The 144,179-nt window shown below is 43.2% G+C and overlaps 1 protein-coding gene across 3 annotated transcripts; it reads left to right on the top strand.

Annotated features, from left to right (window-relative positions):
* Positions 1-297: 297 nt before the first annotated feature.
* On the top strand, positions 298-62,735 carry USP46 (ubiquitin specific peptidase 46; the record flags this gene model as incomplete). 3 transcript variants are annotated; one of them, XM_082653369.1, is made up of 9 exons in its annotated part: positions 298-455; positions 26,424-26,504; positions 28,997-29,210; positions 30,625-30,854; positions 44,964-45,040; positions 52,592-52,675; positions 54,785-54,982; positions 58,172-58,250; positions 59,100-62,735. In XM_082653369.1, exons 1-9 carry the CDS (start codon positions 420-422, stop codon positions 59,199-59,201), a joined length of 1,101 nt encoding a protein of 366 aa, XP_082509495.1. In that variant the 5' UTR covers positions 298-419. The 3 variants fall into 3 exon arrangements, with proteins under 3 accessions (XP_082509495.1, XP_082509496.1, XP_082509494.1); XM_082653370.1 differs by lacking the exon at positions 54,785-54,982; XM_082653368.1 differs by lacking the exon at positions 59,100-62,735 and having other exon boundaries at positions 58,172-58,361.
* Between the last annotated feature and the right edge of the window lie 81,444 nt (positions 62,736-144,179).

Below are 144,179 nucleotides of genomic sequence, written 5' to 3' on the forward strand. Positions count from 1 at the left end.
GCCGGGGTGGCCGGGGGCGCGGGCGGGCGGAGGAGGGAGGAGGAGCCGCGGGGACCCGGGCCGGGGCCGGGTCGGGGTTGGGTCGAGGCCGGGCGCGCGGCGGGAGCGCTCGGGGCGCGGGCTGCACGCGGCGCTCGGACCGCCCCTCCTCCCGGCGCCGCCGGCCGCGGCCCAGGCTCCCTCGCTCCGCCACTCCCCGCCCCTCCGCTCTCCCTCCCGCCTCCCGCCTTCCCCGCCCTCCCCTCCTCCTCTCCTCCCTCCCGGCCTCCCTCTCCCAGCCAAACTGAAAGCCGGACCCCAGGCCGCCTCCCCGCCGCCGCCGCCGCCGCGCCCGGCCTCCCCGCGAGCGCTTCACCATGGCCGGTTCTGTTTTCACCTTATAAAGATGGCGGTGCGGGATCGCTGTAACCTTTAGACTAATGACTGTCCGAAACATCGCCTCCATCTGTAATATGGTGAGTGGCCGCCACCGCCGCCGCCTCGGGGGTCGCGCCCCAGGCGCGGCGAGGCGAAGAAAGGGAAACCCGAGTCGCACGCCCGCCCGGCGGCCGGTGGGGGTGGGGGCGGCGGGGGCGGCGCGGCGCCGCCAGAAGTTCCCGGCCAAGGGGCAGGGCGGGCCGGTCGCGGCCCCGAGCCCCCCGCCCCCTTCTCGGCCCCGGGACCGGGGACCCCGCTTGCCGGTCCCCGGGCCGAGCCGCTGCGCCTCCGCCCTCGGGTTGCGGTGGAAGCGTCTTGGGGGGGAGGCAGAACCCGGACGTCCCGGGGGACCGGGTTGGAGGAGAAGCTGGTGGGGGGGGGCACCCATCCTGTCCTTGCCACAGATAAGCCCTGCCGGACTCCCTGACCGCCCTCATCTCATTTTTTAGTTCACTCCTTAAACTGTATTTAAGATTCACTTTGCAGAGGCAGTAGGTGTATCTGGTGAAATCTGAAATGTGATAGAGCTGTAAAAAAGTGCAAAATTGTGGTTAGGGAAGTGAACTTCTACCTGGTTTAGGAAAGCATGGCATTTGCTTTGGATGCCTCAGTTTTCCCATCTGTGAAAGGGGGACAAGGTTATAAGGCAGTAACAATTAGAGGCCCTAAGGGTGGGGCCGGCTGGGGGCGTGGAATTGGTCTCCAGGATTATCCTGCCTGATCCACTGTAGACCTAAGCGCGGACTGGTGGGCGTGGACACCGCAAGGGGACCTTGCTGGGCTCCAGTTTGGACTGGGTCCATGACGTGGTGATCACTTTAACTTGGGTTTCTCCCATTGCTTTCCCTTCGTTTTCATTTTCTGCGGGAACAGCCTCCAGCCCTTGGGTCCCCAGGGTGCATCCTGCTGGTACCTCTACTTGTCAGAGCCTTGGAGAGCACAGCTCGCCCCCTGGAGTAAGGCATTGCCTTCCTGTGCACGATGAGAGAGTGTGTGCTTTGCCTTAGCTCTCCAGGGTTCCCCCGCCCCGCATCAAGTCTCCCCTCCCCCCAGCTGAGCGGAACACATGCTCTTTTAATGCCAGTTTGGGGGAACCTCCCTTGAAGCTAATAATACAGGCCACTAAAGGGAATCTGAGGAGGCTTGATTGAGAAGCCTGGGAGTAAGGTGATCTGGCTGCCCTTCCCCCATCACCCAGCTTTATAAATCTTCTGTCCCACATTCTGTTGCAAGATTAACACATGGGAAAGGAGCATTAGGGAGCCATGTGTTAGCTCAGGGGTGGAACCAAGACCCACTGGTGCTGGCTTCAGTTTTCAGCACCGTTGGACGCGGCTACCGCTGTGGTCGGCAGAGCAGTTGCTGGGCCTTCCCAGAGTGATAGCTGCAAAGGTACTGGTGCAGGACCAGATGTGGTGAGTGGCTCCTGGCACGTTTACATTTCCTCTCTTCCTTCCTTCTCCACACAGAGACAGGTCTTCTGCTCCTTCCTGTCGAGTGGCATTAATGTCGCTTGGTGCAGTGAAAAGATGATGCCTTTCCTCTCCATCTCTCTGTCTGCTAAGACCAGCTCCTGAGGGGAGCTCTGAAACCAGAGCATCTCCAATACTCTCTTTCGTGCCTGCTGGGGTGGCCTCGGGCTTACAGGGCAGTGAAGCTCTTGGTGGTGTTCCTGTCCTGCTTGTGTGTGGCGACACCTCTCTGTATTGAAGCAGGCTGGAAACTTGAGAGCTAGCACGTCCCAAGATGAAGTCAGTCCCCTGCTTTTTTTTTTTTTTTTTTTTGGCCCTCAGTGCAGTTGGGGCTTCTTGGTGGCACACCTGAGTAGAATGTCACAACCTGTTTCCAGTGAAACTTGGCCAGGGAGGCAAGCTGCAGGGAGGACATGAGAGGAGCGGGCTAGCACTGTGTCTGGAAAGTTGGCATCTCATATGGAGTCCCTAAAAAGGCCCCAAATTTAGGGTCATCACCCAGGTGAGGTGAGGAACCAATAATTCATAACTAGGGAGTCTTAAGTTTCTAGTTTCTATATGGACACTGTGCCTGGAGTAAGTGATATGAAGAGCTTGGGCTCTAAAGTCAGACTTCCTGGGTTCAGTGACCTGCTTCTAACATACTAGCTTTTCGTCCTTGAACAAGTTGCTCTCTGTACTACTTTCCTTATCTATAAGAAGGGGATGATAATGGTTCCTACCTCATGGAACTGTTGTATTAAATGAGTTACTGAGCCTAGTATGTAGCAAGTACTCATTGAGTGTTAGTTGTTATCAACATCATCTTTCTCGTTATTATGTCATCTTCAGTGGTTTAAAGGACAATGGGTTTGATGTCTTCTTGTACCTGATGGAAGCAGCCACTAAGATAACCCACATGTTCATTTATGCAAACCAAGCTGACTGCAGTATAGGGAGGCTGGGACGGGAATCCTTAACTCCGCCCCTTATAAAAGGCTGCTCAGGTCATCGTGGCCCCTCCTAGTCTTGCTTCCCACAGAGGAGGCTCCCTGATGAGGAGACTGCTGTCTTTTCACTTGATCAAACATACGTTTTTCATTGGACTTCTCTTTAGATTCTTCACTTGATGATGCATTGTTTCCAGGTAGGTTTTCTATGGGTCTCTCCTCACTGTTTCATTTCTCTCTGGGGCTCTTACTGATCCTTCCCACTCCCAACTCCATTTGGTCCCAGCTGGTCTGAGTCGTAGTTAGAACGAGTGGCAGGTTTTTTTTTTTTAAGCAGGTCATTTGGCTTATTTTAAACAGGCTGATGTGTGTCCAGAAAGAGTGTTAAAAGATATCATCCTTCTAGGTAAGACTTGTACAAACCGACCTAGCATTGAGAAGTGGATTTGTTTCATCCAGCGGACGAGAAAGGACCCAGCAGAGCAGGAAAAACCTTGTAGCAAATCCTTTGTGTGATTGAAAAATAAACACCTTCTCTTTTCCCCACACTTCTTGTGCCAGTTTTAGATACAGGGGTTGTGGAAAATATTCACATCCCCCCACTTGTCCCCTACCCCACTGAAGTTTTACATTCCATTGGCAGTTTAATGCGAGTTCCCATTTGTTTTAATTTCACTTCGTGTGAATTCCTGCCATAGTGATTCTTGATCAACTTGCTTAGGGCTTGTCAGCTTAGCCACACAGCGTGTCTGGTTCAGAGATAGTAAAGCTTGTTTGGCTGGTGTGTTGTAATTTTTAAAATGTACTAGCCGCTACCAAGCATAAGGAAATGTTCCTTGTTGATAATCTTGTGACTTTTGTCCAGACCAATGGATTTAACTTCCTACATATTTTTATGGCCCTACAAATGGAAGGTTTTTTGGGGGGTAGATTTTCTGTTTGAAGAGCCTGAGGAATTTTCTGAAGAGGAAGCATTTGTTAGGAGAAACCCAATGTGCCCTCTAGAAATGTGACTGGTACTGATGCAAATTGGCCTAAATCATCAAAACTTAATTTCACTTGTTAATAGCGCTGTAAGTTGTGCCATGGAAGAAATGCTGTGTGTCAAATAGATTACATTTTGTTCTTGAAAATGGCCATCTGTTGAGGACCTTTATGTTAGTGTTGGCACATATTATGTGTAGGTACTTAATTGAATGAGGTGAGTCCCTGTCCCCAAGGAGCTCAGTGGTTTCTTATCTTGTGGGTAAAACATTGGTAAAGATGAAACAATTTCAATGCAGTGTGGTATCCACAGGGTTAAAGGTTGAACAAAATCTCAGAAGCGAATCAGTGGACTGATGAACACAGCAGGATGTTTCTGTAATATAATTTGCATTTGACTCAAGTTTGACTATTTTTTTTATTTGGTATGAGGACATGGTTATGGTCAGCGTAACTTAGAACTGGAATCTGTGCCATTGAGTGTCTCTCCAGCTAAGCCTGAGTCTAATGGTGCCTCTGGACAAATTGTTGTATTTCTTGGGACCTTAGTTTTTTTCCTCAGCTTGTAAAACTGATATATATTTTTTTGGTTGTCAGAAACTTCTTAGCGAGTAGTAGTTTCTGGAGTCTTGACTTGAGTGGCTAACTACTTTGTTTAAAACTGTATTGAATTTACCAGATATTACCATTTCAGCATTCATTGAACAACCCCAGGATATTATTGGACACCACTGTGCGTGCCAGATTTGAATTCTTGTACATAGATGAAGTCACCTTGATATGAAGGGGAAGTAAAATTAGTAAACATTTGTAACAACGCTAGAGGATTTTTATAGAGATCACTTTATGTTGGTAAGTCAGTTACTTATTTGAGGCAAGTGTTTTGAGAATAGTTGAAAAAAATTTTTAAAGTTATTTAAAAATATGTAAATCTCAAAATTTGGAAGAGATAACTTGCTTCTTCCTCTATTACTGTTACTCCTTCCCGTTGTCAAAGATCATTGGAAATCGTAAGTTGAGTTTAGTATGTCAGCTCGGAGAGGTTAAGGTCACGTGTGAGCGTCTCCACTGATACTTGTCAGATTTAGAAATTGCAGCCTGAGGTGGCATGGGTTAATGTTTAAAGAAAAACTCTGTTCTTCTGGCCTCTCAGATCTAATATGGAGGAGTTTGTGTTGGGTTAGGACCTGACAATTAGGTCTACAGATTCTTCTTTGTTTTTCTTGGAATCGTAAGGGAAAACAAAGCTGAATGACAATATTTAGTTAGAATTAATGTGATACCATTTTCTGGATATCAACTATGTGTGTTCCAGTTCACCCAAACAATAAAACCTATTTATTTATTTTTCATTAATGTGGAATTTTGGTGTGTTTGGGTTGTAACTGAAAGTAATTTTCAGTTTTGATTCTCTTGAGCAATTAAGAGAAGATTGTCTAGTTCACATCTTCCCCCTCCCTCTCCCCCCTGCCCCAGTCTGTTTAGTTAGTTTGAATGAGTTGAGGTTTTATGATGGTATTTAATTCTGTGGTATCATCAGAAAGGTATCTCTTGGTGGTTTTATCTCTGGCCTACCCACGGAGCCAGCCCAAAGCAAATCGATTGGGAGAGATGTAAAAAAATGGTGTCTTTTAGTCTAGTTAACTTTTCTGGCCTAAGTATTTTAATGTAACTTCTTACAATAAACCTTCACTTGGGAGAAGATGTTTGGGAGAGATGATTGGGAGAGATGGGAGAGATGTAAAAAAATGGTGTCTTTTAGTCTAGTTAACTTTTCTGGCCTAAGTATTTTAATGTAACTTCTTACAATAAACCTTCACTTGTGGTGGAACCAAATGCTAGTCTAAGGGTTTGAAAGGCCTTGCTGATCTTTTACGAGAATAGGCCACCCCAAAATGAACCAGCAGAAACGTTTCTTGAGGCAAATAAATTCTGTGTCAGCAACCAACCCCGGCACTAAAGGCTTTTTGGAATATTTCTGTTCTGGGATTGTGGCTTCGAATTTTGGGGATGTCGTAAGTCCTCTACATGGAATTTTACCATGATTCTGAGAATGATTATTTGCCATGGGTAGTTTGAAGAGCGAGAGGGGAACCCTGTTGGTTCTCTGAGCTTTCCATTTGTAGGTTCAACCTTCCTCCTGCCCATCAAATTCTTTTTTAAAAAAAAAAAAGTATTTATTTGGCTGTGCCTGGTATTGGTTGCGGCACGCGGGATCGAGCTTCCTGATCAGGGATCGAAGCCGGGCCCCCTGCGTTGGGAGTGCGGAATCTCAGCCACCGGGCCACCAGGGAAGTCCCCGTCCAGTTCTGATTCCACTCTCAGAACCCCCAAATGCTCTCAAGTAGCTCAGACTTGGGACCCTTTTTCTAGGTGGTGATAAATTTCAGGCCTACAGAAAAATACGGAGACTGGTAAGAGTGAACACCCAGTATCTTCCCTCCTGTGAAGAAATAAAATATTACAAATACAAGTGAACCTTTCCCCATCTCATGCCCTTCCCACCAGACAATGACCACTCTTCTGAATTTGGTGTTTATCACGTTTTTATACCTTTACTAGATATGTAGGTCTTCCTAAAGCAGATTTGAGTTTTGCTTCCTCATGTTTGTAATGCTGAACAATTTGTTTGCTTTTGTTTAAATAATGATTTTGAGGTTTATCCATGCAAATACATGTAATTCTAGGTTATTTTAGCTGCTGTATAATATTCCATCACATGAATGTGCTACAGTATATTAATTCATTTTATTGTTGCATTAGAATTTTGTGTGTGTGTGCCATGACAGTTTTGAACCTGTCTCCCTGTGCATCTGTTTAGAGTTTCTCTGTGGTGCATACCTAGAAGGGAAATGGCTGGGTCAAAGGAAATGGGCATCTTTGACTCTAATATATTGCCTTATTTCTCTCCAATTTGCATTCCAGCCAGCAGGTTTGGGAGTTTCAGTTGCTCCACATGCTTGCAGACACTCAGTATTGTTAGACTTAATGTTTTGCCAGTCCGATGGGTGTGAAATGATATCTTTGTGGTTTAAAATTTGCAATTTCTTGTTTTCTAGTGAGGCTGAACATCTTTTCATGTGTTTATTTTGCTGGGTTTTTTTTTTTTTTTAAGAAGATGTTGGGGGTTGGAGTTTATTAATTAATTAATTTATTTTTGCTGTGTCGCATCTTCGTTTCTGTGCGAGGGCTTTCTCTAGTTGCGGCGAGCGGGGGCCACTCTTCATCGCGGTGCGCGGGCCTCTCACTGTCGCAGCCTCTCTTGTTGCGGAGCACAGGCTCTGGACGCGCAGGCTCAGTAGTTGTGGCTCACGGGCCTAGTTGGTCCACGGCATGTGGGATCTTCCTGGACCAGGGCTCGAACCCGTGTCCCCTGCATTGGCAGGCAGACTCTCAACCACTGCGCCACCAGGGAAGCCCTGCTGGGTTGTTTTTTTCTTTCTTTTATTATTAATTTTTTTTAACACCTTTATTGAAGTATAATTGCTTTACAATGGTGTGTTAGTTTCTGCTGTATAACAAAGTGAATCAGCTATATGTAGGCATATATCCCCATATCTCCTCCCTCTTGCGTCTCCCTCCCACCCTCCCTATCCCACCCCTCTAGGTGGTCACAAAGCACCCAGCTGATCTCCCTGTGCTGTGCGGCTGCTTCCCACTAGCTATCTGTTTTACATTTGGTAGTGTTATATATGTCCATGCCACTCTCTCCCTTCGTCCCTGCTGGGTTGTTTTTATTTTTTAATTTTATTAAAAAAAAAACTTTTTATTGAGGTATAGTTGATTTACAATGTTGTGTCAATTTCAGGTGTACAGCAAAATGATTCAGTTATACACACATATATATATATTGTTTTTTAGATTCTTTTCCATTATAGGTTGTTATAAGATATTGAGTAGAGTTCCCTGTGCTACACAGTAGGTCCTTCTTGGTGATCTATTTTATATACAGTAGTGTGTATATGTTAACCCCAAACTCCTAATTTATCCCCCCCCACCACCCTTTGTGCTGTTTTTTTTTTTTTTTCTCTTTTTTTTTTTTCAGCCGCACCACACGGCTTGTGGGATCTTAGTTCCCTGACCAGGGATTGAACCTGGGCTCCTGGCGGTGGGAACACCGAGTCCTAACCACTGGACCTCGAGAGAAGTCCCTGTGCTGGGTTGTTTTATTATTATTATTTTTTAAATTTTTATTTATTTATTTTTGGCTGTGTTGGGTCCTTGTTGCTACGCGCGGGCTTTCTCTAGTTGCTGAGAGCGGGGGCTACTTTTCATTGTGGTGCACGGGCTTCTCATTGCGGCGGCTTCCCTTGTTGCGGAGCACGGGCTCTAGGTGTGCTGGCTTCAGTAGCTGTGGTGCTCGGGCTCAGTAGTTGTGGCACACGGGCTTAGATGCTCCATAGCATGTGGGATCTTCCCCGCCCAGGGCTCAAACCCCTGCATTGGCAGGTGGATTCTTAACCACTGCGCCCCCAGGGAAGCCCTGGGTTGTTTTGAATCCAGGGGCTCGAATCCAGGGGCTCGAGAGCAGTTTTCTAGGGCTTGAAAGTCAGGATTGCGGTGTTGGTTTTGTCTGCACGTAGGGAAAAGGAAAATGAAGGGGAGCATCAGGGAGACCAAAGAAAAAGTCAAGCAAGATAAGGATGGAATGGAAGATAGAGGCTGAGGACATGATAACAAGGTGGGGAAAATGTAGCAAAAGGATTATAGACTAGAATGGAGAAGATAGTCTTGAGTGTTGAGAGGAAATGTGGGATCTTTTACTGTGCTAGCCAGGCCTCAGTTCAAGTTACATCGTTCATGCCCTGTTTAATCGAATTTGGCTTTGGTGAAAATCGTGTCTGGGGCCTCTTCCGGTGAGAACAGCAGCAGGGCTGGACCTGTGGAGCTTTGTTCACCCAGTTGCTTTTTGAAGTTCTGTTAGAAGGGCAACGTGAAGTTAGTGTTCTTCCTGAAATACATTTCTTTGTCCTTCAGGTTAGATACACTGTGCAGGAAACCAGTTTTTATCGGGATCTGCTTGAATGTACTTGTGGAATTATGATCTCAAGTATTTAGAAAACATTCCCTGTGCTTTATTTTAATTTTCAGAGTATGATGAATGTCACCTTATTGAACGCAGACACGTATGGTTTTAAAAATATGAGTAACATTAACTTAAAGAATATACTTGAGTGGTTCTTCGGTGTACGAAAGAATTGTGCCCACAGGTGCATTCTTTTATTAAAAATTCAGCCTCTGGGCTTCTGCCCTCAGAGATTTTGATTACGTAGGTCTAAGGCAGGAAACCTGGAATCTGCATTTTAATAAATATTCCCTCCTCTACTCACTCCCGCTTCCTTCTGTTGCAGGTGAGCTAAGGATCACAGTTTGAGAAATGTTGCTTTCCTTGGGTAATAACCTTGGCCTCCTAAAAAAAATATATAGCCTATAGAAATTATCTGCCATGTGAAAGGTTTTTTTAAAATCTATATAAAATTATTTAAGGTAGTAATTTAACTTCAAGAGCTATAGATCGTTGCCATTCTGTAGATGTATTTCCTGATATTAAATAGTAGAGTTTTATTGCTTTATGTTCCTATAACAGGGATTCCCAACCCTGGCTATATATCACATCCCCTGTGAAGCTTTTGAAAGTAATTTTAAAGAAGTTAAATCACAAAACATTAGCACCCAAAAAAGTATGGAAAAAAAGAATGTAATTTAATATATGTTATATACCCAAACGCCAACCCTTCAGATTTAACGGACTTATACATTAATCATATTTGGTTAAGATCATTTTTTAGATATGCTACCTTAAAAAAAACCACTAACCACCCCTATCTCTTTCCTATCCCCTCCTCCTAGAACTGACCATTTTCCTGAAGATGGTATGTGTTTACCATGCATGTCTTTATACTTCTGTTTTTGAATCCGTAAGCAGTATATCTGTGTGTGTACAACTGTATAGCCTTTGTGACTATCTTTTTTCACTCAACAATTATATTCGAGAATATGTTGGCACATATACATCTATTTATTTTCTCTTTATTCATTCTAAGGGCTCTTTAACAGTATTTTTTGACTTCACAATGGTTTACCTATTGATTCCCTTATTTAGGGACAGTTGGATAGTTTCCAGAATATTCTGTCTGGAAACAGTGCTGCAGTGAATGTTCTTGTTCCTGTCTTCTTTGCACACATGCCTCCATTTCTCCAGGATATAGTCCTGGAAGTGGAAATGCTGCTCTTAGGATATGCTCGCCCGCAGCTTCCCTAGGTATTGTCAAATTGTTCTCCACAGTGGTTGCATGAATTGGAGCTTGTCTGAGAAGCAGCATCTAGGGCTTCAGCCTCAGTTTCTGACTGTATGGAGGTGTAGGTAGGTCTGGAGTGGGTTTTAGGCACCTGCATTTTTTCCTTAAGTGCCACCCTTGATTCTGATCAGCACCCAAGGTTGAAAAAAACCAACCTTTTTTCAAAGGTGTTAGACTGGCAACCCCATGAGGGCAGGAGCTACGTTTATCTTATTCACTGGGGATTTCCCAGCATTCAGCACAGTGTGGTAGATTCACAGTAAATAATTACTGGATAAATGAATGAAGAGATGCAGCATGGGAGAATGGAAGGATTGCTTTGCAGTAAAGCAGTGCTCCTCAAATTGTCTTGTCTTTTTTATTTATTTTTTTTTTCCCCTGTCATGCCGTGCAGCATGCGGGATCTTAGTTCCCTGGCCAGGGATCAAACCCGTGCCCCCTGCAGTGGAAGCATGGAGTCATAACTATTGGACCGCCAGGGAAATCCCTCCTCAAATTGTCTTGTCTGCAGGAGTTACCTGGGGATCTCGTTAAAATGCAGATTCTGATTCAGTAGGTTAGGAGTGGGGCTGAGATTTTGCCTTTCTAGCATCCTCTCTCGTGACCAGATGCTCCTGGTTTGGGGAGCACACTTAAGACCCTAGGGAGAAAAGGAAAACAATTTCTTTTTTCCATACAGCTCTAAAGTGGAGCAGTTTGGGGTTTAAAATCCTGCTTGGTAAATCTCAGGGCCTGTTTCCCCATCTCTTTACAACACAAAATGGCATGATGAAATAGCCTCCTCACTGCTTTTTTTTTGAGAATCAAAGGATATCTTGCCTGCGGAAGCGTTTTGTGAGCTGTGATGCCCTCACGCATATTACTTTTTCATAATTCTCTTTTAGCGAATGAACATTTTCCTTCAGTTTGTTCAAAGCACAGAGCTGTTGGTATTGCAGGAGCCAATGGGATCCTTTCATCTTGACCTGCCATCTACATTTAGTGGGCATTTTGGGAAAAATAGGATTGGGGAAGGAGGTTGGGCAAGAGCAGAGGCAAAATTCATCAGATGGTGCGGTTCTGACTGCGGGTGCTGAGGAAGTGGGTGTCCCTTCTCACTGTTTCTTGAGTGTGAAGGGCTAGAATGAGGTCACATCTCTCCCAGTCAGCTCTCCAATTTCTTCCCCAGGTCAGACACTTAAAGTGAGAGGGGGCACGCTCAAACTAATTATTTGATACTCATTGATCTATAGGTGTAATCAGAGCTATTCAGGGCAAACTAGGCCTGTGGTCAACCCAAGGTTAAGCCACCACAGGACACTGTCATTTAGGTACAAGTTTTCAGGATGCTTTGGTAACTGGGGTCCTGCCTCATCCATCTGAGAGAGGCCGGCTGGTGTGGAGAGTGGAGGGCGGATGAAAATAAAATAAATACAAGTAAAGTGACGTTTAGAACTCGTGTGTATTGTGTGCTGGGGTATTCCCAAGCTTCTCTTCCTCTAGAGAAAAGCCATGGACTGCATCCACTTCGTTAGACCAGTGATTCTCAAGTGTCAGTTTGTTGTCCTCCACGCTTTTCATTATATCTCAGAACCACCTGAACTTATTTATTTAGTAGTTGTCCTTAAGTCTGCTCAGCTTCTTTTAATTTGGCCTCATTCTGTGCTATGACATCTGTGAGGTAATGGGTTTGATGAGCCGGTTATGTGCCTTTTAAATACATATCAAAAGCGTAGTTGCTAAAGTTAAAAATGTTCATATTCGTGCCACCTAAGATTATCTCCCCTCCCTTGGGCATTCATGGTCTGTAGTTCAGGAGACATCGGCTCAGATAAGAGGTTCTTTATGGTGGTTCGCCTAACTGGCTCTTGGAGGAGCCCTGTTAAACTGGTTTGCGGATGGCAGGCTGGTGAGCTTCCCCCCCGAGGCAGGTCAGCCTGTGGATGGGATCCGGTTGGTTGGATGTGAGAGCTGGCCATCATCCACCCTCTCAGAGACTCTGCTGCTCATCCATGGCACGTGGGTGATGAGAGAACTTCCCTCCCTGGGGCATTGTGGGGCGTAAGTGGAATCATTTGTGTCTAGCGCTTAGCCCGGTGCCTGGCCATTTTATTGCAGTTTTCTTCTAGAGCCCCCTCCTTCCCACTAGCAAAGGAGTCCAAAGGCTGTAGTGGAAAGAGCCCCGATCTCGGGATCCGAGGTCCCGGGTTCCAATCTCGATCCTGCCACTTTGTCACTTTTGTGGCTTTGGGCAGGTGAGTTTAGGTCTCTGGGTCTGTATGAGAGCCATTCCTCCTGGTGAGCAGTTCTGAGAAGGTGAGCCAGCATGTTGTAAGCTCACCGTGGCTTCCAATCTGAGACAAGCCCGGGGAGGGGAAGTGCGTGGAGCGGACAAAAGGAGGAAGAAGCTGTGATTTCCGACTGAGATGTTGGAAGGCTCAGGACTGAGGGTGTGTGGCAAAGCTTCTGTAATCATCAGTCAGGATACTGTGTTTTTCCTTTCCTGGTAATGAGGGCACATCATGTGGTAAACGATTTTCAGTCATCTGATAAGCATAAACATACCCTCTTGTGTTATCTGGTGTACACTTAGGTATTCCTAACAAAAACACGTGAGGCAACTAAGCTCAGTTTCTTCCTTTTTTAAAAGAATTTTTAAAGAAAGTTTTTGAAAAGGTGAATATGAGTTACATGGTAGAAATTTTAGATTGTACAAAAGGATGTATGTTGCAATTATACCCACCATCCAATTCTTGTCTCTGGCATCCAGCAGTATTTGCTGTTTCTTCTGCTTCTCTTCAGAGGTATCTTATGCATACCCAAGCAAGAATGTTTATATTTCTCTCCTAGTTTTTAAAAACACAAACAGTGCTTGTAGCATATACTGAACAGTCTTGATCTGCCCTTTGCTTTTTGTGTCTTGGGCTTGGGTCTGTGCTAGTAAGTACAGAGCATCCTCATTCTTTTTTTATGGCCGCAGAGTATTCAGTTGCCTGAACATATTGAATTCACATAACTAGCCCCCAACTGATGGGCTTGAAGGTAGTGTTCCAGTCTTCGGTTTTTTACAAACAAGGCTGCAGGGAACAACTTTGTCCCTACATCATTTTGCATACTTTGGGGTGTATCTTGTCAGCTGACTTCCTAGAAATGGATCTGCATTTGTAACTTCGATGCATTTGTAACTGCCAGATTGCCCTCCACTCTCAATATGTGTGACTCTCGTAGCCCACAGCCTTGCCAAAGTCGGGTGCTCTCCAAAAGCTTTTTTATCTTTGCCAGTGGGGGGAGAAAATGGTGTCTCGGTATATTTTTAGTTTGCATTTATCATATTAGAAGTGAGCTTGAGCAGCTCTTCACACATTTCAGAAAACAAGCTCAATTTCATTTAACTGTTTTGCTGTTGGCAATTATTTTCAAAGTCTGTAGGGAAGGACCAGTTTTATTTTTATTTTCAATCTGTCACAGACTAATACTTTTGTAAAATACAATAGAACATTAATTGCAAAATGGAATAGAAACCTCAAAGTTGCTTAAAACACCGGGTCCAGTTGTTTTATTACCAAACTCTACAGGTGCAAACTCACCCGGTCCATTCATTGTACATGTTTTCAGTTTCTGAACTTTGCTCCCGGGCAGAGCAATAATGCTTTGAGCAGTACCGCTGTGAAGACCTCCTGCTACCTCTCTTTTCTCCGCTTGCCATTCTGTCTGGGGAGGGGAGAAGAGAGCACAGAATTTTATATTTTGTTTCATAATCAATACATTACAGGGTGGTTTCAGTACATTAGACTAAAATATCTCTGTTAGTGCAGTACCGATGCAAGGGCAGGGATTCCACACTGTGAGGTGGGGATACTGCTGTCCTGGTTTTTCACTGATGAAGACCTTGAGCTCGAACTACAGAGGGGGATGAGGGAAGTACTTGAAATCACCCTGTTAGTTAAATTTGAGGACTTGGCCTCTTTGACCTGGGGCTTTGCCAGGATCCTGTGACACCAATGCTGCCTTTCAGGGAAACGATGAGAAGGGTACCTTTGGGTAAAGTAGGAGCTTAAGAGACCTCATCGTCGAGGAGGCAGCTTGGTGCCTGTGCAGAACACTGGGTTGGGAGTGAGGTTCTTGGTTCCAGGTCACTGAAGTCAGGGACTGGGGTAAATACTTCCTCCTCCACCTTCTGCTAGAAGACAGACCCAGCTCTTTGTTCTCCTTTTTTTTTTTTTTGTGGTACGCGGGCCTCTCACTGTTGTGGCCTCTCCCGTTGGGGAGCATAGGCTCCCGGACACGCAGGCTCAGCGGCCATGGCTCACGGGCCCAGCCGCACCATGGCATGTGGGATCTTCCCGGACCGGGGCACGAACCCGTGTCCCCTGCATCGACAGGCGGACTCTCAACCACTGTGCCACCAGGGAAGCCCCTCTCCTTTTGAGTTGAAATGTCATCTCTGCCTGAGGACTTTGTTATGCTGTGTCGAGCCACAAAGAGAGTTGTTTTACAAGCCAGAGGCTCTAGCTGCTGTTTACTGTCCTTCCTATGATGACTTCGGATCATTATGTATCCCAGGGTCATCTTTCTTCAGCTGCAGACATTTTTGCTTCTGCGTTACATCATTCAGTGAAGTCACGTTGAGGTTTTTTCCAGAGTTGTTTCTCTCTCCCCAGTATCGTATAAGGCATGGAAATGACGTGCTATCCTGGCGCAGAATGAAAATGCCCTTTAACTGCCTTCCTGTGGAAGCCTGGAGCGGGGCAGAGGAGCATTGTTGAGCCAGGAGTTGGAGTCGTGATGGTATTAAGATTGTGGGTTCACAGCTGACCTCTGCCTCATACTAACACTTGACCTTGGCCAGTTACTTAACCTCCATCAACTTCATTTCCCTCACTTATGAAATGGGGATAGTGAGTCTGAGTGTGTGACTTCTCTGGAGGGAGAGCATCAGTGTTGCTGGATGGGACCAGGTGATGTGTGTGCTCTCTGAGCAGGACGGGCGGCATCCACAGCCCCTCTGGGTATTGCCCGCCCGTGGTTAGGTGATGTGTGATGGCCAGCAGCCAAAGAGGACACTCTCAGAAGCTGCGGCCCTCTGCCCAGTCTCTACGTCTGCAGCTAAGGAATTACTAAAAGGATGAATGAGAAGACCATCTTCTCTGACTTGTGGTCAGGAGCTCAGGCTCTGGACCTGAATGGCCTGGGGTTGAGTCCTGGCGCTGCCTTTACTGGCTGAGTGAGCCCGAGCAGGTTCCCTCTGTTCTTGCATGAGTGGCATGGGGACAGTAAGTGGGACTGCCTCGGTTGGCGGACAGTGGAGTCGATGAATACAGAGACGTGAGGTTCTCTGAACAACGAGTGGCACATACTGCTTACCCTGTTTACCAAGTTTATTTAGTCAGCAAATTTAGTAAGTGCTTTTGTATGCCAGATGTTCTGCATGGTCCTAGGAGACCAGTCAGTCACAACCCTGTCCTCATAGAGTTTATGGTCTAGTGTAGGGGTTGACAAGCTTGTTGGTAAAGGGCTCAATGGTAAATATTTTAGGCTTTGTGGGCCATGATATCTCTGTCGCAGCTACACAACTCTGCTGTCGTACTGTGAAAGTAGCTACCATAAGTAAATGAGTGATCGCAGCTGTGTTCCAATAAAACTTTATTTACAAAAACAGTTGGTGGGCCACATTTGGCCCATGGACTGTCATTTGCCAACCTGTGGTCCAGTGGGAAGACAGGTGTTAAATAGTCACAAATAAGTAAGTTATTACAAATTGTGATTAGTTGTATGAAGAGACACACAGGATTCTGAGAGAGGGAAGGGTCAGGGAAGGTAGCTGTGGAGAAGTGACATTGAAGGCAAATGCTGAGTAGGAGATGGGGGGAAAGAGGGGACAGCTCTGAGGGGCCAGAGAACTGGCCACACTAGTTCTGAGCCAAGAGGCTCAGAATCGCAATCTGCATTTCTGTCTCTGTAGAGGCACAACAGATGCTTTGCCAGTTTCTTTGGATAAGAAAATAATGGCGGTTTTTTCCCTGATACATAATTCATACTACTTCTCCCAACTCACCCCTCCCAAATAATCCCAACACTGAGAGATGAGCTGTATTAATATATTAACACATTTTGTTCTGCATACTTCTGGTGGGTCCTTTCTCTTTCTGTTCTTTTCTTTTTTCTTCTATTGTCAGTATCCAAAAATTTAGAAGTTAGGGATGTGAGAGTGCACATTTTTCTAGTATTAGGTGTAAAATGGTTTACTTCTTAGAATTCATTTCTGCTTTTTGATCTTGTTTTCACTTACTCCTATTTTAAACAATATTATTTTCTTTTCCTATTTGGCTAGATAAAAATCCACAGCCCGAAACCATTTTGAAAAAAAAACCTATTTCCTCTTGACTACATCTCAAGTTTCTCCTGATTTTCAACCTCAATTTTATATTCTCTTAAACAGGTTGCAGTGTTCTGTGGTGATTTTACAGAGAAGGACACCTGTGCTCCTCATTCTAGAATATTTTGAATGGTGCCTCAGAGGCAGGGGTTTACCTGTATAACTCTGTGACCCCTTCTGTTTCCTCGGTTTTTCATTCCTGCAATTCTGGGACTCTGAGGGGACCCTGCCACCTTGAGAGTCAATATTGTGTAGTGCTTGGGAGCATACACTCTGGAGTCAGATGGTGTGAGTTCAAACCTAGTTCCAGTACTTATTAGCTGTGTGAACTTGGATAAAGTTACTTACCCTCTCTGTGCCTCAGTTTTCCTATCTTTACATCTTTTTTCTTTTTTTCTTTTTTTTGCGGTATGCGGGCCTCTCACTGTTGTGGCCTCTCCCGTTGCGGAGCACGGGCTCCGGACGCGCAGGCTCAGCGGCCATGGCTCACGGGCCCAGCCGCCCCGCGGCATGTGGGATCTTCCCGGACCGGGGCACGAACCCGTGTCCCCTGCATCGGCAGGCGGACTCTCAACCACTGTGCCACCAGGGAAGCCCTTTTTTTTTTTTTTAGTTTTCCTATCTTTAAAATGGAGACAATAAGGACATCCACCTCACAGCATTATTGTGAGGATTAAAATGAGTAAAATATACATCAAGTCCTCAGAGCAGTGACTGGACACAGTAAGTGTTATTTTTGTGATGTCTGTTATTATTACTCATTATGTGGAAGCCAGTGACTAATTCCTCCTTAACCATCCTTGAATTCTGGCAAGTGCTTCTGACTCATCCTGAAATCTTGAGCTGCATCACTTCATTTTTGCTTCACTTTCTCCTTAAGGCTCTAGGAATGACCTTTTGTCATCAGAAGTCTGGGAATACTAGAGCTTCTGAGAATTAGTCCTCTATGTACTTTTGTACTTTGAAAACGTACTTGATAAGTGAAATAGCCGTTTTTGAATATAGACTTAAAACTGTAGTTTTAGCAACAATATTCACCTCTCCTGTCGTATATTTTAATTCATGGTTTATAATCAGTGACTGTTTCTCTGTGTACTTAGAAATCCTTACATGTTATTTCGGGCCTTTCTCCACTTTGTACAGACTTGAAAGAGATCCTGCCTGCCTTAGGATGCAGAACTGGGGGAGGAGGTTTATGTTTCTGGGCCTTGGTTTTTTTCATCTGTGGAATGGAGCTGATCTCCAAGACCCCTTCCTGGTCTCTGTTTTTGGTTTAGGCTCCTGCATATTATACAGTGTTCTCATTGGTTTTCTTTTTTTTTAACACCTTCATTGGAGTATAATTGCTTTACAATGTTGTGTTAGTTTCTGCTGTATAACAAAGTGAATCAGCTATATGTAGGCATATATCCCCATATCTCCTCCCTCTTGTGTCTCCCTCCCACCCTCCCTATCCCACCCCTCTAGGTGGCCCAAAGCAGGGAGCTGATCTCCCTATGCGATGCAGCTGCTTCCCACTAGCTATCTATTTTACATTTGATAGTGTATATATGTCATTGCTACTCTCTCACTTCGTCCCAGCCTACCCTTCCCCCTCCCCGTGTCCTCCGGTCCATTCTCTACATCTGCGTCTTTATTCCTGTCCCACCCCTAGGTTCATCAGAACCATTTTTTTTTTTTTTTTAGATTCCATATATATGTGTTAGCATACGGTATTTGTTTTTCTCTTTCTGAACTCCTTCACTCTGTATGACAGACTCTAGGTCCATCCACCTCACTACAGATAACTCAATTTCGTTTCTTTTTATGGCTGAGTAATATTCCATTGTATGTATGTGCCACATCTTCTTTATCCATTCATCTGTCAGTGGACACTTAGGTTGCTTCCATGTCCTGGCTGTTGTAAATAGTGCTGCAATGAACATTGTGGTACATGACTCTTTTTGAATTATGGTTTTCTCAGGATATATGCCCAGTAGTGGGATGGCTGGGTCGTATGGTAGTTCTACTTTTAGTTTTTTAAGGAACCTCCATACTCTTCTCCAAAGTGGCTGTATCAATTTACATTCCCACCAACAGTGCAAGAGGGTTCCCTTTTCTTCACACCCTCTCCAGCATTTATTGTTGGTAGATTTTTTGATGATGGCCATCCTGACTGGTGTGAGGTGATACTCTCATTGCCATCATTCTGATTATATCCTCCTGGGCAAGAATCTGTCTTCTTCCCCCCTCCCCAGAAGGAAGGCATTCTAACATGTTTTCCTATAAACTGCATTTAAAATTGCTTTAAAAGAAATGCCTTTCTATACCCATCTTATACATTTATGACTCATCCTTCACAAGTTGTTGTTATTGTTGGTTTTGTGTTTTTGTAGCGCCCCTTGGCAGTCACACAGTTGCTTTCAGAAGTGCTGTGAAGAGTTAGCATTACAGTCTTCTTGTTGGAACTTGTCCCAGCCCAGATTCTATTTTTAATAAAGTGTGGTGCATTGTTTTCAAAGGTTACCAAATTTTTTACTGACGAGAATGAGAACTGTGTTTGTGATTTACTGCTCTAGATTAGTTTTTTGTTCAGCATCTGGTCAGTTATTCTCAGTGCCTCCCGTTTGCCTTATGTGTCACAGTGCTTGGTGCTCGCGGTAGGACTGCAGGCTCTTGGGTTTGCAGCACACCTTGCAGTTTACATAGTGCTGATAATGTTCCACGTCTTGTTTGATTCTCTCTGCCCCCTGAGCCACAGGCAGGCCGAATATCCCACCTCTCAGCCAGGAAACTAAGGCCAAGAGAGGGGAAAGCAAATTCACACCGGCGGGGAAAATGGCCTCGTAAAGCTCTGAGCTGTGTGCCGTGGGCCTTCGACAGCTGGTCTGCAGGGTATTAGTTTGCTGACTTTCTCTGACATTTTTTATGACAAAAATAATACACGCTGATGGTAAAAACTTTGCACAGTTGAGAAAACAAAAAGCCCCCGGTGGCCTGTCATCTGCCAGCCCCGCTTCCTGGACGCTGGTGACAAGTGTTACTAATTTCTCAAGTATTCGTTCTGGAATTTCCATTAGAATGTAGGTGTTGAAGGCAGGCCCGAGCCGCTCTGTCCCTTTGGGTCCCTCAGAAGTAGAGTCGCGCTGGACACAAAAGGGCTCAGCGTCTGCTGCTTGAAAGGAGGACATTTCCAGTAATTGTCCTGTACACACACTTACTCTCTCACACGTTCTTATTGATACTTATCGCTGTATCTTGGACAAATTTTCATAGCCATACCTATAGAGTAGCTTTACTTTTTTAAGTAGCTACATGGTATTCCATCCTGTTTATTACTGTAATTATTTGACCAGTTATTTCTAACGTTTTCCTCTTGCAAACCTTGCCGGGGGGGATCATCCGAGATGTTGCCTGCTGCTCGTTCCTTCAGTATCCTTTTTCCATCTCTAATTTTGGCTGGTAATAGAGCCCATTTGCCAGGCTCCCCTGGCAGCTAGGTGTGGCCGTGTGGCTGGGTGAGATTCTGGCCACTGGGATCATGAGCAAAAGTGATGTATGCGACTTCCAGGAACATTCTTGGAAGAGAAGACGCAGTCTCTCCCCGTCTTGTCTGCTTCCCCCTGGCGGAGGTTGTTTGATGATAGGGGCCGGAGTGACCATGTTGGTTCCCAAGATACATTCTTGAGGATGACAGAACAACAAGATAAAAGGAGCCCGAGTCCCCGGCCCTGCAGAGCTGCCGCGTCAGGCCTGTGCTGCTTCCTCTTGAAGTAAACTTCCGTCTTGTTTAAGCCAGGCCTGGATTATTTTGGTCCCTGCTATAGTCTCTGTATCTTTTCTACCTGTGTGAGTATAGATGTGGAACAAATTGCTTAAAGAAGAATTGCAGGATTGAAGGATGTGCTCATTTAAAATTTCGATTTATACTGTCTAGTTGATCTTTAAGCTCCCACCATCTCTCATGAAACGTTCCCCATCATGTGTGTGTCCTTTTATCATACAGAGATTTACATGGAACGTAGAGAACTCCAAAATCTGTTAAAGATGCACAAAAATTCACGTTACCAATGGAAAATGCTAGCATGTGAAGCAAGAGGTTGGTTCCAAATGTCAGTATCAGTGACGTTCTGTATCCATGGGAAGGAATTCCTAGGGTGTATATTTATAAAAGGGAAGGGAGAATGGGGAAATGGAAGAGGGCACCATGTAGGCCTCACTGAACAGTAGATCGGGAGAGCTCACACACCTGTGTCCAAATGATCATGGACGTGGAAGCAACTTGCACGGCCCTAACCATCCCCATCTATGCACGCATGCATCCATCTATCCAACCAACCATCCACTCATTCGTCCATCCATCCATCCACCCACCCACCCAGCAGGCCCGCGCCTAATCTGTGCTAGCCACTGGGAGTGCAGTATTAAGCAGGTCAGACATAAGTCATTGCTCCTGTGAGACATGTAGTTGAGGGGATAGGAAACATATTAATAATTACATAAATAAGAATTGGAGTAAACACTGTAAGGGAGACAGTATGCTATGAGTGGAGAGTGGAGGTTGTTGGGGGAGGGGTATGTTAGTTTCCTGTTGCTGCTGTAAAATAGGACCACAGACTTAGCAGCTTAAAATGACAGGAATTTATTCCCTTCGAGCTCTGGAGGTCAGAACTCCTAAAATCAAGGTGTCGCAGGGCTGCACAGCTTCTGGAGGCTCTAGGAGAGCCTTTTCCACTTTCTAGGGCCTGCCTGCAGTCCTTGGCTCTGGGCCCCTTCCATCGTCAAGGCCGGCAGTGTAGCATCTTCCGGTCTCTCTGTGAACTGTGCTTCTGTCGTCACATCTCCTCGCTGCCTCTGATACTCCTGCCTCTTTCTCATGAGGACCCTTGATGACACTGGGCCCATTGAGGTCATCCAGGATAACTGCACCCCCCCCACCTCAAGATTGTTAAATCAGTCATACCTGCAGAGTCCCTTTTGCCACATAAGTTAACATATTCACAGGTTCCAGGGATTAGGGTGGGGACATCTTTGAGGGGCCATTATTCTGTCCATTACAGAGACTACCTGAATCTAGGGGTGGCCGGTAAAGAACTCCCTGAGAAGGATGATAGGGTACAGCCAGGTGAAGAAGCAGGGGAAGAGCATTCAGGTGATGGATGGGAGGGAACTTGAGGTACTTGAGGACCAGAACAAAGGCCATCCTAGCAGGCCAAGTGTATGAGAGAATGGGTGGCAGGTGACATTGGAGACAGCAGTAGAAGTCACTGGAGCATTTTAAAGCAGATTTGTATTTAGAAAGAGCAGTTTTGCTGCCATGTTGATGGTGGGGTTAGAGGTGAGCAAGGTGGGTGTCGGAGGCCATTTAGGAGGCTGTTGTAATTCAGATGAGAGATGCTGGTGGCCTGGTCCCACTGGTGGCAGGAGGTTCAAGAGAAGCGAAGGGATTTGAGAGATTTAAGGAGAGTGAATCGGTCAGTAGTGTGCTGTGGTGGATGGCCGTCGAGTGTGGAGAAGGACGTTAGGCGTGGCCCTCAGGTTTCTAGCAGGAGCCAGGTGGAAGGTGGCATCGTCATGGACAAGTGGGGAAACACCAGGAAGAGACTGGATTTGAGGGGAAGGAGAAGTGAAAGCTCTAGTTTCGGGGTAGAGTGATTTTGAGGGCCTGTGAGACAAGCAAGTGGAACTGTGTCTTCACCCCGCCTGAATGGGCTCAGAAGTGAGCTTTCTGGGATGAAGGGGAAGCGTTGGAAATGGTTGGCACGTAGCTGCTGATTGAAGCCTGGTTGTTGCCTGGACCCTACAGAAAGAGGCATGGAGGGAGGGAAGAGGGCCTTAGACAGCACCTGGAGAAAGCCAGCAGCTAAGTGTGTCTTCCTGAGTTGACCATGTGTGGAGCTCATCAGGGGTAGAATCCAGAAGGGAATATTTTCAGGAGAGATGGGGAGGTGAGGAAATAGAGACAGGTCTTAGCGAGTATTATGGAAAACTTCAGACATATTGTATTAGTCTATTGCTGCTGTAACAAGTTACCGTGAACTTAGCAGCTTAGACAGCACAAGTATATTACCTTATAGCCTGGAGGTCACAAGTCTGAACTAGCCCCACCCGGGCTAAAATGAAGGCAGTGTGCGGCTGTGTTCTTCCTGGAGGCTCTAGCGGAAACTGTTTTATTTTTCTTGCCTTTTAAGCTTCTAGAGACTGCCTGGTTCCTTGGCTCCTGGCCCCTTCCTCTGCCTACAGAGTCAGCGAAGGCAAGTTGAGTCCTTCACACATCATAGCGGTCCGGTCTGTTGTTCTGATCTGTCTCCCGCTTCTAAAGATGCTTGTGATTACGTTGGGCCCAACTGGATAATCCAGGGCAGTCCCCCTATTTTAAGGTCAAATTAAGTCCTGATTGGCAAATTAAGCCCTTTTACAATCTAAATTTACCTTTGCCATGTAGGGTGACGTCATCACAAGTTCTGGGGATGAAGACCTGGCATCTTTGGGAGACCATTACTCTGCCTGTAAGCATATATGTAAAAGTATAAATGGAATAGTATAATAAGCCCTGCACACCCACCTCCCACTTCTCCCCACTGGATCATTTGAAATAAATCTTAGAAATCATCTGATTCATTTGTAAATGTGTCAGAATAGACAATTGTTTAAAGAAGTTTAGCTATGAAGGGGAGGTGAGAAAGGGGGTGGGGACTGGGAGAGGTGGGAAGAAGACGTGTATGTGTATTTTTAACATGAGAGACAAGGAGGCATGTTAAATTCTGCCGGGCAGGATCTAATAGTGCGGGAGCAATTGACCTGCACGAGAGCGAGGTCTCCATCATTGGGAGAGGTAGGCGCACAGGTTTGAAGGTTTGAGAGTGTGAAATTAAGAGAGTTCTTCTCTGCTGGTTTAATGTTTTTCTTTTTCTTCATTTTCCTGTTGAGTGGGAAGCCAGTGAGAGGGGCAGAGAGGTATATAGTTTTGAGGCGCTTGGGGAAATTTGGAAAAGGTCGCTGTGGAGTGGAGAATGAGTGCCTCAGAGAAAGGGTCTTGGAAGGTGGGGACGTGGGCCGCTTGAATTTGGTGAGTTCGAGCGAATGCAATCAGCCTGAGGTGCAACTTCTCCCCCCTAGCGCTGCACATCTGTCTGGGCGTATTGTTCAGAGAAGGTGAATAATTTGGTTCCCATTGGGTGGGTTTTTTGCCAGGTGGTGTGAGCAAAGCATAAGGTGAGGGGTGTTTATAAGAGCCACTGACATCATGATCCATGGACTCTAAGCTGAATGAGAAAGGAGAGGAGTGACGGGTCCTGGCGGGTGTACGAGTGGCTGTGATGGGATGAGCCGACAGACAGAGTCCAGCCTGGCTGGGTTTTGGGGTGGTGACCAGGTCCGGGGTGCGTCTTTGGGAGTGGGTAGCTGGAGTGGAGTGAAATAAAAGACAGCTAGAAAAGAGGGCATGAGTTGCTGAGAGAGCAGGGTATGGGAAGGCACCGCCACGTGGATCCTGAAGCCACCCAGCACGATGGCAGGAGACAGGGTGTAAAGGTAGGTCGTCGGGGCATGGAGGGGTCAGGCGAGACGAGGAGAAGGGAAGGGGTTCGTACGGTGCCGGGAGGCACGGGCTGCACAGGGTGGATGTTTTGACGAGATGGGTGACGGTGCAGGGGTCTGGAAGCGATGCTGGGGATCAGAGCGCGGTTGACCTCCCCTCCTGACCCTTCCAGACCGTGTGTGTGCGGGGGCTGTGAGAGGGGGTGAGCAGGCCTGACCGGAGGGAGGGCCAGGTTTCGCTGACGACACGGCTAGCTCACTTTCTTCTCCCCCGAGCTGTGCTGTGGGTGCTCCTGGCCTGCTACCTCCATGGTATTATCATATTATTATAAGAATTCTTATTATATTATTCCTCCCACCCAGGTATTCTTCCCCTGGGTCACCGTACTTAGCCTGAGTCACAGCCAGCCGCCCCCCACCAGCTCCCTCTCCAGTGGGAAAATATTAAGAGAGAAAAAAGCACTCCATCCAAGAATTCCCGAATAACAGAAGTCAGGGATCGAATCCTTAGATTTAATGAGATCTGTCTCCATGTGCTCTACTTTTATATCTGACATTCCTCCTGGGCTCTAAGCCATATATTCTAATGTTGTTTCAAAAATGGCTGTGGGTATATTTAATACACATTATTTACATCGATTGATGATTGAGATGTAGCTTTATTGAAAACTTTTAGTGAGTTTTGTCTATACCATAAAATCCTGCTTTCATATAAGTATTATTTAAAAAATTCAGCCTGTATGTGGAGTCACATTATTGTGAAGGCAATGAAACCCTGCCTCCCCCGCCCGCCCCCATGAAAAGATAGTGAAACTGTTGTGTGCAAAGATGACCGCTAAACTCAAGGTCTCCGATGACGGTAGAGGAGTTTAGATTGGTGGAGCAGTATCAGGGACCTAGAAAACAAGTGGAAACAAAGGATAGTATGATAAGGGGATGGAATGTACTATTTCTGCTGAGGTCGTGTTTGCTTAGAATTGAGTTATTCTGCATTTCATGTTTGCTTGTTGACACGTGACCGTGTTAACTGGTTCTCAGCCCACCTTTTGGCCATTTCTTTCTGGGATGGGAGATTCTAGTTATATGAGCCCAGAATAAGTAGCAGCAGCAGATTTAGTTTTTACAAAACGTAACAGTCTCTTTTTAAAATACCTGTCTCCCAAATCTCTGAGATTCTGTGAGCTGTGAGTCTTCCGTGATAGCCTGAGGACGTGAGAAGCTGTAGGATGATGTTAGAGCCACGGGTATACGTGGGGCCTGTGGTCCTACCCACCCCCTAACTACTCACCTGATTGGACTGAACTTTGGTCGCTCTTCCTAATCCCAGCAGACCCCTCCAGGCCTTGCGGGGGGTGGGGTGGGGCGCAGTGATAATCAGTGTGCTTTTGCCAATGACCCCTTGGCCCTTAGCGGGGCTCAGTAAATGGTTTTGTCATAGGATTGCTCTGCATAGCCTTTGGTTAAGACCGTGGGCTCCCGAGTCTGACTCCTGGGTTCAAGTCCTAGCTCTGCCACTTACTGCCTGTGGTCTTTGGGCAGGTTCTTAACCATAAGTTCCTGTCTGTTAAATGGGGATTATGATAGTAAGTACTTACCTAATGGGATGTTGTGAGAATAAATAGTGCAGTTCCTGGCATATATAGTGGGAGTACCCAGGAACTTATTGTCATCGTGTTGGAGTGTTGAACTTGAGTACACATGGCTCACCAATTTGATGCATTTGGGAACTGTTAGGTTTTAAATTGTATTTCTCCATTATTTACAATATTCCTTGGACATTTCACTTTCTCAGTAAGGCCCCCCCGACCACCCTATTTAAGCGGCAATGATCTACCCTCCACTCCTTCCCCCTCCGTGCCTCCCCTTCACCCCCTGCTCCCCGGAGTCCCCACCCTCATTTCCTGCCTTGTTTTTCTTCACTGCACTTGTCACCTTCTGATGTACTGTCCAGTGTACTTGCCTTTTCTTTCAGCCTGTCTTTGTCCCCTGTTCTGTTGTCAGAGCCTAGAATAGTACCTGGCACATAGTGGGTGTACGGTAGATAAATCTTTATCAGGATGATACTGTTGACTTTGAAAGTGGTGGTACGATTCTATACACCAGTAGTATAAAAGCTACTGCAGCTGCCTGAGCTCAGAATGTTTCATTCGGAAGTTCTGACTGATGATTTGCTGATTTGCCTGTCCCAAACCTCCTTTCCTAATAGAGGAGAATTGAAGCCGGATAGAACAGGTTTGAGGGGATGATGAAGTTGGATGAGGAGAGGAGTAGGCTGATGTCATTACCTCTTCGACGGTTTACTTCTGACACCTGTTCTTTCAGCGTGACCGTCACCAAACTCCAGGCCACCCGAGGAGATGCTGGTCTCGATAGTGGACTCTCTCAAGTATCATTTTGCTTTCTTGTCTATTCTACACACAACAGAACTTTTGTTATTTTTCTCTTTTAGGGCACCAATGCCTCTGCTCTGGAAAAAGACATTGGTCCAGAGCAGTTTCCAATCAATGAACACTACTTCGGATTGGTCAATGTAAGTATTTTAAAATGTACTATCTTAATCAAATGTTTTAGAGTTCTTGAAGCAACTCCATTCCCATTTTCGTTATTATCAAGCTTTAAATAATCGTTCGTACTGCTTGGTTACCATAAGTGGCAAATATTGGGGTGGGGGAAATTTAGTCCAGTTTTTGAAAGTGTGAGCTGCCCCAGAAGAAAGTGTTTAATTAGTGCATTATCGGGTCAGATTCTCATTTTTTCCCCTGTGCTTTAGAAGATTTCTGCTGCACCCATAACTTTCACAGTGATATTATTAGCCTTTGTAGCAGTATCTGCTTTTGTATGTTCTCCCTTCACCATCTGGGTGGGCTCCTTGGTAGCTTTGTTTCAGTATGCATCAGTTCAACCAGAGCATCGAAAGCGTTTCCAGCTCATCACCAGTAGCGATTCAACAGCACAACTTGGTATTTGAAGCATGGGTGGGGAGTCAGGGGAAAACTGGGGCCAGTTTACCTCAAAATCCCTTGGCCTCATTTTGCTTGTGCTCAGCAATGGTCCCCTTGTAGATGGCCATACTTGCCAGGGCCTGTGTCCTAGACAAGTTGATTATGACCAAGTAGTGAGGCAGTATTGCCCACCACCCCCGTGAGCTTTCTTCCCCACCTGATCCTTTCTCTCTGGGGTGGAGGATTTAAGTGACATCTGGTGTTAACTCATAAGCACCTGGTTTTCTGGAACAACTGCTCTGAGTGTGGTCTGTCAGTTCAGGTGTGATAGGTGGTAATTTCTGCTGGGACCATTCTCTGAGTGAATGCCACCTGTGGGATAATGGAGTGGACATTGGCTTTGCGGTAGTACAGACCTAAGTCTGAATTCTGCCTATGCCGTTCACTAGCTGTGCGATCTTGGGCAAGTCACTTGGCCTCTCTGTGTCTCCATTTCCCTCTCTGTAAAATGGAGACCATAATGCTTTCTACCTCTTGGCCTATAATGAAGGATCCATGAGAGCTCCTATTGAAGGTACTGACATGAGACTGAGGCACATTTGTGGACACTCGGTCAATGTTAGTTCCTTTTCTTTCCCAGACGTTGTCCACTGGCCCAGGGCCAAGTGTTACTAAAGGGTGTCTGGCTGAAGGTGAGGTACTGAGTAACAGAAAAGGATGGTAGGAGGAGGCTACAGTACTGGAATATAGGACATTGTGTTGATGAAATACTGACTCCTAATTTTAATGCAGTTTTTTTAGGCATAGTGCAAAGGCCTCTTGCTTAAGCTCTGTGAGGATAGTTATTCAAGTTGCTGGAATTCTACCTTGTGCAGGGAAAAGACAAGTGCAGACTATGGAGGAAAAAAGAACTAAGGCCATCTCCTAGTCTGTGGAAGCATTGTGAGACCTAAACTTATTAATAGTTTCATTTATGTTTGTTTCGAATGGTAATTCATGAAAGTTACAGCTTCTCTTTAAAAAGACGTTTGTCTCATTGCATAATTGTGTCAAAGTAGATTAAAATATATAAAAATAGGAAGTGTTCTATCTTAACATACGTAGAAATGTCACGTTAAGGATGGCGGTGCATCTGCCTTGCTCTTGGGCAGACAACACACAAGCCAACAACCAATCTTGAAATGCTCATGTTCTATTTTAATCTTACACAGCAGTTCGTAATCGGTTATTAATCTTCTGATTTCCTTAGTTTGTTTTCCTTTTCATTTTAACGTGCATGAAAAATTCTAAAGTGAATGTCTCAGCTATGTGTTCACCCGCAGAGTTGGTTATTATATAGTCAGTTGAAAACCAGGGAGATGATGACTTACTTTTTCCCTCGTTAATCATAATCTTGAGTATCCGTGGCTTTTGAGAGGTCATAGTATTACTCTGTGGGCCCTAATCAGATTGCAGGAGACCAGGAACTGGGTGGTACTGTTGTATTGAGACAATTGCTACTTTGGCGGAAATAAGATTGCTTTGGAGAAAGTGAGGAAATGTGGTCTGAAGCCAATGGCAGGCGTGCTGGAATCTTGAAAGGGAGAAACTAAAACAAGTCCCCATTCGGTGAAGACTGTTTTAGCTGAGCAAGTGGTTCCTAGTTCCTGGATTTCTTTCTGATTGAAATTTTTATTTTCCCTGTCATAGGATTTTTGATGTGTTGCCTTGTGACATCTTTTGTGTAGCCAGCTGCTTTTCTGCGTCTCCACATCATGTCGATTTTTTTCTTCTTCAGTGTCTCTCTCTTTTTTAAGCACCAGAAAGTTTCACTAGATTTTTTAAAATCAAGGCCGAGTGCTTCTTATCATCTTAGAGACTTTTAATGGGCTAGAGAGCTACCAGGCTTGCATATACTAGCATTCATTTCCCTGGTGATGTTCAGAGTGCCGTACTTGGCTTCTACCACCGTGAGCAGGGCTGTGATACGCGGAATCTGGGCTGGTTCACATGGAGGGTGGCCCTCTCCCTCTCCCCACCTGGTTCGGAGGTGGTGCAGCCCCGGACCCTGATTTGAACCATCCCTGTTGTCCTTTGGCAGTTCGGAAACACATGCTACTGTAACTCCGTGCTTCAGGCCTTGTACTTCTGCCGGCCCTTCCGGGAGAATGTGCTGGCATACAAGGCCCAGCAAAAAAAGAAGGAAAACTTGTTGACATGCCTGGCAGACCTTTTCCACAGCATCGCCACGCAGAAGAAGAAGGTTGGCGTGATCCCACCAAAGAAGTTCATTTCGAGGCTGAGAAAAGAAAATGGTGAGTAGCGTGGAGACGAATGGGTTTCAGGCTCTGAAATAAGGAGAATTGACAGTTCTGTATATCCTCAAAACGAAACCTTTTTTTTTTTTTTAAATGGGAAAATAGTATGGCCAACTACTCAACTATCATTTGAAAAGATATTTCTCCTTTTCCACCCAGTATATAAAACAAAACTGAATTAAAGATATACTTAAAAATTCAAATTTATCATTCCATTTTGGAATGACCTTTTCTTTTTGCTCCACATTGGAAGGAGTTTTTTCTGGGTAGGATCATTGTAAGAGGAGAAATTGCCCAAAGCAGGACACTGATTGGAATACATAGGTTGATGCAATAATTGAATAAAATAGTACTATCTTATAAACTTGTCATAAGTGATTAAACTAAATGCAGATTGTCTAATCAGAGGCTCTGCTGTTTTAAAAATAATACCTTTGATTTTTGTTTGCCTAAGTTGAAGGATATCAAGCTGATATTTTTCTGTGATAAAAAATGTCCTGCTGTCACCTGATTTTCTTCTTTTTTTTCTATATTCTTTTTTTTGTGTGTGTGAGAAGCGGTGGTAGAGATGAGGTTATTCCAGAAGTTCTGCATGGGTAATTTTTATGACTATAGAAATATTTGATACGACAACTTGTGTTTAGCCTAGATTTCAGCCTTACTGCAACAGACTTGCACAGTTAATCAGATGTTTGTTTTATAAAGTCTCATTTAATTTGATTGCCATCTTTTGAAGTTGTTGTAGTTTATACACACCAGAATAGAAATAATCTGAGAAGGAAGCAGAGCCCTCCCAAGTCTCCTTGTGCACATGATTAATAATGAAGTTTCACAGCTGCATTCATCTCTTGATTGTTTGTCCTTATGGCAGGGAACAGGCTGCTGGAATCATTTGTATTTGGTTTCAGAACACTATCAGATAGATACATTCTCATATATATCCCTCATCTCCCTTATGTGTTTCATTTAAGCTGCTTCCAGGTTGGTCCAGGGTTTAATATGATCTTTGGGAAGAGACCCTGTTGCTCTGCATAAATTACGAAGTGAATAATTGATCATTGGTGGTCACATCATATTAAATACTGATACTTTATCAGGGAGTTTATCAAGTAATTCCTGTTCTTTTTCTTCTTCTTTTTTTTTTTTGTAGAACAAATAAAAATGTTGGTAGCTTTTCATATATATGATGACTTCAGGAAGATATGGGAAATTTAGTTCTTGGTGGGTGGTAAAAAGTGGACGTGAACAAAAATTTTTTAAAAACTTATCCATTGAAGTTGCAAAATAGAGGTGAACGTGTTCCATACGTGGCCACTCTTTCAATATAAAAATGGAAGTGTGGTTTGTAAAATTAGCATTTTCTTTGCTTTTCAATAGCCAGAGATTGAAATGCCGACCCTCTCCTTTCCAGATCTCTTTGATAACTACATGCAGCAGGATGCTCACGAATTTTTAAATTATTTGCTAAACACTATTGCGGACATCCTGCAGGAAGAGAAGAAACAGGAGAAACAAAATGGAAAATTAAAAAATGGCAACATGAACGAACCTGCGGAGAATAATAAACCAGAACTCACCTGGGTCCATGAGATTTTTCAGGGAACGCTCACCAATGAAACTCGATGCTTGAACTGTGAAACTGTAAGCATCAGGAGGGCTTTCATGTAATTTGCTTGTGTGTAGTTGTACTAACTGTGTTGTGCGTGAGTGTAGTGTGGTATCGTAGCACCTAGCAGTTGTCTTCAGTATGTGCATACCGTTCTGTTTATGTGTATGAGCCTCAGATGCAAACTTTTGGAAGCATGTCTCCATCTAAGACGTCTCAGCTGGCTGAAGTAGAGTGATGAGGGAAAATCTCAAGAACTAGATTGCTGTGCCTCATGGACTAATTTTAGGGTCTACCAATTGGAAGTATTGAACTGGACCTCCACCGGTTATCTTGAAATGAACTTGGCCACAGGGAGGTCATGTGTGACTTAGAACAGACCACCTCCCCAACATAAAGGGAATCAGCTGTGTATGGTGAACTTGAAATCAGAAGACAGGCTTGACTTTTTTTTTTTTTTTTTTTTTGGCTGCTTTGGGTCTTCGTTGCTGTGCGCGGGCTTTCTCTAGTTGCGGCGAGCGGGGACTACCCTTCCTTGTGTTGCGTGGGCTTCTCTGTTGCGGAGCAGCACTAGGCGTGGGCTCAGTAGTTGCAACACACAGGCCCTAGAGCGCACGGGCTTCAGTAGTTGTGGCATGTGGGCTCAGTAGTTGCAGTGCACAGGCCCAGTAGTTGTGGCGCACGGGCTTAGTTGCTCCATGGCATGTGGCATCTTCCTGGACCAGGGCTCGAACCCGTGTCCCCTGCATCGGCAGGCGGATTCTTAACCACTGCGCCACCAGGGAAGCCCCCATGCTTGGCTTCTGATTTTCTAGCAGTTAGCTGGGTGTATGGGACAAGTCCCTGACAGCACTGTTGCCAGGGCTGGGTTAGCTTATGTGTCTGGGTGAGTCTGGCACATGGTAGGTAGGCACTTAGTGTTAGTTGAATTTGAAGACATTTTCCAGGGTGTGATTCAGGATGTTGCCTTGGCTTTCTGTATTTGATTTAACTCTCTGAGTGGCCTCTTAATGTGGTAGTTAAAAGCCCAGCTTTAACTAAAAAAAAAAAAAAAAAAGAAAAAGAAAAGCTTTTTAAAGGCTTTAGGGCCAGGCTGCTCAGTTTGTATGCTGGCTCTGCCAGTCAGCAGCTGTGGGACCTTGTGCAAATTATTCACCCTCTCTGACCTCACCTCATCTGTAAATTGGGGATGATGAGAGTGCCTGTCTCGTAGGGTTGCTAGGAGGATTAAATGAGTTAGCTTTTGGAAAGCACTTAGAACCATGCTTGGCACATACCAACTGTGCAGTAAAAGCCAACTATTACTATTTATGATGACTACTAATAACATAGAAAGTATGGGTTCATCTGAGGTCTCAGAGTTTCTTAATAACGTCATATGAAAAATTCTGTAGGATTGTGCATCTTTCTGGGGAGAGAGACAGTAGTTGCATCAGATTCTGCCAAGGGACTGGCACCCAGAAATGGTTAAGAAATGTGGATTTAAGTGGGAGGCTCTTTGTTTTTGGCAGTCTTCTATCCTTCTAAACAATTCTTGAAGCATTTGGAGCATTTGAAGCATTCTGGTTTGTTCCTTGTAGAAACAATTAGAAAACATAGCTAAGCAAAAAGAGACTAAAAGTTACCAGTAATCTCCCCACCCAGAGATGATAAATTTGTAACACTTTCTAAAAATTGTGATCACGTTAGCCCGGAGATAACCATTTTGAAATATATCCTGCCAAAACATTTTCTGCACATACTTATCTATCTAGAGATCTCTCCTCCTTCCCTTTCTCCTTCTGTTCCAGTAAAATTCAAATGCATACAGAAATAGAATAGTATAATACATCCCATATGTGTATGACTGAGGATCAATGATTGTTAACACGCTGGCCCATCTCAGTCATCTTTCCTTTCACGCCCCCTCCCACTTCACAGAACTGGTCTATTTTTAAGCAAGTCCCAGGTAACATCATTCCATTTGTAATTTCTTCATTACTTTGTTATATATCTCCAAAAGGTAAGAAATCTTTTTTAAAAAAACATTGGTACAATGCCATTATCACACCTAAAAAGAATTCCTTTAAATCATTGTTCACTCAGTGTTCGTTTCTCTGATTATGTCACTTTTTCTTTAAAGCAGCTGGTTAATTCAAATCAGTATCCAAACGTGGTCCACACATTGCATTTGGTCAGTATGTGTCTTAATCTATGAGTTACCACCCCTCCTTTTTTTCCCTCGTAGTTTAGTTGTTGAAGAAATCAGGTTGTTTGAAAGAATTTCCCACATTCTGGAAACATCCTGTGGTGTTTAACTTGTATTGTGAAATGGCAGTACGTTTCTACCATCCTATTCTTTGTTTCTATTCAACCCACCTATTTTATATTCTTTTTTTTTTTTTCCTCTTGCCTTTGTATCAATGAAACGTCTGTCTTCCTTCCTATTTTTTTTTTGTTGTTGTTGTTAGTTTTAAATTCTTTTAGAGGTTACTCTAGAGACTACAATACACATCCTTAACTTGGTTTGTTTTTTTTCCACTTTCCCAGCAATGCTAGAACCTTTGGAACCCTTCATCTTCTTTTCCTTCTTTTGCATTATAGTTTTGTGATGAACTCCTGAGTTTTAACATTTTATGTGTTTTAATCCATTGCAGTTTTTTTATTCTTTTTGATACTAAATTTATTTTTAGAGTAAATTCATGTCCTTTTTAAACATCAAAATTAGGGCTATATTGTACGTAGTATAATCTGCAGACTTGCAGTCTTTTTGCTTTCTTCCCTTCTTTTAATAAGGGAGTATCCCTTGGTACCATGCTCACCTTACCTCTTGTATCTATTCTGTCACCAGGTCCTGTCTTGTTGTGTCTCTTTAATCCTCTTCATCCCTCCTGCTCCCACCCTGGCTCAGGCCACCCATCACCACTTTCTCCTGTTAATGTCTCATGCCCGTTTACTTTTTTAGAGCAGCCAGAAGAACCTAGAAGGGTAGAGGAACCCATCAGCTCGTGACTGGCCGTCTCAACTAAGCTACAGCAGTAACTTCCTACTGGGTTTTCTTGCTTTTCTCTTGCCCTTTTCCATGTTACTCTCGTGCCCAAAGTAGAGTAGTGGCCTCCAGTTTCTTTATCTTCTTTGAGAGAGTATGTGTACGTTTTGATTTATCTGTTCTTTGAATGTTTGCTAGAACTCGAAACTTACCTGTGCATCCCTAAAATAAATAGCCGTTTGGATTTTTTTTGCTCTTTAGATGAATGGAATCATGCAGTGTGTATTCTTTAGTGTCCTGGGTTTTTTTTCGTTTTTTTTCTCACTATCCCATGTGAGATTTATTTGTGCTGTTGCATGAGGCTTAAGTTCATTCATTTTCGTTGTCATATAGTACTCCATTGCCTGAATATACCACAATTCATGAATCCATTTTACTGTTGGTGGGTATTTGGTTGTATCCAACTTGGGGCAACTATGAACAATGCTGCTCTGAACATTCTAATACATATACAATCTAGTGTACATAAATCTAGTTCCTCTAGGATATATACACAGGAGTAGATTTGTTAGGTCATAAGATGGGCTTACCATTAACCTCATTAGAAAATATCAAATTCCCCCAAGTGGTTGTACCATTTTATACCCCCAGTGCATGAGCATTCTTATTCTCCACGTTCTTGTCTATACCCACTATTCTCAGATGTCTCTTCACTTTGGTAGTATAGTGGCTGTTGTAGAGACAAGTATTCTTTTATTCAATAAATACTTTTTTTTTCTTCCCACATCTGCTAAGTAAAGGTATAGACACTGAGGATGCAGTGAGAGCCTGGCCTTTCTGAAACTTTGAGCATGGAAGACAGACATTAATAACAGAGTGGATAATTCATTTTGTGGTTACAATTGCAAAGTTCCATGAAGGAGTACAGAGTATTCTGTGAGCTTAGATACAGGAACCAGAACAATGGGGCATCACATCTCTACATTTAGGCGGGAAACCTGCCCCAGACTGTACAGCTGGTCTAATTCTTTTGGTTATCTTTGAAATTAACAGTTACTACATCCGTCTTGTGATTCTCTGTGTAGATTTTCAGAAAGACTCAGTCACATTTGTAGTTTCTTTTTTTGTCTGAGAACAGGTCAGTTGATCCCAACAAATGCAAAATTGCACCCGCAGATAATTGTATTGCAGAAGCTGTTACAGAGCCTGTTTTCTCGTGGAGGGTTACCACGGATCGGAAGCCTGTGCCCAAAGATTCCTCCAAAACTTTTGGATCACACCATAGAGTTTGTTTTAGCGGGATTCCAACCATTTATACTTCGTTTGTGGAAGAGAATGAGAGTGTGTGGGTGTGTCTTTGTGGAGGATGGTGCACTCTGAAAAACGTACATTTATTATCCCCTGAAATGATTACATTTGAGGCAGGAGTGCTTTCCACCTTCCCCGCTCTGGAGTTACTTGGATAATCACCTCCATTTTCTTAGATCCTTTAACTGGACGGGATCCTACGAGTCACCTAATCCTTCCTCTCCCAGTGCCCGAGTCCCTTCTGTGACGTCCTAGCCAGTTGGTCACCAGCATCTGCTGGATCCTGTCCAGAGATAGGGAACTCAATCTTCCCAGGCGATGCCTTCCATTTTTAGAAAGCTCTAATTGTTAGAAAGCCCTCTACTTTCTAAGAAAATGCATAGTCTGCGGGCTTTTTAGTTGTTACTGTAGAATGTTGAGAACTTAGTGTAAAAGAAGACCTAAGTTAAAAGTTTTCCTTCACAGGATGAGAAATATGGGGCCCCGTTTAAGTAACGTCCTCTGCCCAGGGCAAGCAGCCTTTACAGAGCGCTTCCGGCAGAATTGCCAAGACCATTAGTGAACACTCACAGTGGGATTGAACTGCACTAGATCTGGAGCAGCAAATTAGCCCCTGGGGGAGCCTCGCTGTAGGGGCGGCCTCAGCTGGTAGTTCCTCCAATTGTGCAAAACCCTTTGTGCCAGTCTTCATGCTTTCAGACGATAATGTTTTTCTTTTTCTGGGTCTCACCCTTTGTAAACGTTGCCTGTGATTGCAGTGCAGATGTCAACTGAGGGGTTTACGGAGACAAACGGTTTCATTCTGCAGTAGACTTGGATCGACAGTTTTAAGGGGGTCATTCAGTGCTGACTGTCCCAGATAACCGTAACCAAGGCACTCCAGAACGGAGGCCTGGGGATTTTCCAGTCTAGCCTCAGTGTTCCCTTGGTTGGAGCTTAATTTTGTTGTTGTTGTTAATTCCCGCCCCCCGCCCCCACTTTCTCTTTCAACTGAGTTTTTGCTTTGCAGATCTGTGGTTCTCAGTGCTTCTCAGTGGCTTTAAGACTGAGAAGCCAAAAGGTTGTCTAAAGAGCTGCTTTGTGAAGTACCAATTGTATGCCCCTTCTTGTTTTGTTTGCAGAGGTTAAAATTGACTCAGTAGAGCTTCTGAGCCCTTCACAGAAGAGGAGTGGGGATGGGCGCTGTGGTCAGGTGGAGTCACTCGCTGAGGGGTGGTTCTGAGTCCCCAGGACTCAGGTGGGCTGTGGTTGCCACTCTTCCTGAGCCCAACAATTTGGCACCGACTCTGAGCCAGCACGTTTTCAGTCCCTGGCTGAGCAGCGTGGAGCTGCCACCTGGTCACCTTTTCTGCTAAGCCCAGCAAAGGCGGCTGGGGATTTAGAAGCACATTTGAATAGGATTTTAATTACTCAGGAACTTAGCAAAGCTCATGATTTTTTTTTTTTTTTTAATTACTCAGGAACTGAGCAAAGCCCTGTATATTAATTTGTTCTATTAATTGGTTTGTAATGAATTAAAAACAAGAGCAAGTAGGGTCTCTTCCATCCTTTTAAAACTAGTTTTGGGGGAACTCCATGCCCAAAATCGGGGGAGAAGAAAGGAGAATAAGATGTAGCCTGTACCTGCCGAGAGTATCAGTCTTAGTGATACATATGTTTCCTTGGAGACAAGCTGTGTTTTCACTTAGACCAGAATGAGATCCTTGTGTGTGGGAATAAAATGGTTTTATTTTCTGGCAGCTTTCTGGGAAGAGATAAAAGGAAAAAAAAAAAAAATTGCTTGATCACTCTTTGCTTTTGACTATGTCAGTCTGAGACAGGGGGAGAGAGAAAAGTCCAAATGGAAGGGTTTAGTGCCATGTTTTGATGTCACCGGTGGGGCCATCCACCTGAGCAGTGCTTTCTCTTAATTCTGGAAGCAGTTTGCACTGGGAATTGAGAAAGTTACAGTAACTTTCTCCAGTTCTTTAATTAGATTTGTACCTTTCTTCCCTCTCCCTGAAACAAGTACAGGGAAAGATTTGCATCTAAAGGGAGACAGTGTTTCTTTGTTTTCATCCCCCTTCAAGTACAGGACCTTGAGTAGAACTATCTAAATTATGTATGACTTCAGTTGGCTATAATCGTTTTATTATCTCTCAGAGAAAGGCCATTTAGGTTTAAAAAAAGTTTTACTAATTAAAAAATATAATACCTGTGAATTATTTTTTAAAAAACAGGCACAGGAATGTATAAAAAGAAAATCATTCATAATTCTTCCACCCAGATGCCATTATTGGCGTTTAGATATCTTTTCATTTGTTTAGTCTTTTGTTCAGTTATATATTCATTTATTTAGTAAATATTTATTGTGTACCTATTAAATACTGGAAATTGTTTTATGTACTAGAGATATAGCAGTTAAAACAAACAGAAAAGATAGTCCCTGCTCTTTTATTTACTAATATACACATTTAAAGCTATACATTTTCCTTTTAGCACTGTTTTAGCTGCATCTCTCAAATTTTGATACATTTTCTTTGTCATTAGTTCAAATTATTTTCTAATTTCTCTTGTGACTTTTTTTCTTTGACCCATGTATTACTTAGAAGTGTGTTGTTTAATTTTCAAATATTTAGTGTTTTCCTAGGTATCTTAATGTTTTCCAATTTCATTCTGTTTTGGTTAGGGAATATATTCTGTATGATTTCAGTCTTTTACAGTTTATCGTGACATGTTCTGTATCCTAACACACGGTCTATTTTGGTAAATGTACTTGAAAGCAGGGTCTCTCAACCTTAGAACTATTAACCTTTCGGATCAGATCATTGTTTTTTGTGGGGTGCTGCCCTGTGCATGTTTAGCAACATCTCTGGCTTCTACCTACTAGATTCCAGTAACATCCCCCAAAATGTGACAACAAAAATGTCTCTAGACATTGCCAAATATCCCCTGAAAGGCAGTTTCCCTTGTTAAGAACCACCGAGTTGAAAATAATTTATATTTTGTAGTTGTTGGGTATAGTATTCTATAGTTATCAGTAGGTCATGATGGTTGGTAGAGTTATTCAGATTGTCTGTGTTTTTCTTGATTTTTTCCCCCATAGTTTTATATTATTTACTGAGAAAGTAGTGTTAAAATTTCTAACTATAATTGTGGGATTTGTCTTATTTCTTCCTCTAATTCTGTCAGTTTTTGCTTCATGATTTTTTTTTACTTTTTAAAAACAACTTTATTGAGGTGCAGTTTAATTACCATGAAATTCATCCATTCAGTGATTTTTTTTGGGGGGGGGTGATTTGCTAAGTTGTGTAACTATGACCAAAATCCAGGTTTTTTTGGGGGTGGGAGTCTTACAGCCATTTATTGCTTTTTTTTTTTTTTAACATCTTTATTGGAGTATAATTGCTTTACAATGTTGTGTTAGTTTCTGCTGTATAACAAAGTGAATCGGCTATATGTGTACATATATCCCCATATCCCCTCCCTCTTGCACCTCCCTCCCACCCTCCCTGCCCCACCCTTCTAGATGGTAACAAAGAACCAAGCTGATCTTCCTGTGCTATGCGGCTGCTTCCCACTAGCTATCTATCTTACATTTGGTAATGTATATACGTTAATGCTACTCTCTCACTTCGTCCCAGCTTACCCTTCCCCCTCCCTGTGTCCTCAAGTACATTCTCTATGTCTGTGTCTTTATTCCTGTCCTCCCCTAGGTTCATCAGAACCACTTTTTATTTTTAGATTCCATATATATGTGTTAGCATACGGTATTTGTTTCTCTTTCTGACTTCCTTCACTCTTTCTTCAGTCTGTATGACAGACTCTCGGTCCATCCACCTCACTATAAATAACTCAATTTCGTTTCATTTTATGGCTGAGTAATATTCCATTGTATATATGTGCCACATCTTCTTTATCCATTCATCTGTTGATGGACACTTAGGTTGCTTCCATGTCCTGGCTATTGTAAATAGAGCTGCAATGAACATTGTGGTACATGACTCCTTTTGAATTATGGTTTTCTCAGGGTATATGCCGAGTAGTGGGATTGCTGGGTCATATGCTAGTTCTATTTTTAGTTTTTTAAGGAACCTCCATACTGTTCTCCATAGTGGTTGTATCAGTTTACATTCCCACTAACAGTGCAAGAGGGTACCCTTTCCTTCACACCCTCTCCAGCATTTATTATTTGTAGATTTTTTGATGATGGCCATTCTGACTGGTGTGAGGTGATACCTCATTGTAGTTTTGATTTGCATTTCTGTAATGATTAGTGATGTTGAGCATCCTTTCATGTGTTTGTTGGCAATCTGTATATCTTCACTGGAGAAATGTCTAGGTCTTCTGCCCATTTTTCAGTTGGGTTGTTTGGTTTTTTTTCTATTGAGCTGCATGAGCTGCTTGTATATTTTGGAGATTAATCCTTTGTCAGTTTTTTTGTTTGCAAATATTTTCTCCCATTCTGAGGGTTGTCTTTTGGTCTTGTTTATGGTTTCCTTTGCTGTGCAAAAGCTTTGAAGTTTCATTAGGTCCCATTTGTTTATTTTTGTTTTTATTTCCATTTCTCTAGGAGGTGGGTCAGAAAGGATCTTGCTGTGATTTATGTCAGAGTGTTCTTCCTATGTTTTCCTCTAAGAGTTTTATAGTGTCTGACCTTACATTTAGGTTTTTAATCCATTTTGAGTTTATTTTTGTGTATGGTGTTAGGAAGTGTTCTAATTTCATTCTTTTACATGTAGCTGTCGAGTTTTCCCAGCACCACTTATTGAAGAGGCTGTCTTTTCTCCATTGTATAGTCTTGCCTCCTTTATCAAAGATAAGGTGACCATATATGCGTGGGTTTATCTCTGGCCTTTCTAGCCTGTTCCATTGATTTGTATTTCTGCTTTTGTGCCCATAATCCAGTTTTAAAACATTTCCATCACACCAATAAGATCCTTTGTATTGGGCAGTTAATCTCTGTTGCAAGCCTTAGGCCACCGCTAAGCTACTTTCTGTCTTTAGATATTTGCCTTTTTTGGACATTTCATATATATGGAATCATACAAGATCTGGTCTTTTGTGTCTGATTTCTTTCACTTACATAACATTTTTGAGATTCATTTGTGTTGTAGCATGTGGTTCATTCCATTTTGTTGGTGAATACTGCTCCAGCTTCATATATTTTTGAGGCTCTGTTATGAGGGACTTCCATATTTTTGATTATGTTTTTCTAGTAAATTGACCCAAGTATTAGGAAATACCATTTTTATTTCTCATAATTTTGTCTAAAATCTATTTTCTTATATTAAATAGCCCACTATATATGTATATTAACTCTTTACATAGTATATTTTTTTCCATCCATTTTTTTTCAGCTTATCTGTTTCTTTATATTTAAAGTGTAGCTCTTGTGGGCAGTATGTAGCTGGTCTTGCTTTTTAAAAAAATTCAACTCAATTTCTGACTTTTACTTGAAAAGTTTATTACATTAGTGTTTATTATAATTATTGATATGGTTGGGTTTGAGGCTCCCATTTTATTATTTGTTTTCTGTTTATTCCCCCGGAGCTTTTTGTTTCTCTCTTCCTCCTTCTCTGCTTTTTAAATGTTTTTCCCTTTTCCGATTATTTGTGTGTGTGTATATTACATTGAACAATTCCATTTTAATTTTCCTCTTAGTATATCTTCGTACGTTGTTTTTTAGCGGCTGCTCTGGAGAGTACAGTATATTCTTCACTCTTCACGGTCCCCATCCAATTAATAATGTTCCATTTCGCGTAAAACATAGTTAACTTATAACTGTGTAGGTGCATATTCCTTCCACCCCTGACCTACCTTGTCCTTTACGCTATAGTTGCTACATGTATTACATTTACGTGTGTTATAACCCCCACAGGACCGTGTCATAATTCCCATTTTTGATGCTCTTCACTTTTTCTTGAGGATCTGGATTTCCATCTGCTAGCTTTTCCCTTTGGTATAAAGAATTTCCTGTAACCTTTCTTGTAGTGCAAGTCTGTTAATAATGAATTCTGTTCACTTTTATCTTCATTCTTGAAGGATATATTTATGGGATGCAGGAATTCTGTTTTGATAGCTTTTTCTTTTAGCATAGTAAAGATGTTCTGTGTCTTCTGGCCTCTGTAATTTTTGATGAGAGGCCAGCTTCCAACAGAATCATTCTCTTGTAATGTGTCATTTAAAAAAAAAAAAGTTTATTTATTTATTTTTTAGCCATGCCACGCAGCTTGTGGGATCTCAGTTCCCCGACCAGGGATTGAGCCCAGGCCACGGCAGTGAAAGCCTGGAATTCCAAACACTAGGGCACCAGGGAGCTCGCTGTAATGTGTCATTTTTCTCTAGATGTTTTTAAGATTTGCTTTTTTACCTTTGGCTTTCAACAGTTTGACCTTGGCTGGCCTTCTTTGTATTTATCCTGCTTGGTGTTTGTTGAGTATCTTCAATTTATAAATGTATGTCTTTCACCAAATGTAGGGAATATTCAGCCATTATTTTTCAAATCATTTTTCTGCCCTATTCTCTCTCCTCCCTGTCTGGGACTCCAATTATGTGTATGATATCTAACAGGTTGATTGAGTATCTGTTAATTTTTATTTCAATCTTTCTTTTTTTTCCTTTATTCTTCTCCTTGGATAATTTCCGTTGTTCTGTCTTCAAGTCCCCTGGTGTCTCCTCTGTCATCTCCAGTTCTCTGTTAAGTCCATCCAGTGTATTAAGTTTTTAGTTCTGGAATTTCCATTTGAGTCTTTTTTTGTTTGTTTCTATTTCTCTGCCGAGATGTCTTATTTTTTGGTTCACTGTGAATATATTTCACTTTATTGAAGATATTTATAAAAGCTTATTTAAAATCATTGTTTGTTACTTCCAACATCTGGGTCATCCCAGGATTGGTCTCAGTTGCCTCCTTTTATTTTAAGAATATCTTCCATTTTCCTGGTTCTTCACATATTGTAAGTTTGGGTCATATCTGGGACATAGAGAATGTTCAGTTTGAGAGACTCTGGGTTCTGCTGTTTTTCTTCAGTTAGTTTTAGCAGGTAGTTATCTTGGTTGGACTCACTACAAACTGTTTCCTAGGCAGCAGTTTGACTCTTGGGTCATCCCTTTTGTAACCAGCCAGGTTGCTGTGAGTGTACTCTGTGCATGTGTGTGGCTCAGGGGTCAGCCAGAGATGTGGGTAGACAGAGTTGGGGATACTTTCTCAGATTCCTTCCCTTCTTCTCAGTGGACGTGGTTTCCCAGATTGGATTTTCTGGCTCCTAGACCAGAAAGACTGCATTTTCCCCCATGGATCCCACTAAAGGCTGTGAAACCATGAACTCATTTGTAGCTCTTTTCCTCCACGTGTGGACTCCCCATCTGCCTCCATTGCCTTCAGGTAGTTGCTGTTAGTTTATAGTTATTTGAGTTTATACTTTTCTGGAGGAGTGTTGGAAGGGCAGGATCTTAGTCATTACAGAACTTTTGAACTTTCACTTTAGTAAGGGGGAAATAGACAATAAATGAATAAAAATAAAATATACCTACAGACATACCTTGGAGATATTGTGGGTTTGGTTCCAGATCACTGCAATAAAGTGAATATCACAGTGAAGCGAGTCACACACATGTTTTGGTTTCCCAATACATATAAAAGTTATTTTTACACTATATTGTAGTCTATTAAGTGTGCAATAGTATTATGTCTAAAAAATGTACATACCTTAATTGAAAAATACTTAATGCTAAAAAATGATAACCATCATTGAAACCTTCAGTGAGTCATAGTAGTAACACCAAAGATCACTGATTACAGAGCACCGTAAAGCATAATAATAATGAAGAAGGTTTTAAATATTGTGAAAATTACCAAAATGTGACACAGAAACACGAAGTGAGCAAATGTTGCTGCCAGTACACTTGCTCGAAACGGGGTTGCCACAAAACTCCAAATTGAAAGAAACACGCTATGTGCCAAGTTCAGTAAAAGGAGGAGTGCCTGTCACGTTAGTTGTAGTTGTGTTGGTTATATTTGTTGCTTTGTTACAAACTTCCCTAAAACTCTGAGACTTAGATCCACTCTGATTCTTTTACTGTAGTTCATGCAGCCATGGGTCGGCGGGGGGGTCGCTGATCCAGCCGGCCTGGGCTGAGCCCGTACGTCTGCATTTCAGCTGTCTCACGGGTGTGTCTGAGGCCGGTGGGGGTGGTGCTCCTGTCTGGGCCTGACTGGGGCACCTCATAGTGAGAACAGCTCTCCTCTGTGGGTCGCTCATCTTTTTCTGGGAAGCAGTGGGCTAGCCTGGGTTACCCTTCTCATGGTGACGGTGGAAGTGCAGGAGAGCAGTCTCATGTTTCATTTAATGTTTCATTTAATATGATACTCACAGTGTAGTAACCCGTTCCCAACTTTTTGACCATTTTAGGCCATTTTAAATGTTTTTTCCATCCTTGATTTGTTGAATGCTTCCTTACTTCTTAAAGCACTTTACATGTATTATCTTATTTCATCCTTACAACAACTTATGAAATAGATACTCTTACTGCTCCCACTTTACAGATGAGGAAGCTGAGGTACAGAGAGGCTAAGTACCTTGCCTAGTGTCATCCGCTTTATAAGTGGCAGAGACAGGATATGGAGTTGGGCAGTCTGCCAATACCCATTCTTGGGTACACAAATGAAAGTATAAAGGATTGTGTCCACATCTCTGACTGTTGGAGTGTTGGGTCATAGGATAGTTGTCTCACTTACAGGAGTATGATTTTTGTTTTGCTGCCAATTGACTGGGCATCTCAAAGTTCCTGCTGGGCTAGTTTGTCCCTCCCACTCCAAGACAGCGAAATGCCAGGCAAGCTGGTGAGCTGCTGGAAGGCAGGCACCAGTCGGTGAGCTTTGATAAGTACAGACCCAGAATTGGTGTGGTGTCAGCTGTGCAGGCCAAGAAACAGCCAGGGCTGGGGATGGGTGTGGCTGAGAGCAGTCCAGTCTGCTGGGCCCGTGTGAGCCCAGGCTCCCGGCCAGCTCCAGGTCTGGCTGGTACCACAGACAGCATGGGCGTGTTCTACAAAGGACAACACTTCCTGGGCCAGAGGACAGCTCTGTGTGTGTGTGTGTGTGTGTGTGTGTGTGAGAGAGAGAGAGAGAGAGAGAGAGAGAGAGAGAGAGAGAGAGAGACCCTCCAGCCCATAGCACATTCAGCCCCCGGGCCCCCCACACACTTTGAATGACTAGGCACAGGAGGAAGGGAGTGATTTCTGGGGACTGGCAAGAAGTGCAGACAGCTGAATGGAGGGTGATCATCTGAGCATTAGGTTTTGTTTTTGTTTTTTTTGTGGTACACGGGCCTCTCACTGTTGCGGCCTCTCCCGTTGCGGAGCACAGGCTCCGGACGCGCAGGCTCAGCGGCCATGGCTCACGGGCCCAGCCGCTCCGTGGCACGTGGGATCCTCCCGGACCAGGGCACAAACCCGTGTCCCCTGCATCGGCAGGCGGACTCTCAACCACTGCGCCACCAGGGAAGCCCTGAGCAGTAGGCTTTTTAAGGCTCTTGTCCTTTTTCCATTTCCATTGTTATCATTCTGCCAGGCTGAGCTATATGGATACCTGTGTGATATTTCCTGCTTTGAAACAGTGGGGGCAATGAATGGACAGGAAGAGAAATCTGGTTGAGTTTTAATTATGAAAAGCCTGAATCAAAGCTGGACACAGATGAGGTTAAATGGAGGATTTAGGATTTTCTCTTGTTCTGGATTGTTTTCAAGGTAACTGGTAGCTAGAGAGTATACAAAGCCATACCTGACTGACTGCAGTTACGGTTTTTGGTTACCTGTAGGTGTTCAAAGTTTTATCTACTTGTCTGTTATGTATTTTGTGCCTAATGCTTTTTTTCTTTTTTTGCTCCAGGTTAGTAGCAAAGATGAAGATTTTCTTGACCTTTCTGTTGATGTGGAGCAGAATACATCTATTACCCACTGTCTAAGGTAACCTCATGAATTCTGACAGTGGTCTGAGCTTTTGATCAGGCTAGTGAGTACATGGGGGGAAAAATCTTGTGTTTCTTCAGGACATAATCTTCCTTTCTGTTAAACGAATATAATCCTATTATTTTCTATTTCTTCTTTCCTAAGAGAGATTTAAAAATAAGTGTATGTGGTCTGGAGAAGAGTCCTGCTGAGGAGAGAGAGGATCAAGTGGAAGTCATTAGTCATTACGTTTAAAAATAAGGTTTTGATCTTTAATACAGATGTGTGCTTTGGGCTGTCATCGGCCTCTCTCCCTCTCACACACAGAGACGCACACAATCACAGAGTCACACAATTAAGTTAAAAAGTGCTACAGATGCCTACCATTACTTTCTTTTCCTAAGCTCATCTATTCTGTTATTTAAAACATTGTGGGAATTCCCTGGCGGTCCAGTGGTTAGGATTTGGAGCTTTCACTGCTGCGGCCGGGGTTCAATGCCTCGTCGGGGAACTAAGAATCCCGCAAGCTGTGCAGCACGGCCAAAAAAAAAATTATGCACTTTTGAGCTGAGAACCAATGAGGGCATTACCTTTTCCTCCATCTTTCAGCATTGTATGGAGCTCACTTATGGAAAAAAACTTCCTCTTAATTAGGGTTGAGGAAAGGCAAGGAGCCCAGAGTATAAGAGCAACACATTAGTGTAGCTATTATGCATTGACTCATGTGTTGAAAATGTGCTCAAAGTTGATGTAGAGGCACAATTCCCTTCTCCTGTCCTCACTGTCTTCTCCTCCTTTCGACAAGTGGTCATGAGCGCTTATAATTAGCCCAGCTCTGTTCTGGACACTGGAGGTCAAGGGTGAGCAGCAGGTATGCATCTCATGGTGCTTACAGTCTAGTGGGAATCCATGGACAGGGATCAGTGCTTTGAAGGACATTAAACACGTCTAGAGAGTGCCTGGTATTGGGGGTACCAGTGTAGACCAGGTGGTCGGGTGGGCCTTCCCATTGCTTATGATACCTCAGCTCAGAGATGTTTTATTGTGTCACTACAAGGCACTATTGATTTTTATTTTTTTGTTTATTTTTTAAAATTTATTCAAGTATAGTTGATTTACAATGTTGTGTTAATTTCCGCTGTACAGCAAGGTGATTCAGTTATACATATATATATATATATATATATATATATACATTCTTTTCCATTATGGTTTATCACAGGATATTGAATATAGTTCCCTGTGCTATACAGTAAGACCTCGTTGTTTATCCAGTCTCTCTATAATAGTTTACATCTGCTAATCCCAAACCCGCAGTCCATCCCTCCCCCCCCCCCTTGGCAACCACAAGTCTGTTCTCTATGTCTGTGAGTCTGTTTCCTAGATCAGTTCATTTGTGTCACATTTTAGATTCCACATATAAGTGATACCACATGGTATTTGTCTTTCTCTTTCAAGCCACTGTTGATCTTTATCAGTGGGAATTGTGTAACAGAATTGTTCTATCAGGAGTTCAGGTTACTTAGAACTCTTTAGACTAGATTAAAGAGACTTGCTGTGGCCATTTGGCTGTTAGAAAGTCATTTTTCAGGGCAAAGGCACCAACTCCAACCTGGAAGAGCGTCCTGGTCCATCTGAGGGTCATGTATCGTGTGAGCTGGGGGCTGATTACTCTCCAGTTCCCAGGATTCTGAGCCTACCCTCACCCCTTAGAGTTACTGCAGCACCTCCTGTTGGTCTGACGTTTCATCCCTTGTCTCCAGATGCCTTGGGTCCAGGTGTCTAGGGTATATTTGTTACCTCTTTGTTTGCAAAGCGTTTTGTGGGCCTGGATGGCCTTTCTTTCTTCTGAATGGTTAAGGTTATGGCACGGGCTCCTAATATTCCTGTGAAAAGCAGCCGGTTTTGATTTCCTCCGGGTTTTGTGTTCACAGGGAGTCGAAAAAGGTAAGGTTGTGCCAGCGCCGGTCGTAGGTGAGGGGGAGGGAGAAAAGGTATTACTTGCCCATTTGTGCTTCTTTGAGAAGGGGAGTTAGTTTGGGAGGCTGACTGTTCCCCTCCCCTCTAAGAAATTCTGGGCTGTTCAGAAGGGCAGATGGCAGTGACTATAGCTTTGAGACCAACCAGGTAAAGGGCTAACTCTAGTTAGTTATAATTCCAAACTTTGGGGAACCTTGTTATAAATAAACGTAACCCAGAATTATGTTTCCCCCCGCCCTTTTCTTTTCCTTGGAGAAGTGTATATATTGGCGATGCATACCTGATGAAGGCAGGCCAGAGGCATGTGGAGGCGTTAAAGCAGGATGGGTGGGTATGGAATAGCCTCAGAGTACCTTCTAAACAACATCAGATTCTCATCAGACTGTCCAGGCTGATATTCCTGAAGGGCCTGCCCCACCCCATCTTACCTCATCCTTAAAATAGACCTTGACTGACTTACCTAGACCTGCCCTCATATATGCCTAAGGTCTCACCTCCCCAACATAAAGAGAGGCCCTGCCAGGTGTCGCCGTTCACCGCTGAGAGTTCTGTGATGGGGGTGGCAGCTTTCCAGCCTTTCCCAAAAGAACCAAGTGCAGGAGAAAGTTCCAGGGAATAAATGATGCCAGCTGATGCATTAGCCTTTTCTGTTTGAGACAACAGGGGAGGAACGATCGTGATCTTTTTTGGCCCCTCTCATGGTTTAATTTGCTTTGCATTCTTTAGGGTTTCTTTCTCAAACTAGAATTAGGAGTTTTCTTCTTTAACATCATGCCTGCCTATCTCTTCTGATGTGATACTTTATCATTTGTTTTGATTTTGAGAAAAGTTAAAAATCAAGCTAACATTGTAGGATTTAAATGTAAGATCTCTGCCACCTCCTTCCTGAAGGGCTTTAGATGATCAATTACAGTGTGTTTTCAGTGAACTTTTGTCCCAGAGAAATGATGATATAAATGGTGGTTAATTCAGGATACAGGTCTAGAGGAAGCACTAAAGCCATATTGTAGCTGAGCTATGATTCTAATATTTCACATCTCAGCACCGTGTCTTAGGCAGAGCGAGCCATCTGTATCATAGGAGGATACTGAGAAAGTTTTTTTTTTCCTTTTAAAAAGTTCAGGGATGGCCTCAGGCAAAAACTTAAAATACGTGAATTTTATCTTAATTATCCCCCCCATGTCCTTTTTGGTATTTTTTGTCTTTTGCTTCAGGGACTTAGTCCCTCCCTGTGGTTCCTGCACAGAAACGTACCGTTCTCCTCAAAGGGCTCCATGTTCTGAAACCACTCTGCTCTTCCTGTCATGAAAAATTCCCATTCCCCCAGGGCCAGGGAGGTCAGCCTTTTAGTTCTCCCAAAGCTCTATTTTTTAAATTACTCTATTTTTAAAGAAATGTCTTTTCTGTTCATTTTGGAAACTTCCTCTGTGTGCTAAGTTTACACGCATCCCCATCACACATCCATTGCCATATGCTCATCTATTAGTTTCTCTGTTTCCCTCACTTATGTCTTGGTTTTGGTTGTTATTTATATATGGTGCTTGCTAATATCTGACATGTCTTTCTTTTGGATTTCTTTTTTTGACCTTCTTTAATACTCTAGTCAGTAGTTCTCAAACTTTGGTGCATATCAGAATCACCTGGGGAAGTTGGTAAAAATTGAGGCCCAGGCCATATTCGACTTTTGTGAGCCTGGGCATCTATTTTTAATTAATTTTTGTGGGTGGTTTTGATACCACCAGAGTTTGAGAACCCCCGCCCTAGATCTGTGCTACTCAAACAGGGGTCTGTGGACTAGTGCCGTTGACATCACCTGGGATCTCATTAGTACGGCAGCATCTCAGGTCTCCTCCAAGAATGAGTGCGTGACTCAGAGCCTGCGTCTTGACAAGATTTCCCGGTGCATGAGTGCATGTTAGTATTTGCAAAGCACTGGGGACGGTGGCTCTCAGCCCACGCAGCATACTGGAACCACCTAGGGAGCTTTAAGAACAATAGTGCCTGGTTCTACCTGTAGAGATTCTGTTGTAATTAGGCTTGGGGGAGGGTGAGGGGCGATTGAGTTTGTTTTTAAAGCTCCCCAGGTGATTCTGATGAGCAGCTGGGTGAACCACTGCTGCAGATTCTAGAACAAAGCTTCCCAGCTGGTGCGCCCCAGAAGATGGGTTACAGGTGCGCGTAGATCCCCTCAGCTTCTGGGAGGCTGGGCAGAGCCTGGAGCTGCCAGAGGAGCAGCCGCATCGGGTACCCCAGCTCATTTCTACGTAGCACCATTATTTTATGTGGATCATGACATGAAGATTATTGGGAAGCCTAGCTTGAGAATTCTTTTAAATTCAATTTTTTAGCTATTGTGTGGAGTGAAAAGTTAAGATTTTAATTAAAAATGTATCAAACATAGACATTAAACATGGACATGGTAGCTATCTTTACAACCTAGAGCCATCTTACCCAGGAACATAGTTTTTCTCCATTTTTTTCAAGTTTTCTTGTATACATTTCCATTAGGTTTCATAGTTTCCATTTAAAGGTATGTGTTTCATATTAGATTTGTTCCCAAAGTGTATTTTTAAAAAGTGTTTCATTTCCACTTTGATTCTTTCTAAAGAACTACAAAGGGTTTTGTGCTTTCCCAGTAACCTCTCCTCTGTGCTTTGTTGTAATTTATCCCGTGTCAAAAAGACCTCTCTACTCTCTCCTCTTCTCTTTGATTTTCTCATTGAAAAGTTTCCTCAACCTTTGTTGCCTGCTTTTGTTCCCACAACTGTATAGCATCACCTGACAGATCTGCTCTGCCTCAGTTTCTTGCCAGGGCCACTCTGTTTTCCTAACTTAGCCGCATTTTCCAATTCTCAACTCACAGATGCTCCAGAAGCATCACCCTGTCTCTCCTGTGTCATTGAGCTTCCAGCCAGCTAGGGCTGGGCAGGATGGTGGTTATCTGTGAATCAGGTCTTCACATTAGGTACCAACTTCTGCTATATTTCTACGTAGTGGGTCTACAAAAACTGCTGTTTTTTTTGGCAGGGGGCGGGGAATAAGAGAGAGTCGAAAGTGTTTAATTCCTTATTTGTTGTTGTGCTTGCCTTAGTTATTCTGATTCTTTAGTTGGATAAAGAGATTTGTCTGTGGTAGACTTTCCAAAAATGTGAATCTCCACCGTCACCCGGGCTCATCCCCCCCTTCTCCTTGGTTGTTCCGTTCCGCCCCAATAAACCGTGTGTGGGCCAAGAAGAGATTTCACATCAGTTACTCCGTGAAGAGCTGGCTAGTGTGCATTCAGCTAAGTTTGAGTCTGTATTAGGCATCAAGCGCTTGAAATCTGGGGGTTGAGTGTAATTGCCTTCTAAATTGCTTCCTTGCTTTTCGACCCCCTCCAGTCCTTCCCCCAGAGCGCTGCCAGAAGTGATCCAAAAAGCACTGTCTGATGCTGTCGCCCCTGCAGAGACCAGTTAGAGAGCCACAGGGTCCACACAGCTTCTAAGAAGCGTGCTCTGTACCTCGCATTCATGCCTTTGGGCCTCAGCCTTCACTCTGTCTGGGACCCTGGACTCTTATTCCCCTGGCTCACTTTCCCTTTTTGCGAACCTGACTCAGATATCACCCCTCGGGGAAACGTCCTGAATAATCCCAGTTCATTTCTCTGTCCTCTGTGCTTTCCCCTGGACTTTATACACACGATTCTCTCTTTGTTCCTTTGTTCAGCCAACACACATTATTGAGGGCCGTTGTGGGTTGGGCCTGTTCTCAGTGCTGAGGTTCTAGCAGTGAGTGAGACAGACAGGGTCACTGCTCACACAGAGGGGAGGCGGCTGATCCAACAAACAGGAGGATGCTTCAGATAGTGATAAGTGCTCAGAAGAAAACAAGACAGCAGTAGAGTAGGGGCTGGACGGGTTTGGAGAGAGTGGCTGGGGAAGTCCGCTCCAAAGAGGTGACATTTAAGCTGAGCTCTGAGCAGTGAACAGGGCCAGCCATGGAAGCATCTGGAAAGAAGCTGTCAGTGCAGGGGAAATTGCAGCAGCAAATGCCCCGAGGCAGGGAGAGCGTGGCACTCAGGAGCTACACAGAAGGCCAACCGGCGGGGCTGGAGCAGAGTGAAGGAGATGGGGTGGGGCGGGAGGTGGGTCAGAAGAGCAATCAGGACTCTGAGGACAGGCGGTCTGTTGGCCATAGTGAGAAATTTGGATTTTATTCCTGATTGCACCGAGAAACTATTGGAGGATTTTAGGCAGGGGAGTCAATCGTGTGAAATGATTTATGTTTAGCCTGCAGTGAACACTAAGTGTTGCAAGTGGCTTCTTGCACGTGTCTCTGGTAGACGGTGAGCTGTGTGAGGGCAGGCATTCTCTGCGGATCCCCAGCCCCTAGCCCAGGGTACTGTCACTAGCCACTGGGGAATTTAATGAATGAACAACCTATGTGTTCTCTTGATAAGCTCTGTTTAAGTGGTTGAGTCATTGACACCATGTAAATACCATTTTCTATTTAATAAATCTGATTATTCTGGCGCTAGGACACTCCCTATGAATAAGGAAATGTCATAGACTTTTTCAAGACTCTGGGGTATTATGATATTCTCAATGTTACTCAGCCTTTGAAGCAGTACCACAGGAATGTTAAGTAGGATCTCAGTGACCAGAGAAGAATGAAAAGCCATGACATTTAAAAAATGAAAACCATAGGTAGTACAGTAAAACCTCATGATAAGGTGAATACAGATATAACATCCCAGTGGCATTTGTTCTCAGGAGGCAGGCTGACATTATCTTCCGGCGTGTGGGGAGGTGGGGAGTAAGGGCTTGGTAGACATCTCCTGATCATCTGGGACTTTCTTAGTTCAATACAAGGGCCACTGAACATGCTTTAAATTTTATTATCTTTACTTTTGTGCTCTTTGAAAATACAGACCACCTGAGACAGACCATTTTCATTAACCACGTAATAAGGACACCTTGCATTTTGTATGACTGACATTTTTGGACTCGACTTTCACTGAAATGGTTGGCTTTTACTAGAGTTAGTATTTTTCCGTTGTAATTTTTAAAATTTTATTTTGTATTTATTATTTTTTTTTTGCAGTACGCAGGCCTCTGTTGTGACCTCTCCCGTTGCGGAGCACAGGCTCCGGACGCACAGGCCCAGCGGCCATGGCTCACGGGCCCAGCCGCTCCACGGCATGTGGGATCCTCCCGGACCGGGGCCCGAACCCGTGTCCCCTGCATCAGCAGGCAGACTCCCAACCACTGTGCCACCAGGGAAGCCCTCCATTGTAATTTTATTTCCAATTTACAGGTACTCTCTGTTAAACCCTGAGTTTTTTTCCAATCAGTTGGAAATCCTAATTTAGATCTATCTATGTCCCATTAAATAAAGCTATACTTGAAAATCTCTCGTGGTGAAATCATAACCCAGCCCAGTGGACATGCTCTAATGCATCATAGCACCTGCTTCTAAGAAGGATCTTTTCTCATTACTTCTTTCCCCACATTCACTTAAAAATTACCCTACAGGTAATAGGGGGTTTAAAACATGGTAAACTGAGTGCATTTTGGACTTCTTTTAAGTTGAAAATATTTTTCTCTGCAGAGACTTCAGCAACACAGAAACACTGTGTAGTGAACAGAAGTATTATTGTGAAACGTGTTGTAGCAAACAGGAAGCCCAGAAAAGGTACGTAAAGGGTTTAGCTCAGGGGGTGGCTTTGTGTCGTCAGAAGGAACCAGACAATGGAGCCCGACAGATCTGATTTTTGAATCCCGGTTCCATGGGCTTGTAGCCAAGTAGCTTTGGAGAAGTCAGTTACCTTCCTCACTGGTAAAATAGGATAAGAATGCCTACCTGGGGAAGTTGCCCTTTCGTCTGATCATTTGTTCATCTGTTTGTTCATTCATTCATTCAACGTGCCAGATACTTGTGCTGGGGAAACAAGTGGTGAGCAAGTATAAGCACTCTCCTCTTGGGGTTAAAGACAAATTATAAAACGGATTTGGCATAGTACATAACACATAGTGGTCACCCGATAATATTGTTAGTGTTGCCTAAATATTGGAACTCCTTATTTAGAAGACAGGCAAAAAAAAAAGAAAGAAAAAAGAAAAAAATCATTTAATAAGGACTCATGAGGAAATCAATATCATCAGTTTGTGGATAGGTGATAAGAAAGTTATCATATTCTGAGTTGATACAGGACCCAGAGTTGCCCATCTTTTTACCAGCACCAGCCAGTTCCAGCTCTTGGACAGTGTGAAATAGCCAGTCCTTCCCTGTATTCTGTCACCCAGAAGCCAAGAAACTTGACATTTTAATTATCCTGTGAAGCCTTACTGTGAGTTAAGTTTACCCTGCCCATGGTTGTGGTATATTCGGGGTAACTCACAGACACCCATTCCTGCCGCCTAAAACCCTCAGGGGTCTAGAGCTGAGGTCGAAATAGTTTCTCTGCCCAGTCTCCCAGCCCTCCATCCTCAGACATGCACATCTTTTCCTGGTGCATCAAAACTTAAGACAGGTTAGTCACTGGGGTGGCAGGCAGGAGTTAGCACTTGCTAGTGGTCGAGGAACTCACCTCTGCTCCCACCCACGTAATCTAGGTCTTCCTATGGGGCATGAAGGTGTTTTCTGTTTAGCCCTGGAGGTTTATACATTAAAATGTCATGTTCCTGAATAATACAGGGTTCACTATAAATCTTATGTTTCTGCTGATGTTGGTATTTTGCTTATTTTTATGAACAGGGTTTTTACTCCATAGATTTCTGAGTGATATTCTCTTAAAATTTGTCCTTTACAAATAATATGCATTGAAAATGTGCACAAGTTGAACAGCATTTACACTGATTCAGGACCTTCATAGAGGGGGTCCTGGAAGGCAACCAGAAAATCCTCTATTCTAGCAGAGTTATCCACGTAAAACTGTGGTCTTTGTGACTTCCTACCAAGGAATATTAATGGTCATCTAGTGAAAAAAGCTTTCCATGTTTATGTAAGTTGGCGAAATGCTGCATCAAACACAAAAGAAAATCCTTTTCTGCAGCATTTCTCAAATCCCTCAGTATGCCAATGTGTGAGGAGGAACTTCAGAATAGAAGGGAGCATTGTGCAGACTTGGCCCCAGAAACCCCACATCCGTTAACATCTCCGGGGCTCTCATGAGCCTGTTTGGGTAAACGTAGCCCTAAGCCAACCCTTGCGTTCACAAGCGAAGAACCTGAGAGCCAGAGAAGGGAAATCGCTGGCCCAGAAGCACAGGGGTAGGGAGGGAGAGTGGGCGCAGCATGCCTGGTCGCCTGATGGCCCGCAGTGGGCAGCATCTGAGGCGTCCCTGCTGGTCGGTCCTCAGAACCTGTGCGTCCAGACTGCACCCTTCCGCTTGTCCTCGCCGCAACCTCCTTCTCTCAGAAACTCTCCCCCCTCGTCTCCGTTATCTCAGGGTGAGGGGGTTTGTCCAAATACTGTTCTCCCTGGGAGGCAGAGGGCAGTGACGCAGAGCAATTGCACATATTTTCATTGGTACGAAAGTTCTGGGATGTCTCCTTTGACCACACAGAGACACCTCCCCCGCCCCCGTTGTGCTTTTCTCTGCTGGCTAGGCTCCAGCTAGCCGAGCCTGTAGAAGTCAGCTCCACGTAAGCGAGCATCCTTTCATTCTTGCGAGTGGTTTGGCCGTTTGCTGGTTTGAATTTTGTTGGACCCCTCCTGCTCTCCATTTGTGCAGGTGGCGTTGTATTCTCTTCCTCTCATGGGGGTTGGCTGCCACTGATTTTCTACGTCATGGTTTCTTAGGATGAGAGTCAAAAAGCTGCCCATGATTTTGGCCCTGCACCTCAAGCGATTCAAGTACATGGAGCAGCTCCACAGGTACACCAAGCTGTCTTACCGGGTGGTCTTCCCCCTGGAACTGCGGCTCTTCAACACCTCCAGCGACGCAGTGAACCTGGACCGCATGTACGACCTGGTCGCGGTGGTGGTCCACTGCGGCAGGTGAGGGCAGGTGGGGAGCGCGGCGTGGGAGAAGCGGGAGGGCTGTCCCCGGGCCAGGTGGACCCCGCCGCACCCTTCCCGGCTGGTGAGACTCAGCGGTAATGGTGCTTTGGGGAGTCTCCTCCAAGCTCTGGTTTATCTATCACCTCAAAATGAATCTAAACGTACATACATAAAATAAGTTAATAAAAAATAAATTAAAAAAGTAAAAAATAAAACAGTTGCGTTATAATAAAAATAATCTAAACGTTCTCTCATAAGGGAAATACTAAGTCTCCATTGGATATAAATGATGCTTATGGAGTTTGAAATCACATGGAGAAAGAAATGTTTATGCTATGATTTTAATTAAGAAACCAGGTTACACGTATAGTATGATCTCAGAAGTGGTTTAAGATGTGTGAATAAAGACTGGAAGCAGTAGATGGAATTTAAAAATTTTTTGGCATTTTGAATGATTGAAATGTACTCTTAACAAATATTCTTTATTCAGTTTTTAGTCTTTCCCCAATATTCTATAGTAACTGTATAATCAGAAAAAAAGGGAGTAAGAGAGAGGGCCCCTAGATGTAGAGAAGCAAAGTGTCTTTGCTGGAAGTCTTTTGAGGAAGTCTTTTGTATTCCGTAATTTGGTGTAAAGCCTGGAAAAGTCTGCCGGAAATTCACCTCTTTGCTATCCTTTGCTCGCTGGGACGGGTTTGTGTCCCCTCCCTGGGATCGGCACGCCGTCACCCTTATAGGTTTCAGATTAGGGCCTGTCACAGAGCAGGTGTCTTCTCCTCTCCATTCTCCTGGATTGGGTTGTGGTGAACAGACCATTACCAAGAGGATGCGTGGTTCCCTGTGGAGGGATGGATGGATTGATTTCTTGCCTTGTACTGAGTGGATGGTATCAGAAACTGTGGCTTCACATCTGAAGCACCTCATGTTTTGTCCCATGCGGAGTAACTTTAAGTCACGGGTTATTGCCTTACGTTCTCAGAAAGTTGTATTTGTCGGTCAGTTGTAAGCCATCTTTCTGTTTCCCCTGAAGAATACTTCTAGCGGTTCATTCTTTTAAAGAACAGAGGGATTCAGCGATCTGGAAACTAGCCATGAACACTGGGTCGGGAGGAGGTCTTGGGGGCAGGCAGAGCCTGGTACCTGGAGGGTCTCTGGTGGCCGAGGTGGGCAGTGTGGACAGGAGGTGGAGAAGCAAAAGCAGTCAGGTGTGTGGGGTACGCAGGGGTTTTCAGTATGTATCTCTGTGGGTGCTGACTCTGGTCCCTGGGAACGCTGGTGAGGGCAAGGCAGAGACCCACTTATGAGAACTGGGGGACAAGTAGGAGGCTGGGTTCTAGAATAGTCAGTGTCTGTAACTGGGGCACAAGGTCAGAGCAGCCCTGGCAGCAAGGCTGAGCTGGTGCCGGAGTCACGCATGCTACTAATGAGGATTCTTTAAATTCCTCCCCGTTAGAGGTGAATTGTTCCCATACACGAAGCAGGTGGCTTCTGGCCGTGGGCTCTGGAAAGCTCTGAGGTTAGGGAGCTCAGCCCTTCCTTCTTGTGCCAGGACCCCCGGCCCACAGTTGCCCCAGGTGCACAGCCTCCTTCATTGATTTCTCCTGCAAGCATTTTTAAACCCTTGTTTCCTGGGTTCCGTAGCAAGGTCTGAAGTTACAGCAGTGAACGGGACACACAGGGGCCCTACCCTCACGAAGCTGGGCATCTAGTGGGAAAGACAGATAGTTAATAAGTAAACGCACCAGGCTGCTACCACCAAAACCAAACCACTGCAAAATCACTTTATGATTTTGCTTAGTGCTATGAGGAACGATCGGGGCAATGACAGAGAGCAACGGAGACACCTCTTTAGGGAAGGTGGTCGGCAAAGATTTATCTACCGAGATGACATTTGAGCTGAGGCCTAAGGAATAAAAAGAGCAGAGAAGGCAAACATGGGTGAAGGCAGTTTCAGGCAATTTCCAGCGGGCACAGCACCGAGATGGGAACGGTGATGTGTATGAAACAGAGGAGGCCTGTGGGCTGGAGCTCGGGGGGAGGGGAGAGAGTGGCCTGACAAAGGTGCGAACAGACCCTTTGGGGCATGCTGTATTTAAAGAAAGCAAGCTAAGGCAAATTCAGCTTTCCAGTTTTGATGGTGCGTCGAAAAAACAAAACAAAACTCTAGATTTAGAGTTAAAAATTCCCTCAGTTGTGCAGACCCAAGTACATAGTAGCTGCTGTTTGGTGGTTCTTTCTGCTTTGTGTAATGTATCTTTTTGTTTTCGTGCTTGTTATTATACATTTTAGTGTCACATCTTTCTAAAACTTGAACCAGATCACGTCATTCCTTAAAATTCCCCAGTGTCTTCCTGGCTCTCTCACAGCAGAGTCCAGAATCTTCGCCGCGATATCCCATTCCCGTCCCTCCTTCACCCCGGGCTCACTGGACTCTGGCTGCCTTGCTGTTGGGGGAACACGCCAAGAACTATTCCCACCCCTACGCCTCCCCCAGACCTTTGCACTTGCTCTTTCCCATTCCCGACACTTCCATCACGTGGTCACGTGGCTTCTCCCTCCCTCTCTCCCTCTCTCTCTCTCTCTCTCTCTCTCTCACACACACACACACACACACCTTCCCCTTCTGTCAGGGAAATTCCTTCCGTTCAACTGTCCTGTCATCAGAGAGGCCTTCTTTCACCACGTTGTATCAAATACCGCCTTCCCTCTATCGCTCACCAGCCCATTGCTCTGCTGTATTCTTCACGGCACTTGCCACCAATTGAAATATATTTGTATTTTACTTTGTCTATTACCTCTCCAACCCTCATCTCAAGCGAGTGGGGGCTTTGTTTCGTTTTCTGCTTTTTAGCCCGACAGCCAGGATGGGTCTGGCACATGGTGTACCAAAATTATGTGTTAATATTCGTTGAATTTGAATGTCTGTTTCCCCCAGCAGACTGCGAGTCCTTAGAAGACTAAGATGAGGTTTTTCTCATCTTTCTCTTATGCCCAGCACAGCTCCGGCCCCTGGGTGTCCCTCCGTGAGTTATGGCCAAAGGAATGTGGAAATAGACATATATACCAAGTTCTCTGTCCTGAAGATAGAGGGTTTTTTCCCCTAGTAAATCACTGCATGTAGAGAGCTACATAGAGTTTTATGGAGAAATAAATGTTAACTTGGTGACTTTCTTTGTTCTTTTCCAGTGGTCCTAATCGTGGGCATTATATTACTATTGTGAAAAGTCATGGCTTCTGGCTTCTGTTTGATGATGACATTGTAGAGGTTGGTATGCAGATGATTGTATCAGAGAGAAGTGGGACAGAGACGGTGTTTGGGGATGTGTGTGTGTGGACATTTTCTAAAGTAGGCCTGTTTTCCCATAATCTGACTTGAAAACAAGTTACATTTCTCTCAAAACTAAATTCTGCTGCTCCCCATTTTCTCTGGAAGGGGAGAAGGGGTGTGATCGTGGACTCATCAATACTGCGTTCTTGTTAACTGATTAGCCGTAGACATGGGATCTCTTTGCCGCCCATGTGTAAGTCCTGTTTCCTACAGTGACTAAAGCCCTCTCTGGGACCAGATAATAAACTTCAAAGTTCTATTAAAATTCTTTTATTATACCAAATTTTTCTTGTATTGATTATTATTTTAAAATAAATATTTTTTCAATCTGTTAAACCTGGAAATCTTTATATGATACCAAAGTATTCCACATATTCATTTTGTTTTAAAGGAATACTAGCTGGAGAGAATTCCACACTCAAAGACGTGGTCTCTTTTAGCCCACTTAAGGTAGCACTAAAGGGAAGAAACTCTGATGGCCTGAAAGAATTAAGGTTATTCCCAAGAGCTCCCCCAGTTTACCATTTGAAAGATGCAAGTCCTGGCTTCTTCCAAAAGCGCCCACCTATGGTTGCTGATAGATTAAAGGGTGGCTTTCTTCCCCAACGATATGCAATGTATGTAATCATGTCCCTCTGTCAGGTCTGTGGAGCTATCTATTTGCTATTGAAAGTTCCCAATTTTATGATAGTGTTTCTTACATTTTCTTGTGCATTCCATTAGTGTTTCTTTCCTTCTCCCAGGAATCATGTTAAACCGTTGTATTGTTTTCTCTTTTGCTTGCAGAAAATAGATGCCCAAGCTATTGAAGAATTCTATGGCCTGACATCAGATATATCAAAAAATTCAGAATCTGGATATATTTTATTCTATCAGTCAAGAGAATAACTTAAAGGACTGTGGGACTAATTCGAGTGGGGAAATGTTCAAAGCACTCTTACCTGGTTTCTCTGCAGACGTCCCTCTTCCCCAGCGGCCCACCAGCGGCGTGGCTCCGAGTTCAGGGGTCTGGCTGTGTGACTCTCCCCCTTCGTTTTTCTACATGCAGCACTACTCGTGGTTTTATGTTAGTCTGAGGTAGAGTTAACTGCAATCAGATTGTAGTAAGTTTTAGATGAATAACATTTGCTAATTTTAGGATCAGGTACATGCCATGCCACTGGCTGTGTCTGGCTGAATTAGAATGACATTTCCTATGAACGTCGACAGTCTTTTTGGGGTCTTTGCTCATCTTCCTAAATGGCTTCCGGGGTCTCCTTTCAATGCATTCCTTTAACTTGTCCCTGGAAACACCGCTTCCCGTTTTTAGCTTCTCTGCCTCTTTTCTGACAGAAGGACAGAAGAATGGGGTAGATACTCACCTTTTAGAGCTGCAACTATAGCTTTAAGTTTTGCCAGTGAAAATGTTTAAAAGTGAGTAACCTCGAAACTGAATTCATCCTCCGGTGGAACAGGGTGAACAGAAGCCGTTCGCGGTTGCTAGCGGCTGCCCAGGGCTGAGCTCACCCAGCCATGAGAATTCCAGAGGCTGAGGAGGTGTGGGGCTCAGGGCAGGCAAAGCCAAGAGGAGGTAGCTTTTGTGCACAGTGGAAAGTTGCTTTTCTTATCTTTCTACCAAAACCAAGTTTCAGGAAAATAGCTCTATGCTCTTTGTTTTTAGTGATGCTTTTCTTCTGTCCTGTGAGTTGTATCTCCTTTATCCGGCGCTGCTAAGCTTCCCAAGGTATCTTTCCGATCCTACTGGTGTTTCGCAGTCAGTGGTGGCAGAGCTGAGACACCACAGGGACTGACTTGCGCCCAGCTCTCCTTAGCTAAGCAGCACCAACACCGTCCTTTCCCAGGAAGAACGAAGGCTCTGCACCTTTCCTCCCATCAGCCACATTGTACAGCTGTTCACGTTTTAGCATTTCAGTCTGTGTACTGAGGCCCTGGCAAGTTCCAGGGCTAACATGGAACCTTCCCTACAGGAGATACTGGAGTTAGCTGGGGATGCAAGTGGGTCAAAGGAAGTGTCAGTGGGCGGGTGGAGGGATGAACAAAATGGTGGCGTTTCTTTGGCTCAGACTCCCAGGATGCTTGACAAACGGAGTTTTTTGGAAGAACCTCATCTCACCGTAGTTACTTTTTGTTACATATGTATTTATTAAATCTTTTGAGTATTGGCACCTTTTATTAAAAGGGTCGATACAGTGTTTTGCTGTTGAGCTGGTTTTTGGTTTCCTACAAATGTTATGAGTTGTAGATCTTGGCTTCCTTTGGGAAGACAGTTGACTTCCATGCGCTATAATATACTGTGAACCTGTTATTTTGTTACCTAATAAATCAGCGAAGGAACATGCAAACTTGTGGCATAATGTGAACTAAAATTGAAATTGAAAATGTTACTGGCCATTTTGCGACAATTAAGAGCATAGCACTTTATCTAGATGAAAACTGGATTTCTTATCTTTGAAGTATCTTGAACTGTTTGTCGCTCACAACTTACATAAGCATGCCAACACTTCATCTGTTCATGCTTGAAGTGAAATGTTTTACTTTTCACTGGAGAAGACAAAAGCAGGGTGATCTTCATGTTATTGTTTTATAAAAGTGATGAAAATATACCTTGCCTTGTTTAGAGGTGAATTCATATTTATAAATAGTTTGTCTTTTTTTCCTCCACAAAACTTATGCAGTAATGGCGTACCTGGAAGGTGTGTTTTTATTCTCTTTTAAGGAGAGACACTTTCCAGTTGAAGGTGACTGTTAGAGGGAACTGTTTGTACTATACATAAACCATATATTTGACTGCAGGTTGCAAAGTTTAAAAAAACCCTGATTGATCCCTAATATATTTGGAACTGATACATGAGAAAAACTATGAAAATTATCTTTGAAATGACTCTTGAAGCTAATTTATTAGAAAAAAAATTTTCAGTTGGAAGTCTAAGGAAATAATATCTGAATGCTAAGTCATAGATTCATTTTTTTTTTTGATGTGTAAAAAGTTTTTCCCAGTGACTTAACTGAAATAATGCCTTTTAGTAGAAAAGGTCAGTTAAAATTCAATATTCACGGATAAATTCTTGGACTAAAAAAATAAGTATCGAAGCTAACACAGAGACACTAAAATGGTTGTGTGTTGCAGGAAAAGAAGATTGAAAAAAAGACCAAAACACACTTATCCGCCAACACTCCATCAGTTTTTTAAACTTTAGAGCTATCTGGGAACTTCTTCCCCCTTCCTCTTTACTAAACGAAAGAAACACGAGGCAGCTACATTTCCCCCTCAGTCATTTCACTTTATGTGAAGACTAGAGCACATAAACACTTCTTTATTTTTCATCCCTCATTCATTGTGTGAAGCAGAGATGGTGTGGGATGTGTGAGACCATTCTGAGGTCAACAATAGCACAAAGGCTCAGCAATATTCCCTCAAGTGGCCAGGGTTTTTGTGTGTCGTTTTCTGGCAGGAATGAGCAGGCCTGCTGTATTCCTTTTAACTGCTGGGTGTTTTAAAATAAGTTGCAGTGTTTTCCACCTTAAAAAGAGAAGGAATATTTGCTTTATTGGTTACTTCTTGTTTAACATCTAGATTATGTTACAGTGTGATAAAACCTTCATTTGTTTGAAAGTCCATGTTGGTAGAATGCTGACGCCCAGTCCTGTTATTCTGATGCGTTTTCCATTCCGAGGCAACACGAAGTGGGCTGGTTTGAAGAGAGCCAAGGAGCAGCCCAAGAGGGTGGTGCTTTGACTAGGAAACCAGTCATATTGGTTTTATAGCCTGGTATATTTTGGATTTCAGATGAAATGGGGAAAAAAATGACGGAAATGGTCCCTGTGCATTTATTTTCATGGATACCCTTAATTTTCATGGGCATGCCTAACAATGAAACTATGTTCTAACTGGGGCTTAGGGCTTATTTTAGATATTGGAGTGTAGCTTTATTACAGATGGATTTTATCTTTAAACATTGCATTTTGATCAACTTTGTATATTCATGTGTATTAAAATATTGTGCACTAAATGTTTTGCCCTCGTTTGCTATTATATGGTCAAGGCATTTATCAGCACTAGTGTGATTAACTCATGTAAGTGGCATGGGTCAGGGAAAATGATTTCCTAATGTTTCTGCCTAATTAAATTTGTTTTTCGGTATTGCATTAATTTATTTTGGCTTCCATTTCTGTATAACCAAAAGAGTTACTGTATTTGTGTGGCATTCATTTATTTGACTTTGTTGCTAAAAATTTTTTTTTTAGTTTTTATTTAAAATAATCTGTACCTTTTTTTTTTTAATGTAACCAATTCAAGCACTTTAAGCAATAATGTCAATCTTGTGAAACTTCAATCAGTTTAACACCCTGCCTCTAAAATTGTTGGCAAAAAATAAATAAATAAAGAGGAATTCTCTTCCTAGAGAATTCTATCTCGGTAGCATTATACACATGGACTTAAAATCCTTTTCATAAAATGTGAGTCATTGGTAAGCCTCCTGTCCAGGTAATCATTACAAACCCAATTTTGAAGCATTGTAGAGAATATTCTGGTCATTGTAATAATGGACGTGTAATAATAACGTACTGTCCATGTTCATAAAGTTAGTGTTCTGGAGATATCTCACCTCTTTTTTGATTGAGAAAGATCAGCACAATTAATCCAGAAACCTTTGTCTGGGGAAGAGCAAACTGAGACTATCAGTGAAAAAAAGTATTAGGGTAGGTATATTAGGCATCACAGTGAATTGCTTAGCAGCGATTTTGCATAGAAAATACCCTTTACCAGTTACGAAATAAAAGATCCATTCCCAAAATAAGAAAGTGGCTTCCAGCTCTTTGATCCCATCAGCATTTGGTTTCTAGGAAAGGGTAGGAGTGCGGTCCGGGGCCCTGGTGTACTGCCAGCAGCCCCAGGCTTCTGGGCGGGGTCTGAGCTGCAGTGACCCCAGCGGGGTGCGCACCGCTCCCTCCATTGGCCTGCCAGAAGCGGGCCAGTGCAGGCCCATGTTCTAAGGTCTCAGAGCGTGGCCCTCCCAGGGCTGAGACTCAAGCTTGCTGTTAAAATGTATAAGGCTCTTCTTCCCCCCTAACCAGTCACTTCAAGGGGTCCGTGTGTGGATAGGAGATTGTCATTTGAATGCATTTTCCTGGGCCCAGTGATGGGAATAAAACCCCACAGACCAAGAGCGAGGCAATGTGCCTTGAAGTCTCCCGGTTTCCATCCATCTTCTCCCAGGGCAGCTCAGTTGAACCTGGCTGAGCTGGGACAGGCTTGCTGGGGAAGAGCCTGCATCCACCATGACGGCCATGGGAATGGAAGACGTCGGGAAAAAGGGGTTTTCTTTTCTCGGCCTCCTGTTGTCCATCTGTCCTATAGGGCTTATAGGATAGGCCCGTCACCGCCAGCATGACACAGTTTCCGGGGAGTGAGAAGAGTTGCCCATTTCTCCAAATTTCCCTCCCTCTGTTCATTGGGACTTAAAACCCCTTGAACAGAGAACGAAGCCTTCCGTTTCCATGCCTTGTATCCCCACGAAGATAAAAAAAAGCTTGCTAAGTCATTCCCCACCCCCCATCCCCGAGGGAAGACTTTGACCGTGGAGATGGTACTCAGACCTCTTAGACTTGTCCTAGAGATGCCCCAGGTGGAGAGATTTTTAATTAAGCCATTATTTAGCACCTGTTATATGCTAGGCAAGGGGACAGGAGTTGGGGGATAAAAAGGCGAAGCAGATAGGATCCCTCTTCTAGTTTCCTCCCTCAGAGAAAAAAGGTTTGCGGGGAAGAAATTTAAATTGTGGAGACAACGTGCGCAGTGAAATTCATCACAATCTGGCTCATTTTGGTATTCAGCCTGGGTCTTCCTGAACAGATGGACACTGCTCCAGCTGGTGCTGTGGGTAAAGCAGCCCGGTTCCTTCTTGACCTTGGGTCCCCTTCTTGTGTCCCACTTTCCTCCTTGCCTGCTCTCCATGTTGCCTTAGCCTGCCTTTTAGCTTCTTCTACTAGGGACGACACAATTTTTTAAAACAATGCTTAAATCCATTAGGGTACAGTGATGGACTTGAGCATTTTGCCTCTTAATTCTCATGTTAAAAGAGCCAGAATATTGAAAGTCTTAACAGAGGATTTTATGAATACATTATCTAAACGATCTCTTTCCATGATTACCAAATAATTAGAGCCTCTCCGAACTTAACCAAAATCAATCCAGCATGAGTTTTTAAGCTATGTGACTAATGATTTTATTGGCTTATCAACCTATGTTCCCTTTTTGGGTTCCCTTATGTTTTAATAGGGTGTTGAATAAAACACATTAGGAGCTTACAAATGAATGAAAAATAGCTTCATTTTGGTTCTAAGACACCAGAGTCAGAAACATTAGATTTTGTAAAAAGGATTCCTCATTTTCTACTCATTTCCCACGTGATGATTCATAATAAAGTATTTATTAACAACCTTGGGGGTATCATACTCATGTTGTAAGTTACATGGATGTGTCTTTCACTTTTTTCTCCCTCGAGTGAGCATACAGGTTGTATCAAGGTGGTGTGGAATTCCACAGAAACTCTGCACAGGAAGGTTGGGCATTTGTGTTGTTGGTGGAAATCCTATTTTGTTCTTACCTCGTCCTGGTAGTTAGGGATCTTGGAGAAGAAAACTGAGATGCAGATTTGACTTGACAGGAAGCAAAATAATTTAATAGTTGAAACCACTATTTCTATATATTTAACCAAGTCCTCTTTCTATGATCCAACTCAACTGTATTTGTATTTCAGAGAGTGTCTCTTAATTGACCTTGCCTGAGAGAACATCCTGTGCTGAGATAACTGAAAATAAACACAAGGAAAATTGGAGAGTGAATCTTCTGCAGAAAGCTAGGTCTCTTCACTGTAGAGCCCGTCTTGGGTTGAGAATTGCCTGTTTCCCAAGCTGAGGGGTAGAAAAAGATTTTTCAGTGGGTTATAAAACCTGTGTAAAGGAGAAACTCATTCTCTTGCCACCCCCCAACCCCATAGAATAGTTTGAAAACCCTGAAAAGAAGTTGTTTCTGCATATTTTTCCATCTTTGTTACCCCAAAGCCCAGAGAACCAGAAATAAGTATAAATTAGCCTAAATATGTTGTCTTTTCCAACTTTGACTTAAGAGCCTCCAGCAGAAGTAGGGGTGAAGGCTGCAGAATGGAGAGGGACCCTCCTCCTGAACATTCATTGATTGTTCTGATCTTTGTGTCATTTGAAGAGTCTGCAAAGAACAAACTCACTGCAGAATCTGCCCTCAGATGGGAACTGGTAGAGAATGTAGAAGAATGAGGGGGTGGGGTGTGAATCTCAGGGGGTAAGAGGAGGGGAATAAGGTTGAGACCCTTCTAATGTGACAGCATAGCTCCTGGCCTCAGGTCTCACTGCAACGTCTGTCCCAATCTGTGCCTTTGCCCTGCAGAGTCAGGAGGGATTGCAGCAAGCCCCACAAGTGCCCCTATCTGATAGACAACGTACGGACTCTATGCCCTTTCTGTCGTTGCCCTGACCTTGATCTCTAATAGGAGAATTTCAGACTCAAGTCAATAGTCTTGTGAAAAAGCCCTACTGGACTTGGAATTGCAAGTCCAGGTTCTGGCGTGGGCTGTCACTAGCTGGGGCCATCGTCACAGCGTGTGCGGAAAGCAAAGGGTCAGGAAGCAGAAGGTCTGAGTTCGAGTCCTGACTGTGGCTTCCTGGTTGGATGATGTTAGAGGTTTGTCACCTAAGTCAGACGTTGGTCATAATGTTGGGTTTGGGATGATAATGAGAGGCATTTGTCAGAAGGGCCCTTCTCAGGTCCTCAGGGAGGTAGAGACACAATTGCCAAAACAACAGAGAGCATACGAGAGCTAGTTACTTAAACAGGAAGTTGTGGGGTATTGTGCTGTACTATTTCATTTAATCTAATCCCCACGACATCTTCCAGGCATAAAAGACAAGATTAAAGAGAGCTGAGGGGTGGCGGGGGGGGGGGGGGGAAAGCAGCCCCCGATAGCCAGGAAATAGCCAGCGATAGCTACACCTGGAATGTTTTCTGGAGCTGGCCCAGCAACTCCAGCTGGACCATGGTGTTTCCTAGTAGGACGTAAACAACCTCACAGGACACCAACCTCAGACAAGGTCATGGTATGACCATGATGAAGTGAAACAATAAACAAGACCACTTTCTAATTTCACCTAAGCATGGACAAAAACAAGATCACTGCAAATTGCAAAATACCAAACACCCCTCTCCTGCCAAATCCCAGTCACCGCTGCTGCTGTACCAGTGACGGCTTTAGCACTGCTCCCATCTGTCCTAGATGAGATTTATTAAGATACATGATCAAAGGATTAGCCCCCCTTCCTGACAGCACCCAGTCCAGAGTGAAACTCTGTTCCTTGAACCCTCCCCCAAACCACCAAACCAAAGCCCCAATCCTGTAAATTCTAGCAGCCTCTTACTGAAATGCCCCCACGCTTCCCCACAGTGTGTGGTCTCTCTGAGCTTTATTTTGTTTATTCATTTATTTATTTTTTGCGGTACGCGGGCCTCTCACTGTTGTGGCCTCTCCCGTTGTGGAGCACAGGCTCCGGACGCGCAGGCTCAGCGGCCATGGCCCGCAGGCCCAGCCGCTCCACGGCATGTGGGATCCTCCCGGACCAGGGCACGAACCCGTGTCCCCTGCATCGGCAGGCGGACTCTCAACCACTGCGCCACCAGGGAAGCGCTCTCTGAGCTTTAAACACAATTTTGTTAAACACAGTTTTATTCCTGGAGGTCTGGCTGGAGAGCACGGACAGAGGACTGTGCTGGACTGAGAGATCAGACGCTTCCTGTGGTCGGCCTGTCTGCTGATCTCATGGTTGCAAAGGAGAAAGGGCCACACATTCAAGGTTGTCATCAGTGTCCTGAGACCTAATTGATCTTCAGTGACTCCTGCCCAGAGGGGTGCTGGTGGTGGGCTGGATGCCAAGTAACTTTAGATGAATCTGGACCTCGGTTTTTCCTAACCTGTAAAATAAAGTTAGAGAGAACAGGGTTGTGATGTGTAGAAACTGCTAGAAAGCACGAGAGGTATATAATGTGATTATGAGCAGGATATGGTAAGCCTGACAAGCTTTGTTCTTTGTTTATCTATTCCTGGCACCTCCACACCTACCCTTAGAATCCCTCAGGCTCGGGAAGAGATATGGGAACATATGTATATGTATAACTGATTCACTTTGTTATAAAGCAGAAAGTAACGCACCATTGTAAAACAATTATACTCCAATAAAGATGTAAAAAAAAAAAAAAAAAAAGAATCCCTCAGGCTCAGCTGTGTCTGTCTCTAGAGCCCTTGAATTCACTGCAGTGTCAGAACCCCTATTTGAGGCAGGGTCTGAAACCAATAAGATGGGGCCTGAGCTCCATCGGTAGGAAGGGTATAAAATCTATTTCAGGAATTCCAACTTTCTACAACAGGCAAGGTCCCAGTTCTGTACGGACCTTGTGTATGTGGAAAAGGTTTTTAGAATCATACAGCTTGGGTGGCATAAGGGGCAGCGAGGGGTGAAGGCAGGTGGCAGAAGAGGTGATTGAGGACTTGTGCTGGGTCTAGTGCTCTCTAGTGGGAATGGCCAAAAATACCTCCTGATTTTTCTCAAAAGAACTGCTAGACACGTCTCGCTTTTATTTTATGTACATTATTTGTCCATGGGTTTTTGTTAGAAACAAACAAACCCAAAACCTGACAACAATTACCTTGACTCCATGCCAAGTCTTAAGTTAAACAGGCCCTCACCTTTCAGCAAGATGGGGCACTGGAACACAGGAACCCAGGGTCAAAGGAGAGAAGAAAGTGACCTCTTTGAAGACAGAGAGTGTCCTGTTCACCTCTGAAGCTTCATGGCCAGGGAAGGGCATTGAGTGAAAACAAGAGCATGAGATCAGGCAGGGGCTGGCGTGGAGGAACTAAGTCAGGAGGGTAAAGGACAACTGATTTCTCGTCCTACTTAGCTTGTTAATGTCACAAAGCCGGAAGGGAAGAAAGGATAAGGAAGGAAAGAAAAATGGCAACTTTGAGAAATCGATGTAAGGGTTTAAATCAAAGATCTAAGAGCTTCTGTCTTATTTGGGGAGGTGTCAGGAGAGCTACCCACAGCAAGCCAGCTAAGGTGACAAGGCATCGTTTTACTCCCTACAGCCCAACCCAAGGGCAAATATACTGTTTTATTTTCTGTGCACATTTTGGCTAAAATTCTTTATGAGCTACTGATTTTTGTGATAAAGATTGTGAGGCCTCACAGGGACTCAGTGGTTTTAGAATTTCTGGAAAATTCGTTTGCATTTTGGAGCAGTCTTACATTGTTTTTGTATTGACCTTTATTTGTAATCATATCTGCTGACCCTGAACTTTAGGATATGTAATAGAATTTGAATTACATCAGGCTCAGGATTTTTCTCTTCTCTGTTTGGGTATATAGGGAAGTGAAGTATTGGACAGAAAGTCTCTAGTGACGTCTGAAGAGTGTGAATAAGTGAATGTTAGAAGTGTGAGAACATTCAATAAAGAAAAATTGCAAAGCAGGGCCAAAGGGAACAGAAAGAACGTGTTAGTCTTCGTAGGCGAGGCTGGTTAGTGTGTGACTTCTGTCACAGGAAGAGTTAGATGAAGCTGGCTGATAGAATCTATTTTAAAATAGATCTCAAGGAAGGCAGATACATTTTATTTTTAAAAACTTCATTATGGGAAATTTTAAACATGTACAAAAGTAGGATACAGAATAGAATACATTTCTGAACCTCCATGAACCCATGATTCAGCTTCACCAGTTAACTGTGGCTATTCCTGTTTCAGACAGATAGAATTCTCATATTGTACTGGAAAGTCACCAAACTCACAAGCTTCCAACTTTTCAGAATCTGTAAACCTGTAGAGGATAACTATGCGAGGTGTAGTTCAATTCAGATTAACAACCACCTCTAAGGAATTATCTACTTAGTCATTCCTCTGACTTGAAATGATGTGTCATTCCTCTAACTTGAAATGTTTTGGCATAATGCAGAGTGCAGAAACGTTTTATGTGTGTGTGATATAGAGATGTTATGGTTGAAATAGGCTTACTGTGTATAGTGGCTAAATAATATGAAATATAGTGGAGCTGAAGCTGCAGTGTTTGAACGTGACCACATTTACTTGGAAAATTATAACAAAGATAATGGCACTTTACTGTAGAATATAGAATATGGTCTTACGTATATTTTCTTACGTATATTTATACAAAAGTGAAAAGGCCCACAGCTCTCCCACATGCTTTCTCTTGTAGGTTTTCACCTTTCCGTCTACCCGTTGCTTCTGGAATTTTCCCAAAGAGATGGCCAGGCTCAACGTTCCTGTTTGTCTCTACCTTTTCCTGTTGGTATTTTTCCTTATGGCGTGTCATTAGCAGTTTTCACTAATCAATGGATTAAACTGAAGAATGCCAGAGAGGGAAGGAAGTTCCTGGATAAGAGTGCAAACTTTCCAGACCTGGAAGCCCTGAGATCTTAGCAAAACTGGCTTGCATTGTTTTCTAAGTCAGTATTACCGAGAGTAAGGAAGGAGGGGCTGGTGGAAGTTGCTGGGCATTGAAGCAGGGTCACTTCCGTGTAGTGGACCCGTGCAACAGAAAAGGGTTGCAGGCTCCATTTCAGCTTTCTGAATCTCCGTCTCTTCCTGGTTCCTGCAGAGCCACAGCGGGTTGGACAGGAAAGAGAAAGAGGTGCTCTTAACATTCAGGGGTAGAGCAGGAACCAGAGGGTCTTATGCATGGAACCTCACCCTCCCCGTCCCATTGTCCAAATGATCAAGGGCTGAAGTTTCCAAACTTTCCATTTAGTACCACAATCTTTGTGAAAAATAAAATCTTATGTAGAACTTTACTACATATGTATGTAGTATTTTCTAGGGTATTTTATTACTGTGCAGTTATTTTATAAGTTAATGTTATAAAGTTAATGAGAACAAAGCAGCTACTTGAAGAACATGAAAATTTGGAATTGGCAGTCTGCTATTGGTCTCGGCAACCAGTTTGTATCTGAATTTTGTTTTTGCTCACAGAGGATTAAGAAAATCCAACTTCACACAAATACATGATTGAAAGTACTGCTTTTGTTTTGTTTCTGTTGTTTTTTAAACAGTTGTCTTGCATTATCCAGATTCTTTTCAATAAAGAAAGTTAGTAGGAGAACATTTATTTTATTTATTTATTTATTTTTACATCTTTATTTTTATTATTTTTTTAATATTTATTGGAGTGTAATTGCTATACAATGGTGTGTTAGTTTCTGCTTTATAACAAAGTGAATCAGTTATACATATACATATGTTCCCATATCTCCTCACGCTTGCATCTCCCTCCCTCCCACCCTCCCTATCCCACCCCTCTAGGTGGTCACAAAGCACGGAGCTGATCTCCCTGTGCCATGCGGCTGCTTCCCACTAGCTATCTATTTTACGTTTGGTAGTGTATATATGTCCATGCCACTCTCTCACTTTGTCAGAGCTTACCCTTCCCCATCCCCATATACTCAAGTCCATTCTCTAGTAGGTCTGTGTCTTTCTTCCCGTCTTACCCCTAGGTTCTTCGTGACATTTTTTTTTCTTAGATTCCATATATATGTGTTAGCATACGGTATTTGTCTTTCTCTTTCTGACTTACTTCACTCTGTATGACAGACTCTAGGTCCATCCGCCTCACTACAAATAACTCAATTTCATTTCTTTTATGGCTGAGTAATATTCCATTGTATATATGTGCCACATCTTCTTTATCCATTCATCCAATCATGGACACTTATGTTGTTTCCATCTCCTAGCTATTGTAAATAGAGCTGCAATGAACATTTTGGTACATGACACTTTTTGAATTACAGTTTTCTCAGGGTATATGCCCAGTAGTGGGATTGCTGGGTCATATGGTAGCTCTATTTGTAGTTTTTTAAGGAACCTCCATACTGTTCTCCATAGTGGCTGAACCAATTCACATTCCCACCAGCAGTGCAAGAGTGTTCCCTTTTCTCCACACCCTCTCCAGCATTTATTGTTTCTAGATTTTTGATGATGGCCATTCTGACCAGTGTGAGATGGTATCTCATTGTAGTTTTGATTTGCATTTCTCTAATGATTAATGATGTTGAGCATTCTTTCATGTGTTTGTTGGCAATCTGTATATCTTCTTTGGAGAAATGTCTATTTAGGTCTTCTGCCCATTTTTGGATTGGGTTGTTTGTTTTTTTTGGTATTGAGCTGCATGAGCTGCTTATAAATTTTGGAGATTAATCCTCCGTCAGTGGCTTCATTTGCAAATATTTTCTCCCATTCTGAGGGTTGTCTTTTGGTCTTGTTTATGGTTTCCTTTGCTGTGCAAAAGCTTTGAAGTTTCATTAGGTCCCATTTGTTTATTTTTGTTTTTATTTCCATTTCTGTAGGAGGTGGGTCAAAAAGGATTTTGCTGTGATTTATGTCATAGAGTGTTCTGCCTATGTTTTCCTCTAAAAGTTTGATAGTGTATGGCCTTACATTTAGGTCTTTAATCCATTTTGAGTTTATTTTTGTATATGGTGTTAGGGAATGATCTAATCTCATACTTTTACATGTAGATGTCCAGTTTTCCCAGCACCACTTATTGAAGAGGCTGTCCTTTCTCCACTGTACATTCCTGCCTCCTTTATTAAAGATAAAGTGACCATATGTGCATGGGTTTATCTCTGGGCTTTCTATCCTGTTCCATTGGTCTATATTTCTGTTTTTGTGCCAGTACTATACTGTCTTGATGACTGTAGCTTTGTAGTATAGTCTGAAGTCAGGGAGCCTGATTCCTCCAGCTCCGTTTTTCTTTTTCAAGATTGCTTTGGCTATTCGGGGTCTTTTGTGTTTCCATACAAATTGTGAAATTTTTTGTTCTAGTTCTGTGAAAAATGCCATTGGTAGTTTGATAGGGATTGCATTGAATCTGTAGATTGCTTTGGGTAGTAGAGTCATTTTCACAATGTCGATTCTTCCAATCCAAGAACATGGTATATCTCTCCATCTATTTGTATCATCTTTAATTTCTTTCATCAGTGTCTTATAATTTTCTGCATACAGGTCTTTTGTCTCCTTAGGTAGGTTTATTCCTAGATATTTTATTCTTTTTGTTGCAATGGTAAATGGGAGTGTTTTCTTGATTTCACTTTTAGAGTTTTCATCATTAGTCTATAGGAATGCCAGAGATTTCTGTGCATTAATTTTGTATCCTGCTACTTTACCAAATTCACTGATTAGCTCTAGTAGGTTTCTGGTGGCATCTTTAGGATTCTCTATGTATAGTATCATGTCATCTGCAAACAGTTACAGCTTTACTTCTTCTTTTCTGATTTGGATTCCTTTTATTTCCTTTTCTTCTCTGATTGCTGTGGCTAAAACCTCCAAAACTATGTTGAATAATAGTGGTTAGAGTGGGCAACCTTGTCTTGTTCCTGATCTTAGTGGAAATGGTTTCAGTTTTTCACCATTGAGGACTATGTTGGCTGTGGGTTTGTCATATATGGCCTTTATTATGTTGAGGAAAGTTCCCTCTATGCCTACTTTCTGCAGGGTTTTTATCATAAATGGGTGTTGAATTTTGTCAAAAGCTTTCTCTGCATCTACTGAGATGATCATGTGGTTTTTCTCCTTCAGTTTGTTAATATGGTGTATCACGTTGATTGATTTGCATATATTGAAGAATCCTTGCAATCCTGGAATAAACCCCACTTGATCATGGTGTATGATCCTTTTAATGTGCTGTTGGATTCTGTTTGCCAGTATTTTGTTGAGGATTTTTGCATCTATGTTCATCAATGATATTGGCCTGTAGTTTTCTTTTTTTGTGACATCCTTGTCTGGTTTTGGTATCAGGGTGATGGTGGTCTCGTAGAATGAGTTTGGGAGTGTTCCTCCCTCTGCTACAATTTGGAAGAGTTTGAGAAGGATAGGTGTTAGCTCTTCTCTAAATGTTTGATAGAATTCGCCTGTGAATCCATCTGGTCCTGGGCTTTTGTTTGTTGGAAGATTTTTAATCACATTTTCAATTTCAGTGCTTGTGATTGGTCTGTTCATATTTTCTATTTCTTCCTGAATCAGTCTTGGCAGGTTGTGCATTTCTAAGAATTTGTCCATTTCTTCCAGGTTGTCCATTTTATTGGCATAGCGTTGCTTGTAGTAATCTCTCATGATCTTTTGTATTTCTGCAGTGTCAGTTGTTACTTCTCCTTTTTCATTTCTAATTCTATTGATTTGAGTCTTCTCCCTTTTTTTCTTGATGAGTCTGGCTAATGGTTTATCAATTTTGTTTATCTTCTCAAAGAACCAGCTTTTAGTTTTATTGATCTTTGCTATCATTTCCTTCATTTCTTTTTCATTTATTTCTGATCTGATATTTATGATTTCTTTCCTTCTGCTAACTTTGGGTTTTTTTTGTTCTTCTTTCTCTAATTGATTTAGGTGCAAGTTTAGGTTGTTTATTCGAGATGTTTCCTGTTTCTTGAGGTAGGCTTGTATTGCTATAAACTTCCCTCTTAGAACTGCTTTTGCTGCATCCCATAGGTTTTGGGTCGTCGTGTCTCCACTGTCATTTGTTTCTAGGTATTTTTTTATTTCCTCTTTGATTTCTTCAATGATCACTTCGTTATTAAGTAGTGTATTGTTTAGCCTCCATGTGGTTGTATTTTTTACAGATCTTTACCTGTAACTGATATCTAGTCTCATAGCATTGTGGTTGGAAAAGATACTTGATACAATTTAAATTTTCTTAAATTTACCAAGGCTTGATTTGTGACCCAAGATATGATCTATCCTGGAGAATGTTCCATGAGCACTTGAGAAAAATGTGTATTCTGTTGTTTTTGGGTGGAATGTTCTATAAATATCAATTAAGTCCATCTTGTTTAATGTATCATTTAAAGCTTGTGTTTCCTTATTTATTTTCATTTTGGATGATCTGTCCATTGGTGAAAGTGGGGTGTTAAAGTCCCCTACTATGAATGTGTAACTGTCAATTTCCCCTTGTATGGCTGTTAGTATTTGCCTGATGTATTGAGGTGCTCCTATGTTGGGTGCATAAATATTTACAATTGTTATATCTTCTTCTTGGATTGGTCCCTTGATCATTATGTAGTGTCCTTCTTTGTCTCTTGTAATCATCTTTATTTTAAAGTCTATTTTATCTGATATGAGAATTGCTACTCCAGCTTTCTTTTGGTTTCCATTTGCATGGAATATCTTTTTCCATTCCCTCACTTTCAGTCTGTATGTGTCCCTAGGTCTGGAGTGGGTCTCTTGTAGACATCATATATATGGGTCTTGTTTTTGTATCCATTCAGCCAGTCTGTGTCTTTTGGTGGGAGCGTTAATCCATTTACATTTAAGGTTATTATCGATATGTATGTTCCTATTCCCATTTTCTTAATTGTTTTGGGTTTGTTATTGTAGGTCTTTTCCTTCTCTTGTGTTTCTTGCCTAGAGAAGTTCCTTTAGCATTTGTTGTAAAGCTGGCTTGGTGGTGCTGAACTCTCTCAGCTTTTGTTTGTCTGTAAAGGTTTTAATTTCTCCATCAAATCTGAATGAGATCCTTGCTGGGCAGAGTAATCTTGGTTGTAGGTTTCTCTCCTTAATCACTTTAAATATGTCCTGCCAGTCCCTTCTGGCCTGCAGAGTTTCTGCTGAGAGATCAGCTGTTAACCTTATGGGGATTCCCTTGTGTGTTATTTGTTGTTTTTCCCTTGCTGCTCTTCATATGTTTTCTTTGTATTTAATTTTTGACAGTTTGATTAATATGTGTCTTGGCGTGTTTCTCCTTGGATTTATTCTGTATGGGACTCTCTGTGCTTCCTGGACTTGATTAACTATTTCCTTTCCCATATTAGGGAAGTTTTCAACTATAATCTCTTGAAATATTTTCTCAGTCCCTTTCTTTTTCTTTTTCTTCTGGAACCCCTATAATTCAAATGTTGGTGCGTTTAATGTTGTCCCAGAGGTCTCTGAGACTGTCCTCAATTCTTTTCATTCTTTTTTCTTTATTCTGCTCTGCAGTAGTTATTTCCACTATTTTATCTTCCAGGTCACTTATCCATTTTCTGCCTCAGTTATTCTGCTATTGATCCCATCTAGAGTATTTTTAATTTCATTTATTGTGTTGTTCATCGTTGCTTGTTTCATCTTTAGTCCTTCTAGGTCCTTGTTGAATGTTTCTTGCATTTTCTCTATTCTAGTTCCAAGATTTTGGGTCATCTTTACTATCATTACTCTGAATTCTTTTTCAGGTAGACTGCCTATTTCCTCTTCATTTGTTGGGTCTGGTGGGTTTTTATGTTGCTCCTTCATCTGCTGTGTGTTTTTCAGTCTTCTCATTTTGCTTATCTTACTGTGTTTGGGGTCTCCTTTTTGCAGGCTGCAGGTTCGTAGTTCCCGTTGTTTTTGGTGTCTGTACCCAGTGGCTAAAGTTGGTTCAGTGGGTTGTGTAGGCTTCCTGGTGGAGGGGACTAGTGCCTGTGTTCTGGTGGATCAGGTTGGATCTTGTTTATCTGGTGGGCAGGTCCACGTTTGGTGGTGTGTTTTGGGGTTTTGGTGGACTTATTATGATTTTAGGCAGCCTCTCTGCTAATGGGTGGGGTTGTGTTCCTGTCTTGCTAGTTGTTTGGCATAGGGTGTCCAGCACTGCAGCTTGCTGGTCGTTGAGTGAAGCTGGGTGCTGGTGTTGAGATGGAGATCTCTGAGAGATTTTTGCCCTTTGATATTATGTGGAACTGGGAGGTCTCTTGTGGACCAGTGTCCTGAAGTTGGCTCTCCCACCTCAGAGGCACAGCACCGACTCCTGGCTGGAGCACCAAGAGCCTGTCATCTACACGGCTCAGAATAAAAGGGAGAAAAAGAAGAAAGAAAGAAAGAAAAGAAAGGAAGAAAGAAAGAAAGAAAGAAAGAAAGAAAGAAAGAAAGAAAGAAAGAAAGAAAGAAAGAAAGAAAGAAAGAAAGAAAGAAAGAAAGAAAATAAAGTTATTAAAATAAAAAATAATTATTAAGAAAACAATTTTTTTAAAAGCAAAAAAAAAAAACAACGGATATATAGAACCCTAGGACAAATGATGAAAGCAAAGCTATACAGACAAAATCTCACACAGAAGCATACACATACACACTCACAAAAAGAGGAAAAAGGGAAAAAACAATAAATCTTGCTCTCAAAGTCCACCTCCTCAACTTGGGATGATTCGTTGTCTATTCATGTATTCCACAGATGCAGGGTAGATCAAGTTGATTGTGGAGCTTTAATATGCTGCTTCTGAGGCTGCTGGGAGAGATTTCCCTTTCTCTTCTTTGTTCTCACAGCTCCCAGGGGCTCAGCTTTGGATTTGGCCCCGCCTGTGCGTGTAGGTCGCCTGAGGGCGTCTGTTCTTCGCTCAGACAGGACGGGGTTAAAGGAGCAGCTGATTCGGGGGCTCCGGCTCACTCAGGCTGGGGCAGGGGGGGTGGGGTGGGGGAGGGAGGGGCACGGAGTGCGGGTGGAGTTTGCGGCAGCAGAGCCCGGCGTGACGTTGCACCAGCCTGAGGCACACCGTGCGTTCTCCCGGGGGAGTTGTCCCTGGATCCCGGGACCCTGGCAGTGACGGGCTGCACAGGCTCCCCGGAAGGGGTGTGTGGATAGTGCCCTGTGCTCGCACACAGGCTTCTTGGTGGCTTCAGCAGCCTTAGCAATTCATGTCGGTCTCTGGTGTCCACGCTGATAGCCACAGCTCACACCTGTCTCTGGAGCTCGTTTAGGCGGTGCTCTGAATCCCCTGTCCTTGTGCACCCTGAAACAATGGTCTCTTGCCTCTTAGGCAGGTCCAGACTTTTTCCCGGACTCCCTCCCGGCTAGCTGTGGCTCACTAGTCCCCTCAGTCTGTGTTCATGCCGCCAACCCCAGTCCTCCCCCTGCGCTCTGACCAAAGCCCGAGCCTCAGCTACAGCCCCGCCCACCCCGGCGGGTGAGCAGACAAGCCTCTCGGGCTGGTGAGTGCTGGTCGGCCCTGATCCTCTGTGCGGGAATCTCTCCGCTTTGCCCTCCGCACCCCTGTTGCTGTGCTCTCCTCTGCGGCTCCGAAGCTTCCCCCCAGAACATTTACTTTTGAGGTCTTCATAAAAATAAGTTAACCTCCCAAGTTATCTCAGTTGGGGGTCTCTAATGAGTTTAAATTTGATTTATAACACTCTTAAGCATGTCTGTTGATTATTTAACCTAGTTATTTTTAAAAAGTGAAATCCTAATGAAAACATTTGTGGAACCCGCGAAGCAGGGTTCCATGGAACACAGTTTGAAAACCACCAATCTGATGCTAAAAAGGTAAGGCTTCCTTTTATTCCCTTACCCAAACATCTTTCAGCCTTTAATGCTGCCCTTTCATGGCTTTCCCCCCTTTTAGAGAGGGCATTGAACTAATTTATTTTTTCAGCATTACTGAGATATAATTAACATATAACATTATGTATGTTTAAGGTATACAACATAAAGATTTGACATATGTATGTACTACAAATAAATACCGCTGGTAAGGTTAGTTAACACATCCATCACCTCACATAGTTACAATGTTTTGTTTTGTTTTGTGGTGAGAACTGTCTTAGCAATTTTCAAATCGCATTGAGCTCATTGTACCTCAATTTCACTAAGATAGCCCTGTTGGTGGGAGGATGGAGAGGAAGGTGCAGTAACCAGCTTGTTCTGCCTGGGTCCCTGTGTTCCCATCTCTCTTCCCTCCTCTCTGCTCCCCTGCCCAGCACCAAGGGGGTGGGTTCCAGTTCCAAGGAGCACTGCCTAGTACATGGACTTAATTCTCATGACTTCTTCAGTCCTTCCATTAAGACTTCCCCTTTCAGTATCACATGGCTTGGACCCTGCTTTCTCTGAGGTGTTTGCTGGCTGTATTGGTAAACTAATCCAGCTGATATATTTACTGGCACGCTTTTGAAGTGTTAGTTATTTTGATCACTTATTTATTGAACAATTGCTATGTGCCAGATACTAAGCTAAGCCCTTTGTGTGAGTTTCCTCCTTGGGTTCTCACAACCCTGTGAGTTAGGGTCTAGTATTACTGTTCCCATCTAGAGATGAGAAAACTGAGGCTGAGGGTCTTTTGGGAGCATTTTGTTTTGGGGCCTCTCAGGCTACGTGGTTTGAATTTCAGGTACAAATGATGAGGTAGTTTAGGACTTTTGTTCATCTGAAGAACAGATCTTTCCCCCAAATAACACAGCAGTTAAGAGCACAGGCTTTGAAATCAAATGTACACAAATTCGGCTATAGGCTCTGCCACTTACCAGCTGTGTATTCTTGGTCAGTCTCAGTTTCCTCATCAGTCAAATGGGGATGATAATAATAACACCCAGGTCTAATGCTGTTGTAAGGATTAAATGAGATGAAGTATGTCAGGCACATAACACAACACCTGCCCACGTGTTCAGTGCGTGCAATACATGTCAATGCTGGACTGTAAGTGTTAGGTATTATTTTGTCATTGTTAATTCACTAATAGACCTAGCTGAACAAAACAGTACCTGTTAAATCTTCCACTTAAGCACATATTTAAAATAGGAATAAGTGAGGTTGCCTGGATTAATTTAAGGAAAGGAGATGATGCTAAAACCATCGAACTTAATTCTTTGATTCTTTGGAGGTATGGTCGCCTCTCTGAGAGACATCAGCTCATACTGGGTCTCTGCCATGGCCTGGTTCTAAAGTTAATGTTTGGTATCTTCCTTTTGGGCAGGTCAGAGTCTCAGGCATAGGGGGATGCTGTCTGGGCCAGCCAATAAAAAAGAGCAGAGAGAGCTGAGATCATCAAGTTGTCACTCTTGTGTTTTGTGCAAACTTCTATAAGTCACTCTGGGAGCAGTTTGACCCCCAGGAGCAGTTCCTGCTGCTGGCATCTAATGAAGTCAGTGTTGTCCCCTCAGGTGCTCTTTCTGTCCTTGCAGAAGGACAGTGGGGCTTGCCGGCTACAGGCCTTTGATGGGCACACACCATGGGGCTCAGTGAGGGGCAGTCTGCTTACAGTGGCCCAGACTCCCAGGTACTGTTCCCTCCTGGGCCCAAAGGGACAGGGAACAGGGCCCCGGGATGAAGGCTTCTCTATTCCTGTAGGTCCACAGAAGGTCGGCCCAGCAAACCAACTGCTCCACACTTGTAGCAACTTTGTGGCAAATTTGAAGCAAGTTTGGCAACCCTTTCCTGAACCATTTAGGGATCCCTTACTGGGCTCTTTTATTCAGAAACAGCCTGGTTTTCCCCAGCTCCAGTTAGAGAATATGATTATCTTTTCTTTTTAAAAACACTTTGTATTATTTTAAAAATAAAAGTAGTAAATGCTCATTGTCTGCAGTTAGGAGAACACAATAGAAATAGAATAATCTTCACAAAGCTTTTTTGCTATTTATTTTCTGTACATTTGACTTACATACAAATTTTTGGAAAATTAAAGAAGTGACGTACAAATCATGATTATAATTAAAAATTCAACAAGACCCAGTTAAATAGAGTAAAAATGAAAGTTTCCCCTTGCTTTCAGCCAACTCCATTTCCTTCTCCAAAGGTAAATGCTAATGAAAGTTTGTAGAAGGCCCTTCCAGACCTTTTCTTGCATTAACATACATATATATGCACAGAGATAATATTAACATGTACATATGTATTTAGTTTTGATTTTTTAAACGTAAATATTTTAAAATGTTATTCTGTATATCTTCTTTGGAGAAATGTCTATTTAGGTCTTCTGCCAATTTTTGGATTGGGTTGTTTGTTTTTTTAATATTGAGCTGCTTGTATATTTTGGAGATCAATCCTTTGTCAGTTGCTTCGTTTGCAAATATTTTCTCCCATTCTGAGGGTTGTCTTTTCATCTTGTTTATAGTTTCCTTTGCTGTGCAAAAGCTTTTAAGTTTCATTAGGTCTCATTTGTTTATTTTTGTTTTTATTTCCATTTCTCTAGGAGGTGGGTCAAAAAGGATCTTGCTGTGATTTATGTCAAAGAGTGTTCTGCCTATGTTTTCCTCTAAGAGTTTGATAGTGTCTCGCCTTACATTTAGGTCTTTAATCCATTTTGACTGTCCTACAGAGTGAAGTAAGTCAGAAAGAGAAAAACAAATACCGTATGCTAACACATATATATGGAATCTAAAAACAAAAAAATGGTTCTGAAGAACCTAGGGACAGGACAGGAATAAAGATGCAGATGTAGAGAATGGACTTGAGGACATGGGGAGGGGGAAGGGTAAGCTGGGACGAAGTGAGAGAGTGGCATGGACATATATACACTACCAAATGTAAAATAGAAAGCTAGTGGGAAGCAGCCACATAGCACAGGGAGATCAGCTCAGTGCTTTGTGTCCATCAAGAGGGGTGGGATAGGGAGGATGGGAGGGAGGGAGACACAAGACGGAGGGGATGTGGGGATATATGTATATGTATAGCTGATTCACTTTGTTATACAGCAGAAACTAACACAACATTGTAAAGCAATTATACTCCAATAAAGATGTTAAGAAAAATTAAAAATGTTATTCTGCAACTCGCTTTCCCCCGCAGCCTAATAGTCTTAAAGACCTTTCTGTACCAGAGCTACTTCATTAAAAAGAAAAAAAAATTACTGCATATAATTCCATAATATGGATATACCATAACTTATTTAAAGAACATTTAAGTTCTTTTTTGCTGTTATAAGCAACCTTGAAGTAAGTGTCTTTGTACATATATCTTTGGGCAAACAGCAGTTTTCATTTAAACTTAAAACTTTTCCTCTTAAGGCAGGAAGGATTTACACCGGTAGGCTCGGAAGAGTTAGCTGTATCTATGTGCACATGTTGAATGAGTCCAGGGAAGCACTTGGGGAAAGTAGAGGGTCTCTAAATCTCGGACAAGAATGAACACTGAACTTCAGAACTAGTTGGTGTTATGAACGCCAAAAGAGATTTCTTAGATTCACATTGATTGAATGTATGCAGAACCTAGAGCCGTCATCTAAGGAGCCATCATTACATTGTAATGGACTTGATGTCTATCCTTATCTGGTGTCTGGAATTCTTGCAAGTGTCTGAGAGCCGAGAGAGGCTTGAAAGTTGATAGTGTGTGTTTTTCCGTTGTTTTACTTTCACCAGGGCTTGGAATTTCCAGCGGGTCCAGTTGTGAAACTTGTCTTCTTGCTGCAGTGTTTTTCCTTAATTTGGGGTTGTTTTGTAACTGTTGCCAAAGTCACATGATTTAAATTGTAAATGCCACAACATGTATTCTTATTCCGCTATCCTTGAGATAAAATTTAGAAATCAGAAACTTGAGGAGCAGGACTTGGAGAGAGAATTTAAGAAGCTATTCTTGGGCTTCCCTGGTGGCGCAGTGGTTGAGAGTCCGCCTGCTGGTGCAGGGGACGCGGATTCGTGCCCCGGTCTGGGAAGATCCCACGTGCCGCGGAAAGGCTGGGCCCGTGAGCCATGGCCGCTGGGCCTGCGCGTCCGGAGCCTGTGCTCCGCAACGGGAGAGGCCACAACAGTGAGAGGCCCACGTACCGCAAAAAAAAAAAAAAAAAAAGAAGCTACTCTTTCAAAGTCCTTAATGAGAGTGGTGATATCTTCCCCTGCTTTGACTTCAAGTTCTCTTGAATAATCTTGTTTGTCTGTTGGACAATCCCTGCAACAGTAATTAATAAATCCACTTAGCCTGAGGGTGGGCTTCCTCTGAAACACTAAGAGGCAACAGGATGAGAGACTGGAATCCAAACCCAGACTAGAATGGATCTGGGTTTCTAGAGCGGTGGCTCTGTGACCTGACTACATCAGAACCGGCAGGAAGCTTTCACCATAATGTCCCGGGTCTCCTTCCAACACCAACTGGATCATAGACTTCAGCCTGTGGTTACAGTTCATCCATGAGCATTTATTATCTCAATGGAAACAAATTATTAGTATGTAGTTTGTAATAATAACATTCACAATAACACTTATTACATTTATGCTTATGGTGATTTTAATGATTATTGTAACATGTTGAAAGGTAATATTTTGCTGATACACCAGTCAGAAAGCAACTGAGGTGTAGACTTGTCACGTCAAGTGTGAACATAATACCTCCTTCCTTTCATTCCTTCACATCCCAGATGTACGTCAACCATACATGCATCTCTACATGTCCATTGTCAAATGCTTAGTCCAGGCCACCGTTCTGTCTTACCTGGACCAACCTTCTTTATTGCTCCCTCCAATCCACTCACGGTACAATAGCCTGAGGGATTTCCTTTCCCTTTTTATTTTGAAAAATTGCAAACCTACAGAAATGTTGCAAGAACAGAGTAATAAGCACCTGTCTACCCTTTCCCTGGATTTACCGATTGCAATATTTTGCCATATCTGCTTTATCACTTTCAATATATGTCTTATTATTATTTGTATATTATTTTTGCTGATCCACTTGAGGGTACACTGGAGACATCATGGCCCTTCACTTCTAAATATTTCAGCCTGTATCCTCTCAGAACAAGGGCATCCTCTTAACATAGGAACTACAGTACGATGATCGAATTCAGAAATTTGACATTGATTCAATACTATTATTTAATATACAGTCCATATTTAAATTTCACAAATTGTCCCCAAAATACCCTTTATAAAATTAGTTTTTCTTCAGGGATCCAGTCCCCTGCAGACATTTAGTCGTTATGTCTTTAGCCTTTTTTAATCTCAGACTTTGTCTTTTGTAACATTACTCTTTTGAAGAGTGCAGACCTGTCATTTATACAACACTCCTCCGCTTGGGTTCGTCTGAGGTTTCCTCATGAGTAAATAAATGTGGGTGATTCATTTTGGATAGGTTCCTTCTCCGAGCATCACAACAGGGGTCAGAGGGACCATGGAAAGTCATCAGCGTGTGGTTCTGCTGGGTTAATCTCCCTCCAGAGGCATGTCATTGAATTAGCCTCGCCACATCACCTCTACTGGGCTTCCTCCAGTTCCCTGAGCCGATCAATCCCTCTCTGTGGAAAGCTCTTCCCCCCTCCATTCTCACAGTTGTCCAGTCTGCACATTCCAGGAGTTTACCCAAGGAAGAGTGTGAGGAATTGCCATTCCCTTGAAATGGAAGTCACTGCAAGATGATTTGTGTTCAAAATATTTTTCCCTCCCTAAGTCTACCTGTCTTTTGTTTTCTTTGCTTCCTTGCTTTCATGCTGCATTACTCAAAAGGCAGAATGGTCCATAATGCCCTCAGCGCACTCCGAAGTATAACCCTTCTCCTATGCGGTACGTTTAGGGTTTGTTTTTGTTTCTGAAAGCTTTTTGTAATAAGAAAATCTTAAAGGCAACACTTAAAAAAATAAACTTTTAGGGCTTCCCTGGTGGCGCAGTAGTTAAGAATCCGCCTGCCAATGCAGGGGATGAGTCCTGGTCCGGGAAGATCCCACATGCCGCGGACCAACTAAGCCCGTGCGCCACAACTACTGAGCCCGCGCACCTAGAGCCTGCGCTCCGAAACAAGAGAAGTCACCACAATGAGAAGCCCGCGCACCGCAACGAAGACCCAACACAGCCAAAGATAAAATAAATAAATTTAAAAGTAATAATGTCAGGGCTTCCCTGGCGGCGCAGTGGTTGAGAGTCCGCCTGCCAATGCAGGGGACACGGGTTCGTGCCCCGGTCCGGGAGGATCCCACATGCCGGGGAGTGGCTGGGCCCGTGAGCCATGGCCGCTGGGCCTGCGCGTCCGGAGCCTGTGCTCCGCAACTGGAGAGGCCACAACAGTGAGAGGCCTGCATACCGCAAAAAAAAAAAAAAAAAAAGTAATAATGTCAGTGAATGGATCTTAGGCTGTATAAAGTTATGCACCTTCACATGCACTAAGACTTAGTAAAAACAGGATTTCAGGGTTAAAAAAAAATAAGCTTTTAATTTTAGAATAATTTAGATTTGCAGAAAAGTTGCAAAGATATTACAGTGAGTTCCTGTATCAGCCCTCACCCCTTTCCCCTAATGTTCACATCTTACATCACCTTGGTACATTTGTCAGAAGTAAGAAACCAAGATTGTACGTTATTATTAACTAAACTCTGGACTTTCTTCAGATTTTACCAGTCTTTACACTACTGTTCTCTTTCTGTCCCAATATCGAATCCAGGATACGACAGACATCACATTTAGTTGTCATGTGCCACAGTCTAGTGTGGGGCAGTTTTGCATTCTTTCCTTGTTTTTCATGATTTTGTTTTCATTCAGCAAACTTTTATTTTTTCTAAAGGTGTACAGTGTGATGATTTAATATACATATATATATATATATATATATATACACACACCGTGAAATGATTACAACGATCAAATTAATTACCATGTTTTTTCATGATCTTGACAGTTTTGTCAGATATTTTATAGAATGTCCTTCAATTTTGACTTTCTCATGATTAGATTGAGGTTGTGAATTCGGGGAAAGAATTCCACAGAGAGGAGGCATCCACCTTCTCATTGCTAGCCATCAACAGGACTTATCACTGTAGATGTTAATCTTGGTCCCTGGGTTAAGGTGGTCTCTCAGACTTGGCCACTGTAATGTTATTATTTTTCCTCTTTTGTTCCATTCTTTGGAAACAAGTCACTAAGTCCAGCCCACATTTAGGGGTGTGGTGGGGAGGGGCAAAAGGCAGCTTAAAAATTTTTAATATATTGGGAATTCCCTTGCAGTCCAGTGGTTAGGACTCTGCACTTTTACTGCTGAGGGTGTGGGTTCAATCCCAGGTTGGGGAACTAAGTTCCCGCCAGCCACAGGGCGTGGCCAAAAAAAAAAATTTTTTTTTTTTAGTATACATGTTACTTTTGCGATTTAGAGTTTAATATTTTTTTTATTCAACTATTTCTGGGGACAGAGAGGCTATATTCCTCTGAAATATTTTAATCAAACCCTGCTTCAATACCTCCCTCACGCTAATTAGAAATGCCTTAATATGATGTGGTGTTTCCGAGCTGGCTCACAGCTAGAACTAGCAAGGATTTGCTAGGAAGCTTATGTTGAAAATACATTGAATTATATAAAGAGACCCCTACATTCACTTATTCATTCAATAAATAGATATATATTGAGTGCATACCATGTGGCAGGCAGTGCTGGGGATCCATGGACACCTTTCTCCATCCCTCAGTTTGGCATGGGAGAAGGAATAGAATCCCCATCATTTACTGAGTGCCTCCTGAGAGCTAGGCACTGGGCTGGGTGCTCCGTATTCATCATTAAATCCTTTCTGATAGTCCTGCAGGTAAGCTTGTACGATACCTAGTTTATATTATTTTTAAGATTAATTAATTTTTTTTAATCAGAAAGACTCAGCATCAAAAGATTTACAATGAAATATAGGAGTTCATCACCCCTAAGCCATACGCCCCCTAGAAGGAACTACCCTCTCCTGTTTTAGCCGTTTCTCCTGATTACCTCTGTATTTGTAAATAATATGCTTAAATTATTCTTAAATTATAAAATCTGTTTAAGGTAAAATAAAACACAGACACAGAACACCACATAAAGCCAATGAATGGTTTAATGGGACATGGAGAGTGTATTGAACTCCCTGTAACCATCACCCACGACAAGAGATAGAACTTAGGGAGACACCCAGAAGCCCCTCCACATACCCCATCCTAATCACCACCCTGTCTTTCCCCAGAGGTAACCACTCTGCTGACCTAACTGCTATCACTTTCTTGTGTTTTTTTTTTGTGTGTGTGGTACATGGGCCTCTCACTGTTGTGGCCTCTCCCGTTGCGGAGCACAGGCTCCGGACGCGCAGGCTCAGCGGCCATGGCTCACGGGCCCAGCCGCTCCGCGGCATGTGGGATCTTCCCAGACTGGGGCACGAACCCGTGTCCCCTGCATCGGCAGGCGGACTCTCAACCACTGCGCCACCAGGGAAGCCCACTTTCTTGTGTTTTTAAAAATAGTTTTATTACCCGGTGTGCATCTATGGACACTACGGTTTGTTTAGACTTCATCATTTAAAAAATTGTTATATCTTTTAAGTCTCTTTTAATCAGCAGGTTTCTTCTCATCCTTTTTTTTTTTTTTTTTTTTTTAAACAAAATCCACAACCTGAGTTTTCTTGGTTTTAATCTTGGAGGGTGTCCTTTATGTGACCTTGCCCCAATGTCTGAAGTCCTTTATATCCTGGCTAGATATGCAAACAGAGACCGCCTGCCCTAAAAAACAGTTTTACACTTAACATTTTCTGTAGAAAGACATTAAATACAGTCAAATGATCGTTTTGGAAAGTAGGAAGATGAAGGATGATTAGAAGTTTGGGATCTTGGTAGAGACTGGCAGGAATTTATCCAACATTTTTGCCTTAAGCAGAAAAAAAAATAGTGGTTATTATATATTTTTGAAATAAATAAGACTTTAAAAATTGCATACTGGGGCTTCCCTGGTGGCGCAGTGGTTGAGAGTCTGCCTGCCGATGGAGGGGACATGGGCTCGTGCCCCGGTCCGGGAAAATCCCACATGTCGCGGAGCGGCTGGGCCCATGAGCCACGGCCGCTGAGCCTGCGCATCCGGAGCCTGTGCTCCGCAACCGGAGAGGCCACAGCAGTGAGAGGCGTGTGTACCACAGAAAAAAAAAAAAAAAAAATTGCATACTGATTTAAAGTAGGTGCTCTGATGTCTACCTGAGTCCAAATCGTAGCCTCTCTACTTCTCAGTGGCTTTGTGGCCTTGAACAAGTTTCTTATTGCCTCAATATTCTCTTCTGCAAAATGGGGGTGATAATCGTCATAGCGTTGTTGTGAGGATCACATAAGATAATATGTGTAGAGTGCTTTGAACAGTAGTTGGCAAGCACAAAGTAAATGTTCAATATTGTAAGCTGTTGTTATTATTATTCTTTGCAATGGGGAATAGATTGGAATTGATCAGCTTAAGTCTGACGTAAATGACTAGGATTTTCAATTCATTTATTTGCTTTTCTTCCTGGCACATTTCCAGCTCTCAGCCACGTGATTGGGGATAAAATTAATTCATCCACAGCTGTTCTTTAATCTCTGGTTATTTTCTTACTCTTAGGCACATAAATTACCAACCTTAAAACTAAACAATTAGTCTTAGCTTGAAATAATTTGTATGAATCTCCAGGGCCATGTACAATGAAACAAATCCTTTGTTTCCTCTGTTTGTATATAAACTGTGAGCTAGAACTACGGAAATCTCGCCTCTCCTCTAAGGCACTTCGGGAAGAAGAAGAAAAAAGACTATGGTAATTAATGTTTAGCAACAAAGAGAAAACTGGTGCATTTCTATGCACATCCTTGAAACCCATAAATGTCTCTCCCCGAGTCTGTTTCCTGCAATCATATTTCCTAATATTTGTGGTTATTTCCTTGTAATGGGTTGAAGGGTATCTCCCCAAAAGGCATGTCCAAGTCCTAACTCTATGAATGTGAACTTATTCGGAAATAGGGTTTTAGCAGATGTACAGAAGTTAGGGAGCTTGAGATTAAATCATCCTGGATGTAGGGTGGGTCCTAAATCCAATGACTGGTCCTTATAAGAGACCTTATCGGGGGGGAAGCCAGTGAAGACTGAGGTCGAGAATAGAGTTTTGCGTCTGCAAGTCAGGGAAGGCCAAGGATTGCTGCTAGTGACCAGAAACTAGGAGGGGGGCACATGGGGTGGATTCCCTCTCAGAGCCTCCAGAAAGAACCAACCCTGCCAACACCTTGATTTCAGACTTCTGGCTTCTGTAACTGTGAGCAAATACGCTTCTGTTGTTTCAAGCTGCCATGTTTGTTGTCATTTGTGATGGCAGCCCTAGGAAACTAATATAACCCTCATGATGATTAAGGACATTCTGAACGTTTTTTTTTAATCAGCAACGATACTTCTGCCAATACAAATAACACCCCCTCCTCACACGCACCTTTCATTTATCCTAAGCTAAACATAGATGAGAAAAGTGTGAGTTCTGGTTAACTACGGTGTCCCATACCAGTGTTCACGGTTTTAGGAATCCAAATATTTACACTACCTTGCCACAAACTATTCATTCTTAGGTGATTCAGAAGGCACTGCATATCTTCGGGGACCTGGAAGTTACCTGTGATGTCTCTATCACCGTCACCCTGACAACCAGTGAATCACCAAGTGCTATAACTGTTTCCTTCTAAGTGTCTCTGGAATGTGTCCACTTCTTTCTATGTCCTCTGTCACTCTCTGGGCCAAGCTGCTGTTGGCTCTCACCCTGACCACCGGGCTGCTTTCCAGATGGCCTCTGCACCCTTCACTGCACTGCCAGCAGCCCAGTCTCTCATACAGGTCTGATTTTGTTACCTCCTGCCTAAAATCCTTCCTTGGGGCTTCCAGGGCTCTGGACAAAGACCAAACTCCTTGAGAGAAGAGACTTTATTTTCTTCTCTATTTCAATGCCTAAAACAGTGCATGGCACACAGTAGGTGCTCAATACGTGTCCATGGAATGAATGACTTAAACCTATAATGCTCTGCATCGTCCAGCTCAGGATCCAGTCCAGTCCCCAAATGTCCTGGTCGTGTGACCTCAGGACAGGTCATTGAAATTCTCAGGCTTCACCGGCGCCCCCATGCTCCTCACTTACGGCACCTTAGTCATAGGGGCCTCTCAGGTCTCGGCACATAGTGGGTTTCTTCCTACTCTAGGGTTTTGCCAGGCAGTCCCCATCTCCTGCTCATACCTTAGTTAGCCTCTGCATACCAAATGCCACTTCCGCAGCAAACCTGCCCGGGAGAGGCGTCATCTCCCTACTGCAGGCCTTGGACGTGTCCTTCACCTTGCGTATGACTGTAAAGATGTATTTGTTTGGTGATTACTTGTGTACTATCTGCCTCTCCTACTAGGCTTCAAGTTCCGTGAGAGGAGAGACAGGTTCTACCTTATTTGCCACTGTCTCCCCACAGCCGGGCGCACTGCCGGCTACGTGACAGTGGCTCAGTAAAGGCTTGTGGGAGGAGTGAATCAGCCTGGGGCGTCTCAGCACTGTCATTACGACTGTCAATGCAGAGCGTGTTTCTGGCTTTGGGGGATATATGAGTGTTCACAGCAACATTCACTGGGACCCAAGATGAGTAGGAGATTCCACGTGAGGCGAGTTTTCTCATGGGAGGCGAGTTTTCGCAGTACAGCTGGGGTACTCTGCTGAGGAACAGTGCTGGGGTACATTACCAGGGTCCACTGCTGGCGTCCACTGCTGGAGTCCACTGCTGGGGTCCACTGGCGTCCACTGCTGGCATCCACTGCTGGAGTCCACTGCTGGGGTCCACTGCTGGGGTCCACTGCTGGAGTCCACTGCTGGGGTACATTGCCAGGGTCTACTGCTGGAGTCCACTGCTGGGGTCCACTGATGTCCACTGCTGGCATCCACTGCTGGCATCCACTGCTGGCGTCCACTGCTGGGGTCCACTGCTGGGGTCCACTGCTGGCATCCACTGCTGGGGTACATTGCCAGGGTCCACTGCTGGAGTCCACTGCTGGAGTCCACTGCTGGGGTCCACTGCTGGAGTCCACTGCTGGGGTACATTGCCAGGGTCTACTGCTGGAGTCCACTGCTGGGGTCCACTGATGTCCACTGCTGGCATCCACTGCTGGCGTCCACTGCTGGCGTCCACTGCTGGGGTCCACTGCTGGGGTCCACTGCTGGCATCCACTGCTGGGGTACATTGCCAGGGTCCACTGCTGGAGTCCACTGCTGGAGTCCACTGCTGGAGTCCACTGCTGGGGTCCACTGGCATCCACTGCTGGCATCCACTGCTGGAGTCCACTGCTGGGGTCCACTGCTGACGTCCACTGCTGGCATCCACTGCTGGGATACAATGCCAGGGTCCACTGCTGGGGTCCACTGCTGGGGTCCACTGCTGGGGTCCACTGGCATCCACTGCTGGCATCCACTGCTGGCGTCCACTGCTGGGGTCCACTGCTGGGGTCCACTGCTGGCGTCCACTGCTAGGGTAAGGTGGGAGATGGGAGAGGAGGGAGGTGAGCAGAGGTGGTGCACGGCAGGCAGGACATAAAAGGAAAGGTGCAGAAAGCAGGAAGAAAACTGGAGCTTTTGCCCAACCCTTGTCCTTTGCACCCGGCAGTCCTGGGCTGAAAAACCACCAGTCCAGGTGGGAGAAGGAACCACAGGACGGAGGCAAGGGGAGGAGAGAGGGCAAGTCCACCCAACGCTTGACAGACCACAGCTAGAGAGACATTGAGCCTCTTTTTTAGGGAAACACTTTTTAAACTTTATACTCTGTGGCTCGCCTGAGAAATGAAACATATTTATCAGGGTTTAAAGGTTTCATTTTCTCCCGGTTCAGCTATTATAATGTAGTACACCACCAGGCCAAGAACCAGAAGGCAGAATGAGAACCAACACTTTTTTTTTTTTTTTTTTTGCGGTACGCAGGCCTCTCACTGTTGTGGCCTCTCCCGCTTTGGAGCACAGATTCCGGACGCGCAGGCTCAGCGGCCATGGCTCACGGGCCCAGCCGCTCTGCGGCATGTGGGATCCTCCCGGACTGGGGCACGAACCCGTGTCTCCTGCATCGGCAGGCGGACTCTCAACCACTGCGCCACCAGGGAAGCCCGAGAACCAACACTTTTTGAGAGCCTTCAGTGGGCCAGGTACTTGACATCATCCCTTTCTTCCTTCCTTCCATCCTTCCTTCCTTCCTTCTTTTTCTTTCTTTCTGTCTCTCTTTCTTTTCTCTCTCTCCACCCCTACTTTCCTTACTTCTACCTTTCCTTCCACTCATTCCTTCCTCCTTCATTCATTCCCAAGCATTGTGTTCAATGCTGGGAATACATTGATGATTACAACACGCATGGTCCCTGCTGTCATGGGGGCTTACGCTTTAGTTTTTCTATTTTTAATCCTTCCCCAAATCCACTGCAATATATATTATCCCTATTTTACAGGTGGAGAAATGGGCTGTAAGAGGTTAAGGTGATTTACTCAAGGAAATGACAGAGCTGGATTCAATCTACATCTCTATCATCAACTATTTCCAATCCCGTCTCTCTCAGGAAACATGTGCAGCCCTTGGAAAAATCCAGTCTCCATTATGGACCCCCTGTAGAGATTGTCAGTGGGAATAGGTTGGGGGCTAAGGAGGGGACACTGGCAGGAGGTGTCTGGTCCCACACTGAACCCGGCAGATGCTGTGGGTACCCCACCCATTTCCCCTTCACACCCCCAGTCCGGGCTCATGTCAGAAGTATCCTACTGCAGGCCCCAGGGTTCTCCACACAGAGGCTTGCTCTCAGCCTGGGTATGAGGTAGGCTGAACGGGCCCGGGAGTTAATGTCCCTGAGACCCCTGACCAATGACAGATGGGGGTTACAGGACAAGCATCCCTGGGGTGGCATTTTCTACGCCACCTTCCAGAGCTCCCCAGCAGGATGAGCTGCACAGTTGCCTACAGGGGACACCCTGGCTCCTTCCCTTTCTTCTTTCCTTTCTTCACTTCCTCGGATGGTCTCTAAAATGAACTACTTGCCTTCAAATCCTTGTCCAGAGTCTGCATCTGAGGACTCCATACAAAAAAAGACAGTCACGCTTTCTATTCTAGCAAGGTTCTAGTACTGACCCTGCTATTTAATAACCATACAACCTTGGAAAGGTTATTAAAGTGAGGTTCAGTTTCCTTAGTCTTAGGAATGGCCAGTAATAACATCTTTCATGTCTCCCTCATGGGGGAAGTGTGGGGCAGTCGAGTGGAGAATGTCTTTGTAAATTACTGAGTCTACGGAAACTTGGCGGGGTCTTGGTATCATTAGTAATTAACGATGGTGTTGAAATGAAATAGTCCAAGCGTTTGTGAGTCCCCAGTTTGAAGGCCACCTTGGGCTGGGTCCCTGGGCATGGGTCCTCGTCATGGGACCCTCAGAAGTTGTTTCCAGTCTTGGAGTCTCCCTCTCTGGGTTGAGCGCATCCTGGCAATGAATGAAGGGCTGTCATGACGGAAGCCTGGAGAGAGAATACCAGCTCCGCGGGTCCCTCACCAAGAGACCAGAGGGCACCCCTCTGTGGTGATGAAAAGTGAAAATGCAGTCAGAAGGCTTTTTCTCTGCATGGAAATGAAATTTATGAAAATGTTATTCAATAGCAAACCGTGGAGCTCTAAGCAGGGGCCCTACGAGAGTCTGGGTATTTTCTTAGTCTCCTTCCCCTGGCTGCTGTCAGCCATCATTGAGGAGGTTTGTTAGAAGCCAGGTGCTTTGCAGGCCCCTTGGACATCACCAGCTGGAATTTCATCAGTGGCCCTATGAGGGCTGTTTTCCAATTGCCCCACGTTGTAAACTGGTGCTGGAGAGTGGACAAGTGCCATGGATCCTGTGGTCAACCAATGGCAGTGCTCAGATTGCAGCCCGGTAGTCTGGTGCCAGAGCCAGGTCCCTTGGCCAGCTCGTTACTCTGTCCCCCTGGGGAAGTAGAGCTGTTGGAGCCACAAGCCCTGGGTTCCAGACCCAGCTCTGTTGCTCATTCACTCTTGCCTCAATTTACTCATCATTAACGTGGGGATCGATCATTGACATTAATCACCATCTCTTAAAATGGCTGGGAGGATTAGTAAAATAGTACACAGGCAAGGGCTTTACACACTGCAAAGTATGAGGCAAATATTGTGGTTTTGATAAGAACTACATAGAAGACAGAAGAGAAGCCTGTATGCTGACTTAGAGTGTTGGGCAGAGCAGAGGTGACAGAGTCCAGCTAGAGGGCCCATGCCCTCCTCTCCCTGGGGACAGAGTGGGACTTCATTTCTCAGCCTCCCTTGCAGTTAGTAGGGACTCCTGCCCCTGAATCCTCCTGCATGTTCCTCCTCTTCTCCCTCCTGCCATCATCTGCTGGCCAGGAGCAGAGGGTGTAGCGACAACCCCAGGGCTCAGCTGGAAGACTGTCTTTAGCCCCACTACACTGTCCGCCTTACAGACAACTGAGCTTTACATAAGCAAGAAAGAAAATTGACTAATGTTAAGTCACTAAGATTGGGGTTGTTTGTTGCAATAGTGAGTGTACTCTAATAGAGGAGATGAGAATCTCTGCCTAGTTTTCTTCTTTTTTATTTTACGTTTTCGCTTGGACCAGATGGAAATCACACTCTGGAATTTAAGGATACATCATTGGGTAGAGAATGCTTTGTTCAAGCTGACCAAAGATGGAATTTTTGCTCCATATTGTTTTAATTAACAAACAAGCCAGTGAGTAATTTGCTGTCCCTTTAACTTCATTTTCTAACAAAATGAAAAACAGGATTTAAAGAATAGTAATTCTTTGAAACTTTGGGGATACATACTCTGGTGTTCATCCTATTCCCAAATCTCATTATCCCATGGAGAATCCCTGACAGAATGTACAGGAGTTTGAGCTCTACTTAATAGGCAAAAAGTGCAATCATCTTCTTAGAACGGAGGGTTCTCTGGGGGTGGTGTGATTTGTGGAATGTGGTTTAGGTTAAGCTTTTCCAGCAGGGGTCTTTCATATGAACGAGGCTTATTTTCTTGGCTAAGCCCCTTTAGCAGGTCACTATGATCCGCAGCCAAGGGCAGCATACCAATTTAGAAAACAGGGCCAAACTTGGAACTGAAGGAAGGAAGGAAAACGTGGAGAAAACCTGCTGACTCCATGAGAATGGGGCACGTTGGTTTGGGGTGCTAGGTTGAAACTGAGGGTCCGGAATCTCAGCTATCAAAATTGCCACAGCAGCCTCTGAAAAACCAGAAGGGGTTTGTAATAGTATGAAATTTAAATAGCTGCACCAGCCAGGAATCTTCTGAATATCTGCAACATCTTGGTGATTGTTATGGACTGAACATTTGTGTTCCCTGCCTCCCCTCTCCCCCTAGTTCATATGTTGAAGCCCTAACCTCCAATGTGATGGTATTAGGAGATGGAGCCTTTGGAAGGTAATTAGGTTTTGATGAGGTCATGAGGGTGCAGCCCTCGTGTTGGGATTAGTGCCCTTATAAGAAAAGAAAGAGACACTGGAGCTTCCTCTCTCCCTGCCATGAGGGGACACAGCAAGAAGGCAGCTGTCTGCAAGCCAGGAAGAGGGTTCTCACCAGAATCTCACCATGCTGGTACCCTGATCTCAGACTTCCCAGCCTCCAGACTGAGAGAAATAAATGTCTGTTGTTTAAGCCACCTGTTTAATGTTATAGCAGCCTGAGCTAAGACAGTGGTTTACTTTGTACCTCACATTAAAAAGAGTTTCTGGGGTTTAGAATGTGGGAACTGGGTTCTTTCCTTTGACCCAGTGATCTTTTGATGAATCCATGTGTTAGAACCCTATGAGAATCATTTCCTTTCTGGAATCTGAGAGACTTAGGAAATCTACCTATGAAGCACTTTGTTATTATCCTAATTGCAATCTCTCAAATCACATGTCCTCTCCAAATTTATAGCCATATAGGCTCAGTGTTACTTGACACAAACAGTGTATCCTCTTTCCAAGCTCTCAGCAGTCCCAGGTCCTGTAGGATGACCAGGAGGGTCTGATGTGTGCACTTCTCTCCCATCAGGTCAGCTGGTCCTGGACCTGGTGTCCTTCAAGTCACATCCATGAGGCATCCTTTCCTCCTCATTCTGCTGGTAGCCGCACCAGCTTATCAAGTAAGCTTCTTTCTTGGCAAATGACAATCAGTGTAATGCAAATTGGTTTAAGTGGAAATGGGAGGTGATTGCTTCACATAACTGAAAAGTCCAGGGTGCTCTCTCCCGGCTCCAGCACAGGTCAATCCAGGGCTCATATAACGTCAACAGGATCCAATCTCTCTTTCCTCTTTCCTTTTATATCCTTTGTCTCCCCTATTTTCTCTCACCCTTTCAGCTCTACTTCCTCAATTTTAGCTCTATTCTCAGTGTCCTCCTGGTTCAAGATGTCTGTGGCCCTAGGTCTTCCAATGTCTGAGGTTCAGGTTCATCAGGAAAGAACACTGGTTTCTATCGTAGCATTTCCACAGAAGGTCTCATTGCATTTCCATAGTTCTGATTAGAATGTGTGTTGGTACCTTAGCTCAATCACTGTGTGTGGGGAGTTTGAATGAGTGGCTTAGCTGAGTTCACATGCTTCACCCCTTGTGCTTTAGCGGGGGTGATATGGTGTCACGGGGAGATGAGGGGTGGTGTACATCTGATCTACATGGTATAAGAATAAGGGAGTGTGGATTCCCCAGAGAAAATGAGAGCACGACCTATTAGTGGAAGTAGGGTGAATGGATACTGGATGACCCCAAATCAACAAATGTCCTTTACCAGACCTGCCTAAACCTGATCTCTGCATTAAGATAACAAAAGAAGTCAACACCCTAAACAGTCAAAGGAGACCGCAATTTTCCAAATGTGTTTTTATGGGGTTAAATGAGAAATTTTATCTAGAGCATAAACCAAGTGCTTTAAGGGAACAAAGTTTCAGATAACAGGAGTGTGTCTGGAAACATATGTGTACACAGTAAGACTTGAATAAGGGGTAGAAGCAGAACAGTTCATTACAGTGGCTGTAATATCAGCATCTATCCTTTGAGCATTGTGTACAACACTTTACCTGTGTTTCTGTATCCAATAGAGAAAGTGCAGATGTGAAAAATTAAAATGTTAGATCACCAGCTCAGCAATGGATGGAGACGAACATCCAGTCCAGACCTCACAGGGGCTCAGGGAACATTGCTGACTCACTGCTGACCTGCTAACCTGCCATTCTGCTCCCCTGTGGCCACCACCTTCACTCTTTGAGTTTATAAAGACCTGTGTTTCCTAAGATTTAGAAGCCTACATGCACCACTTGTATTTATTTTTCTTACCAAATTAGAATGAGTGGGTAGGTTTTTCCTAAAGTTGGTCTTGCTCCCTTTAAATTTAAGCTCTCTTTCATGCCCCTGAGAATGTCAGCTCCACCAGGGCAGGATTTTTTCCTATGTTCTTCCCTGTTGTATCCCTGGTATATAGAAATGTGCCTCGTACAACGTGGGAAGCCTCTCCACATTCTCCCAGCTTCCCAGAGCTTCCTGGGTTTGAGTTTGCTTGGGGGTCACCTGAGGACACTAGGACTCTCTAGAGTTGATAATCACAGAGAAGGAGAGTAGGCACCCCTAGCAGGACCTTAGCCTGGTATCTAATCTGGAGTGCCCCTTTTGAGGAAGTGGACCAGGACAGTCCTGGTGTGTACACAAACCTCTCTCAATAATGGCTCCAAAGACCATGGGGTTCCTAATGATTGTGAGGCAGGAGATAGATGGGCTCCAGGCTGAGCAGCTGGAGTTTGTCCCCTGTGGACAGATACTCCAAGATGAAGATAATGGCAGGACGATAATAGGAGAGGCTGGGCCCTGTCCAGATAAAAGAGAAACCACATATTTCTCATTCTCAAGGTCAATGAGACCTTCCCAGCTATGCATGCACAGAAAGGCTCCTTGGAGGTCAAAAAGTGAGTGATGTCAACCTACCCATAAGCCTCTTTGCTGGAACCCAACTTGGCTAAGAGATGTGCACGCACACAGGGGAGGACCCTGAGACAAACCAAATACGGACTCAGAACCAGGCAAAGCAAGATGATTGGCCAAAGGAAACCGGGAAGAAATGCCCCACATAAGTGATTCAAACTACCACAAGGGCACAACTCTCTCTCTGAGCCCACCCGTGTGAGTCTATTCACACGTACCCTTTTTTCTCCTAATAAACACTTTTACTACTTTCTGTCTCTTTGTGGGAATTCACTTCTACAAAGACAACAGGCCAGGGGCCTTGTCACTGGCCACTGGACTAGTGGCTAAGGTTCAGCGCTCTCACTGCTGCGGCCTGATTTCAACCTCCAGCCGAGGGACCAAAATCCTGCTTCAAGTCATTGCAGGCTGAGGCCACCCCAGATCAATTGGGGATGGCTTAGAACCTACACAGCAGACAGTGTCTGGCCCTTTTCTGGAACTTTCACTGATGGATCTTTTAAGTCCCCCAGGAATATACTAGGTTAGTATGGTCCAAGGAATGGTAGGTAACCTGAAGAATAGCAGCTCTGTTTCCAAAGAGAAAGTTCAGCTGAGTGTTCTTCAGATCATACTTGATACTTGATACAGGTCATACTTGATGTTCCTGATCATGCAATCACTTACAGGGCCCCACCGTGCCCTGGCATCCCTGGAAGGACTTGCAATTCATCATGGTAGGTTGAAAACACATGCTTACCTCAGTCCACCACCCTTCCCCCCATCACTAATATCTAGTAAAGGGACAACCAAAGGGGGAATTCACAAGAGGACATCAACTGAACAGTGACTACCCTCTTCCCTAGTTCCCCTTCTCACTGGGTTCTGAAAGCACATGCAGACAGGGAAAGAGGCTTTAAGTCCCTCTCTACTCCTAGGCAGGAAATCAGAAGATGCCTCTCTGGTAAAACCAGTCGGCCCAAGAGAAAAGAATTAGTGGTATCTAGCCCGAGCATGCAAAGAATTAGTGATCTCTAGCCTGCTGTCGCACCAGAGAAGCCCACCAGGCAACAAGCCCTGTGTACAGAGAGTTTCCACTATTTCTGACTTTGTTCCCAAACAAATTTATGAGGACTGATAAAGATAAGGTAGACACGTAAGATAGTTCAACAAAGAGGTCGTACACAGAAGGTAAACTCACACTTCCTAAGGGTGGACCACAGATTTGGCTCACTCAACAGCCAACTGCAAAAGGGAAATGGACAGTTACATGCTTTGCAATAGCCATAAGATAAAAACTCATCTGTTGTTTCCAGCTCTCTTCTCCCTTACTAACCCCACATCTCCTAACGATGGTTGCCATGGAATTTGTCTGGACTTCACTTTTGTAAATTTGAGTGTCTGTCCTTGGGGGCATCTCAGTGAAATTCTAGTACCCTCTGGTCCTTTTTGAACTGAAGTCCCCCTGACCCGTCACTTCCATGCTACACACACATTTCCGATTTCATAGCAGCTGTGAGGATGCCTCTTGGGAAAAGCTTTTCATGGCTATTGACTTCTAACCCACCAATCCATTAGGTCGCTAAAGAAGATTAAAGTGACTATAGAGATTCATTTTTAAAAAAGAAAGAAAGAAATTTCATTGTAAGGATTGACTCCCTGGGGGGAGTCTTGTCTTGGATTGCTGTTTCCCACAGAGGTTTCCTTAAAGGGGCGAGGACATTTTCTGCACTCTCCAGGCATCATGTTTTGGAACATCAGAGTGCCCTCAATGAAGCGTCATGCCATTAAACTCAGCTCAGGGCATAGCCTGTGCTCTGCAAATTTACTACACAGAAGCATAAAAAATATATACCTTTTCTTCTGAAAACCTGCAAAGACTCCCTTTTGAGAGCCCCCAAATATCTGAACATTATACCTACAATATAGGTACAGTCATTTTTCTTGCCCCCAAATGGCCCAGCAAAGCAGAACTTTATCCCTTTATTCAAAATGGATAAGAGAAGGCATCCTGTATACAAATAAGGTATTTTTAGCTTAGATACTCTATGACACTTACTTGCAACATATATTGACTATCTATGATGTACCAGGCACTGTGCTAGGTAATGGGATACAATAACAAATAAGACCCTGCCCTCCTCAAGGGGTTCATGGTGTAGTGTGGAAATAGACACCCACAGGAAACTTCATGATAATACATTGTGATCAGGACTCTCACATAGGTTTGTACAAAGGGCTGTGAAAGTACCTGAAGGATCAATGAATTCTTTCCAGCAGGGCTGGGGGTGGGCATGAGGAGGGACAATGTAGGGGAAGACTTTGTGGAGCCATGCTTGTCTTTTCACATTTATACAATAAAAGAAAAAGAATAGCCAAAATAGCTAAATTTGAACATCTATTGAGCCCTGGGAAGTAGATATAAAGAAAAGTAACACTCAACTGCTGGCCTTAAGAAATGTCTTACCTCTTTTGGGTCTGAAGTCTATTTGGTTTCCTATAAACAGTATTCACTAGGAAAACACATACTTCACACGTGTTGATAAGTATCCAGATGCTTGATCTAAAGAATAAAGAGAAGGAGCTTCGCCCAGTCTGGGAAGGGAGGGTGTGGCTCCAAACGCTCAAGGACTGATTGATGGAATAAGTACTGGGCTTATTCTGCGTAGCTTAGGAAGGCAGCACTGGAGCCAGTGGGTGGAAACAATTACAGGAAGGCAGCTGTAAGTCCATTTTAAGGAAGACTTATTTTTCTGATACCTAGAACTTTCTAAATCTGGAGCAAGCTGTCTTGTGGGGTGGGGAGTGCCTTGTTCCCACCTAGTAAAGAAACATGATAAAAGGATGTTGGGGCATGGTAAAGGATTGGGCAAGATTCATTAAACTCAACAGTTATCTAGCATGTGCTCAGCATTCTGCCAGGACCTAGGCATTTAATCATGAGTAAGTCATGGATATTGCTCTCAGGTATACAGGCAAGTACATGCAGTATGATGTGTGGCAGTAAAATTAACATGCTGGAGGGGATTACTTCTAAGCTAAGATCCAAAGGACAAGAATATAGTTAGGCCAAGGTAGTAGAGGGGAAAAGGGGGAATGCTAGGACAGTTCTTCTAAGAGCCCATGCAAATTTATTGGCCAATATACTAAAAAAATAAATAAAACTATGCTTCCCCTTTTACCTGGAATAGGAGATAAGATCATGTTGATTGGGCATCCTTTAAAAATTCTGATCATATAGCTTTAGTAACTCTAGTGCAAATTAAAAAAGAAATTCACAGAGGGTTCAATGTGCCCTTCCACTCTCCCTGACACCCAGTTTTACTACTGTCTAACAGCCGGCACCACCTACTCCCACAAAACTTTCCTTGTCCCTGAACCTCGGGAAGGGGTGGTAGGGCTGGCAGCATGGGCAACTGGAGAGGAGCTGTGAGAGGTCCAGAGCTGACTTGCACCTTCTCTGCAGTGTCCAGTGGCATCAGGTGAAATTTTTAGGTGGTGAAATTTTGCCTTATCCAGTAGAAAGTTGATAGGGACTGCTTTAATTAAGAATCTAGTTATGGGTAATTCCCTGGTGGTCCAGTGGTTAGGACTCTGCGCTTTCACTGCCGAGGGCCCCGGTTCAATCCCTGGTGGGGGAACTAAGATCCCACAAGCCTTGCGGCGCAGCCAAAAAAAAAAGATTCTAGTTATGTTCAGTGGGCTGGCCCCACTGTAGTGACGAGAGGACAGAGAGTATCCAGGCCTGGACATTATAGACACAAGAATCCACAAATCTAGCAACCAATAAAGCATTGATGGAGCACCAGTTGCATGTAGGATACTCAGTGTTCACATCACAGGCACTTAACGTATAGTTCAGTGCCAACTTGAAAGGCATGAGGGTAGACCCGCCCTAATGAGATTAATGTCCTTATAAGAGGTGGAAGACACCATTTCCTCCCCCGCCCCTTTCCCTCCCATGTGAGGATACAACAAGGAGACCCTCTGTAAACCAAGAAGAAGCCTCTCACCAGACATTGAATCTTCTGGCACCTTGACCTTGAACTTCGCAGCCTCCAGAACCGTGAGAAATCAATGTTCGTTATTTAAGCTCCCCAGTCTACGACATTTTGTTATAGCAACTCAAATCAGCTAAGAAACTCAGAGAAGCCTCTGATGACCAGCCAGTGAGGAACTAAGGCCTTCAACCCAACAGTTCCTTGAACTCCTTTGGGGTCTTAGTAGCAAAAAATAGACTCTGCCCTAGTTGGCTTAGGTACATGTAAAAAGGATGTATTAGAGGATTCTAACTCAAACAGAATCTCCAGAAAGGGCAGAGAAGCAGATTTGGAAGCTCATAGTGAGGGAAAATATCCACCAACACTGTCAGATTGCCCCAGGGGAGAGGAGCTGCTGAGGCTTCTAGCAGGGGCACTGCCGTTCTCATCATGATGCCAGGCATGGCTCTTATCACTGGGAACTCCATGTCTACTGCCTCTGAAAGGCCAGCGTCATGTGGTTCCCCCTTGCCTGAATCATTTCCACCCTATTCTCTTCTAAATCATAGGTTCACATGAGTGTATCTAAATGGTGAAGCCTGGGTCATAATCCTATGCTTTAGCAGTAAGGGGGGCTGAGAAAGAGGCAGCACGAGGTTCTGCCCCGTGGAGATGGAGCTAAAGGTGGGGAATCCCTCAAATGGAGGACAGTTTCCAAAGGGTATTTGGTGGCTAAAAAGCATAATAAATGTTTACCACAATACCCAGGATTAGAATTTCTGGTTCGAAGGCTTGTCTGCCCTACTAGACGTTGCCGAATTGCCCTCCAAGTGGTTGTACTTTCTTCAGCAGTGTATTAGTTATCTATTGCTGTGTAACAAATTACCCCAAAACTTAACAGCTTAAAACAACAAATATCCAGTATTTCAGTTTCTATGGGTCAGGAATTTGGGTGTCACTCAGCTGAGAGCCTCTTGCTCAGGATCTCTGATGAGGTTGCATTTAAGCTGGGGCTGCTGAAGGCTTGACTACAAGATGATCTGCTTCTAAGCTCACTCAGGTCGCCGTTGGCAGGCTACAGAATATTCATTTTCAAGCTAAGTCCTATGCCTGCTGACAAGTCTCAGAACTTCACTGGATATTGGCTGGGGATAGCAGTTCCTAGTCTAATGGGGTTCTCCGTCAGGCTGGTCATACATGGCAGCTTGCTTCCCCCCAGCATGACAGAGAGAGAGAAAAAGAGGAAAAATTGTAAGGAGTTGGTTCACACGATAGTCAACGGTGAAGGCTGGCAAGTTCAAAATCTGTAGGGTGGGCTGGCAGGCTGGACACCCAGCTTCAGTCCAAAGGAGGTCTGTTGGCGGAATTCCCTCTTCTTCAGGGGAGGTCACTCTTTGTTCTATTAAGGCCTTCAACTGATTGGATTAGGCCCACCACATTATGGAGGGTAATCTGCTTTACTCAAAATCTGCTGTCCTAAACGTTAATCTAAAAATACCTTCACAGAAACATCTGGAACAATGTTTGACCAAATATCTGAGTAGGGTGGCTTAGCCAAGCTGACGCGTGAACCGTCACTATTCATACCTGTGAGAGAGGGTGGGAGGGTTAGACCTTGGGGTGGAGGAGGTGCAGTTTCTCAGTCTCCCATTTCCCTTATTCCCCAACCAAACAGGTCACTCTCTAACATGTGCCACCACCCTGCCCGGGCTGAGTGGCTCCTTCCTTCGAGGGGCATGGCTTGAATGCAGGGGATGACTGGGGAGCCTGCAGGAGGGGCAGAGTGTGGCTCCAGTGGCTTCTGCAGGACACCAAGAACCCTGGGCAGCTGGATTGATGCTTACTTGCCTGTCTTAGGTGGGCCCCATTGTTGTGCTGGAGTCACCCAGAGCTACACCTGGCTGGGGCAACTCAGGGACAAGAGCAGCTGGCAGGGAGATTTCACTTCTTACGTACGATCCTTCACCTCCTTCTCCACCCTCAGCAAAAAGCTGTGCCCATTCCCTTCCATCCGTATACACCCAGCACTCACACATGTTCCTTTTTCATCCCTGTAGATACTTCCAATCTCCTGGTTGAACACTGATTTGGGAGAAAAGCAAGACCTAGCAGTCAGATTCATTTTTCAGCAAAAAGGTAAATTTTCCTAGAAGAATGAGCCAGTTTACTTTTATGTTTAGTCCAGCCTTCCACTGTAATTACACTCTCAATATGCCCTTTGAACACCAACACTCAGAAGCCTTTGGGTAATTGTTTCTTATCCGCAGAAAAATGATTAGAGACCCTTTTGGTTAGAGCAATTGTGTATGCAGCTTAATTACTATTTTAGAACATCTCAGAGCCATTTCTTATTTGAACGCTTTCTATCCATCAAGCTCAGGACTGAGCTTGGTGGGGAGAAAATGTGCTTTGGCAGTACAGTGAAAAATGAGTTGCATTTTGCCCTCCTGTGCTGGGGGAAGGTGAGCAGTTGGTACAGGAGGGGGCGGGCATCCTCTCTGGAGCTGACACTCTTTGTGTTACAAAGTTCCTTTGTTCCTTTTTAATGCACTGGAAAGTTCTTTGAATCTAAAGAAATTTACTTCTGCCTCTTTCTCTATTGCTTTGGTTATAGAAAATATTTAAATCGAAAGGAATTCTGGAGAAGGCAATTTTTATGCTTCTGTAGATCTTATAATAATGAAGTAGGTTCTTCAAACTTGGCTTCAAGTTTGCTTTAAAACTAAGGTGGGGGGCTTCCCTCGTGGCGCAGTGGTTGAGGGTACGCCTGCCGATGCAGGGGACATGGGTTCGTGCCCCGGTCCGGGAGGATCCCACGTGCCGCGGAGCGGCTGGGCCCGTGAGCCATGGCTGTTGAGCCTGCGCGTCCGGAGCCTGTGCTCCGCAACGGGAGAGGCCACAGCAGTGAGAGGCCCGCATAACGCAAAAAAAAAAAAAAAAAAAAACTAAGGTGGCTTTTTTGTGTTTTTTAAAAAAATTTTTATTGAAATATAGTTGATTTACAATGTTGTGTCAGTTTCAGGTGTATAGGAAAGTGATTCAGCTATACATACATATGTACATACATATATATATGTGTATATTCTTTTTCAGATTCTTTTCCCTATAGGTTATTACAAGATACTGAGTATAGTTCCCTCTGCTATACAGTAGGTCCTTGTTGGTTATCTACTCCATATATAGTAGTGTGTATATTTCAATCCTAAACTCCTAATTTGTCCCTGCCCCCTTCCCCCTTTGGGGGGAAGTTTTCTTCCCTCCAAAATTTGTTTTCTATGTCTATGAGTCTATTTCTGTCTTGTAAATAATTTCATTTGTATCATTTTTTTGTATCTTTTTTGTTAGATCTCATATGTAAGTGATATCATATGATATTTGTCTTTCTCTGTCTGACTTACTTCTCTTAGTACGATAATCTCTGTGTCCATCCATGTTGCTGCAAATGGCATTATTTGATTGTTTTCTATTGCTGAGTAATATTCCATTGTGTATCTATACCACATCTTCTTTATCCAGTCATCTGTTGATGGACATTTAGGTTGCTTCCAGGTCTTGGCTATTGTAAATAGAGCTGCTATGAATATTGGGGTGCATGTATCTTTTAGAATTATGGTTTTCTCTAAATATATGCTCAGGATTTGGATCACTGGATCATATGGTAACTCTATTTTTAGTTTTTTAAGGAAGCTTCATACTCTTTTCCATAATGGCTGCACCACTTTACATTCTTACCAGCAGTGTAGGAGGGTTCCCTTTTCTCCACACCCTCTCCAGCAGTTACTTATAGACTTTTTAATGATGGCCATTCAGACCAGTGTGAGGTGATGCCTCAATGTAGTTTTGATTTGCATTTCTCTAATAATTAGTGATGTTGAACATCTTTTCATGTGCCTCTTGGCCATCTGTATGTCTTTTTTGGAGAAATGTCTGTTTAAGGTGGATTTTTTTTGACAAGTCTAGTCTTCCTGCTTCTGACTTAGTCGCAGCCAATCCATCTCCCATACAACACCAGAGTTTTCTAATGTGTCCTATTATTCTTATTGAATTAAATAATAATTATATGATTTTGTGTGTGCATGTGTGTGAGTGTGTAAGAGTGACTTTTGTGAAGGTGTGATGTGGAAATTACTATACTCTGCTTCCCCTTCTTTCCCTCTCCTTTGTTTCCCACTGTGTTTCTGAAAAAAATCAGTGTGCTGCCTGCAACCTTTCCATGTCTTTCCGTGGCTCTGCATTGCATTACCTGATGCTGCCTGCCTTGGCAACCTCTGATTTTCTCATTAAGTAAACAATAGTTCCTTAGTGTTGAAACCACTTTTTTGGAGGGGGGATTTGTAGTCAAAAGCAGTCCTCAGTGATACATGAGTTGGGTACCAGACACCATGGACTCAATATGTATTTATTGGATGAATGAATAAGAGAATGAATGAATGAAACTCCTACCTCGAGCACAGCTTCCCACACTCCAGCTGTACCTGACTGTTAACAGCTTGCAGACTTGCTCTCTGGCTTCTGCATTTTGCACAATTCATTCTGTGTCTGGAAGAATATCCCTTTATTGTTCATCCAGGGAATTCCTTGTGCATCTTCCTTCAGGATTGAGCTCAAATATCAGCAGCTCTGGACAATCTTATTTGACTTCCCTAAATAGAGTGAAGAATTCCATTCTCCCAGAGTGGCTGTTTCACTTAGTATATCTGTGTAACAATCTACTCCAAAACTTAGTGGTGAAAATAACCGTTTATTATATTCCCGGATTCCGTGGAATTTGTACACGGCACAGCAGGGTGGCTTGTCCTTGCCTCAGTTGGAAGGCTTGATGGTGGGGCTGGGATCATCTGATGACTTGTTCACTCACCTGGCTGGTGGTTGATGGAAAGGGCCAAACATCTGTGTGGTGGAACAGTGGGGTTTCCTTGGCATCTTTTTTTATATCTCTGCTGTTTCCCCATATTGCAACTTCAAGGTGGCTGGACTTTTTACAAAGTGGTTCAGGGCTCCAGAGGTGTACAGAGAGAGAGAGAGAGAGAGAGCCAGGAAGAAGCTGTATTCTTTATATGATCTAGCAGTCTTGGAAGTCACATAGCATCACTTCTGCCATACTGTATCCTGCAGAGCAGTCATGAGCCCACCTAGGTTGGAGAGGGTGGGGAAATTGATTCTGCCTCTTGATGGGGGAGAGAGGGTTCTGGAAAGGTATGTGGAACTGAAAATACTGCCGTGGCTGTTTTTAGAAAATCCATCTGTTACAGCGCCTTTTACACACCTCTATTATAATATTTACCAACTTGATACAATTAGTTTCTTTCATGTCCATTCTTCTGACTTAGATGTGAGCATCTAGAGGTTTTGGACTGTGTTTTATTCACTTTAGTGTCTCTGGCATCTTTATAAATATATGTTCAATAAATGGCTTAAACTAACCGCCCAGGGCCTCATTTATTAAAAAAAAAAAAGGTTTAGGAGCAGTAAGAAGAATTTCGACCTAGGTTGCCAAGGTCCTTGCCAACTGCAACATTACGAGTCTGCCTCTCTTTAGGGGGATAAGAGAATAATAGATCAAGCTGGTATAGGTATTGACATGTATTTGCTTTTTCACTATCAAGCTCTATAGCAGTGCTGCCCTAGAGAACTTTCTGGAGTGATAGAGACTATCACTATCTGCACTGTGCTATGTCACATGTGGCAACTGAGCCCTTGAAATGTGGCTAATGTGACTGAGAAACTAAATTTTAAATTTTATTTCATTTCCATTAATTTTAGTTAATTCTAAATAGCACGTGTGGCTGGTGGCTACCTTACTGGACTGAGCTCTAGAGGATCGGGGTTGTTATAATTCTGTCCCAGGTTTGCAGGACCACATACTACTGGCCTTTCTTCAGCAAAAGAAACAAAAGCCGCAAAGGTTTTTGTGTGTGTGTGTGTGTGTTCCTCTCTGCTCCCACCCTCCCACCAAAACACTCCTTTAAATTCCTGAGACAGCCCTTCGTTGCTGGTTTCAGCATCTTTCCTCTTTTACTCATATCCTCTCTTTTTTTCCTCTGTTTTTCTGCCCAGTTGGTTTCCACATATAATGCTTTTTGTTCTCATTTTGTTTTCTACCTGGAAAAATACTTCCTCATGTCTAATCTGTATCACATACACTAATGTAATTATCTCTGTTGAAAGGTCATGGATGTTACTTAAGCCAGTTACCATTTTCATGGACTTTAATGAAAATCCGCCTTAAAACATGCCTGTTGTTGACATGCTCACTAAGAATCTTAATCTGGCCTCTCTTGGCCCCCTTGTTTAATTCCAGTTGTCATTCTCTGTATGCTTCCTTTTGGCATGGTCTGTTTTTTATTAAACTGTCACTGGAATGTTCTTGCCTTTAATGTGGCTTTTTGGAGAGGAACGGGCATTGTCTTTTTCATAGTTTGGAAAGGGACGGGTGATAATCTTAACTTTACTGACAAAAGAGTGTAGCTTTGTAACCCTGTTTTGAATGATTTGAGAGTAAAAACAAGCAGGTTTTCTTCCTTAAGCCCAGAAGTACTGCCACGCAGAGAGTTCGGGAAACAGGGCTGGAGCTCTGGAACATTTTACATTTGAAGGGCAAACTCTATTTTCCTAAGAACAAGTGTGAAATTAGAATCTGGAGTGACCTGGAGGATGTAGGTTTTGCAGCCAAGGCACTTAGGCTTCTCTGGAAAGGAGAAGCCACAGATTGCCTGGGGCATCTGCAGAAAACAGCAGAAAGTTCAGGACCATGTGTTAAATCCATCATTGCTAGACTAAACCCAGTGAATCGCAACTCTGTTTATGGATGGAGAGAGTGGGGCAGCCAGTTAAGTTTGCAGAAAGCAGAGAATTGTGTCTGTTTTATTCACTCTTGTACCCCCAGGCCTCGTTCTGTTCACTCACTAACTATTCAGTACCTATTATGAGCCAGGCCCTGTATCAGTGAACAAAATGGATTAAGATTCCTGCTTTCTGGAGCTGAACTTCCAGCATGGAGTCAGGATGGGGGAGAAAGATACAAATAAAAAGCAATAGGGCTTCCCTGGTGGCGCAGTGGTTGAGAGTCCGCCTGCCGATGCAGGGGACACGGGTTCGTGCCCCGGTCCGGGAGGATCCCACGTGCAGCGGAGCGGCTGGGCCCGTGAGCCATGGCCGCTGAGCCTGCGCGTCCGGAGCGTGTGCTCCGCAACGGGAGAGGCCACAACAGTGAGAGGCCCGCGTACCACAAAAAAAAAAAAAAAAAAAAAAAAAAAAAGCTATAAAGATGTAAATTATAAGGGGAGAAGGAGGAGGGGGAGGGATAGATTGGGAGTTTGGGATTGACATGTACACACTGCTGTATTTAAAACAGATAACCAACAAGGACCTACTGTATAGCACAGGGAACTCTGCTCAATATTCTGTAATAACCTCAATGGAAAAGAACTTGAAAAAGAATTGATACATGGATATGTATAACTGAATCACTTGGCTGTACACCTGAAACTAACACAACATTGTTAGTCAACCATAGTCCAATACAAAATTTAAAAAGAGTAAATTATAGTATGTTAGCAGGTAGCACATGTTATGAAACAAGAAAGCATAGAGCAGAGTAAAAGATACAAGAAATCTGCAATTTAAATTGCAATTTAAAATATAACGGTCAGACTAGTCTTCACTGAAAGGAGATTTGAGCAAAGACTGGAAGTGAGAGTAACCTGGCACCTAGAACAATATGTGGCTCAGAGAAGATTTGTTAAATGAACAGATAAGTAAACTCTATCTGTCCACTCAAGGCATGTGTTCTTCAAGTGAGCTTGAGATGGGGTGCGGGAATCTGCTGCACCTTAGGGAGATCTAGACATTGATTATCTCCCCACGATGAACTTTCCTAGTGTTAAGGATTTCCATATGCCTCAACTCCTAGTTGTAAGCCAATAATTTTATCAGATGCTCAACTTTGACTGAGCGATGTGTTTCAAAGCCAGGGGAAGAATTGGTCTTATTGAATTTACTAAAATGTGCAGTGATATAGTAGTATGATTTTTAACTGGTTCTTCCTCAAGCAAACCCTGCAAAATACATGTCTGTCCATGGAGCTGGATACTGCATGTGTTACTTAGGTAATCGTTGTGGGTGGAGGGTTTGTGGAGATTTGTAGAATTGGGGTAGAAAAGCCAAGTTCCTCTCGCTTCCCAATTTTGCCTGGGGCTGGCCCCGTGGGAGAATTTTAATAGTGAACATTCTTCATGGCTCTAAAATTATTTAATTTCATGGTGATTTTACAACCCCCGTTTTAAGACTTGAGACACAATGAAAGCAGATCATTTGAGCTCCTCCAGGGTGAAAACACAAAAGCCAATAAAAAGTTTCATGCTGCCAGAAGCCTGAGCTCTCATGCTAAACACTAGATCCAAATGGACTGAGTTTAGAGGACTTGGAGATGATTAAATCATTCATTAATTTATTTGAAAAATATATTTGAACACTGTGTTTCAGTCTCCGAGACGGCTGTCCTGTTATTTATGTTCTTATGTGGTAGTTTCCTTCTATAATCCTTGGGGCCAACCTGGGTGACCAAGAGGACTTTGTGGAAATGACAGGGTATGACTTAGGAGGCTAAGACAGAAAACACATGATATCTTTCATCTTGTTTCTTGGGGTGCATTTACTGTGGGGGAAGCCATCATGTCCTGAGCAGCCCCCAGGAGAGGCCCCAGAGGTGAGGAACCAAGTCCTCCTGGCCACAGCCAGCACCAACTTGGCAGTCATGTGAGTGGGCTACTTTGGAAGTAAATCTTCCTGGCCCACTCACTCAAGCCTTCTGATGACGGTAGCCTTCCGAGACTTCTTGACTGCAACCTCCCAGAAAGAGTCTAACCTAGAACCATCCAGTGAAGCTGCTCCCAAATTCCTTATTCACAGAAACTGTGAGATAATAAAATTTGCTAGAATAGCTCACAGAACGGAGGAAACACTTGACGTCTCTTTACCAGTGTTTTGCAAAGAATACAACTCAGGAGCAGCCAGATGGAAGAGCTGCATAGGGCAAGATATGGAAAAAGCGGGGAGAGCTTCCATGCCCTCACTGGGAGCACCACCCTCCCAGCATCTTGATGTGTTCACCAAGCCAGAACCTTTCTGAACCTCGTTGTTTAGGATTTTGACAAAGGTGACATTACATAAGAATGCTGGATCAAATCATTTATTGTTAGTGATTGAACTCAACCTCCAGCCCCTCTCCCCTCTGAGGGCCAGGGAGGGGCTGAGAAATGATTGAGGGGGTGGGGCTGAAATTTCCAACCCTCTAACCATGACTTGGTCTTTCTGGCCACCAGCCCCACCCTGAAGCTACCTAGGGGTCCCAGGCCACCAGTCATCTCATTAGCATATAAGAGACACTCTTGGGGAATTACCTGTCGGTCCAGACTTGGTGCCCTCACTGCGGTCGCCCAGGTTCAATACCTGGTCGGAGAACTAAGATCCCGAAAGCAGGAAAAAAAAAAAAAGAAAAAAAAATAGACACATCCTTGTAGAAATTCCAAGGGTCTTAGAAGCTGTGTGCCAGGAACTGTGGATAAAGATGACTCTATATATTTTCCATTGTTCCACAATTGTTTTAAGCCAAACTAAACTCTGAGGTATTATTTTACTCAGTAGTTGATAACTAATTCAGATGTGGGGTGCTGCCAAAACAAAATCCTGAACCTACAAGTGTGACATTGAAATGGGGTAATGGACAGAAGGACTTTGAGAAGCATGAGAGTGAAAGCCTAAACAATGCAAAGATACCTGAAGTCAAGCTCTACCGAACTGGGTTGTAACTTTATATTTTATTTATTTATTTGTTTTTATTTTTAACATCTTTATTGGAGTATAATTGCTTTACAATGGTGTGTTAGTTTCTGCTTTATAACAAAGTGAATCAGCTATACATATACATATATCCCCATATCTCCTCCCTCTTACTGTCTCCCTCCCAGCCTCCCTATCCCACCCCTCTAGGTGGTCACAAAGCACCGAGCTGATCTCCGTGCTATGCAGCTGCTTCCCACTAGCTATCTATTTTACATTTTGTAGTGTATATATGTCCATGCCACTCTCTCACTTCGTCCCAGCTTACCCTTCCCCCTCCCCATGTCCTCAAGTCCATTCACTACGTCTGTGTCTTTATTCCTGCCCTGCCCCTACGTTCCTCAGAACCTTTTTTTTTGTTTTTTTAGATTCCATATATATGTGTTAGCATATGGTATTTGTTTTTCTCTTTGTGACTTACTTCACTCCGTATGACAGACTCTAAGTCCATTCACCTCACAAAAATAACTCAATTCCATTACTTTTTATGGCTGAATAATATTCCAGCCACATCTTCTTTATCCATTCATTTGTTGATGGACACTTAGTTTGCTTCCATGTCCTGGTTACTAGAAATAGTGCTGCAATGAACATTGTGGTACATGACTCTTTTTGAATTATGGTTTTCTCAGGGTGTATGCCCAGTAGTGGGATTGCTGGGTCAAATTCTAGTTCTATTTTTAGTTTTTTAAGGAACCTCCATACTGTTCTCCATAGTGGCTGTATCAATTTACCTTCCCACCAACAGTGCAAGAGGGTTCCCTTTTCTCCACACCCTCTCCAGCATTTATTGTTTGTAGATTTTTTGATGATGGCCATTCTGACTGGTGTGAGATGATATCTCACTGTAGTTTTGATTTGCATTTCTCTGATTAGTGATGTTGAGCACCTTTCATGTGTTTGTTGGCAATCTGTATATCTTCTTTGGAGAAATGTCTGTTTAGGCCTTCTGCCCATTTTTGGATTGGGTTGTTTGTTTTTTTGATATTGAGCTGCATGAGCTGCTTGTATATTTTGGAGATTAATCTTTGTCAGTTGCTTCATTTGCAAATATTTTCTCCTATTCTGAGTGTTGTATTTTCGTCTCGTTTATGGTTTCCTTTGTTGTGCAATAGCTTTTAAGTTTCAGTAGGTCCCATTTGTTTATTTTTGTTTTTATTTCCATTTCTCTAAGAAGTGGGTCAAAAAGGATCTTGCTGTGATTTATGTCAAAGAGTGTTCTTCCTCTGTTTTCCTCTAAGAGTTTTATAGTGCCTGGCCTTACATGTAGGTCTTTAATCCATTCTGAGTTTATTTTCGTATATGGTGTTAAGGAGTGTTCTAATTTCATTCTTTACATGCAGCTGTCCAGTTTTCCCAGTACCACTTATTGAAGAGGCTGTGTTTTCTCCATTGTATATTCTTGCCTCCTTTATCAAAGATAAGATGACAGTATGTGTGTGGGTTTATCTCTGGGCTTTCTGTCCTGTTTCATTGATATATATTTCTATTTTGGGGCCAGTACCATGCTGTCTTGATTACTGTAGCTTTGTAGTATAGTCTGAAGTCTGGGCACCTGATTCCCCCAGCTCCATTTTTCTTTCTCAATATTGCTTTGTCTTTTCGGGGTCCTTTGTGTTTCCATACAAACTGTGAAATTTTTTGTTCTAGTTCTGTGAAAAATGCCAGTGGTAGTTTGATAGGGATTGCATTGAATCTGTAGATTGCTTTGGGTATTATAGTCATTTTCACAATGTTGATTCTTCCAATCTAAGAACATGGTATATCTCTCCATCTGTTGTATCACCTTTAATTTCTTTCATCAGTCTCTTCTAGTTTTCTGCATACAGGATTTTTGTCTCCTTAGGTAGGTTTATTCCTTGGTATTTTTTTCTTTTTGTTCCAGTGGTAAATGGGAGTGTTTCCTTAATTTCTCTTTCAGATTTTTCATTGTTATGTATAGGAATGCAAGAGAATTCTGTGCATTAATTTTGTATCCTGCTACTTTACCAAATTCATTGATTAGTCCTAGTAGTTTTCTGAGAGCATCTTTAGGATTCTCTATGAATAGTGTCATGTCATCTGCAAACAGTGACACTTTTACATCTTCTTTTCCAATTTGGAATCCTTTTATTTCTATAGTGGTGAAAGTGGGCAACCTTGTCTTGTTCCTGATCTTAGTGGAAATTTTTTCAGTTTTTCAGCATTGAGAACAATGTTGACTGTCAGTTTGTCATATATGGCCTTTATTATGTTGAGGTAAGTTTCCTCTATGCCTACCTTCTGGAGGGCTTTTATCATAAATGGGTGTTGAATTTTGTCGAAAGCTTTTTCTGCATCTATTGAGATGATCATATGGTTTTTATCCTTCAATTTGTTAATATGGTGTATCACACTGATTGATTTGCATATGTTGAAGAATCCTTGCATTCCTGGGATAAACCCCACTCGATCATGGTGTATGATCCTTTTAATGTGCTGTTGGATTCTGTTTGCTAATATTTTGTTGAGGATTTTTGCATCTATGTTCATCAGTGATATTGCATATTTTTGCATCTATGTTCATCAGTGATATTTGCATCTATGTTCATCAGATAATTTTCTTTTTGTGTGACATTTTTGTCTGGTTTTGGTATCAGGGTGATGGTAGCCTCATAGAATGAGTTTGGGAGTGTTCCTCCTTCTGCTTTAGTTTGGAAGAGTTGGAGAAGGATAGGTGTTAACTCTTCTCTAAATGTTTGATAGAATTTGCCTGTGAAGGCATCTGGTCCTGGGCTTTCGTTTGTTGGAAGATTTTTAATCACAGTTTCAATTTCAGGGCTTGAGATTGGTCTGTTTATATTTTCTATTTCTTCCTGGTTCAGTCTCAGAAGGTTGTGCTTTTCTAAGAATTTGTCCATTTCTTCCAGGTTGTCCATTTTATTGGCATATAGTTGCTTGTAATCTCTCATGATCCTTTGTATTTCTGCAGTGTCAGTTGTTACTTCTCCTTTTTCATTTCTAATTCTATTGATTTGAGTCTTCTCCCTTTTTTTCTTGATGAGTCTAGCTAATGGTTGACCAATTTTGTTTGGCTTCTCAAAGAACCAGCTTTTAGTTTTATTAATCTTTGCTACTGTTTCCTTCATTTCTTTTTCATTTATTTCTGATCTGATCTTTATGATTTCTTTCCTTCTGCTAACTTTGGGTATTTTTTTGTTCTTCTTTCTCTAATTGTTTCAGGTGTAAGGTTAGGTTGTTTTTTTTCTATTAAATTAAATTAAATTAATTATATTATATTATACAGCAGTTCTTATTAGTTACCTATTTTATACATATTAGTGTATATATGTCAATCCCAATCTCCCAATTCATCCCACAACCACCACTTCCCCTACAAGTTTCCTCCCTTGGCGTCCATACATTTGTTCTCTACATCTGTGTCTCTATTTCTGCCCTGCAAACTGGTTCATCTGTACCATTTTTCTAGGTTTCACATATATGTGTTAATATACAATATTTGTTTTTCTCTTTCTGACTTACTTCACTCTGTATGACAGTCTCTAGATCCATCCACGCCTCTACAAATAATCCAATATTGTTCCTTTTTATGGTTGAATAATATTGCATTGTATATATGTACTACATCTTCTTTATCCATTCGTCTGTCGATGGGCTAGGTTGTTTATTTGAGATTTTTCTTGTTTCTTGAGGTGAGATTGAATTGCTATAAACTTCCTTCTTAGAACTGCTTTTGCTGCATCCCATAGGTTTTGGGTCATCGTGTTTTCATTGTCATTTGTTCCTAGATAATTTTTGATCTCCTCTTTGATTTCTTCAGTGATGTCTTGGTTATTTAGTAGGTATTGTTTATCCTCCATGTATTTGTATTTTTTACAGTTTTTTTCCTGGAGTTGATGTCTAGTCTCATAGCATTGTGGTCGGAAAAGATACTTGATACAATTTCAATTTTCTCAAATTTACCAAGCCTTGATTTGTGACCCAAGATATGATCTATTCTGGAGAATATTCCACGAGCACTTGAGAAGAAAGTGCATTCTGTTGTTTTTGGATGGAATGTCCTATAAATATCAATTAAGTCCATCTTATTTAATATTTCATTTAAAGCTTGTGTTTCCTTATTTATTTTCATTTTGGATGATCTGTCCATTGGTGAAAATGGGGTGTTAAAGTCCCCTACTCTGACTGTGTTACTGTCGATTTCCCCTTTTATGGCTGTTAGTATTTGCCTTATGTATTGAGGTGTTCCTATGTTGGGTGCATAAATATTTACAATTGTTGTATCTTCTTCTTGGTTGATGCCTTGATCATTATGTAGTGTCCTTCTTTATCTCTTGTAATAGTCTTTATTTTAAAGTCTATTTTGTCTGATGTGAGAATTGCTACTCCAGCTTTCTTTTGATTTCCATTTGCCTGGAATATCTTTAAGCAACCCCTCACTTTCAGTCTGTATGTGTCCCTAGGTCTGAATTGGGTCTCTTGTAGACAGCATATATATGGGTCTTGTTTTTGTATCCATTCAGCCAGTCTATGTCTTTTGGTTGGAGCATTTAATCCATTTACATTTAAGGTTATTATCGATATGTATGTTCCTATTCCCATTTTCTTAATTGTTTTGGGTTTGTTATTGTAGGTCTTTTCCTTCCGTTGTGTTTCCTGCCTAGAGAAGTTCCTTTAGCATTTGTTGTAAAGCTGGTTTGGTGGTGCTGAATTCTCTTAACTTTTTCTTGTCTGTAAAGGTTTTAATTTCTCCGTTGAATCTGAATGAGGTCCTTGCTGGGTAGAGTAATCTTGGTTGTAGTTTTTTCCCTTTTATCACTTTAAATATGTCCTGCCAGTCCCTTCTGACTTGCAGAGTTTCTGTTGAAAGATCAGCTGTTTACTTTATGGGGATTCCCTTGTATGTTATTTGTTGTTTTTCCCTTGCTGCTCTTAATATTTTTTCTTTGTATTTAATTTTTGATAGTTTGATTAATACGTCTTGGTGTGTTTCTCCTTGGATTTATCCTGTATGGGACTCTCTGTGCTTCCTGGACTTGACTAACTATTTCCTTTCCCATATTAGGGAAGTCTTCAACTATAGTCTCTTCAAATATTCCTCAGTCCCTTTCTTTTTCTCTTATTCTTCTCGTACCCCTATTATTCAAATGTTGGTTCATTTAATATTGTCCCATAGGTCTCTGAGACTGTCCTCAATTCTTTTCATTCTTTTTTCTTTATTGTGCTCTGTGGTAGTTATTTCCACTATTTTATCTTCCAGGTCACTTATCCATTCTTCTGCCCCAGTTATTCTGCTATTGATCCCTTCTAGAGATTTTCAAATTTCATTTATTGTGTTGTTCATCCTTGTTTCCTCTTTAGTTCTTCTAGGTTCTTGTTAAATGTTTCTTGTATTTTCTCCATTCTATTTCCAAGATTTTAGATCATCTTTACTATCATTACTCTGAATTCTTTTTCAGGTAGACTGCCTATTTCCTCTTCAGTTGTTTGGTCTGGTGGGGTTTTACCTTACTCCTTCATCTGCTGTGTATTTCTCTGTCTTCTCATTTTGCTTAACTTACTGTGTTTGCGGTCTCTTTTCGCAGGCTGCAGGTTCATAGTTCCCGTTGTTTTTGGTATCTGCCCCCAGTGGGTAAGGTTGGTTCAGCGGATTGTGTAGGCTTCCTGGTGGAGGGGACTGGTGCCTGTGTTCTGGTGGGTGGGGCTGGATCTTGTCTTTGTGGTTGGCAGGACCACGTCCGGTGTGTGTTTTGGGGTATCTGTGAACTTATTATGATTTTAGACAGCCTCTCTGCTAATGTGTGGTATTGTGTTGTTGTCTTGCTAGTTTTTTGGCATAGCGTGTCCAGCACTGTAGCTTGCTGGTCGTTGAGTGGAGCTGGGTCTTAGCATTGAGATAGAGATCTCTGGAAGAGATTTCACCGATTGATATTATGTGGAGCCAGGAGGTCTCTGGTGGACCAATATCCTGAACTCACCTCTCCCACCTCAGAGGCTCAGGCCTGACACCTGATCGGAGCACCAAGACCCTGTCAGCCACATGGCTGATAGCACAGGGAACTCTCCTCAACAGTCTGTAATAACCTACCTGGGTGTATGACTGTTATCTCCTTTTCTTCACATCCCAGGGCTCTTTGCTCAAAAAAGGTGACCAGGTTCAGCTTAGAGACAGCAACTCCATTTCTTCCCCTTCCTCCTCCACTTCCAGTTTTCTTTCTCAGGCAATATTATGTAGCTATGTCACACCTGTACATCTTTGAAGACATCAGCACAGCACCTTCACCTGCTACCCCTACACTCAGAGGCAGGAGGCCCTTGAAATCAAACTTTACATTTTAAGAGAGAGTTTTCCACTGAAACCCAGGTGGCTGTTCCTTTCTCAATGACCCTCTTGTCTGTATGGAAAAAGCGTTCTTAGGTAATTTCCAGAAGCATTTCCAAAATGAATGACTCCTAAACACCAGGAATGGTATGAAGCTGAAAGTCACCTTCATTTTGTTTTATTTATTCATGTATTCAACAAATAACCATTGAGCATCTACCACAGGCCAGGACCTATTTTAGGCACTGGAGATACAGCTGTGAACAAGAAAGGTGAAGGTCCTGCTCTCATGGGGTGTACATTCCAGTGGGAGGAGATGGAGAATAAATAAACTAATGGGCATGAACATTTCGGGAGGTGATGTAAGTGCTCTGAAGAAACTCAAGTCTATGATCAGAGTAACTCTAATAAGGGGTCCCCTTTGATCTCTGATGACCCATTCATCTCACACTGTTGCCACTTCTAGATTCCAAGACTTCTGCCTATATCCTACTTTCTATCCTACAATACTGTAATTGCCAAAACTTGGAAGCAACCAAGATGTCCTTGGACATAAAAGAAAACTTTGACCCTGCCATCTGGGAACGGAGCTCTTGCATTAGCTGATTCTTACAGAAGTGGTACACTTCTGCAGAGAGAAAAATGTGGCCCTAGGTCATGAAGTTGATGGATAGGTGGGCACCAGGGACAAATCACCTAAATGATTTTACAAGTAGCCAGTTGTGCTGAACCCCAATGTTATTGCAAAGGCTACCTAATTAAAAACAAATTTAAATGTGTTGATTTTTTTAAAAAGGTTTTATTTTTTTTGCAGCTGTAAGTTCACAGCAGAAGTGAGCAGAAGGTACAGAGATTTCCCACATACCTCCTGCCCCACACATGCAGAGCCTCCCCCATTATCTGCATCCCCCACCAGAGCGGTATGTGTGTTATAATTGATAAACCCACACAGACACATCATTACCATGCAAAGTCCATAGCTGTGCATTCTATGGTTTTGACAAATATATAATTCCACGTATTCACCATGATAGTATCAGATGGAGTGGTTTTATCACTGCCCTAAAAACCCTCTGTGCTCTGCCTATTCATCCCCCCACTCACCCCTTCCACCACAACCCCTGGCAACCACTGACGTTTTTGTTGTCTCCATAGCATTGCCTTTTCCAGAATGTCAAATAGTTAGAATCATATAGTATGTAGCCTTTTCAGATTGGCTTCTTTCACTTAGAAATATGCATTTAAGTTTCCTCTATGCCTTTCCATGGCTTGATAGCTCATTTCATTTTAGTGCTGAATAATATTCCCTTATCTGGATGTAACACAGTTTATTTATCCATTCACCTACTGAAGGACATCTTGGGGGCTTTCAAATTCTGACAATTATGAATAAAGTTGCTATAGACATCTGTGTGCAGGTTTTTGTATAGACATAAGTTCTCATCTCCTTTGGGTAAATACCAAAAGTACGATTGACGGATTGTATGGTAAGAATATGTTTAGTTTTATAATGCCAAGCTGTCTTCCAAAGTGGCTGTACTGTTCTGCATTCCCACCAGCAATGAATGAGAGTTCCTATTGCTCCTCAACCTCATCAGCACTTGGTGTTGTCCGTGTTCAGGATTTTGGCCACTCTAGTAAGTGCGTAGTGGTATCTCATTGTTGTTTTAATCACCTTAACTTAAAAAAAATTAATATAAGCTACTTTTTAGTAGACCTTAACTTTTAATTCACCCCCTACACATTTGAATGCCTATAATGTGTAAGTCACTCATGTTTAGCTTTGTAGGAAGATAAAAGGATTCCACAGGGCAAAATAGACATTTAAAAATTTAACTGGTTCTGTATGTAGGCTATTGTGTGGGCCATCTCACTTAAAAACAGAACAAAGAGGGGCTGTGTCACATACCACGCATGCCCTGCCCAGTGGGTTTAATTCATGCTGGATGATGGCTGCTTCCTGGGATTAGTACACTAATGCACGGATGGAGAGCTGCTTTTTTCTGCTTAGAACTCTTTCATTAAACGAATCCTGCCTCCTGCCCCTCTGTTGACAATATCTAGTGTATATGAATAAGTTTCAAGAAAAAAAAGCAACATGCAGAACAGTATATATGGCAAGTTACCACATGTTTAAAATGGGAGAAAATATTTATACATAGCTCTTTGTTCATTATTATTATTATTGAATACTACTAAGTAATAGGCACTTTGCTAGGTGCTCAGGATACAGAAGTAAACAAAACAGATGAAATCAATGCCCTTGGGGAGCTTTTACACTAAGGGTGTAAATAAATTTGATTTATTTTAGACACTACTATTTAGAGTATGGTGTCTTGTTTGTAAGAACTAAATAAAGGACACTTCTTTAAATTGGGAGATGATCTTTTAGAATCAATGAAATAAAAGGTAGTGATATGACATTTATGAGTATACAGGACTCAAGCCAAGCATACTGAAAAGACAACTCAAGCACTCTTCAGTAACAATTACAAGTAGCCGTGTTGGGCGAGGGGAATTCAATGGATTCCTCTCAGAATTCAAGGAGTTGAACAGCCAGTCCTGAGGGCCATGTGGACCCCAACTGTGACATTAATGATACTCAGCTCTCAACTCCTAGTTTCTGTGTCTCTTCACTTATTTTTTTAGAGAAAAATCATTACAGTATGACTCAGAGCAAGACTGGTTTGCTTGGTCAGGAGCCAGGCTCCCCCATTTCTTCATAAGTGAGTAAGATGAGACCCGCTTACTTCCAGGAATGAAGAAGGAATAAGGGGAGATCTGTGGGACTCTTTCAGCAACCCAAATCCTTTTACTCCCCGTCCCACTTTTATTTTAACCAAAGCAGCCCAGAATGGCCCTGTCCATCCTCTTCCTGTTCCATGGCAGAGCCTGAGGTGGTTCAGGGCAGTGCTGGGATAAGGACTCAAGCACTTGCAAACCTCCAAGGTCCCTTTACCCTTTCTTGATACTCACCTGGTTCCACTGGTACAAAATATCATCATGGTTCCTTTCCAAGCACTAATATGATATATAACCACCCACACCAAAACATTATGCAGACTTTGGAAAGTGTGAAATGGTAAACTAGCCTTTCCTGAGTTCTGGGAAGTCTTATTTTATTTTAGAGAAGTTGTATAGATGAGTGGTCAACAACTTGGATACTGGAGCCAAGTAGCAGTGGGTTCAAGTTCCAGCTATACCAATGAATAGCTGTAACCTGGGGTGGGATTTGTGACCCTTGCAGGCTTTTGTTTCCTCAAGGGTTAAGTTCAAGATGGTAAGAACAGTACTTATCTCAGGGTTGTACACATATCATGTGACCTTGGCAAGTCATTTCCTCTCTCTGTGCTTCAGGTGCCCTCCTCTGCAAATGGGGGAGAAACTATCAAAGAACATGTCTCAGAGGGCCGTTGAGAAGACTAAATGAGTTAATGTATGAGTTATAGGTTGGATTGTGCCCCTAAATAAGATATGTTGAAGTCCTAACCCCTAGTACCTCAGAAATTGACCTTATTAGGAAATAGGGTCATTGTAGATGTAATTAGTTAAGATGAGGTCCTTAGGGTGGGCCCTAATCTAGGATGACTGGTATCCTTATAAAAAGGGGAAATTTGGACCCAGATATACACAGGGACAATGGCATGTGGAGATGAAGGCAGAGATTGGGGCGATGCTTCTACAAGCTAAGGAACACGAAAGATTGTCAGCAAACATCCAGAAACTGGGGGACAGGCATGGAACTGACTCTCTCTCAAAACCCAGCAATCCCACTACTGGGCATATACCCTGAGAAAACCGTAATTCATAAAGAGTCATGTACCAAAATGTTCATTGCAGCTCTATTTACAATAGCCAGGACATGGAAGCAGCCTAAGTGTCCATCAACAGATGAATGGATAAAGAAGATGTGGCACATATATACAATGGAATATTACTCAGCCATAAAAAGGAACAAAACTGAGTTATTTGTAGTGAGGCGGATGGACCTAGAGACTGTCATACAGAGTGAAGTAAGTCAGAAAGAGGAAAACAAATACCGTATGCTAACACATATATATGGAATCTAAAAAAAAAAATGGTCAGAAGAACCTAGGGGCAAGATGGGAATAAAGATGCAGACTTCCTAGAGAATAGACTTGAGGATATGGGGAGGGGGAAGGGTAAGCTGGAACAAAGTGAGAGAGTGACATGGACATATATACACTACCAAGCGTAAGATAGATAGCTAGTGGGAAGCAGCCGCATAGCACAGGGAGATCAGCTCAGTGCTTTGTGACCACCTAGAGGGGTGGGATAGGGAGGGTGGGAGGGAGGGAGACTCAAGAGGGAAGAGATATGGGGACATACATATATATATAACTGATGCACTTTGTTATAAAGCAGAAACTAACACACCATTGTAAAGCAATTATACTTCAATAAAGATGTTAAAAAATACACTTGAAGATAAAGTAATCTTTTATATTACATTTTTAGGAGCTAAAAATATGAAAAATAGTGGGTAGAAAGTAAGTTTTTGGCTATCAGAGTAAATAAAATATCTAAAAAGATTTTCAAAAATCCAAAAACAAAGCAAAACAAAACAAAAAACAAAAAAAAAACCGCTTAGGCGGAATCAGGCCTGCCAACACCTTGATCTTGGACTTCTAGCCTTCAGAACAATGAGAAAACAAATCCCTGTTTAGTCTGCCCAGCCTGTGGTACGTTGTTACAGCAGCCCTAGCGGTTTGTAAAGCACTTAGATTGAGTTGGAATTAGTATTATTAGAAAGGGTATTAAATGAGTTGCTACAAGAAACCAGTGCGGAATGTAGTTAGTGGTCAGTAGCTGTCAGTCATTATTTTTAGAACAAAAGACTGAGAGGCTCTGAATGACAAATACCCTCATCACAGACTTCTGGGGGAGGGCGCGCGCACTCCCTATAAAGGGAGGACTCTGCCTCCTTTTAGGACAGATGCTTATTTTACTTCAATGCAGTGAGGATGAGCCCGGGTCAAGGTTGCCTGAAGCTCTGCTCACTGGTTGGTGAGAAACCCTCAATCTCAGAGGCCACTGCAAGGATGACAGAAATGCAGCCGCCTCTAGGGGAGATGGTTAGGGGGTGCGCAGACGTGGGCCCTGTGACCGGGCCAGGCAACAGTAACAACAAACCTCCAAGTCTGCTGAGGACAGCAGAGTGCAAACCGCCCATTCCCCCCAAAAGACACTGACGTGCACCCCCATCCCCACTGGGGAAGGCGGGGCTCAGAGTCCTCTTTTTTTTTTTTTTTTTTTTTTGCGGTACACGGGCCTCTCCCTGTTGTGGCCTCTCCCGTTGTGGAGCACAGGCTCCGGACGCGCAGGCTCAGCGACCATGGCTCACGGGTCCAGCCGCTCCGCGGCATGTGGGATCTTCCGGACCGGGGCACGAACCCGCGTCCCCTGCATCGGCAGGCGGACTCTCAACCACTGCGCCACCAGGGAAGCCCTCAAGGGCCTCTTAACCCACTCCTTGCTGGCATCCAGGTTGGCCTTGACTCTTCTCTATTTTGACGCTGGGTTTGGAACCGCTATCCATTCCTGAGCATGTGAAAGTGTCTGGAAATCCTGAAAGCTAGTTTGCTTATTTGGCTTTTGTCAAAAGGAGCAATCTGCCCGAGGTGTTCTGTTTGTCCTCATAACACACTCTGATGACAGCTTCCTCTCCCACCACCCCGTATAAAGAAAGGGCGGCTCTGTGAAAGTTGCCCCTGGTGTTTTCAGCACATTTGTTCTCAGCAGGCTTGCTGATTGCGTGTGAATCCCTCCTGTGGCATGGAGTGTGGCGTCCCTCTGGGAGAGAGCAGGACAGCCTCTTCCATCCAACTCCCGTGGACGTTGACCTGACCGTGTCCACTCTAGCTCATTGCTGAAGAATAACAAGGATGAGATTATCATGTGTCCTTCTGGACTTTATCTGAGGAGGAGAGGTGGAGTTAAAAGTAGGTTATTTTGAAACAGGAAGCTCCTTTTGATCAAAGGTTATCAGTCCATTATACTCCATTTAGATAAAACATTTCTCAGAAGGGCTCTGGGTAAGCACAGGTGTCTGCACAGTGTGTCCTGAAGGCTTTGCAAGGTCTGGAATGAACCTGGTGTTCAATCCTGCACAGTCCAATACAGGAACCACCAGCACGTGGCTACTGAGTATTTGAAATGTGACTGGTCCAAACTGAGAGGTGCTCTGAGGGTAAAATACACACCAGCTTTCAAAGACTCAGTACAGAAAAAAACTGCGAAAGATCCCATTCATAATGTTTTATTGATTACATGGTGAAATAATATATTTGATACGTGGGTTAAATATTAAAGTATTATTAAAATTAATTTCACCTGTTTCTTTTTACCTTTCAAAAATTTTCTGGCAGCCACTTTAAAATTATGTCTATGGGGCTTACCTGGTGGCGCAGTGGTTGAGAGTCTGCCTGCCGATGCGGGGGACACGGGTTCGTGCCCCGGTCTGGGAAGATCCCACATGCCGCGGAGCGGCTGGGCCCGTGAGCCATGGCCACTGAGCCTGCGTGTCCGGAGCCTGTGCTCTGCAAGGGGAGAGGCCACAACAGTGAGAGGCCCGCGTACCACACACACACACACAAAAATTATGTCTATGACTTAACCTTTGTGGCTCAAATGATATTTCTAGTGCACAGTGCTTGTCCAAATTATTGTACAAGTGTTTCTTCTTCAAGGTTACTTGGGTGCTTTTTATAAGTTGTCTTTCTATTAAAAGTTTAGTTCCTACCTTCTAGAAACTGAGAACCGATACCTCATTTAGCTATTTTTCTCTCTCCTTGATTGCTTTATGTTTGGTTCAGATGACTTAGAAATTTGCTACCAAATACTAAAATATATATTTGAATCTCTTTGCCTCTCTTCATGTATTTCTATTTATTTTTTCTATGTCTTCATCTTTAAACCAGAGTGTTGGAAGTGATATAATTCCAAAGGCTCCTTCTGTTTTATGATTCCATTTTAAAATTTGAGACCTTAAAAGGAGGAGGGAAATCTAGATGACTCTTGGAGAGTCTTGACATTTGAGGGGTGAGAGAGTTTTCTGAAGATAAAATCTTCTTTTCCAATTCCATTCCTGCTGAGACGGAACCCTGGAATCACAGCCTGTGGAGACGCCCGGGCTGAGCAGACAAGGAGAGGCAATGCTGCCTCCTACTGGGATAGAGGGAAGCTGCAAGTCTACAGTGGGGTGTCCCTGGCAGTGGCGGCTATGCTGGTGACATCCAGAGCCAGGCCCACAGCTCATGTGGCAGACGCTCTCTGTGCGTGTGGATCCCAGCAACTCCCCTATCGTGCTTGCCTGGTCTGCCCCAAACCTTTTTCAAGGCTCTCACGTGTGTTGCAAATAGGACAGCTCCATTCTGGTTACAGTGCTCACTCTAAGGGTCTCTGTGGTCTGGGCAGGTGAAGCTACAAGGATGTGGATGCAGGAGCCACCCCCTCATGGTCCCAGCCCCAAGGAGACAGCAGGTCCATGGGAAGGTGACTGACAGGCCAGGAGAAGCCAGAGGTTGGTCCAAACTGGGCTTCTTCCCCCTTTGAACAGGAGTCCTGACCAATATGGTCTACAAAGCAGCTCTTTAGAAGATGAGCTGACTTTCTGAGTAAATACAACGATGGATCAGTAATGTAAATAGAAGGGATATGTACACTCTTCTCTGCCTATGTGATATATTTAAGAGAAAGGGAATCTGAGGGACACAGGAAGCCACGGCTCTGGTGCCAGACAAATGTGTCAAGAAGCCGGAATGATGAGTTTGTCCATTTCCGTTACTCCGTTGGCCAGACTCTCCTACTCTGTCACCTCTCAGTCCTCCCAATCTCATCACCGCTTTGCTGCCCTCTATGCCTTTTCACTTCTCACCTCATCTTTCCAACACAGGACACACTCTACAAAACCCCCCCCCCCAACTCCTTGGTAGTAAAGAACGCAAAGGAGTACACTTACCTGTGTTACTTCAAGTAAGGCGGGTTTTGCTAGTATGTATATGGAGATAAGGAAAACATAATCTCAAACTCTTGGCCAGGCCCCCTTGGAATCAAGGGAAAGCCACACAACCTCCAGAGAAGAATAAGAACCACAGGACAGCAGAGCAGCTCAGAGTCCAGAATGAATTCTGGCCCGAGGAGGGTCATTTTGCACCCGTGCTGGCCTAGAGACGGGTTATCTATCTTGTTGCCTTGCCTGATTTCCTGTCTTCCCTTCCTCCCAGATGCTGGAATGTGTTGATCTTCAAGGGGTCGACCCTTAAGGGACACCTTTCCTTTTTGTGTGTGTCTCTAACACACTCCAAACAACAGCTTCCGGGAATTTCCCGGTGGTCCAGTGGTTAGGACTGGGTGCTTTCACTTCTAGGGCCTGGGGTTCAATCCCTGGTCGGGGAACTAAGACCCCGCAAGCCAAAAAACAAACGGAACCCCCCCCCCAAAAAAAAAAAAAACGCAACAACTTCATTCTCTACTTGCCACGACTTTCACTGCTACCTGCCCACACAATACATACATTGATGTCGCTCTCTGCCCAGCCTTGATTCCTTACCTGAGTTCCGGATTTATATTTCCAACTAGCTATTTACTATGTCACCTTAGATGTCCTGCCGGTCCCCAACCAGAGCCCGCTATCCTCCTCCTCTAATCCATCTCACCTCCTTTCTTCCCAAGCACACTTGGGGTAACTCTCCCAAGGCAGAAGCTATAAAGATACCCACAGTCCCTCATACCCCCTCTCCAAGCCCTGGGATCCACAGATGTGTCCTGGCTCCAGCCCTGGCCCGGTGCCTGCCACAGCCTTGGTCCTGGTCCTCCTGAGTGCACCTGGGAAGAAGGAAACAGCCTCCTGTCTGCTGCCTGTTTGCCTCACATGCTGTCTCCCATAACCAGTCATCTCTGGTCCCCATTTAACGGATCTGCTTCAAAAGCAAACCTAAGGTTACAGAGATACTCTCTGAATGTGGGAGAAAGGGGACATCTCCACAGATACTTAGTAAAACATTGGGAGCCTAGACATCAAGTTCAAGAAGCAAAAAAAGATACCTAATAATATCATGATTTTTCAACACGGTTCTGGTTTTTCTTATTTAACGTGGTTAAACCACTCCCCCAATAGAATTAGTTGCTCTGTCCTCTAGGCCCCTACAGGCCGTCCTCCACGCTCCACAGAGACCCGGAAAGCCTCGTGCTAAACCTGTCAGAGCCACGAGGTGAAGAAAACTGTATCGTCAGATTTCTGCTTAGATGAGGCATCCACTTGTGAGCAATGCCCACTGTGAACTGTATGTGAAGGAGAAATCAACATCCGTCACGTTTGGGCCATTGCACGTGCTTGAGTTTGTTACACGTTCTAGAATTCCCTTAACAGATACATTTGTCTTGAATATTAGGAACCTATGGTTCCTATAGCAGTGCTTGGAGCGTGGTAGGAACTTATGCCCTCGGAACCCTGGATTTTACTAGAAAACAGAGCCTGGTGTTTAAACAGTAGAGCGAGGGTCACCCCTGATATGCAGGAGTCAGATGCTGGAACTTTGCAGAGAAGTGTAGTTGTCCACATCACTGGAATAATGAGAATGCTACCAAGAGGAGGAAAATGTAAGGCTGAGAAGAGTCTTTGCCCAATCCCTGACAGCTATTTAAAGCAAATGGAAGATTGAGACTATAAGTCAGGGTGGGGGGTGTAGGGAGGGATCTTAGGTCTGTGCTCAAGGACTACATAAAAAGGCTGACTGAGTCATGTGGTCCCATGGCTGGCACTGTCCCAGGATGTGAAGTCTGGACAGTTGGAGGACCAGCAGTCTTGAAGGAAAAAAGATAGTGATGCGTGAGGTTACTCTCCAAGCACCTCCCACCTCACCCTGCCTCTCCTCCTTCCTGGGAAACTCTTCCCAAGGAAAGAGTCCCCACCAACTGCATTTGCACGAGGCGTGTGTGCTGTTACACATTACCATGAAACACTGCCTTCTCCTCGAGGTCTCTTTTGATTGAAGAAGCCAAATTATACTGGCTCTCCCCCCTCTCATTTTTACTCTCAACTAGAGAGAAAAGACTAGTCCTCTGTCCAAGTAGGGCAGGGGGCAACCTACAACATGGGATCTTTGATCAAGACAATGGGCAGTTGACAAGAAAAGCCATTGTAGGTGGGCGTTGGAGGAGGTCAGCAGATGTACACGGGATAGGAGAGGCCTCGGAACTCACCACCCCCATCCACTCCCATAAAGGGCTATAGTCAGGGTTATGCACTGCACTAAGCTTCTGGGTCCCTGCACAGAAATAACCAGGTTCTGTGCCATGTGACACCGCCTCCAGGGCCACAGCTTGTTGAACAGAGACGGAGTCCAACCCAAGGGTAGCTAATTTAGGCTTGTGCTGCCATGTTAAGGATCAGCAGGCTGGACATTCCATCTGTCCTGCTCCTATGGTTGGGCCTCCCTCTGGGAGAAACCCGGGACAAAGCCCCATGAGGAGCATGGCCAGGTTGTATTATCAGGTGGTCGCATAAGGGAGGCTGTCAAAAATACCGACATTTTTCCATAGCCGCTACCTGGGCCCCTCAATGTCCTTCTGCTGCCCCCAGCTACCCAGACCACCTTCCTCAGGAACCCTATGAACCGGCAACCAAATGAGTAGTACCTGTACGTCTGGGGCCCCCGAGACCTTGCTCCAGTACCTGGCACAGACAGTTTGGTGCCCATGAGCAGGGCAGAAAAGGCTGGGGTGCTGAGACTTGTCCCAGGTCAGGGAGGTGCTTGGACAGGGAACAGGGGGCTGACACTGCCCAGCTGTGTTGTGGACAGTTGTTAGCAGGCAGGGGTGGAATCAACACTCCTCCAGGTGGCCTCCCTCCTCTGCCCCTCACTGAGTCTCTCAGCCCCGGACCGCACTCACTGCAGAGATGGTCTGCTCCCTGGGATCTGGTCACCTCCGCAAACCAGAGTGGGAGCTTGTTATGTTACTTTTCTGCTGCTGCCAGTAACAAAGTACCACAGACTTAGCGGCTTAAAATAATACAAATGTATTATCTCACAGGGCTGGGCTTCAGATGTCTAAAATCAAGGTGTTGGCACGGTTGTGTTCTTTCCAGAGGCTTCAGGGAAGAATCCGTTTGCTTGGCTGTTCTCAACTTGCTTAAGCTACCTGCATCCCTTGGCTTGCGGCCCCTTTTTCACATGACTCCTAATTTTTGCCTCCATCATCACATCTCCTACACCTCACTCTCACCCGCCTGCTCCCTTCTTTTAAGGACGCCTAGGAGGACATTGTGCCCACCTGGATAATCTCCCTATTTCCAGATCCTTAATTAGTCACACCTGCAAGATCCCTTTTACCATATTTATAGGAATTAGGACGTGGACGTCTTTGAGGGACCGTTACACCCCAGGCCTGCCAGGTATTAGAGGCACCCTTATGCGTGGCTTCTCTGTGGGAGCCTCATACCTGCTACAGGAAGGGAGACCAGAGTATGAATCAAAACTTATACAGAGGACTGGCGAAGATTTCTCCCTCCATATTCATAGAGTTGTTCATACTCATGTGGAAGTATGAAGATGACACATGTTAGCTGTGCATTAAATATTTTTACTGAACACAGCAAAAATTATGTGGAACGGGGGCACTGCTGAAAAATAGCAACATATTTGTGCGGTGTGGTTTGTGCATGACAAAAGCTTCTTTTGCTCAAGTGTTTCCTTCCTGTATTAGTTGACTACGGCTACTATAACAAAATCCCACAGACTGGGTGGCTTAAAGAGCACAATTTATTTTCTCACAGTTCTCGAGGCTGGAAGTCCAAGATCAAGGTGTCAACAATATTGGTATCTGCAGAGACCTCTCTCCTTAGCTTGCAGAGGGCAGTCTTCTCTATGCGCTCTCACCTGGCCGTACTTCTGTGCACGCACCACTGGTATCTCTTCTTCTTCTTATGAGGACACCAGTCATGTTGGATTAGGGTCCCACCCGTAAGGCCTCATTTTAATTTAATACCGCCTCTGCCCAAATTCCCATCATTGATCCCTCTTAATGGTCTTTTCAGGAGATTCATGATTTTTTTTGTTTTTGTCTTTTTTTAACATCTTTATTAGAGTATAATTGCTTTACAATGGTGTGTCAGTTTCTGCTTTATAACAAAGTGCATCAGTTATACATATACATATGTCCCCATATCTCTTCCCTCTTGCGTCTCCCTCCCTCCCACCCTCCCTATCCCACCCCTCTAGGAGGTCACAAAGCACCGAGCTGATCTGCCTGTGCTATGCGGCTGCTTCCCACTAGCTATCTATTTTACGTTTGGTAGCGTATATATGTCCATGCCACTCTCTCACTTTGTCCCAGCTTACGCTTCCCCCTCCCCATATCCTCAAGTCCATCCTCTAGTAGGTCTGCATCTTTATTCCCATCTTGCCCCTAGGTTCTTCTGACCTTTTTTTTTTTTTTTAGATTCCATATATATATATGTTAGCATACGGTATTTATTTTTCTCTTTCTGACTTACTTCACTCTGTATGACAGTCTCTAGGTCCATCCGCCTCACTACGAATAACTCAGTTTTGTTCCTTTTTATGGCTGAGTAATATTCCATTGTATATATGTGCCACATCTTCTTTATCCATTCATCTGTTGATGGACACTTAGGTTGCTTCCATGTCCTGGCTATTGTAAATAGAGCTGCAATGAACATTGTGGTACATGACTCATTTTGAATTATGGTTTTCTCAGGGTATATGCCCAGTAGTGGGATTGCTGGGTCATATGGTAGTTCTATTTTTAGTTTTTTAAGGAACCTCCATACTGTTCTCCATAGTGGCTGTATCAATTTACATTCCCACCAACAGTGCAAGAGGGTTCCCTTTTCTCCACACCCTCTCCAGCCTTTATTGTTTGTAGATTTTTTGATGATGGCCATTCTGATTGGTGTGAGATGATAAGGAGATTCATGTTTTAATTGAGTTTAGGCATTAGGTAAACCCAGGGAAGGTTATCACATTAGGAGCAAGGATTCATTAATCTGATTAATGAATGTATTACATATTTTCTTTAAAAAATAGAGTGCACTAAAATACCTGTAGTAGTGAAATAAACAATAATGCACATTATCTTAACTAACATTTAACAAATATATTACATGCCTTGCATTGCACAGTGTCTGATTTAATTCTCCTAACAACTCCTTGAGACAGGTTTATTGTACAGATGAAGAAACCAAAGCCCTGAGAGATTAAGGGATTCATTCAAAGTCCCACAACTGGAAAGTTGAACTTTGGAGCCTGATGGAGTTCTCCATCATCCATACTCATGCTGCACTTTGTAGCTCAGAGTGTTTTTACTTTTCTTCTCATCTGATTCTCCCAACAACTCAGAGGATTAGGCATCAGGAGTGTACCCATTTTACAGATGAAGAAACTGAGGCACAGGTTATTAAGTTTTCTGCCCAACGTCATACACAAGAAATAGGTGGTGAAAGTGGGACATGAAGCCAAAACTGATAACCCCCAAGTGCGAATCACTATTTTTAGAATACTGTCAACACCTGGAAGGGCTGTTTCCAAGTCAACTACCATAACGTTCCAGATGCAGACATGTTGACAAGAGGCGTTACTGGTTAACAGAATGCCAGAAACCAGATCCCCTAGTTATGAGACGGATGCGCAGCTCCAGAGTGGATCTCAAAGTTCTACACCCTTCCCGCTCAAAGTGTGGTCCATGAATCACCAGCACCAGCATCACCCAGGAGCTTGCGGGAACTGTAGAACATGACGACCCACCTTAGATCCACTGAATCAGAATCTGTATTTTAACCAGATCCTCGGGTGAGCCTTGAGCACATAAAAAACACTTTAAAAAATGATACCCCATATTATAGAACCAAAGCTATGATGATTTAAACTTCTAACCTCCCACCTCCCATCTTTTTTTTAGTTGCTGTTAAAATTTAACAGTGAAGCCTCAGTTTTGTTCAGGCTGGGAAGCTGTATAAATGGTTCTCAAATTCACTGTGTTTTAGAATCACTCAGGATGTTTGTCAAAAGCACACAGTGCCAGGCCCCATATTCACAGTTTCTGACTCAGAAACTCTGGGCCTAGGCCCAGGAATCTGCATGTTCACGAGGACCGCATCCCCCACCTCCCCACCCAGTGGTTTTGTGATGCTGACTGTCCAGGGATCATGTCTGGGGGGAATCATATTTTTTTAAATGCTGTTTTGTGACTGTGGTTGAGGATTTTAAATACAAATTCCAGAAGCAGAAAAAGGTTAAAAGATAAGAGCAGAGTGTCAGATATAGAAGTGTTAGAAGAGAGTGTGAGGTTGAATCTGCCCTTCTCCTTCATATTGATGAGCTCTGTTGAAGGTTGTGATCATTGGCCATTAAGACCAGCCACCACCTTCAAGGTCAACTGTGGTCAAAACATTTAACCTTATGTCTTCCTGCTGGTCCCCAGCTAAAACAAAGAAGGAGTTATGATGAAAAGATTTTTTTTAAAACTTACTCAGCCTAGCAGATTGTGTCAAATGTCTTCCTGGCCTAGTTGAATCATGAAGTACATCTAGTGGTACTATCTTCAGCTGAGTTGTCTAGGAGAAAAGGCAATTTCATCCAAAAAAAAAAAAATATGTATATATATATATATATATATATATATATATATATATATATATCTTGAGTCAGAAACTTGGTGGATTTATCCAAAGTTAAATACCTTTTGTATTGAATTCACAAACTGTGAATTGGTTCTGTTTCAGAGACGTTTTACAGATTTGATCTAAACTTTAGGGCAGCAAAGGCTATTGAGGTCCAGAAAAGTTGGGGGACTCACACAAGGCCATATAACCCATTCATGGTAGAACCAGGCCTTCAGGAAATATTTGGAAAGTTCTTTCTATTTCATCCTGCCACTCTATTCTTTTCCTCTTTATAGTCTTATTATTTTCTTATCTAATACTATTTAAAAAATAAATTATGGCTAAGGAAACTTATGCGGACTTTTCCCTCAGATGCAAATCTAATTTTCTGGGAGGTTAGCACAAGGGCACTAAGGATGAAGGCAAGCTGTCATTCAGACCCAAGTGTTTCCATCTGCTCCAGTTTATTTCTGCTTTTCTGTACATTGCTTTCAGATATAGCCTCACGCTTCCTAGACTTTATCTCAATGTATACAACACCCCTCGTCTCCCATTCAGTCTGGTGGCTGCTTCTATTGCCATTTTGTCTGGAGCAGCGTTCCGTGTAAGATTTATCTTCCTAATGTCAACTTTGTTTCCTGTTTTCCTAGCAAGCAGGAGGCCAAGTGTGGGAAGTGTTTGTATTATGGTTGCTTTGCCCTCCAGAGGCGCATTGCACACAAGCCTAACTACATATCGATAGCATTAACAATTCCTTTCTGTTCTTTATAGAAATCCATTGGTCTGTCTTTTTCAGGTTAGATAAGATAAAAACTGTTTCCCTGCTTCACTTTTCCTGATCTAACTGATTTCAAGAATGTTTTAAGGGTAGAGAGTGTGCTGTGTGTTTAATTGTTAAAACTAGTATATTGTGAAGAAAATTAAGACCCCGGAACACTGAAAAAGGAACAGTATTTTCCATTTCCCTATGAGAGGATATATGGATTTTTGTACATGTGATTGTCAATGCCACCATTATTTTAAAGACTATTCATGATTCATTACTGTATCAATACTATTAATTTCTACCCCCTTATTTCATTATGGCTTCAAACACAGTCTAGAAAAGACAAACAATAAGAAGAATCATTGTTTCCACCATTTAGTCTTTTACTTAGAATTTATGTATTTTCTTACTGAGGTACAAAATTTAAGTTAACATCAAAGGGCACAAAATGTACAATCCTAAGTGTAAAGCTCAGTACTTTTTACTTACATGTATACACTCATGTAACTACCATTCAGATCAAGATATAAAAATCTACAGCACCTCAGAAAGTTCCTTCACCCCTTGCCTGTCCATACCTGGCCCTCTACTGGAGTTTGCCACTAATATGATTTTTTACCACAATTCACAGCTTTGCGTCCTTATGGACCTCATATCAATGGAATCAAACACTATTTCTCTTTTGTGTGTAGCTTCTTCTGCTCCACATGGTTGTGAGATTCATTCATGTTGCTGCCTGCATCAGTAGATTTTTCTTTTTTAAATTGGGTATAGCGTTCCTTGTGTGACTATATCAGAATGGATCCATTCTCTAGTTGATGGACATGTGGGTTGTCTTCAATACTGGGTCATTATAAATAAAGCTGCTAGGAACACACTGGCATTTATCTTTTAGTTGCCACAAGCACTCCCTTGTCTTCGTTATATACCCAGGAGTGGAATTGCTGTCTTCTAGGGTAGGTGTAAGTTTAACTTCAGTGGTTATTGCCAGTCGTCTAAAATGACTGAGATTCCATCAGCCATGTGTAAGAGTTCCAGTTGTTCAATATCCTTACCAGTGCTTGGTGTCTCAGTCTTTAATTTTAGCCATTCTGTTGGGTATATAGTGGTAACTCATTGTGGTTTCTATTTTTTCTTTTCCATTATAGTTTATTACAAGATACTGAATATAGTTCCCTGTGCTATACGGTAGGACCTTGTTGCTTATTTATTTTATTTATAGTAGTTTGTATCTGCTAATCCCAAAGTCCTAATTTATCCTCCCTTTCCCCTTTGGTAACCACAAATGTGTTTTCTAAGTCTGTGAGTCTGTTACTGCTTTGTAAATAAGTTCATTTGTATAATTGTTTCTAGATTCCACAAATAAATAATATCATATGATATTTGTCTTTCTCTTTATGATCATTGTGGTTTTAATTTGCATTTCCTTGGTGAATAATAATGTTGACCAAGCTTTTCATAAGCTTATAGGACAACTGAATACTTTTTTTTTGAGGAGTATCTTTTTTTTTTTTTTTGCGGTACGTGGGCCTCTCACTGTTGCGGCCTCTCCCATTGCGGAGCACAGGCTCCGGATGCGCAGGCTCAGCGGCCATGGCTCACGGGCCCAGCTGCTCCACGGCATGTGGGATCTTCCCGGACCGGGGCACGAACCCGTGTCCCCTGCATCGGCAGGTGGACTCTCAACCACTGCGCCACCAGGGAAGCCCGAGAAGTACCTTTCTTTTACCCATTTTTATTTTGGGTTGATTGTCTTTTTCTTACTGATTTGTAGGAGTTCTTTTTATATTCTTGATATGAGTCCTTCATTATATTATGTATTACAAATATTTTCTCCCATTCTATGGCTTGTCTATTTTCTATATTGATGGTGAAAAACAGAAGTTGAGACCCAAATTATCAAACAAAATTTTTTTAACTTTCACATTTTGTGCTTTTTTTGTGTACTGTTGAAGAAATCTTTGCCTAGCGTAAGTCAAGAAAATATTCTCCTACGTGTCTTCTAGAAGCTTCATCATTGTACCTTTCACATTTATATCTATGACATGTCTCAAATTAGCTTTTAAGTGTGATATGCGGAAGTGGTCAAGGTTTATCCTCCCCCTCCCTGCCCCCAATATGGATATCCAATTGCTCCAGTACAGTTTATTGGAAAGGCCATCCTTTCCCGCTGCAGTATGGCGACACCTCTGTTGTAAATGAAATGACAGCATATACGTGGATCTATTTCTGGATGGAGAAACTCTACTTTTAGTACACTCACTATAAATATTCCAGTGGATGTGGCATTGGATTGGGCATCAGAAGCCCTGGCTTTCAGGGCTGTTTTATTTCAGGGGTGTTGGGAGACTTAGGAGCAGAGGACATATTGACCTCTTGCTGCCATGTCCAACACTCCCTCCTGGCTTCTTGTGCCTCATCCTCTACAGCTAGCTAGTGGTCACCTTCTTTCTTCAGTCACTGCTGATCACATCATGGGTGGATGCCTGACCCAGACCTACTCAGCGGCTGGGTGGCCTGCAACCAATTAGATTCTCCCTCTTGGGAGAATCTTCACCTGAGATTTACAGAGACTGCTAATGTGCACTGAAAGATCATATGGAATAAATATTGAGGCTAAATAAATGGATGCTACAGCCATGTGCCAAGTTAAACTTAAAGAAGAATGTGCAGTTGAGAACGCAAGCTGGTGGAGACAGTGTGTGAGGCAAAAGCATGGCCAAGAGGCACAGAGAGGATGGAGATGAAAGACCAGAGGAGAGCAACGTAGACCTGGAGAGAGAGACTCCTTGCATGAGCTGTCAAGAGACTCTTACGAATCCATCTGCCAACAGCTATTTGAAAAAGAGCAGGAGACATGAACAGAGGGGGGTCTATGCAGTCAAACATACTCCTTCACCTGGAGACAAAGCAGAGTGCTTTTTATAATTTAAAAAATAGTCACATAAAATACATATTTTAACAATTTTCTTTTCTCCTTAGGCCGCCAAGTAACTTTGAAGTTTGTTTTACACAAGCTCTCACAGAAGCTGTTGTCTATCAGCTGCAGTCCTGGGAGAGCCCCTGCTTGTCTCATCATTCTCCACTCCTCCCTCTGGGACACTGGAGCCAAACTGGGGCTGCTTTGCCCGGGTGAGCTTTGGGTCTAATACCTTCAAGTTCCCGAAGGCTGCATAGCTATGTAAGAAGTCCTATTTTTATTTGAGCTAGTTTGGGTATTTCTGGCAACCAAGCAAATCCTGACCAGAGCACATGGAGTTTCTGTGACTTCTATTGCCCTGTGCGCTAAGAGAGATGCGGAGTGCCATGAGTGGAACTTGCCCCAGAAGCAGAGCACAGACACGACTGAGCGTGGAAGTTAAAGAGCAGCAAGGGGCAGCCTCAGCTTGGGAATTATTGAAGGGGATACAATAGACAATGGTGCCTAGGACATTTTTTTTTTCCCTACTGAAAACCAGGTATTATTGTCCATTCATGAGATCCTAGTAATGCGCTCCCTAAACCCTGGAAAAATGGCTGTCCTCAGTGTTCATCTAATAAAATCCATATCCGATCGGTACGATTGATGTCTTCACGAGTAAAGCAAGAAACTGTGTGTAAACGAGGGCTCCAAGAATTTGGGAACAGCTAAAACTCCAACCCGAACGTGATTTGTCGTTAGAAAAAGAAAGTCTAATCAACTGAATTGTCTCCTTTTTGGATAAAGAGTAGGCGAACAGAAAGAGCAGGGTCAACTTGGAGCATGCAAAGTGGGAAGTGTATACCTGGCACTCTCCAGGTGAGAGAGGTGCTTCTCTGGAGAGCATAAGTTTTCTGGTGCCTGGTGAGGAACGCTCTGCTGGCACAGGGACCACGCCCTGGAAAAACACCTCTACTACTGTCCATACACCACTCTCCTCTGATCTGATGCCACACTCCCAAGTCTGATCGCCTGTTGCCAGTACGTCTTCCCCGGTATTTGTGAGTGGAAAGAGAATGCTTCATAAAGGACTAGCAGTATTTTAGCCACTAGAAAGAAGTAACTCTCACTGTAAAGTAATGTATTTGTGCTTTGCTTTATATATTTCAATGAGCTTAAATGACAAGAATCAGCATTCTTGGTTTTCAACCAACTTTGTACACTAACAAATTAAGAGCAAGATTCTGATCAGATTTCTCCTGCAAATCAACTTCATGGTTTTCCCTACTCACCATGGAAGTTATTTATTTATTTTGCGGTACGCGGACCTCTCACTGCTGTGGCCTCTCCCGTTGCGGAGCACAGGCTCCGGACGCGCAGCCTCAGTGGCCATGGCTCACGGGCCCAGCCGCTCCGCGGCATGTGGGATCCTCCCAGACCGGGGCACGAACCCATGTCCCCTACATCGGCAGGCGGACTCTCAACCACTGCGCCACCAGGGAAGCCCGGAAGTTTATTTTTAAGACCATCTCGTCATTGCCATAGGAATTGGTTGTGGGCTGTTATTTATCAAGGCATTTACAAGAACTTTGCAGCAGGTACTTAAGAAGGGCTTTTGCATAGGAAGACGCACACATCTTCAGAATTTTCAACATTTCATGATGTGTGGTAAAGCAGATAGGAACAGAAATAGAACAGGAGACATAATTCATGTATTCATTTGCTAGGGCTGCCATAATAAAATCACATTGACTGGGTGGCTTTAACATCAGAAATTAATTTTCTCACTGTTCTAGAGGATGGAAGTCCAAGATCAAGGTGCCTGCAGGGTTGGTTCCCTGTGAGGCCTCTTTCCTTGGCTTGCAGATGGCCTCTTTCTCCCTGCGTCCCCACGTGGTTATCTCTCTGTGCACTCACCCCTTCTTCTTCTTACAAAGACACCAGTCATATTGGATTAGGTGCTCCATCTTAAGCACCTATTTAAGGACCCTATCTCCAAATACAGTTACATTTTGGGATATTGGCATTGGGACTTCAACAGATGAATCTGAGGGGTTACAATTCAGTTTGTAACAGGTAGTGAGATCTGTCGAGGCAGCAAGGTTTCTTGCCTAATCTTCCTATTGTTTTGGTGAGTCAGAGTAAAGAAGAGTTGCTGAGGATTGGGTTGGTTCCCCCAGTGTTAGCACCCAGATTGGGCAGGCAAGGTTAGCTTACCCATTGCAGAATGACCCCCGCGGAGACCATTTCTACAGAAAGCATTACAAAAAGCCAAGTTATAATTATAGTGTTTCATGGACAGAGGCAAGGCCAGTCTAAAATATCATGGTTTTAATCTCAAAACCGAAGGATAAGCAATGAACATAAATAGCCCAAGCAATGCAGGGACATTGGTCTGGTTTTGGCATAAAGGTTGTTGCTCTTTATGGAGATGGACTTTTCTGTGGGGAAAGGCCAGTTAGCAGGCCCAGAAGAAGAGGATTTGTGCTTCCTGTGTTGAGGCAGAGCTTCCCAGAATTCTGGGGGTTTTGCCAGAGTCCAGTTGGTTTTCAGATAGGGTCATTGGACTCCTCAGGGGGACCTATCAAAGGCCCCTTCTAACTGCTGCGCAGCCTGGGTCAACTTGTTCTCTGCCAGTCTCTGCTCTAGATTTATGAATGATGAGAGGAAACTAGCTAAAAACATAATCTCTGTTGCCCTAGCAATGCCTCTAGGGCTTCTGAGAGGGACTGTGTTTTTCCAGGCACAATTTACTTCACATGTCACTATCTGCTTCCAGGATAAGGCTGGTGTTAAGAGGGTTATAAATAAATTGAGATGTGCAAGGAACAATGGCTTCAAATCAGAGTTAGAATGACCAATGTATTAATTCATTTATTTATTGAGCACCTACTACAGGGTCAGGTACTGTTAGTGGAGCTAGGGATACACTTCTGATAAACTAGACAAAAATCCCTGCTCCCATGAGGCTTTCACTCTATTGGGCAGAGACAGACAATAAATAAAACCACTAAGTGAAATACACCTTGTGTCAGACAGTGATGTCTATTTAGAGAAAAATGAGGCAGGGAAGAAGAATAGGAAGTGTCCCAGGAGGTGGGCAGTTTTGCAGTTGTAAAGGGTGGCCAGAGAAGCCTTCATGGAGAAAGTGACATTTGAGCAGAGTATCGAGGAAAGCGAGGGAGCAGGCCACGCATCTTTTCGGAGGAAGAATGTTCCAGGCAGCAGGAATGTCTAGTGTAATGTCCTGAGTTGCAACAGGAAAAGCCAGGAAGCCAGTGTGGCTGAAGGGAAGAGAGCAGTGGGACCATAGTAGGAGATAAGGTGAATGGACAGGGGGAGGGTAGGCACATTACTTAGGGCTTTGTAAGCCATAAAGGACTTTATTGAGGTATAATTGACAAAATCATAAGATATTTAAAGTGTACAGGGTGATGATTTGCTATACGTATACACTGTGAAAAGATTTCCCCCACTGAGTTAATTAACACATCCATCAACGTCAACTGGTACAGCCACTATGGAAAACAGTATGGGGGCCCCCTCAAGAAATGAAAAATAGAAATATCATACGATTCAGCAATCCCACGTCTAGATATATATCCAAAGGAAACAAATCATTATCTCAAAGAGATATCTACACTCTCGTATTCATAGCAGCATTATTTACAATAGCTAAGGTATAGAAACAACTGGTAAAGGTTTTGAGCGGGAGTGGCATGACCTAACAACTCTTAAAAGAGTTGAGAAGATTCCAAGAAAGGCAAGTGTGGAAGCAGGGAGACCAGTGAAGAGGCTCCAGTAATAACCCAGCAGAGATAGTGGTGGCTTGGACTAGGGGGTTAGCAGTGGGCTGGTGAGAAGTGGTTAGATTCCAGATATGTTTGTTTGTTTTTTGTTTTTTTGGCCGCACGGCATGGATCTTAGTTCTTCCAACCAGGGATCGAACCTGGGCCCACGGCAGTGAAAGTGCCGTGTCCTAACCACTGGACCGCCAGGGAATTCCCTCTAGATGTGTTCTGAAGGCAGACTCATTAGGATCTACAGACAGCTTGGAGGCAGTTTGTGAGAGCAAGAGAGGAGACAAGGTTGACCTCAATGTTTCAGGCTCATAATAACTAGAAATCTAGGGCTAAAGTACAAGAAGTACTCTCAAGATGTATTTCTAGTAAAATGGGGAGACTTTGGAGTATCTGATACTCAGACATCACTCTTCTAGACTATTCTATAAGAATTGAAGTATATAAAATTCTAAAATTCTCCAGTCTAGCTTCATAGAACCTGATGCCGTCATTCATTCATTCATTCATTCCCTCTTTCCCTCATTCATTCCATTCATTCAGTGTTATCTCAGATGTCAGCCGGGAACTCCCCATTCTTTGAGATCTAAATGAGATTTTTATTTGAACATTTATTTGAACATTCCACGGTATGTGAATGTCCAAAGATCTTCCAGGGATTTCCATCAAATGTCAGGGGAACTCAGGTTCTTCTGGCCTCCTCTGTATCCTGGACACCAGTTACCGGCAATGCTGCCGTGGTTGTGCCCTCATCACCAAGCATCCATGGGTACTGGGCACTCTACTGATGATTTGGGATGCAGCACCTATTTCTTCACTCTTCTCCTCCGTCTTATCTAGGAGTCCATTAATTCCCCTCATTTGTCCTCTGCATAGCAGTCTAGTGTACATGTTTGTGACTTAAGCTTGGTCTCCATCCCAAGATCTTACCATAGATAAACTGTGTCCTTAGAGCAATCTGAAGGGTTCTAGGCAGAGGTTGTTCGATTGTTTTGTAAAGTTTCCTCTGGCTGCTGGTTGGAGAACCGACTGAAGGTAAGGGAAAGTGGATGGAGACCCATGCCCTTCCACCACCTCTCACTATGTGGTTGTCTGTACTTCCATCGTGCCACACTCTGTTAATGGTGCCCTGTACTAGTGCTGCTTAGGCTCCAATCACATAGTTTAGCCAAATAGCTATTACAGTTTTTACTGTCCTCTTCTTAACCCTAGGACCCAGCTATGGGGTTGGACCAGAGAGGGAGCTGAGTTACAATCACCATGCTTGAAACAGAGCCACACCTCCTCCCCAGTCACTACAGATGCTTTATTGAACTTAGCTGTTTTTTTTGTTTTTGTTTTTTTTGCGGTACGCGGGCCTCTTACTGTTGTGGCCTCTCCCGCTGCGGAGCACAGGCTCCGGACGCACAGGCTCAGCGGCCATGGCTCACGGGCCCAGCCGCTCCGCGGCACGTGGGATCTTCCCGGACCGGGGCACGAACCTGTGTCCCCTTCATCGGCAGGCGGACTCTCAACCACTGCGCCACCAGGGAAGCCCCCAAAACTTAGCTGTCTTTATCCAGCATCTTCTTTTCCCAGAACGAGCTCTCCTGGGAGGCCTCCCATTCTCCTGCCAGTCAGTACTTGGCAGACGCCTCCAGCCAATTTACCAGATGTGCCCAGACGTGTCTGGCTCTCATTTAGACTACAGCTGGATCCTATAGATCTGGTGAATAAGTTTCTTCATTACACTTTGACCTCAGTCAATGACATTTGTATTGGTCGTGAGTCAAACTACTTCTGCATGGAAAAGATATCCATACTCTAAGGTGGGTGTGGTCATAGTTAAATAAAACATGTGTGATAATTGGTTTGTTTATTTAGTCTCCATACTCAAATCAATATCCTTTGAAAAATAGTTTCTGAGTGTCCTGGCATTGCCTGTAAAAGAAGCCAAGCTATCCCTGTGACTGTGCAGTACTCAGTATTAATTTAGGGGCGCCTGAATATAAGGCCCTGATACAGTCACTGCCCTGTGGTTTGTGGTCCATGTGGAGAGTCTGAAGTATGCTCTGGTTAGAGTACCCTGAGATCCAGCAACAACTTTGTCAGGTTTTTTTGGTCAGACAAGCGCTCTTTGTTAAAACACTAGGGGAAAAGTTCTGTTAATGTTACTAAAACAGAAATTTTTTCCCGTGAAAAACATTTTTTCGCTTATAAAATTTAATAGGGGTAAGAGTGATACATGAGTAACAAAAACTTACAAACTGAAAAAGAAATTTAGTGCTGTATTTTTATGTAAAGTAACACATGATATTTGATTAACGTGATGTCTTGATTGATCATAAGATTTTTCTGGCTCACATCTCTGAAAATTCATTTATTAGTTCATTTGATATAATTGAAAGAGATATCAGTTGCTCTTGGCAAATGCAAGATTGAAAACATATATATATGGTTTTTTTTTTTTGGCGACACCATGCAGCTTGCAGGATCTTAGTTCCCCGACCAGGGATTGAACCCGGGCCCCAGCAGTGAAAGTGTCTAACCACTGGACCTCCAGGGAATTCCTGCAAATAATTTTTGATCATCTTTAATTTTGAAAATGATCTTACTGCTGACACAACTGTTACTGGATTTAGTAAGATTATTTTATAGTTTGTAACAAAACTGGGATACATTTTGATAAGTTATTTCAAAATATAAATTTTCATACATCTAGAGTTGATGATTCTCACAGAACAATTTTTCTAAAAAGATTTAACTCTTCAAAGAAGTCTACTTCGTGTAATTCTGAATTTAATTTTAAGTATAAATTTATACAATAACATTTTAATGTTTCCTCTGACAGTTCTTGTAACTTGTAGAAATAGTACAAGAAACTGAACATGGCTTCATGATATGTTTATAATTCAAAATGCCTGTTTATGTACTTTATTGCTGTATTTTTAACACAAGGAAATTAATTTAAAAATCTTCCTTATTAATGAGTGGTTCATCTGAAGTTTCGTGTGAAAATAGTGCTCTTTTCCACCAAAGGTGATGGTGGTAAAAATTTAATTCCTAAGCTTGTAGGTATTTGCTGTGCAATGCTGCATCAGTTTTCAAAACTGGACATTCTTCTTCAAAGAATTATACAGTATTAACTCCCCGATTCTTTACTGCCATGCCCATGTGTATGCTTCCATTTTGTAATAATTTACGGCACAGTTAGCTCTTTCACTTCTTTTAGGATTTAACGCAGATATCCTATCAGTGAGACTTTCCCTGACACCCTATTCAAAAAAGCTGCCCTCCACTCCCTAAATGTGTTTACTTTTTCTACATAACACTTGTCACCATCAGGCATCCTAAATATTTACTTTTTGCTTATTCTTGCTACTTTTTTGTTTGTTGTCTTTCGCTTTTAGAATGTAAGAGCTAAGGGAGTGAGTCTTAGGTTGCATTCGCTATTCTCAGCACCTAGGATAGGACCTGGCCCAGAGAAAGCACTCAGTAAATTCTTAAGCGATGAGTGAGGCAGGCTTCTTCAAGCTTGGCTAGTCTTGTTAAGGGCGCACTGATTTCTAGGAAGGATGATGTGGGTCGAGCACAAACAGTTGTGTTTTCAGGCTAAGGCAGCATTTTTTAAAGTGTGGTCTCTGGACCCAAGAGGGTCCTAGAGACTTTTTTTTTCACTTTGTTACTATTTGGACTGAGAAGTTCAAAACAATGCTGAGTAAAACTGCTGATGATGTAGCAAAAATTAATGCAGTGGCACCAAACTGTACCATTTGCATTGCACCCAATGTCTAATTTACCATCATACGCTTGTAGGAGAAAGAATTACCAGTTTCACTTAAGAATGTTCTTGATGTAAAAACTAACTGTATTAAATCTCAACCCTTAAGTAAATAACTTTTTGACATTTGGTGTTAGGAAATGAGAAGTATGTTTGCTGCATACCAAGGTATAATGATTGTCTCAAGGAAAAGCCTCTGTGAGATTGTCCAAGTTGCAGGCTGAACTAACCACTTTCTTTAGGGGAAACCATTTTTTAAAGGAATAACTGACATAGAAATTGTGGTTATTTAGATTTGAATGTTCGGTAGACATTTTCTAGAAAATAAATGAGACTGTTATTTCAAGAAGAACAGCTAACAGCATCTGTTGCCATTTACAAAATTTGAGTTTTCAAGTGAAAATTAGAATTTGACAGCTTTCCAATACTTGAAGACTTTGTGATAAGATCAGTGGTATGTTATTGAAATAGATACACACACACACACACAGAGATGTTGATACATTTCATTTTATATATAATATTGATTAAAATGATATTATATATAAAATGAATTGTCAACATCTGAAAGAGCTGCATAACTCAGTGAACCAATATTTTCTAAGTGACCAACGCCTGCTGTTGTACAACCATGCATGGGAAAAGATCCATCCAAACTATAAAATGGATCAAAAGATTTTAATATAACAGAGTATGGAAAATTCATTCATCTGATTTAATCCACACTGAAGTTAACACTTAAGAAACTACCACTTGTCAAGTTTTGATGTGGTATCAAGGACAATTATCTGAAAAATCTCTCCCTTTTCCAACCATATATTTGTATGAAGATGGGTTTTCTTTATATATGTAAACTGAAACAACGTAATGCAACATACTGAATGCAGCAAGCATGTATGAGAATCCAGCTGTCTTTTATTAAGCGTGACAGAAAACAGATGTGCAAAACTGTCAAGCAGTGATACTTTTCTCACTAATTTGTTTTGGAAAATATAGTTATTTCTTTAAACAGCTTTATTAAGGCATAATTGAAATACAATAAACTACCCATGTTTAAGTGTACAATTTGATAAATTTTGACATATAAACACATGAATGACACCATCACCCCCGACCAAGATAATGAACATATCCATCACTGTCAAAAGTTTCCTTGTGTTCCTTTTAAATTCCTCCCTCCCTCCCTGTCTTGCCTCTCTCATTTCTAGGCAACCACTGATCTTCTGTCATTCTGTTTACATTTGCATTTTTCTAGAATTTTATATAAATGGAATCATAGAGTATGTACACTTTTCTTCGCCTTGAGGTTCACCTGTGTTTTTGCATGTATCAAAAGCTCATTCATTTTTTTTTGAATTTATTGATGGATTTATTTTATTATTTTTTTGTTTAACATTTTTATTGGAGTATAATTGCTTTACAATGGTG

The sequence above is a fragment of the Grampus griseus genome, assembly GCF_964374135.1.
Source record: "Grampus griseus genome assembly, chromosome: 4".
Taxonomy (NCBI): domain Eukaryota; kingdom Metazoa; phylum Chordata; class Mammalia; order Artiodactyla; family Delphinidae; genus Grampus; species Grampus griseus.